At 47.8% G+C, this 116,131-nt stretch overlaps 1 protein-coding gene and 1 pseudogene across 2 annotated transcripts; both read left to right on the forward strand.

Annotated features, from left to right (window-relative positions):
* The first annotated feature begins 26,596 nt into the window (after positions 1-26,596).
* On the forward strand, positions 26,597-26,694 carry LOC133068565 (U6 spliceosomal RNA; annotated as a pseudogene).
* A 17,473-nt stretch (positions 26,695-44,167) lies between these two features.
* Positions 44,168-114,896, forward strand: ACAN (aggrecan). Of its 2 annotated transcripts, XM_061158673.1 has the most exons (18): positions 44,168-44,487; positions 73,380-73,456; positions 75,753-76,136; positions 77,424-77,598; positions 78,890-79,017; positions 79,347-79,640; positions 81,017-81,421; positions 83,640-83,814; positions 84,572-84,699; positions 85,753-86,046; positions 88,733-88,948; positions 91,504-96,186; positions 105,882-105,995; positions 109,140-109,298; positions 109,691-109,773; positions 110,895-111,039; positions 113,311-113,493; positions 113,998-114,896. In XM_061158673.1, exons 2-18 carry the CDS (start codon positions 73,387-73,389, stop codon positions 114,072-114,074), a joined length of 7,713 nt encoding a protein of 2,570 aa, XP_061014656.1. In that variant the 5' UTR covers positions 44,168-44,487; positions 73,380-73,386; the 3' UTR covers positions 114,075-114,896. The 2 variants fall into 2 exon arrangements, with proteins under 2 accessions (XP_061014656.1, XP_061014657.1); XM_061158674.1 differs by lacking the exon at positions 105,882-105,995.
* Positions 114,897-116,131: the final 1,235 nt, after the last annotated feature.

Genomic DNA, 116,131 nt, shown 5'->3' on the forward strand with positions numbered 1-116,131 from the left:
TGTGGGATCTAGTTCCCTGACCAAGGATCAAACTCAGGCCCCTTGCATTGAGAGTGTAGAGTCTCAGCCACTGGACCAACTGGGAAAACCCTGAGTAAGTGGTGTTTGAATGCAAATCTCAAAAAAGAATGAGCCAAGGAGACAGAGCTCTGAGCAACAACATACGCAAAGGCCCTGTGGCAAGTGTGTGCCTAGAATGTCCCAGGAACATATGGAGGAATGGAGTGAGGAAGAGAGTAATGGAGATGAGGACAGAGAAGGAGAGAACAGCCAGTGAAGCGGGGAGATGAAAAATGGTTTCGAGTAGAGAAGTGTCATGATCTGATGTGGGTTTTAATACTGGCTTCCAAATGAAGACCAAAGCGGGACAAAATAGAGGAAGAGGGACCTGTTAGGAGACAATTCAAAGGAGAGATGATAACAATGGGAGTGGTGAGAAGGGTTGGATTCTGCATACATTTTGAAAACAACGTCAAAAAGATTTCCTGTCTCTCACTCTCCCCTTCTGAGATATTTTATCCTATTTCAAGGAAAGAAAATAGTGGTATCAGAACAGAAATGAAGCATGCTATGCTTAAAATGGTCTACAGAGTCTGTCTTTGCTTCTTTGGAAGCCCTACTTCACCCAAGACCACCGGTATAGGTGATGGACTTTTTTTTAATTGGAGGCTAATTGCGATATTATAGTGATTTTTGCTATACACTGACGTGAATCAGCCATGAGTGTACATGTGTCCCCCATCCTGAACTCCCCTCCCAGCTCCCTCCCCATTCCATCCCTCTGGGTTGTCCCAGTGCACTGGCTTTGAGTGCCCTGTTTCTTGCATCAAACTTGGACTGGTGATCTATTTCACATATGGTAATATACATGTTTCAATGCTATTCTCTCAAATCATCCCACCCTCGCCTTCTCCCACAGAGTCCAAAAGTCTGTTCTTTATATCTGTGTCTCTTTTAGTGTCTCGCATATAGGGTAAGGTGATGGACTTTTGAAGGTGAGTTTCTTACCAGCCCCATCAATCACCACTTGGAAATGTACACCTCACACATGGACTCAACAATCTAGAATAATAATCAACTGCAGAGCTGTGGCTTACCTGTAAAATCTGTGCCCACATTTGAGGATGCAAAGCATCCATTTTGCAGGAGACAGAACTCACCCCACCCCTGAGAGAATAAATCATGTATAGGTATGGCTGAGTCATTTGCTGTCCACCTGAAACTGTTACCACATTGTTAATCGGCTATACTCCAATACAGAATAAAAAGTTTTTTAAAAATTCAAGGGAAAATAAATAAAGAGCTCTCTTAGCAAACAACCCCCCACCGCTGGAGAGTTGGGCTTTGACAAGAAGCACTAGTCCAGCCAAAGCTCCCCACCACCCAGCATCAGCCAGAGAGGATGGGAGATGCCTCACAACACAGCTTTATTTGCAAACAGCTCTCACAAGTGGCCAAGATGGAAATTTACTGAGTGTTAAGCATCAACCACCGGGAAAGAGACTTTCTACTGTGTTTTCTCCTGAGGCCTTTTGCCAAGGTTGCTGAGGCCACCCACACTCCCGGGATCATATTGTCACCCAGATGCTACTGCTGAATGCAGGACTCAGACAGGCCAGCCTGGTCTTTTTGCTCAGAACGGTTCTCTGTCTATCATCAAATATTTATTGGGAATGTATTTGGGCCAAATACTGATCTAGGCACAAGGCATAAAGCAATGGACAAAACAGACAAGTATCCTTGCCCTCATGGAGCTTACATTCTATTGTGTGCGGCAGGGGAAGAAGAAGAGATAGACAGTTAACAGAATAAGTAAGTGAAATATGTGGCATGTTGAGTGTCAAAAAGTGCAATGGAGAAAATAGCAGAAGGAAGAGGAAATACAGTGTGGAAATGTGCTGCACTTTTTGAGGGGATACAAATGTTTACTGGTGTGCAGGTGCAATGAAGAACAATTAAAAACACACATGAAACTAAGAACAGAGATTTCAGAGAAACGGAAGTCCAGGGATGCCTTTTTAAAAATACACTTAAGAAAAAAAGCAATTTTAGGTCGCAGCAAAATAGAGCAGAAGGTACTCAGATTTCCCCTATACTCCTCCTGCCCCCACACAATCATAGCCTCTTCCACATCAACATTCCCCAGGAAGGTTGTACATTTGTTGCAACTGAACCTACATTGGTGGCTCAGACGGTAAAGAATCTGCCTACAGTACGGGAAACCTGGGTTCAATCCCTCAGTTGGAAAGATCCCTTGGATGAGGAATGGCAACCCACTCCAGTATTCTTGCCTGGAGAATTCTATGGACAGAGGAGCCTGATGGGCTACAGTCCATGGAATCGCAAAGAGTCAGACACAACTGAGTGACTAACACACTCACTCTTTGATGTACATGCCGTGGAAAATCTTCTGATGACAGATATCCACCATTATAGTATCATGCAATGTAGTATCACAACTCTAAAAAACCTTCTGTGCTCTGCTCCTCATCCTTTTTCTCACCACTCAGTTCAGTTCAGTTCAGTCGCTCAGTTATGTCCGACTCTTCACGACCCCATGGACCACAGCACGCAGGCCTCCCTGTGTCCATCACCAACTCCCGGAGTTTACTCAAACTCATGTCCATTGAGTCAGTGATGCCATCCAACCATCTCATCCTCTGTTGTCCCCTTCTCCTCCTGCCTTCAATCCTTCCCAGCATCAAGGTCTTTTCCAATGAGTCAGCTCTTCACATCAGGTGGCCAAAGTATTGGAGCTTCAGCTTCAGCATCAGTCCTTCCAATGAACACTCAGGACTGATCTCCTTTAGGATGGACTGGTTGGATCTCCTTGCAGTCCAAAGGACTCTCAAGAGTCTTCAACACCACAGTTCAAAAGCATCAATTCTTCAGCGCTCAGCTTTCTTTATAGTCCAACTCTCACATCCAAGACTAATGGAAAAACCATAGCCTTGACTGGACAGACCTTTGCTGGCAAAGTAACATCTCTGCTTTTTAATATGCTGTCTAGTGTCTAGTGTCTCACTATTGACCCCTGGAAATTACTGATGTTTCACTGTTAATGTGCTGCATCTTTATTCAGGGAAGTCAGGGACATCTTATTGAAAAGGGACCAGATAAGCAAGGACTCGAGAGGATGAAAAAGGGAGGCTGTGTGTATGTGGTGAAAGGGTAATTCAAGATGAAGAACCAGGAAGAGCAAAAGCCCTGAGGTGGAAGCAAGGCTAAAAAGAAACAAACTCATGTTCTCAGAGCCTGGACCCAGACAGGCCTGCTCTTAAACAAGACTGAAGAGAGGAAGTTGGGTTTTTTGTTTGTTTTTTTATTCATTTTTGGCTGTGTTGAGTCTTCACTGCTTCGCAGGCTTTTCTCTACTTATGGTGAGTAGGGGGCTACTCTAGCTGCAGAGTGAGGGCTTCTCGTCGTGGTAGCTTCTCTTGTTGTGGAGCACAGGCTGCAGGGCCAGCAGGCTTCAGTAGTTGCGGTTCCCAGGTTTCAGAACACAGGCTGAGTAGTTGTGGCACATGGGCTTAGTTGCCCTGCAGTATGTGGGGTCTTCCCAGATCTGGGATCAAACCCGTGTATCCTGCATTGGCAGGTGCATTCCTTACCACTGGACCATGAGGGAAGCCCGAGAAGCTGCTTTTAAATTAAAGCACCTCTTCTCTGTACATGCATGCGTGTGTGCTAACTCTCCTCTGAGGACGGATCAATTATTCTTGAATTGGCTGGGTACATATTCCGGGGAGCAATGAGTCTGGCCTGCTCCCACCTCAATCCCCTGCATGTGCAGACTCCTCTCCTACTATCCGTGCTCACAGAGGTGAGTGGTGGCAACTGCTGTCCTGGGAGTCTCGACTTTGAATTCACCCCGAGGTCACTGTGTTGGGCAGTGGACACTCCCAAAACATAGGCCCTGTCCCGGGTGCCAGCGAGTACCCACAGCAGGAGGATTTCGGTTCCCACAGTCATAAAGCCACTCTATCCCACATGCTTTCCGTTTAATACCAGGCCTCGCAGGCTCAGCAGAAGCCAGCAAGGGAGACTCTGGGGAGAAGCCAGGTCTATGGAGGCGAATCTTGAGTCCCCAGGCTTGCCTTCAACCTCACCTCCCCTTTCTCCCTCCCCCTCATCTCATCCTCTTCTTCATCCTTCAGTGTCCTGCTGGCACACCACCCCTTCCTGAAAGCCTCCTCCTGGCTGAAGGAACTTCTCTCTTCCTTGAATTCACAGAGTAATTGCTCTCTCTCCTGAGCAGAAGCCACAGCCTACTATATTCCAGTTGGTTGAGCCGGTTTCCCCACTAAACTGAGACTCCTTGAGGCAGGAATTGGACTTGAGGCTCCTTGAGGCAGGCTCCTTGTCCTGCTGTTGTTCAGTCACTAAGTTATGCCTGACTCTTTGCCACCCCATGGACTGCAGCACGCCAGGCTTCCCTGTCCTTCACTATCTCCAGGAGTTTGCTCAAACTCATGTCCATTGAGTCAGTGATGCCATTCATCCATCTCATCCTCTGCTGCCCTCTTCTCCTTTTGCCTTCAGTCTTTCCCAGCATCAGGGTCTTTACCAATGAGTCAGCTCTTTGCATCAATAAGGCCCTTGCAGGGAGTTCTAATTCAATAAAGGTTTCTTGGGTTGACTTGTAACAGGCTGCTTAAACACCTTCTTCCTGAGCTCCAAGGCTCTCTTCCTCAAGACCCAACATCCAACCTTTCCCTGGTGGGGTAAGATCTGGGGTACAGTGTCCCCAGTCTCCTTGGGAAACCTCCAGAAGATTAGCTGCCCAGAAATCCAGGGTACTATGGGTCAGAAGGTGAGGCCACAGCTTTAAACACAGAATATGCTATAATAATAAAAAGATTAAACATCAATGTTTTTTCTCAAAACACAAGACTTTGCCCATCTTTGGCATCAGAGCCGATCTGAGCTTTTCTCTGGTGTTGATTGGGCTCAGTTCAGGAGGGACAGAATGTTTTACAACTGTTTATAGGGGGAAAAAAGGGAAGCTCTGAGGAACCAAAGAAAGGCTTACTGTTGGGAGACCAGATGGACCGAGGTGCCCAAATGGGGGAAGTTAGCATCTCTGGTCAGCCCTAGGCCAGGACAGTAAGGTCACAAAGAGGAACTTGTTCTTCAGGTAAACAATACCAGGCATTTGCAGCTTAAGAGGTACTTCTGTAACCAAAACTATTCAAATGCTAATGCTGTAACTAGGATGTGGATGGAATAGGGGACCCAGGGTGTGGCAGAGAAGGGTTGATTGACATGAATTTCAAATTTCACAAAGTGCTTCAAACTCAGAATTTTAAAATTCTCCCCAATAAGGCTTTTGGTACAGTCACACATATTAGCTGCCAGGATGGACACAAAAGAATGATCATCACTTGGCTTCAAGGTCCCAGGACAGAACCACCAAGCACTGTGAAATAATGTGGTTTTATAAATCCTATTATTCTCTTGCAAATAGTACAATCCTACTATATTGTATTTCTATAAAACATCAATTTATGTCAATATTTTAAATACACCACAATTTCAAGTATTGTATCAATATTAAGGGCTTCCCTGGTAGCTCAGCTGGTAAAGAATCCGCCTGTAATGCAGGAGATACCAATTCGATTCCTGGGTCAGGAAGTTCCCCTGAAGAAGGAATAGGCTACCCACTCCAGTATTCTTGCCTGGAGAATCCCCTTGACAGAGGAGCCTGGCGAGCTACAGTCCCTGGGGTTACAAAGAGTCAGACATGACTGAGCTACTAAGCGCAAGCAGAGCACATCAATATTAAATTAATCACATTTATTACTGTACTATGGTTATGTACAAGAATATCCCTATTCTTTGGAAATAAACCCTAAAATATGTAGGGGTAAAGGGTCATAATGTATATAACTTACCCTCAAGTGGTTTAGAAAAGAAAATAGATAGGTGATAGATGGATAGACAGATGGACGGCTGAGGGGGTTGACAGATAGAGATGATAATGAAAGGGAAGGAGGGGAAGCAAATGATAAAGCAAATGAGTAAGATGGTAACAGGAGGTGAATCTGGGTAAAGGGTTATAGGTATGTTTGTACAGGTTTTATTTTTGTGTGCTATCTGTAAGTTTGGAATTATTTCCAAATAAAAGCTTTTAAAATTTGTCAGTTTCTATATTTTGGGATTTATTTATTTATTCATTATATTTTGGCTGCACTGGGCCTTTATTACTGCATGGGCTTTCTCTAGTTGTGGCGAGTGGAGGCTACCCTCTAGATATGGTGCAGGCTTCTCATTGCGATGGCTTCTCTTGTTGCAGACACAGGCTCTTGGTGCGTGGGCTTCAGTAGATGCCATGTGCAGGCTCTAGAGCTCAGTAGTAGTGGCACACAGGCTTAGTTACCCCATGGCATGTAGAATCTTCCCAGACCAGGGATCAAACCCCTGTGTCCTGCATGGGCAGGCAGATTCTTAACCACTGGTCCACCAGGGAAGACCTGGAATTTATTTATTTTTAATATAGCAGAAGTCTCCAAAAACACAGAATGGGCCCAGATCTCTCTCAATCTTTTAATTCCAATAAGCTCTTACTGTATGCCACATCCTATGTTTCCATAGAAAGGGAGGGGCAGAGACTCCTTGGGGAGAGTGGGCCATCTCAGGCACCAGCTGAAAGACAGAGGCTCAGCTGACTCCATCCAGATTTTGATACGCTGGAGATACTCAGGATTTTGGTAAGGTTCTTAACCTAGAATTCTTACACATCACCTATGCATCACCGGCTCCCTGCCACCTCATTCTATACCCTTTCCCAGGCAAGGCCATCTGCTCCACAGCTCCATTTACAGGGAGCTGATTCCCAGGTTTGTGTATCTGCCCCCAGCCTCTTCTCTGAACTTCAGACCCTCATATCCAACTACCCTTCCTTAACAACGGTGTCTCAGAGGTAGCCCATTGTCACCATTCCCAAATGCAAACTCTTCATTTTGTCATCCTAAATTCTTCCTTCTCCAGGGTTCCTTCCAACAGAAAAAGCACCACACAGGTGCCAAAGCCATGCCCTGCCTCCAAAACATCTGCCCAAGTCATCCACTTCTCTCCATCTCCACATCAGCACGGCAATAACCCCCAGCTGTCCACATTCACCCTCACGTCCATCCTCTAGCAACAGCCAGAGGGGGCTTTTTAAAATGAAAATCATCAAGACCCCTCCCTCTCCAACCCCCGCCCAGTCCCGGTTACTCTTGGGATAAAATCCAAAAGCTTCAACAAGATCTACAAAACCTTGAATGGTTGATTCTAAGAGCTTCATCTTACATTCTTCCATGGCAGTTCTGCATACCCACCCACAGACTATGTCCAAATGCCTGCTACACTCCTTGTTCCCCAGCACCTTCCCAGGGGCCATTCCCTGCATCTGGAAGGTTCTCCTCCTCCTTCCCTCTGTCCCCATCCCGATCAAGCTAACGTCCATTCATCCTTCAACTCCAAGCTGCCTTCTCCTCTTGTGTATTCAGTGTTCTCTGCACTAATTAACTGACATAAAGTACGCTGGTCATTATACCTGTGTCTGGGTTGACTGGTTCAGGAAAAGAATTTTGTGGTAAAGGATGTGGATTTACAAGTGGGGGAAACATGAAGAAGACTATGAGTTGGTCATGGAGAAATGATCTCCCCAAAGCAGAAGGGCTTGGTCAATCCTGTCCTTCCCAAAGCTTCCCAACCGAACTATCACTAATGTGACCTTGACATCCAAGGCTAAATCATAAAAGATCTAGAGCTGCTGCCTGGGTCTTTGGAACACTCGCCTTGGAGCCCTGAGCCACCAGGTAAGAAGTCTGACTCCCCAGAGGCTGCTAAGCCCGAGGCACATGGACAAGGCACCAGAGGTGTTCTAGCTCCCAGCCCTGGCTGAGGTCCCAACCACAGCCAGCATCAACTGCCAGGCGCACAAGTGAAGACAGCCTCCACCCATAGTCGCCTCCAGTCATCAAGGCGTTTCAGACAAGGCCCCAAACAGCATGATGTAGAAACATGCCATCCTTGCTTGTGTCCTGTTCGAGTTTCTGACTCACAGAATCTGGGAGCATAATAAAATGGTTGTTTTAGGCCACTAAGTTTTGACACGGTTTATTATACATCAATAGTAACTGAATACACATGATGTTAATAGACATTATGCAAAATAGGGGGAGGGATCCTTATAATTAAATGTTTTGGAAAGTGCTCTGTTACACAAATTCCAAGTGAAACAGGCCTTTATTTTTCTGCAGGCCTCCTCCCTCACAGCTTTTAATTCATAAGGTGTACTGTGAATCTCTAAGAGGGAGATATGGTATTTGGTGTTCCCAAAAGGTTGTTTTTTTTTTAATTTATTTATTGGCTACCCTGGGTCTTCGTTGCTGCGCAGGCTTTTCTCTAGTTGCAGTGAGTGGGGGCTACTCTTCGGTGCAGTGCACCGCTTCTCTTTCGGTGGCTTCTCTAGCCGTGAAGCACGGGCTCTGGGTGCGGGGGCATCGTGTGGGCTGAGCTGTTGCAGCTCCCAGGCTCCAGAGCACAGGCTCACTAGTTGTGGTGGAGGGGCTCAGTTGCTCCGCAGCATGTGGGATCTCCCCGGATCGGGGATTTAACCCATGTCTCCTGCATCGGCAGGCGGACTGCTCCCCAGTGAGCCACCAGCCCCCGAAAGGTTTTTATTTTTTAAATGAGCTCTCATTCTGCAAAAGGCTGACAGTCCAGCCCTAATGGCATGGAGAAGCCGTTAGAGGCCCAGAAGGCTCCAGAGATCTGTCCAGTCCTAGGCAGAGGCAGGACCACAAGCCAGGTCACCCGGTGTCTGGCTTAGGGCTGGCTCCCCGGTGCCAGGCAGCTGCCACCGGGCCAGCTCGGTGTTGGGCACATGGGCTGTGCAGACCCGAGTGGAAGTGTGTGGGGGCATCTCTTTCCTCACCCCTTCAGTCTCTCCTGGGGCCGGCCCCTTTGCCCCAGCCTCCTTCTCACCTCCTTCCCAGCTCTCCCCACCTCTTCTTCCTCTGAGGGTGCCTGTCTCCTCCACGGGCAGCTGGGAGATGAGGAAGGGGAAGGGGAAAGAGAGGCAGGGGTGGGGAGTGGCACACTCCCCACCCCAACACACCACAGGCACGCACCACACACCCCACACACTGCCACCTCCACGGTCAACCTCAGCCCCTCGCAGCTGGGCCTGCCTCCCTGAAAGCTGCTTGTCTGCCGTGAACACTGCCTGTTGTCCCATCCACGCAGCCCGGGGCTCCTCCTCCCGCTCCTAGCCCCGGCTGGAAGAGGAACACAGTCCTGCCTTGTCCCTCCTCTTGATATTTCCAGTAAAAGCACCTCGAACACAATCTCGCTGCCACAGCCCTAATTATGTGTGAAATCATTTTTTTTTTTTTTTTTTAGCTCGAAACCAAAGCAAACAAGCGCACACAGAGAAGCCCATTCTCTGCGGCCCAGGAGGAGCGGTCTCGCTCCTGTTGGGTTACCTCAGGCCTGCACAGAGACCCCGCTGTGTTTCGCAAAGCTGCCCGCCTGGCCGAGGTGCCTCCCAGGCCTGACCAGGGAAGCGGTCCACCCCCCACTCAGGGGAAAGAGTGGGTTTCAGTTTGTTCTGCGCTCTCCACACAGGTTTCCAGGAGCCTCACACAGGCCTGCTGTATTGTGAGGCCACAGGAAAGGCCTCTTTGAAAAAAAAAGTGGGTTCTCAGGAGAGAATGCGGGGCAGAGAGCTTTGCCCCAGAAGACAAGGAACTGTTCTCCTGATTCAGTCAAATCAGTTTGCCCCTTGGTGAAATTTTTATCATTTTATTTTATATCATATTTTACTATTTTATTTCAGGGTGTCAGGTGGCCAAAAGAAGGTCATACGGCAGCCTTGTCCATACATAGTCACTTTCCCTAGCTTCTGTTTCTTCCTCTTCTCCCCACATCCTCACTTCCAATCCTTCTCCATTGACAACTGCATTCAAATTGGTTTAATGCACTTTTTTCACGTGTATGTGCCTTTGAAAAGATAGTATTGTGAGTTTAATTTCGTAAGTGGTACTGTTATAAATTCACTATAACTTTTTCGTTATGGTCCTATATTTGGAAGCTGTATCGTGTTGCTATTTAGCCCTGATGTATGGGACCACCACATTAAAGCCCAGCACACGCCCCGACTACATCAGTCCATTTGCCTGTTGATGGATACCTGGGTTGTTTCTAGTTCCTAGCCACCACAAATAACATAAAGGTGAACAGCCATGTGTGTGCATGCATGCTAGGCCAATTCAGTCATGTCCAATTCTTTGCAACCTTATGGACTGTAGCCCACCAGCTTCCCCCATCCACAGGATTCTCTAGGCAAGAATACTGGAGTGGGTTGCCATGCACTCCTCTAGGGGATCTTCACAACCCAGGGATCGAAAGCACGTCTCTTATGTCTCCTGTATTGGCAGGTGGGTTCTTTACCACTAGCGCCACCTGGGAAGCCCAAGCCATATATGTGTCCCCTTATCGATCTTTTGCCAGAAATTCTGGGACCTACATGTCCAGGATTTGGATTGCTGACTTGCAAGTTGCACACTCCCTTGGTTTCACTAAGTACTGCCGGATAGGCTTCCTGAATGCCTGTAATCAGTTTATACTTTCACCAACAGGGCAACGGAGTTCCCATTTCCTCATCATCTTACTTACCAGCACTTGATATTACTCAATTTTCTACTGATGGCCAATATTTGAGTTTAAAATATTGCTTTTAAAAATTATTTTTCTCATGGCTACTGAGGTAAGGTATCTTTTCAAAAAGTTCTGGTTTCACCTTCTATAAATTTTCACTTACTATCTTTTCTTAACCATTTTTCTAAGTTACATACACACAGACCTCTGCTGGAATTGTGATTGGAATTGCATTGGATAGACATTAACTAAAAGACAATTTATATCATTACTATGTTAAGTTATACCATCCAGGATCATGATCCCCCACAGTGTAACAGAAATGTAAGCCACATATGTAATTTTAACAATTTAGTAGCAAAATTTTTTAAGAAGTAAAAAGAAAAATGAGATTAGTTTAAGCCGATATATATAAAATTTCCACATGTGAATTGATGCTTTCAAATTGTGTTGCTGGATAAGACTCTTGAGAGTCCCTTGGATGGCAAGATCAAACCAGTCAACCCTAAAGGAAATCAACCCTGAATATTCACTGGAAGGACTGAATGCTGAACCTCCAATACTTTGGCCACCTGATGGGAAGAGCTGACTCGTTGGAAAAGATTCTGATGCTGGGAAAGACTGAAGGCAAAAGGAGAAGAGGGCAACAGAGGATAAGATGATTAGATAACATCACTGACTCAATGGACATGAACTTGAGCAACCTTCGGAAGAGAGAGGACAGGAAAGTCTGGCATGCTGCAGTCCATGGGGTCACAAAGAGTTGGATGTAATTTAGTGACTAAACTAACAACTAATGAAATTCTTTACATCATTTTGTTATACTAATTCTTTGAAAACCAGTGTTTACACTTAATGTCACATTTCAATTTGAACTGGCCACATTTTAAGTGCTCACATGTGGCTAGGGGCTATGGATTGGACAGCATACATCTCTCTCTTCATTTATTCATGTATTCATTTAAGACCTTAATTTTCTTTTTAAAATTTCATTTATAAATATCTCAAGCATTTTTTCATAAAAATTTTTGTTACCATTGTAAATGTTACCTTATTTTCTGGCTAGTTTTTCCTGGAGTATGGAAATGTTGCTGATTTTTTTTCAAGTTGATCATGAATCTGATAAATCTGTTCAACTGTCTTAGTAGTGCCAGAGGTTTGTTGATTTCAATGGATTTTTATCATTGATCATCGTATCTATAAATAATGACTGTTTTAATTCTTCCCTCCTAATTGTTCTGCCTACTATTTTATTTTCTTGTCTTATTACTCAGAGCACCTCAATTTCTATGTCAAACAGCAAGCATCCTTGTCTAATTCTTAATATTAAAAGGAATGCCTCTAAAATTTTTCTTTAAATATGATATTTTGGGTAGATGACCCTTATCAATAGAGTTTCTGTCTATCCTTAATTTTCTAAGAATTTTAAGAGTCTTAAATAGGTGTGCATTTTATATCGATGGAACAGAACAGACCGTCTCTTTGTCATTGGTATGGTTTTTTTTCCTTTACTCATTAATACAGTGAATTGCATTGACTTTTTTTCCTGATGCTCAGCCATTCTTGTTTTCCTGAGATAAACTCTACTTGATTGTAATGCCTTATTTTTTTTTCAAATAATACACACTTAGATTAGTTCAGCTGATATCTTACTTAGGATTTTCACAGTTATGTTTATAAATTAAACACGCTTGTCATTTTCTTTTCTTATGATGTCTTTTATCAGTTTTGAAATCAAGGTTATGCTAACCTCAGAAAATCATTTTATTAATGTCATTCCTGTTTTCTGGAAAACTTGTACAAGATGGAGATTATTGTCCCTTAAAAGGTCCATATAATTATCTAGTCCTAGGGCTTTTTGATACAGAAAGTCTTTGGTTACTATTCCAATTTTTTTTAATGTTTATTGGTCTGTGCAAGTTTTCTATTGTTTCCTGTGACAGTTTGGTCCTGCTGACTTCCACTTATGTCTCAAGGGATAGAACTGGGTCCCAAGGTCACTTCACTTGGAATGGAGACTAAAAGAGTAACAGTTTAATGTTTTAACCTCTACAGAGAAAAGCAATAAGGAAAAGGGGAATAATACTTTATCTGCCACAGTCTCTGGAAGACAATATATTGCTTAGTCATATTTTGTTTACATTTTATTATCCAATCAGATCACTGAGTTTAATTCATTTCCATTTATTTTAATTGCTGGTATATTAGGACTTATTTCAGCCATTTCACTTTGTATTTACTGTATTTACCATCTTATTTTGTATTTATTCTGTTTTCTCTCTCCTATTTTCCACTGCAGGAATCAGATTTTCTTATGCTAGATTGAAAGTTGTGTATTCTATTTTCATTCTTCTAGTTGTTTCCCTATTTAAATATGATACTTCTGTTTATCTTTCATTACCAATTTCTTTTCCCTTGGCCCTCACTCACCTCTTTCCAGTCTCTACACCTCCTTAGCATCATCCCCACCCCGCCACGCTGGTATCACCCAGAACTGGTTCTTCATCATTATAGACAATTTTCCTATTTCTACTTAAAATTTTATTTTTAGAGAATGACAAATCTTAGTAAGTTATTTATAAGTCCTCATTCCCCATGCCTCATTCCTTCCTCGTGAGAAATCTAATGTCAGTATAATTCTCATATTTGTACACGACCTGCTCTTTCTTTTGTTTTTGCTGAAAGTAAACTCTCAAAATTTTCTCCTGTGTTCGGTGTTCTAAGACTTCTCTGTGATGTCTCTGACTTGACTGTTTGTCTTGAGCCAATCTGCCCCCATTTAATACTCTGTGAACTTTTAAAATCCAAGTTCTTCCTTTCAATTCTATGAAATTCTTAGTCACTGTTTCCTCTTTTCCATACGCTTTTTTTTTTTTTTTTTTTCTATCTTTCTGGAAATCTCATTTAATGATCTCTACCAAATACCAAGCCCTTTTCTAGGTGATGAGGTTACAGTGCTGAACAAAGCAAAGCCCGCATGGAACTTGCATTATGGTAGGAAAAATAGGCAACAAACAAGCTCCAATGTAATATGTCAAAGATGGAAATGCTATGGAAAAAAATAAATAAAGCAGGAATAAAGGGGTAGGAGGTCCCAGGTGGGACTGAGGGTAATTGGAAGGCATCTCTGAGCAAATGCCTAGAATAATCAAGGGAGAAATAGTTAGAACAAAGCCATGCAGATATCTAGAAAAGCATTAGGCAAAGGCTTTAAGAGAAGAGCATGCTTGGTTTGTTTGATGGGCAGAAGGCAAGTAAGGAAGATGGAATGAGTAAGGAAGGGCCAGGCATCAGGAGATGTTTCTGGGAGCCAGATCAGGTACATCCTATGGTCATAGTAAGGACTGGGCTTTTATCTTAAGAGAAGGACAGCTACCAAAAAGTTTTGAAAGGAAGAGTGACATGACCTGGATTTCTTTTTAAAAGATTTACCCTGAAGGAAAAATAAAAAAGACTTACCCTGGTTGCCCTGGGGAACAAAGGGAACAGGAAAATTAGGAAACTGTTATAATAATCTGAGTGAGAAATGATGATGGCTTGGACTTGAGTGGGGAGTGTGGAGATGGTAGAAGAAGGTCAGATGCTGGATATATTTTACCAGTAGAGCTAATGGTATTTTCTGACATATTAGATGTGGAGTATGAAAGATAGACATGAATCAGCAAAATTCAAAGGCATGAAATGTCTGCAATAGTTTCAGACATTACATTCAATCCCAACAATGACCAGTGGAAGAAGAGATTATCTCTTGCATTTCTCTCTTAAGGACTAGGAAACCTTCCCAGAAACCACGCAGCAGAATTCTCCTCATGTTTCACTTGTGTCACACAACTATGCCTAAACCAGTCACTGGCAAGAAGATTAATACTACCTTAGACCAGGTGGTGACGGTTTAGTCACTCAGTCGTGTCTGACTCTTTGTAATCCCCTAGATTGTAGCCCACCAGGCTCTTCTGTCCATGGGGTTTCCCAGGCAAGAATACTAGAGTGGGCTGCCATTTCCTTCTGCAGGGGATCTTCCTGACTCAGGGATCAAATCCCAGTCTCCTACATTGCAGACCATGGAAATGCTATGGAAAAAAATAAATAAAGCAAGTAGATTCTTTACCAGCTGAGCTACTAGGCCAGAGGTTCTTCAAATGTGATCCAGGAACCCCTTTAAGTGGGTCTGTAAGGTGAAAACTGTTTTCCTAATAATATATGACTTCATATGTCTTGTTCATGTTAATTCTCTCCCAAGTATATAGTAGAGTTTTCCAGAGGCTACATGATATATGATGATATATAATGTCATTGCTCAAACAATTCATGAAATATACACTTGTGTATTCCTGTGTTTTCTAGAATTTTCTAAAAGTAAGTTTAGGGCGTAAATACCTGCATGTTCAGAGATTAACTCAGTTTGCTCTCAGTATTTCTGTGCTTTTATTGGCTATCTTTAGTTGTGCTGGTTACAACCTGTGACCTCATTATCATCCAAGAAACCATTATTTCAAAATCCCAAAGTTTCCTTTGCAACTACACAGAAGCATAAGAAGTTCAATTTGTTGTTTTCTAATTCTCCAGGCAAGAACACTGGAGTGGAGTGAATCCCTTCTCCAGAGGATCTTCCCAAGTCAGGGACTGAACCTAGGTCTCCTGCAATGCAGGCAGATTTTTTATTGGCTGAGCCATCAGGGAATCCCCATTTTGAAATACTATTCACTAAATGTTCAAAAACTTTTCTTAATTTTTAAATTGGATCTCTAACTCTTACTTTAGAATTTAACAATATTTTATTCTGAATTTAAAATTTTGTTTATACATTTTCTACATTGATCAGTAGCTTTAAAAGACATGCTTAGAAGACTCCCTTTCTCAGCCCATCACTAAATCTAAACATCCTGAAGAAGATGAAAGTAGTATGTCAAAGAGTTTGCTGACAACTGGTGTGCTGTGCATGTGCTAAGTCGCTTTCAGTTCAGTTCAGTCGCTCAGTCATGTCTGACTCTTTGCGACCCCATGAACCGCAGCATGCCAGGCCTCCCTGTCCATCACAAACCCCCGGAGCTTACTCAAACTCATGTCCATCGAGTCGGTGATGCCATCCAGCCATCTCATCCTCTGTCGTCCCCTTCTCCTCCTGCCCCCAATCCCTCCCAGCATCAGGGTCTTTTCCAATGAGTCAACTCTTAGCATGAGGTGGCCAAAGTATTGGACTTTCAGCTTCAGCATCAGTCCTTTCAATGAACACCCAGGACTGATCTCCTTTAGGATGGACTGGTTGGATCTCCTTGCAGTCCAAGGGACTCTCAAGAGTCTTCTCCAACACCACAGTTCAAAAGCATCAATTTTTCGGTGCTCAGCTTTCTTCACAGTCCAACTCTCACATCCATACATGACCACTGGAAAAACCATAGCCTTGACCAGACAGACTTTTGTTGGCAAAGTAATGTCTCTGCTTTTTAATATGCTATCAGGGTTGGTCATAACTTTCCTTCCAAGGAGTAAGCGTCTTTTAATTTCATGGCTGCAGTCACCATCCACAGTGATTTTGGGGCCCAAAAAAATGAAGTCTGACACTGTTTCCACTGTCTCCCCATCTATTTCCCATGAGGTGATGGGACCAGATACCATGATCTTAGTTTTCTGAATGTTAAGCTTTAAGCCAACTTTTTCACTCTCCTCTTTCACTTTCATCAAGAGGTTTTTTAGTTCATCTTCTCTCTCTGCCATAAGGATGGTGTCATCTGCATATCTGAGGCTATTGATATTTCTCCCGGCAATCTTAATTCCAGCTTGTGCTTCTTCCAGCCCAGTGTTTCTCATGATGTACTCTGCATATAAGTTAAATAAGCAGAGTGACAATATACAGCCTTGACGTACTCCTTTTCCAATTTGGAACCAGTCTGTAGTCATGTCCAACTCTTTGTGACCCCATGGACTGGCTCCTCTGTTCATGGGATTCTCTGAGCAAGAATACTGGAGTGGGTTGCTATGCCCTCCTCCAGGGGATCTTCCTGACCCAGGGATCAAACCCTCATTTCTTATGTCTCCTGCCTTGGCAGGTGGGTTCTTTACCACTAGTGCCACCTGGAATGGGAGATATTGTGAGTAAGAATGAAAGTATAGGATGAAAGCATTCTCTCCCTCTGCTTTAGAGAAATTAATTATTTGCTTCATTGTGTCTTATGCAACAGAACATTTCTGAATAGTGTTACGGTGCCCAGGGCCAGTTCTAGGGAGAAGCTAGTGAGGTGCCCAGGTGCAGAATATCAGGAGGCCCTTGCTGTCAGACTCCTGCAAGTGCAGGGAGGCAGAATGGACACCCCTTTAAATCCTGTGTCCTCGGCACTCACTTGCCTCACCCCTGTTCCAGCCCCGAAGGGGCCATTTGAATTGTGGCATCATTTTAAAAATCAGAGTTTAAAGAAAAAGGAATTAAATATTTCATTTTTTAATTTAATTTTTAAATTTTTTTATTTTCGGCTGCACCGGGTCTTTGTTGCTGCCTTTGGGCTTTCTCTAGTTGCAGCGAGCGAAGGCTACACTCTAGTTGTGGTGCACAGGTTTCTCATTGCAGTGGCTTCTCTTGTTGAATTTCCTGGTGACTCAGACAGCAAAGAATCTGCCTTCGGTGCAGGAGACCTGGGTTTGATCCTTGGGTAGGGAAGATCCCCTGGAGAAGGGAATGGCCACCCACTCCAGTATTCTTGCCTGGAGAATCCCATGGACAGAGGAATCTGTAGGGCTACAGTCCATGGGGTCACAAAGAGACTGACACGATTGAGCGACTAATGCTTTTAGGCATGTGGGCTCAGTTGTGGTGCATGGGCTTAGTTGCCCCGTGGCATGTGGAATCTTCCGTGGCCAGGAATCAAACCTATTGGCAGGCTGATTCTTCACTGCTAGATGACCAGGGAAGTCCCCAGCTAAATACTTTAAATGTAGACATTATGAACTCTCAAAAAGCCAAAAATGCTTTCATACAGCTTTTCAAACTAGAAGTGAAAAAGTCACAGCAGCGTCTGACAGAGTAAGTCATCAAACTGCATCAATGGAAAGACTAAGAAAGTCTTAGCCAGTGGACACTGCTGATGTCTGTTGAATGAGAACTCAGTTAAAAAAAAAAAAATCACAGCACTCCACTTCCAGGTGATATAGCAGTTTGTCAAATGAACAGTTTAGTTATCAACATGAAGACTGAATTGATCTCTTATCGGAAGAAATGTATGTCTGTCTTATAAATGGATGAATACACAGGGGTGGCTAGATCAGCTGCTTCGTTTGTATTTGTTCAGGATCAACACTAACTAATCATCAAAGAAGATCTTCTTTTACGTGGATGCTTGGCAACAGACACCAGTGGTGCTGAAATATTCAGCGTTGAAGAACTTTTTTGAATCTTATGGATTATCTTAAGGGTTATCAACCATGTTGACATTTGCACTGGTGAAACAAAAGCAAGGCGGGTTAAACTGCTGAGGTCATAGCACCCAGGCAGTGGCAAACTATACTATCATTGTACACTTTGGTATCGTGCTCTCCCAATTTAAAAAGAAGCCAGTTTCACTCTAGGATGTCCTTGATGAAGCAGTGAGAACTATTAATTTTATTAACTCTCAACACCTAAGCATGATTTTTTTTAACATGATAGTTTAATATCCTATGTGATGAAATGAAAATTATGCATAAAGCATAAAAAGCATAACTCATGTACGAAAATGCTTATCTAGAGAAAAAGCATTTACAAAAAAAGTTTACAACTGAGTTGTAAACTAAACTAGCCACTTTTTGCAGAGAACATAATTTTTATGTGGAACAACAACTGTCAAACTATAGTTATTCAAACTTGTGTATTTGACAGACATTTTCTTGAAGATGAACAAAGCGAGCCTGTCATTTCAAGAAAAACAACTGACGGTGTTTGCAGCCAATGATGACATTCAAGCTTTCAAACAAAAATTCAAATTTTGTAAAACTTGCGTTGACGCCATGACTTTGGCAGCTTTCCAATAAAAACTTTCTTGGTGGTGATATTAACAAATACGATTTTTGTTTTTTACGCTGTATAACAAAATGTGTCAACATTTGGAATATGTGCATACCAGTATTTTCCAAATGATCACAGATGGGTAGACGATCCACCCAAAGTAAGAGGTACACCAACACATTTTCTCACAAGAAGGTATGAAAAGTTCATTGACCTCATTTCAGGTATCAAATTACAGCAAACTTTTTCAAAACTACTTCTTGTTGAGTTTTGGTGCAGTATCAGAGAAAAATATCCAATTATATGAAAAAGCTATTCAAGTACTCCTTTTTTCCTTCTTGCTCTTCTCCCCCTGCTTTATTGAGGTATGACTGACAAATAAAAGTTGTATATATTTAGGTTATACAGCATGATGTTTTGATACAGATGTTACATTATGAAATGATTACCCCAACCAAGCTAATTAGCACATTCATCAAGCCACACAGCAATCTCTCGTGTGGGGTGAGATTTACTTCCTCAGCAAATTTCAGCTGTACAGTACATGAATACCTCTCTCTTTTACACCTAGACAGTCCCATGAAATATTTTTGTGTTAGGAAATACGCTAATTTGTCATCGGTTCAGTTCAGTCACTCAGTCATGTCTGACTCTTTGCGACCCCAGGGACTGCAGCACGCAAGGCCTCCCTGTCCATCACCAACTCCCACAGTTTACTAGAATTCATGCCCATTGAGTCGGTGATGCCATCTAACCATCTCATCCTCTGTCATCCCCTTCTCCTCCTGCCCTCAATCTTTCCCAGCATTAGGGTCTTCTCCAATGAGTCAGTTCTTCACATTAGGTGGCCAAAATATTGGAGTTTCAGCTTTAGCATCAGTCCTTCCAATGAACATTCAGGACTGATTTCCTTTAGGATGGACTAGTTGGATCTCCTTGCAGTCCAAGGGACTCTCAAGAGTCTTCAACACCACAGTTCAAAAGCATCAATTCTTTGGCACTCAGCTTTCTTTATAGTCCAACTCTCACATCCACACATGACTACTGGAAAAACCATAGCCTTAACTAGACAGACCTTTGTTGGCAAAGAAATGTCTCTGCTTTTTAATATGCTGTCTGGGTTAGTCATAACTTTTCTTCCAAGGAGTAAGTGCCTTTTAATTTCATGGCTGCAGTCACAATCTGCAGTGATTTTGAAGCCCCAAAAAATAAAGTCAGCCACTGTTTCCACTGTTTCTCCATCTATTTCCCATGAAGTGATGGGACCAGATGCCATGATCTTTATTTTCTGAATGCTGAACTTCAAGCCAACTTTTTCACTCTCCTCTTTCACTTTCATCAAGAAGCTCTTTAGTTCTTCTTCACTTTCTGCCATAAGGATGGTGTCATCTACATATCTGAGGTTATTAATATTTCTGTCATAAACATATGTTAACATGAAATGAGTTGTTTGTAAATGAATTAATAAATTTTAAATTCTCAGCTTCAGGGGACTTCCCTGATGGTCCAGTGTTTGGTAATCCATCCACCTTGCAATTCAGGGGAGGCGGGTTCAGTCTCTGGTTGGGGAACTAAGATCCCACATGCCGAGAAGAAACAAAGCCCAAGCACCGCAACTTCTAAGCCTCCAGGCCACAGCTAAAGAGTCCATACACAGCAAGAAAAGATCCCGCATGATGCAACCAAGATCTCAGGTGCCTCAACTAAGACCCAATGCAACCAAATACATAAATATTAAAAATTCTGTTTTAATTTCTAATGTGGTAATATCAATTGAAACAACACATAAACAAAAGCTTGTTGTTTAGTTGCTCAGTCACATCTGCCTCTGCGACCCCATGCACTGTAGCCCACCAGATTCCTCTGTCCATGGGATTTCCCAGGCAAGAATACTGGAGTGGGTTGCCATTTCCTTCTCCAGAGGATCTTCCTGACCCAGGGATCGAACCCCCATCTCCTGCATTTCAGACAGTCTCCTGCATTGCAGGCAGATTCTTTACCACCATACCACGTGGGAAGCCCAATTTTTAACAGTCTTGAGACCAAAAGGTTTGAGAACTACTGGCTTAAGCAGAATTCACCCTCTAGGATCGGAGGGTTGTCCAGCCTCCCAGGAGGCATGCGGCTCCTTGACTTGAGGGGGGCCTTGAAACCCTCGAGGTTCTGTGAGGAAGCGGGAGTGAGTGTTGGTAAGTGACCACGTGGTCCGCTCCAGTGGCTGCAGAGTGAACGCTCACCCTGGACCGGGGACTCCTGGGACACGTCTGGCCAGCAGGGCTGCATCAAGCCCAGTATGCGTTGTGGCAGATGTTTGGAGTAAGAGACAGGGGACCTTTCTCCTGAAGAACAAGGAGGCTTTGTGAGGCAAGAGGCCTCTGCTCCGCAGGGCTTCACGACCTCTTCTGCGAATGGGCAACCTTTGGCTGCTGAGGCCCTTCGCCATGAAGTGCAACTATGTATTTTGACTTGCCTTACAACACCCTCTCATCCCATCTTTTCAGCATATTTGCAAAGGGAGAAGCCACAGCCAACAATTTCACTCTCCTGCCTAAACATACCGTCATATCACTTACCCGTTCGGAATTCTGAAAAATCCAGTGTGTACGGAATAAAGCCCAGATTTTCAACATGCACTTAAAGATTCCACACTGTGGGCCCCGGACCGCCTTTCCAGACTTTCAGAATAAGTTTAACCTAGTGGTTTAAGAGCATGCACTTGGGAGCCAGGCTGTCAGGGTTCAAGACCCAAGCCTACCAACCACTTACTGACCGAGTGCCCTGAGAGAGCTATGTCAGTGAATGTTTAACAACTGGCTCTCAAGGTGGGCTTGACGCCCTGATTCGCAGCATTGCCAATTTCCATGGTATTAATACTTCCATTATGGCCAGTTTCAAGCTACCAATATGACATCACTAAATTTAGAGCTGGGAAGCGATGCTTATAATTTGCTCTCAAGAGCCGCATGCAAGCCAGCTTCAGCATCCCTCTGGACCTTGGTAAGTTACCTGCTCACTCTGAGACAACTTCCCCATCTGCACAGCATGGACAGTGAGCGCCCAGCTATGGCACTGTTGTAAGCATCAAATTGTATGGTACAATCATTAGCATGCTTCAGAACCATCTAGGGCTTGCTAAAACACAGATTGCTAGGCCCTACTCCCAGAGTGTTTGATTCCATGAATCTGAGTGGGGCTTAAGAGCTTTCATTTCTCCTGCATCGGCAGGCAGGTTCTTTACCACTAGCACCACCTGGGAAGCCCAAAAGCTTTCATTTCTAACAAGTTCCCAGGGTTTCCTTGACAGTCCAGTGGTTGAGAATCCACCTGCCAATGCAGAGCACATGAGTTTCGATTCCTGGCCTGGGAAGATCCCACAAGCACAGGGCTGCTGAGCCTTTGTGTTGCTACCACTGAAGGCTGTGTGCCCTAGAGTCCATGCTCTGCAATGAGAGAAGACACAGGAATGAGAAGCCCACTTGTCACAACACGCAGCAATGAAGACCCAGCCCAGTCAAAGATAAATAAACAAACAGCAAGTTCCCAGGTTATAACATTTTTTTGGCTGCATTATGCAGCATACAGGACCTTAGTTCTTTGACCAGGGATCAAACTCATGCCCCCTACATTTGGGAGCCCAGAGTCTCAACCTTGGACCACCAGGGAAGCCCAAGGATACCATTTTGAGAACCACTAGTTTGGTGCCTATAACAGACTGAACCCAGTCCCAGCACAGAGATGCTCAAGCACAGAATCAGCTCTGCCTTGTCTGGTGCATCCCCACATAGCCCACACCGTGGCCACACTGGTCTTTCCCTGAACCCACAGTATAGTTCCCAATTTCTGTACCTTTCCTGCCCTTTCTCCCTGCACCTAAATGCCATTCTGTCTGCACCAGCAACTCTTCCCATTGAACACTTAATTCAGTTTAAATATCTCCTCCCCGCTAAAGCCTTCCCTGAATATTCTACTTAGAAATAACTGCTTCTAATCTGTCCTTTCTCAAATTTGCAGTTGCTCTTCTTCTCTCATCAAAGTTTGCTTCAAATCAGAAAGATTGTCTCAATACCATCCTTCTTACTCAAGCGTAAGTACCTGGTGCAAAATACTATCACATCCATCCTTGCCACCTTAGCCCAGCACCTTATATACAGAAGGCTCTCCAACAAATCCACCTTCTAAGGCAGGAGATGCAGGAGATGTGGATTCAATCCCTGGGTTGGGAAGATCCCCTGGAGAAGGAAATGACAACCCATACCAGTATCCTTGCCTGGGAAATCCCATGGACAGAGAAGCCTCACAGGCTATAGTCCATGGGGTCACAAAAGAGTCGAACACAGCTGAGGGACTGAGCACACTCCAACACGGATAAATACTTTCAGTTGCCTGTTGCACAAGCCTCTTCCTGACAAGGGAAGGTGCCCTGTTCTGAGATACATGACCCACCCCTGAGCTACAGCAGCATGTTCAGCAGAGTTGTGCCAAAGGGAGCTCCCAGGCATCCTCTGGGGTTGAATTAACGATACATACATAGAAAACATGACAAACAAATAATAGCATTCTGATGTCAATGGCAAACAAAAAGTTCTGTAAGAAAAGAAACTAAACGACAGGGTTCTACATGGCCCAGCTATAAAGCACATTTCACTGTCACGTTGTTGTTGTTTAGTCTCTAAGGTGTGTCCAACTCTTTTGCAACCTCATGGACCATGGCCCACCAGGCTCCTCTGTCCATGAGATTTCCCAGGCAATGGAGTGGGTTGCCATTCCCTTCCCCAGGGAATCGTCCCAATCCAGGGATTGAACCTGTATCTTCTGCACTGGCAGGTGGATTCTTTACCACTGAGTCACCAGGGAAGCCCTTCCATCATCAGAGTAGTGCTATATACTGACTTGTCCAAAGTTATGATTTAACTCTTCTGGGAGGATGAAGGGGATAGAAAGTATGCACTTATTGAGAGCTAAATCTTCATTTCCAACACAATGAGAAATCAATAGATCATGCCTAGAACCTAAAAAACAAAGAAGTATCACTATGTTAACATTGCTTAAGTGTATTGAGATGAATTCCAAAAGAAACAGATAAAAGAATTGAAGTGGTTGCCTCCAGGGAGCAAAAAACAAAGAAGGGCTTGATTTGAGAGGCAGGGTAATAAACCTTAAAGTATAATAGACACTTTAAGCTGTATTCACACACAGGTATACATACACACACATCTGTGAAAACACAAAAACTAAATATTTTTAAAGTGACATAGAGGAATTTATGACAAAGCTATAATAAGCAAAACAGTGTAGCACTGTCATAAAGATAGACATATAGACTAATGGAATAAACTAGTGATCCCAGAAATAAGCCCTTGAATATATATGGTCAAATAACTTTCAACAAGGGTGCCATTCAGTGGAGGCCATTCAACGGAGAATGGACAGTCTCTTCAACAAATAGTGGTAGGAAGACTGGACATCCACATATAAAAGAATAAAGTTTGAACAGTTATAACTGGCTTTGAACAGAAAGATAATGGCATGTAGGGACCATCTTGAAGAATGTCTATAACTAAGTCCCCTATGTATGAATGAGTTCTGTTCTGAGAGCACGTTTGTAAGTCCAATTTGTTTGTATGGCCAACAAAGTCAGCCTAGGTACCCAACTAACACAATCGGCTATACGAAAATGAAAGCATCTCTTTGCGAGCCCATGGACTGTAGCCTGCCAGGCTCCTCTGTCCACAGCATTGTGGAGCATGTTAACATTTCCTCCTCCAGGGGATCTTCTTGACCCAGGGATTGAACCCACATCTCTTGTGTCTCCTGCATTGGCATGTGGGTTCCTCACCACTGAGCCACCTGGGAAGCCCACTTTGATAACCACTGTTTCTGACCAATTTCAGAGCTAGAGCACCCAGGCTACCTTCACTTCCAGGGCAACCGCCAGTTGCAGGAATTGCTGGACCATTCTATGGAACAGCAAACAGGCTCCCCACTTCTTACACAACTGCAGGGCTCTAGCCCAGACCAGAAAGAAAACCACATAAAGCTGAGCTGGGTTAATGCCTCTGGCACCTGGGTGCCCTGTGTATTGAGATGGGTTTGTACATTTTGAGCCATCAAGATGGATAATCCTCCCAGAAGCACTGATCAGAAGGAGGCGGGCAGGAAGAAAGGCCAAGTGGCTTCTGGTCTGGTGTGAAATTAGGCAAGGGGGACAGTTCACCCTACTAGGAGAAGCGACCCAGACGGCAAACAAACAGGGCAGCATGGACCAAGACCAAGTTATGTGGATGGCTCAGCGGTCACAGAATCCACCAGAACCAACAGAGCTGCCTTCTCTCCACACCTCCAGAGACCAAAATTTTCCACTAGGGACAGGGCACCTGGAGACAGCATGACGCAGCCGTCTCAAGACAAAGCCAGAAAGTCCACGAGTGGAGGGAATGTGACATGCAGTCTTCACCACAAGAAGGAATTCACGCTCAGGGTCTAACCAGCACGAGGGTGCAGCCAGGCCCCATGGGGATCTTTGCAGGACAAACAGAGGCACCCTGAATCTCTAGCTGCAGCATTCACAGTGGCACCTAGGTCCACCAGACTCACCCACTCTTCCCACAAGGCTCTGTTTGCTTCATCTACACCCCATTCATGGGGTTGCACTGACCTGTTTGCTTATTGATGCCTCTACCAAACCTTATTCACTGAAGCACCTCAGAGCCCAGCAGAAAAGCCAGTCATCATGTGTCTAAGGAACATTTGCATGCAAAGGAGAGAGTATACCCATTGTTCTTAAGTAAAGTATCATTAGCTCTTAGGGAAGTTTTCTTCTGGAAGCTTCCTCCAGATCTGCTAAATCAGGCCCTTTGGAGGTAGGGCCCTGGCATTGGGTAATTATCATCCACATTCCTGACTAGGAACCACTGCCCTACAAGCCAGTGGTCCCATACATTAGTCATACAAGAATCACCAGAGGTGCTCATTAATAATGCAGAGTTGAGCCACAAACCATTAGGGAAAAGAAATCTAAAAAGTAATATCTTCCGGTCGCCTCAAAAACACATGATCCAGACTTTAGTGGTGGCGCAGTAGATAAGAATCTGCCTACCAGTACAGGGGGCATGGGTTCAATCCCTGGTCCAGGAAGATTCCACATGCTGTGGAGCAACTAAGCCCACAAGCCACAACTACTGAGCCTGTGTGCTACAACTACTGAAGCCCGAGCGCCTAGAACCTGTGCTCTGCAACAAGAGAAACCACTGCAATGAGAAGCCTTCACACCACAATGAGGAGTAAACCCCGCCTGCCACAACTAGAGAAAGCCTGTGCAAAAGCAATGAAGGCCCAGCATGGCCATAAATAAATAAATAATTTTAAAATAAATTTTAAAAAAACACATGATCCATCCATGGATGAGTGGATAAACAACCTACATGCTGATTTTCAACAAAGGAACCAAGGTAATTCAATGGGGGAAACAGGTCTTTTCAATAAATGGCGCTGAAAAAACCTGAATACCTATAAGAATAAAAGTTAATCTCAGCTCTTACATCACACACACACAAAATAACTCAAGATGTAACACAGACCTAAACATAAAAGTTAAAAGTAGCAAACTTCTAGAAGAAAACAGGAGAAAATCTTTGTGACCTTGGTAGGCAAAGATTTCTTAGGTAGTGAACAAAAAACACTATACAGGGGAAAATTGGAAATCTGAACTGTATCAAAAGACTTCCACTCTTTGAAATTCGCTGTCAAGGAAATGAAAAGGAAAGCCACAGACTAGGGGAAAAGATTTGTAGTATTTATATTCAACAAAGGACTTGTATCCAGAATAAACAAGGAACTCTTAAAGTTCAGTAAGAAATTAAACAACATCTACATACACAATGGGCAAAAGTTTGCACAGCTGTCTGAGAAAGATATACAAATGACCAATAAGCACACCCAGAAGTGCTCAATTAGGGAAATGCAAATTGAAACCACAGGGGAGTACCTCTAAACATTCAAAAATTAGAATACGGAGATAAATACGGCCCCTGTGCAAGGATGACATGCAAAATCATGAAGCATTCCATATTTTTTGACAAGACTTAGGTTGGTAAAAATTGTGACACAACATTTGAAGAATCATGTTAATTTTTAATACAAAATTAGAAAATAAAAATGAAAGATTTCAGTAAGTCTACAACTTTACACTTAATATCTACGCTTTACACTAAATATCGTTTTGGTTCATGTTTAGCTATTTCTATAGATAAAACTACTACAGATTTTCTGATCTTCCAGTACTTTCTGATCTTCCAGTACTAGTAGAATATCACCTATGTACATCACTTATCACAAGCTTTTTAAATTATTTTGGCTGCACTGGGTCTTTGTTGCTGCAAGAGGACTTTCTCTAGCTGTGGTGCATGGGCTTCTCATTGCCATGACTTCTCCTGTTGCAGAGCATGGGCCCTAGAGCACACAGGCTCAGTAGTTGTGGCACACGGGCTTAGTTGCTCCAAGGCACGCGGGATCTTCCCAGATCAGGGATCGAACCTGTGTCCCCTGCATTAGCAGATAGATTCCTAACCATGGGACCACCAGGGAAGTCCTAATTTTTTTTTTGGAAAAAAGAAGCATTTTTTTAAACAAGTAAGTGTTTTTCAAGTAAAGTTGAATATATGTATGTCCTATATATATTTAGTATACTTATTATATATATAATACATATATATTTATTAAATATAACTATAACTCTAGCATAAATGTGTGCATTTATTATAGATTATATAGATTATAATTTCAATTAAAGTTAAATTACATATTTTTATTTATTATATATAATATACATATATAATATATGAAAGACTGACAAAATCATGTGTTAGTGGGAACCAAAGTAATAGAACTCTCATACACTGTTCATGGGGATTCAAACTGGTATAACCCCTTTGGGAAAGTATTTGATAGTTTCATATTAATTTAAACATACATTTATAGCATAATCCAACAATTTCACTCCTGATTGTTACCCAAGAGAAATAGGATACATGTATACACACACACAGGAACTTGTTCATAACAGCTCTAGTCACAGTCCTCTGAATCTGAAAACAATTCAAATATTCATCAATAGGTAAAATGAATAAACAAATCATGGTATATCCATACAGTGAAATATGACTGCAGTAATAAGGAAAATGAACTGTGAACAAAAATATCATAGAGGAATATTAAAATCAATCCAAGCAAAATAAATTAGACTCAGAAAATTATATTCCATGTGCATTAGTTTCCTTGAGCTGCTGTGAAAAATTACCACAACCTTAAAACAACTTAAGGTTGTTTAAAACATCTTAGGCTTAAAACAACAGAAATTTATCTCTCAGAGTTCTGGATACCAGGAGACTAAAATCCACGTCCCAGTATAGCAGCCCTCCCTTCAGAGGCACTGGGAGAGAATCCATTCCTTGTCTCTTCCAGATCTGGTGGCTACCAGCATTACTTGGCTTACGGCCACACCACTCCAATTTTTGCCACCGTCTTCACATTGACATCTCCCTGTGTATGTGTAGTGTTGAATCTCCCTCTACTTCTCTCTTATAAAAACACCATTTAATGGCATTCAGGACCCACCCAGATAATCCAGAATTATTTCCTCATCTCAAAATCATTAACTTAATCCCATCTGCAGAGATGGAATCAGTCACTTCAGTGTGTCTGGCTCTTTGCCACCCTATGGACCATAGCCCACCAGATTCCTCTGTCCATGGGATTTCTTAGGCAAGAATACTGGAGTGGGTTGCCATTTCCTCCTCCAGGGAATCTTCCAGACCCATCAAACCCACATCTCCTGAGTCTCCTGCATTGCAGGCGGATTCTTCATTGCTGAGCCACCCAGAAAGCCCCAACTGCAGGAACAGTTTTTCCAAATAAGGTAACATTTACAGGTTCCAGCAATTAGGACACATCTTTGGAACTACCATTCAGCCTACCACATCACATGTTTCCATTTATATGAAGTCCTGGAACTAATCTCTAGAAACAAAAAGAAGTGGTCATCTGGAGCCAAGGAAGGTAGTTGATTAACTGCAAAGGGACATGAGAGAACTTTCTGGTGTGAAAGAAATACTCCATATCATGATTGAGATGATGATTACATGACTGTAAAATTACCAAAATTCATCAAAATTTACCCTTACAATGGGTACATTTTATTACACATATTATGCTTCAGGAACTTTACTTATTTAGTTTTGACTGGGTCTTTGTTGCTGCCTGGGCTTTTCTCTAGTTGTGGTGTTCAGGCTTCTCACTGCAGTGGTTTCTCTCGTTGTGGAGCACAGGCTCTAGGGTGCACGGACTTCAGTAGCTGTGGCTCCCAGGCTCTAGGGCACAGACTCAGTAGTTGTGGTGCATGGGCTTCATTGCTCCATGGCATGTGGGATCTTCCCAGATTAGGGATCAAACCCAAGCCTCCTGCATTGGCAGGTGGATTCTTCAATGCTGAGACACCAGAGAAGCTCCATTAACGTTAATTTTAAAAGAAAGCAAACAAGTGACGATTTAGGGGGTTCACCTTGTAAAGTCAGATTTGGCAAGTCAGGGGGTGAATTCTAAGCAAATGGCCCAGGTATATGGGAGGTAGGTGGTCCTGGAACCTCCCTGGGGAAGCAGGATTCTGGAAGGACTTCCCACATCCCACTGCCTCCCTTCAGCTCCTCATTTACCTGAGAGCCAGGTGCTAACCTGGGGGTGCCCTGCTGTGGGGTGCTGTCCACAGGGAGATCAGGCTTTTGGGAGAGACACCCAAAACTAATTCCAGGACAAGGCACCTGTGACAACAAGTGACAGATACAGAATCACAGAGGAATGTATTTGGGGATGTATTCTCACCCTAGATTATGATAGAACTCTCTAGATGGGGTAGCATTTGAGTGTGGGCCCTGAAAATGGGGCCAGGGTTTTTTTTAATCTTTTATTTTATTTATTTATTTATTTATTTTTGCCCGCACTGGGTCTTCATTGCTGTGTGTGTGTGTTCTCTAGCTGTAGCAAGCGAGGACTACTCTTCGTTGCAGTGCCCAGACTTCTCACTTCAGTGGCTTCTCTTGTTGCAGAGCACGGGCTCTAGTCACTCAGATTGCAAGTAGCTGTGGCACTTGGGCTTAGTTGCTCCTCAGCATGTGAGATCTTCCTGGACCAGGGATCAAACCCATGTCTCCTGCACTGGCAGGCTTATTCTTAACCCCTAGACCACCAGGGAAGCCCAGGGCTGGGTTTTTACATGCAGAAATACCAATGCCAGTTTCTTCCTGCTTATAAACTTTTAGTATGCCCTGGGTCCTCTTGGCCCTCTCCCCATCTGACTCAAGCCTACCCAGGGTGGCCTCTCTAGGTATTCTGTTCTGTCTCCTTTCTTTTGCTCATGTTGGGCCATGTGTCAGTCATGCCAATCCCTTCTCTATTCTTCAAAAATGAAGCCTCAACAACAGACCATGATCTTCAATAAGGCATGTTGGGGAGGCCCCTGTTTTAGAAAAGCAGTCTGGCTGTCTCTTTCCATTACTACTCCACCCCAGGTTCCAACCCACAGCTCCAGACTAGCCTTCATGTTCCCAGGGCTCTTCTTCTTTGACTTGAATTATTGGTCCCTTCCTGTATCTGTGCTAGCTCTGGCTTCTCATGAAGACTCTACCCAGGTGAGCTCTGCCCTACCTAGTGCAGGGATGCCATGGATGGTTAGACCTTCTCCTACGACCTGGTTCCTGAGCCCTACCTCAGTCCTCATCCCTAGGCCACAATACTTCAACTCCTAGGCTCTCAGGGATGGACCCATGCCACGGCCCCAGGGCTTCCTTGGAACAAAAATGAAGCAATTTGAAACTTCTCAGGCTCTCATTTCAGCACAATCCCCTGGATTTCATTCTGTGTGCTTTGCCTAAGGAGACAGCTTGGAATCTCTTAGCCTATATCCTCCCCTTGTCTCCATAAGCCAGGAAGCTTCTCCTCCTTTGCTGAGTGAGAAAAGGCAGGCTTCCCAGAGCCTGGGCCAAGCCACAACTAGGAAAGCTGAGCCCTATGGCTCCAAGTAGGCCTCCCTGCATTCTTGCTCTCACCATACAAAATGCTCCCTCATTTTCTTATGATCATTCCTTGTTTGTATCATTTTTAGGGGTCATCAGAGCTCCACACTGACAAGCTGAGCAGGAAGACCTGCAAGAGGTCCCCAGATGGGAAGTCCATAGCCTGAAAGACCACAACCAACTCCAGTGACGGCTCCACCTTTTGGAGAGTCCAGTGGCCTCCAAGATCTGGTCCCAGAAGACAAGAAATAAAGCCATGGGAAAGGAAAGGGGTCTTCTGAGGAGCTAACAGTCCTATAGCAAAGAGGAGATCTCACCCTGGCAAGCACCCTGAACCCACCACCTTGTGTCAAAGACTGAACATGTCCTAAGTGGGGCTTCCAGGTTCTGAAAGCCCAGGAAAGGAATGCAAGGAGGAGGTGGCCCTCCTCTCTTTCCAGAAGAGTGGAGGAAGGAGCATGGGAACATGGGTACTAAATGGGGTTCCATCAAATGTCCAAGACTCTTGTTGGAAGGTGAAGGCTGTTCTGGCAATAATTGGGGCCACCCAGGACCCCCCAGTGCACCATATCACCCTCACCTACTCTGAGTCCCCAATGTCTGGGAGACATTCTGACCCCTAAAGAAAGGATCCCAGTGACTAAAATAGCCAGGTGGAATGCAAACCTTACTCCATCACTGAGAGGACTGACTAGAGACAGTAATGATGCCTTTCACAGTTTTCCAGCTTTTCATCCACCTGGCACTTAGCATTACACTTCCTCTCCCATGTTTGCTGGATGGGGGTCACATGACTAATTCTAACTAATAAGTTGTAACCAGAAATTTTTGTTCAGTCGCTAAGTTGTGTAAGGCTCTTTGCAGTCCCATGGACTATAGCACGCCAGGCTTCTCTGTCCTCCACTATCTCCCAGAGTTTGCTCAAACTCATGTCTATTGAGTCAGTGACACTATCTAACCATCTTATTCTCTCTTGTGCCCTTCTCCTCCTGCCCTCAGTCTTTCCCAGCATCAAGCAATGAGTCAGCTCTTCCCATCAGGTGACTAAAGTACTGGAGCTTCAGCTTCAGCATCAGTCTTTCCGATGATATTCAGGGTTGATTTAATTTAGGATTGACTGGTTTGATCTCCTTGCTGTCCAAGGGACTCTCAAGAGTCTTCTCCAGCACCACATTTTGAAAGAATCAATTCTTCGGCCATCTTTATGGTCCAGCTCTCAATTCCGTACATGACTACTGGAAAAACCATAGCTTTGACTATACAGACCTTTGTCAGCAAAGTGATGTCTCTGCTTTGTAATATGCTATCTAGGTTTATCATAGCCTTTCTTATAAGAAGCAAGCATCTTTTAATTTCGTGGCTGCAGTCACTGTCCACAGTGATTTTGGAACCACAAATGACATGTGCCTATTCTGGGCTGGAGCATTTAATTGCTGATACACAACAGGACCCTTTTTTCCCCTCTGCCATGGAACCAGAGGGGAATGTCCCAGATGGTGGCTGCTCCATCAGCCTGACCTGGAGGATAATGACATGGTGCAAAGTTCCCAACCATCCACATTATGGATGTAGGCAAGAACCAAATCTTTATTATTTCAAGTCACTAAGATTTGGGGGCTGTTGTTATTGCAGCATAACCCAGCCTATCCTGACTGAGTGCTTAATGTGTGCTAAGTCACTTCAGTCATGTCCAACTCTTGGTGACCCTATGGACTGTAGCTCGCCAGGCTCCTCTGTCCATGGGATTCTCCAGGCAAGAATACTGGAGTGAGCGGGTTGCTGTGCCCTCCTCCAGGGGATCTTCCTGACCCAAGGATCAAACCCGAGCCTCTTGTTTCTTTTGCATTAGCAGGCGACTCTTTACCATTGAGCCACCTGGGAAGCCCAGATGACACATGGGCCAAAGGTTAACTAGCACAACACAAGGTCAACGTCACTATTCCCAGTGACCCACACTGCTTTGTTTCCCAATCATCCACTTTTAATTTTGAGTCTATGTCAACACCTCAGTCCTAACACAATGAAAGTGTCAGAATGCCACAGAATCCCCCTGCCCAGCTTAAAGACTCCAAATTGATTATCTTCTCTAAGTCAAAGATGCCAGCTCTTCAGGATCTGGTAGATTCTAGTTGCATGTTAAGGTCAGGATTAGTCAACTATAGGTGGCAAGGCTTGGGCTGCCAACCAAATACCAGAAGTTGAACTGTAACATGTGAACCGACATCAGACTCTGGAGCTCAAACACTTCTTGCCAGATTTGACTAAAGACAAACCAACTTCATCTCTTCCAAGGTTTCATCTTAGACAAGAAGAACTCCCACCTGTGGGTCCTGACTTGATGGATCACCATCTTAAGCTTCACGTCCTGATGCATCCTAGTGGTACTTCTGTTCTCCTATTAATTTTCTAACTTGCTATCCATGGGATTTGTAGCTTCTAGTCTTTCTTTGCTGCCCACCCTAGTCAGCTTTAGCCTCAGGCCATGGCCTTGGCCTGTCATCACCCCCCACCCCCCTCTTCCTGTTATTTAAACATTTCCTAACCCTACCATCCCCAGGAAGTTCTCTTGGGTGATAGAGCCTGACTGATTGGTACTGAGGCCCCACCCTACCCACCCTTAGGGCTCCCCATCCATCCACTCCCATTCATCACTATACACTTTACACATCTTTACTGTCATATAAAGCTCTAACTCAACCATTTCAATCAAGCATGCAGGCAGAGGGAAAGAATAAATGAATGTTTATGAGCCTCTGCAATAAACTAGCTTCTTTCCTTCACTCATCTCTTCATTCAAGCAGGATGGTGAAAGGTTAAAGATACAGATTCTGGTACCTAATTATCTGGGACTGAACCTCTGCTCTGCCATTCACTAGCTATGATTTAGGCAAAGCACTTGACCTCTCCGGACCTCAGTTTCTTTTTTTGGAAAACAGGAATAAGTTATGATGGTCATTAACAAATTGTAAGATTACCACGGTTACTAAATGAGTCGCTAGATGTCAAATGCTTAGAACAATGCCTAACACAGAGTGCTCAATGGATGTGAGTTATTATGATTTACCTCTGGAGTCTCTAAACGTGTCAGACACAGGAGAAACAAAGAAGAAAAAAGACCTATTCATTCATTCATTCAACAAATATCGATTGAGAGCCTGCGACTGACCCACACTGAGCTGGGAGCTGGCAATATATGTTCCTACCCTCATGAAGCTCAGAGTCTGGTAAGAGAGGGCGGGGGACACTACATATAAACAGCTCAAAATACACACCAGCAAGGTGTGGGCTAGGCCAGGAAGGGAAGGAATGAGACGCCGTAATAGAAACTGGGGGCAGCAAAGAAGTTGGATGGTCAGGGAAGGCCTCTCTGATATTTAAAGTACAATATGAAGAGGAAATGGAGCCAAAACACAGAGGGGAAGAGTAAAGCAGCTGGAGGGGACATGAGGTGAGAGAGGCAGGGCCAGGTCATTCAAGCTCTGTTGGCCGCTGTGTCCTGAATGCAACCAAAAGCCACTGGATGGTTGTAAGCAGAGAAGCAACAGGAACTCACCTGCATCTTTGTGTGGGGATATTGTCATTCTTCTTTCATTCATTTATATTTATTTATTTGGCTGTGTCATGTCCTAGTTGCCACATTCGAGATCTTCAGTCTTCATTGCAGCATGCAGGATCTTTAGTTGGGGAGTGTGGGATGTAGTTCCCAGACAAGGGATGGAATCTGGGCCCCCTGCATTGGGAGTGCAGAGTCTTAGCCACTGGACCAGGAGGGAAATCCCTGCAATTCCTCTTTTACTAAAAAGGAAACTGAGGCCCAAGGTCACACTGCTGATAAATGGTGCAGCTGGAAGTAGAACAGGTCTCGCAAGCCCTAGCTCAATGAACCTGCCAATTCACCACACACTGCTCACCCACCCACGTCCCACACAGTGGGAATCGAGTGCACAGGGTAAGTGCTCATTACCTCCAAATGCCCTTCACCTGCTCGTGGGGTCACGGCGCCTGCCTCGATTTAAACTCATACCATACCCAGGACTCTGCCATGTGCAATTGGCTGTCCAGTGAAAGTTTTCACATCAGTGGTTTCTGCAAATGAACTGCTTCCCCGCACTTCTTCCCACCACTGTTTCCATCCCCCGCAGTCACCAGAGTTGACACCCAAGCCAACAACCACAGGTAAACGTGTCTCTCCCTGGGACACAGAGTTAAACACACAACCACAGAGATGCGTCTTGGGCCCAGAATGGAAGGGGCCAAAGTGCCAGGGATGACAAATCCCCCAAGAATCCAGCTCAAAGCTCCCTCCCCTCAAGAGACACCCCTCCTCAAAATAGGCAGAGGGGTCAGGAAGACTCGTGCAAACAGCTGGTCCACAAAACCCCACTGTGTCCATGACTTTCCCCACCTTGGCACTTTCTATTTTTATCAGGAGGGTGAGAGGGGGTTGCCAGGCGGGGCTACGCTGCTGTTTATGTCTGAAATTTGAAAAGATGCACAGTGTACTTGGGAGAAGGCGTTTGCAGTTAAAGGAATTTCGAAGGAGAATTTCAAACCCAGCAGGGTGAATAGGTGCCTTGTCCTCTGGCTTTTGACTCTGGAAAAGCCACGTTTCCAACCAAGGCATGCAGAAGGGCCAGAGACGGGGAAAAAACGCACGGGTGTGAGATTTGGACAGGTAGTGGGACACAGCTCACCTGGGCACAGGCAATAGCTGATTTTCAGACTGGGGGTACTAGGGGAGGATCCCCTTTGACGCTCCAATGTAATTTCTATTTATTTCTTCACCAGATAATTCATAGACTGCCCTGTCCTCTTACACTCCCCAATACACCCCCACTCACTGGTAGCCATTCTCTCCTCTGTGTCTGTCATCTTTCTCCTCTCTATTGGGGAGTTTTATTGAGTATTAATTTTATCAAGTATTAAATTTCTCATGGGCTTTCCTGGTGGCTCAGACAGTAAAGAATCTGCCTGTAATGCAGGAGACCAGGGTTCGATCCCTGGGTTGAGAAGATTCCCGGAGGAGGAAATGGCAACTCATTTCAGTATTCTTGTTTGGAGAATCCCATGGACAGAGGAGCCTGGCTGGCTATAGTCCATCACGTCGCAAAGGGTCAGAGATGACTGAGCGACTAAGCATGCATACACAAATTTTCTCATATATTCATATTTGCTTCTTATGGCTTTAAGCATTCTCATTTGTCAATTTTCTGTTTTTGAATTAAATCATAAGTGTTCCCTTGGTAGCTGTATGGTGCACACACACAACACAGAGAGCTTAGGACCTAGTCTACCATTTTACTCTGTAGGCATAACAGCGGGACTTGATGGTCCTATTCCTTCAATTGTGGAAAACGGGAAGCAAGAAAGAGCAATTAAATGACACCACCCCTAAGTTGAATGAATTTTACCATGTCCCTTTTCTTCATCCTTCAAAGGTTAAAGTGGCTCTGAAACATCTCTGTGGAGAACTTCTAGGCTGAACCATACATGCCCTTATGAAACCAAGGATCCTCAGGAAGGCTGGCATGGCTTTTGTGGGGCTGGATATCTGACTTGATCCAGGACCTAAGAAGGACTTGATGCCATGATTCCGTGGTGAGATCTGGCCAGTGTGTATAAAAAGATCATAGCTGTTGATCTCATTCATTTGGGCTTACAGGTAAATGCCATGAAGTACCAGACTCATATCTGTGTCTATAAGCTGCAAAAATGCAACAGTAGTACAAAAAAGGAATTTAAAGACTTCCTTAGTAGTCCAGTAGTTAAGACTCTGCTCCCAATGCAGGGGGCACGAGTTCTATCCCTGATCGGGGAAGATTACACATGCCTTGTGGCGCACTGCCCCTCAAAAAATCATGAATTATGTTACTGAACACTGTGGGGATAAACTGAATTTAGAAGTTCATTAACCACAAAGTCCTAATAGCCACAAGATGCAGCTGTCAAGCAATCAAACCCCAATTGTATCTATGGCTGATGGAAATTCATTACTTGACACTTGTCCACATTTCTTTTTCTCTAGAACCCCATTACCTGCATCACTTTTCTTTGGATGTCAGGGTCTCCGGCATATCCTTGCATTTCTCTCCAAAGTCTCTTTTCTTCCCTTTTTTCTGCCCTTCTACTTTCTCCCTTCATTAGCTACAGTATGAAATTAAAGTATATTTTAACATTTGTCAACTACAATTTAATGTTCCCTGTCCTTATATTGGGGGCTTCCCTGGTGGCTCAGCAGTAAAGAATCCACCTGCCAATGCAGAAGATGCAGGGTTTGATCCCTGGGTCAGGGAGACCCCCTGGAAGAGGAAATGGCAACCCCCTCGAGTAGTCTTGCCTGGGGCATCCCCTCGACAGAAGAGCCCTGGCAGGCTACAGTCCATGGAGCTGTAAATAGTCAGACATGACTTATCAGCAGCAGTTCTTATGTTAAATGCAGATATGTGGAATTGCAGACCCAGCATTTCCCTGAGCCCCAGTCCCAAAGATCTCTCTGCCGTCTGGCCGCCTCCCCCTGGGCATCTCTCCACCTTGGAAAACCAAGCTTGTCTACAATGGGACTTGCTGTCTTGTCTCCCCAAGCCAGCTGCCCTTCCCCACTGCCCATTTCCTGATGGGACTCCCCATTTCCAGTCATTCAGCTTCAGAAGGTTGAGACCATTCTTGATTCCTGCTTCTCTCTCTCTCCCTCAAGATCCAGTGTCTTTGATTTTCCCTTTTGAATGTTCTTTCCTGTCCATTCTCGCCATCATAGTATTTATCCAACCACCCATAGATGAATTTTGCTGATTCTTCAGTGTTTTGACACATGCTATATTTTAAATTTTTAAGTTAATCACCATTGATATCCCACGAAGATCTAGATATTTGGTTTCTCAAAGAAAACAACTACGGCTACTATTACCACTGCTAGTACATGACCCAGCAACATGGAGCCTGAACTCCTAAATGGCAACATTCAGGTGAAGCTGGCTAGTGGCTGGTGGCTGTCCCTTTGGACAGGCCACACTCTCTCCAGTTTGCCTCTGGTTTGAGTAAAAGAAGCCAAACAAAAAGGAGTACTCATCGGAAGATGACATTTCTATCAAGTAAAAAGTAGACAAAATTGGTCCATCAGTGAGTTTAGAACAGTGATCTCTGGTGGGGATGGGGGAGCAGGGAGGGGGCAGCTATTGACTAGAAGATGAACAAGGGAATGTTCTACACCCTGATTTGGTTGTGGTTACAATGGTGTTTGTAGATGTGAAAAAGTTCACTGATTGTATACTAAATATGTACTTCATTCTATGTAAATGATACAGCAAAAGGAAGAAAGGGAGAGGGAAAATGGTGTAATGCCTAGGACCAGACACATAGTAGGTGCTCAATAAATGACTGATATTAACATTTTAAGTATGAGGGTTCTGAAGCCAGGAGGCCTGGGTTAGATGCCTGGTTCTATCATTTAGCAACAACATGAACCTGAGCAGCTTCCCTGTCCTCAATTGCTTCATCAGTGAAATAAAGCCAACAAGACCTCATTGAGTCACTGTGAGGTTTAACGAAGCATTTAGAACAGGTCCTGGCTCATAGTAAGCACCCAGTAAATATTACTGTGAAAAACAGAAAGTTCTGACACCGGTTACAACATGGATGAACTTTAAAGACATTATGCTAAGTGAACAAGCCATCAATAAAGGACTAACACTGCGTAATTCCAGCCATAGGAGCTACCTAGAGTAGCTGGACTCACACAGACACAAAGTAGACTGGTGGTTGCCAGGAACTGGGAGGAGAGAGGGCATGGGGAGTTTACTGTTTAATGGATAGAGTTTCAATTTGTGAAGACAAAATAGTTCAGGAAATGGATGGTGGGGATGGTTGTACAACAGTGTGTGTTTACTTAATACTGTGGAACTGAATTGTATATTTTAAATTGTTAAAACGATAAATTTTATATGTGCTTTATAATAATAAATAAATGACAAATAAACACACCAATAAATATTACTATGATGATGACGTTGTGCTAACCCATGAAGAAACTGAAATCCCATTTTTTTTAAACTTGGAATTTTGAGACTAGTCAGACAGCCCTCCAGCATTTTAATAATGCCTACTTTTATGCCTATTTTTATGATTCTTTCAAGATCAAAATGCTAACAAGTAAAAGTCCTAATAATAAAAAATAGTCTACTGAAATACAGCTTTGTCCCCTTATGTATTCTGGGTTTTCTCCTCTGGAAGGAATACACGGTAAGAAGCCGAATAGATGAAGAGCAGTAACTAAAATGTTAAGAGGACTATCCCCCAGCACTGTATACCAAATGAGTGCCAGGTTTTGCGGGGAAAAGCCATTCCTGTGTCTTAGCAGGTCATTTTCAAACTATGGAGTTGCTGTCTGTCCCTCTTTTGTTTCATTCCTAGCAAGCATTTGTTTATGGGGTACTGTATTTGTTCATATGATACCAATTTTGTTTCTCTACTAAAAGGTGTAAAAATCTAGGAAAATTTCTCCAGAATGACACAATATTTATCAGTGAAAGGAAATAAAAAGATCGAGCCCAATGTGACAAGGGCTGGGCAGTCAGTTCCAAGGACTCTGATGGCTGGAATAAATGGAAAAACAAAGAAGAGCCAGCTCAGGTCCAGGTGTGGGAGATGCCCTAGGATTCAGGGTGATGAAGAGATAAGATGGGGAGGCTCCGGGAGCTGTGGGGTCTGGAGTTACCTAGAGAAGCACCCTTCTATCCCTCTTCTTACCCCAGACCTGTCATAACCAGTGATGATGATGATGCTATGATGATGACTATGATGGCAGAAACCAACACATGAACACCTCAATCAGCATCACTCCCTGCGTATCCTCAATAATAAAGCACAAGTGAGTCACGAGTGAAACGTTTGCCATGACTTCCTCTTTTATAAATGGCAGGGTTTATTGAAAATAGAATCTGCGATGAATTCAGGGGGAAAAAAAAATCAAACTGAATCTTCAAGAAATGAGAGTTTCCTAAAACACGCCCTTCAACTTCTATGTCTTAAGTGACACAGCACTTTCCTGTTACCGTACGTGATTGTTCCACACAGTCCTGCGTGAAACTGTAAATGTTTCATTAGCGTACCCCATGCTCTTTATTATTAGAACCTTTCCCTCTGAGTTCATCACTCACACACTGTTGAACAAATAAAACAGCATTTTTCAAATGTTCCACTGGTTCTCAGAAGACTTGGCTTCCTGGTTCACAGTTCTGCTATAAGAAGGCTACTTCTATACCATATTTCTATGGTCCTTTGCTTCCAGAAAGGATCACAATGTTTTCTACACACATTACACATAGTATTAATCATTGCCATGCTCTAGGAGGTAAGTATTTTTAACTTCTTTTACAAACCCAGAGACCAGCAGACAGAAGAGAATGCACTTATTCAAGGACATCAAACTGCAGTGAAGGGGACCAGAGAAGAAAACTAACCACCTTGCACCTTGAGCTAGGTCATTCGCTCAGTGCTGCCATCCCAGCTCCTATTCTAATTCTCATAACAATTCCATAAGTTTGCTCCATTTTACATATGAGAACATCGAGACCCAGTGAGGTTACACAACTTGCTCCAGATGTCTCTGCCAGAACTGGGATTCATGTCCTGTAGCTCTTGAACACACAGGGACCCTTCCCCTCCTCAACCCTGTTTTGTTGCTTGAGATAAGCCTTTTTGTGGTGGCCAGCCTGAGAACAGTCTGATGGTTTCAACTGTCCACAAGTTTCAGTATCAACCAAAAGCATGACGTAGTGCTAAGACTCAACAAACTTGTCTATGACCATCCCAAGCAGAGTAGGGCCTGGTTAGTATTTGAATGGGAGATTCAACAATCTCTGGCAGCATCGGTAGGTGCAAAACACCCAAATGGTGAGAGGGAAAGGTTGTCTTGGCTCTGCCCTGGTCAGTCCACAGCCGATCTTGGGCATTACACATTAGAGGGACAGCCACAAACAGAAGTTTCCAGAGAGCGAGGAAGCCAGAAGGAAACTCCTTCAGGAAATAGTTGAAAGACCTGTGGGCATTCCACTATGAGAAAAGACATAGAAACTCCTCTTGGGCTAAATGAAGCCTGTCCTGCAGAGATTGGGACAAATCTGTTGTTGTGGAGGGCAAGCTAGAATGCTCACTCATACAAAGGTATTGGAAAGATGCTTCAGAGGAATTCTGCAAACATCTTATACTTGAACTGGTGAGGCATTTACATGGCATCACCACGACAGGGTCAATAACAAGCACTTCATGGTAATACAGTTACACGGACCAGGAGACTGGCCATCCTCTAAGAGTCAATTTAATGGAGAGTGGAAACCAGCTTCCAAGATGCCTCTCAGCCATCCCCAGACCCATATTCACAGCTTTGTGTGTCCCTTCTCACACTAGTTCAGGGCTGGCCATATGTGACCAACACTCTACAATGAACATGACCATCTGTGACTTCCAAAGCTGGGGCATAAAAGCATTGTGACTTCCCCTTGGGCTCTGGCATTACTCACTGTCATGGAAGCCAGGTGTCATGCCATGAAGGAGTCTCACTGGCAGGGCCCATCCAGAGGTGACCTGAAGCCACTGGCCAAGAGCCAATCCATGTGAGTGAGCCACCTGAGACCTGGATCCTCCAGCCTCAGCCAAGTCTTCAGATGATGGAGCTGCAGCTAACGTCTGGACCACAACCCCATGAGATGGCCCAAGCCAGAACTGCCTGGGCTAGCTTCTCCCAAATTCCTCATCCATAGAAACCATGAGAGACAGTGACTTAAGCCACCAAGTCTTGGGGTCAAGTGACACACTGCCATAAAAACTGGGATGTGGAGCCACGGTATCCTAGAAGGGCTGTCTCAAGTGCCCTGTCCTGGAACTCAGCCCCAGCCCGAGTGAAGACCCAGAAAAAGTTGTCCTCAACATTCTCTAAGAGCCCTTCCTAGCACGGAGATTCTCTTGTTCTGTAATTCTGTGACTGAATGAGTAAACCTGCTGAAAGATGCTTCTCAAACATAAGCAGATACAGAAGACACCTGGGGGACCTTATTAAAATGCAGATCCTCAGTCTGGGGTGGGCCTGAGGGTCTGCATTTCCAAAAAGCTCCAGCTGACCCCGCTAGCATGTCAACAAGTCTGAGCAGCAAGAGGTTAGAACTTCCCAATGACAGCAGACCAGGTCAGGGCCTGGAGAAGGCAGGGGGCAAACTACAATGTGTTCAGCAGAGGAGGGAAAACCAGGATCAGAAATACTACACAAGACTTCTCTTGTGTAGACACCTGCATGGAATAGGGGAATATCCATATGCCACCAAGGGCTTTCAGACACTCAAGTCCTTTGATTTGCTGAACACGGTCTTTAAAGTGTTCAAACGCTTTCCCATCATGCTGGGTTTTCTGTAGCCTGTAAGGGCAGGCAGTGTGCAGTCATGCCAACCCACACTCATTCACTACCTCTCAGTCTCTTGGTGTGTAAAATGGGAATAAGAGCCACCTGCCAGGCTGTAGTATCAAGCAGTGTCTGGCACGCAATAGGTGTCTATTATATGCTTTCTAGCCTCAATACAATCTAGATGATCAATAAACATTCATTCCCTTCATTACAAAGATTAACTACCTAATTAATATTTGTCCTTGAATATGAATTATCCTTCCCTAACCCCACCTGTCCTGAGACATATGTCAGACAGGACCCATGTCACAAATGAGGGTATGGTTTGTTCTCACCAGACAGCATCAGCTGAATGAATACTGACAGGGGAATCCATGACCTTCCTGTTTGAATTTTAAGGATTGTCTTTTTTCTAGAAGGGTCATTTCCTCTGGTCTGGACACTGAGGTCACTAACTAGTAAGATTTCATCCCAAAGACACTGTTTTCCTGCGAGGGGTTCTGAGCACCATCTTGTCAGCAGTGCCCAAAGTGTTCTGCAACTTAGATACCTGACTCAGGAAAACCAAGAGACTCAGGCAGAAAGGGGGTGAAGTCAGAGCCGGCAACCAAGGGGACACCTTATAGCCCAGCTCCCAGGACCAGCGGGTGGATTGGGCACCACACCCTCCTCAGGCCCAGGACAGAGAAGGGGATGGGGGGCGGGCGCAGCTCCAGAGAATGTGCTGGGCAAGGGCCAGTCCTGCCCCTCCAACAGGGGGAAATACCCACACAATTCTACAGTAGTCACACTGGGGAAACTGAGGCAGTCTGGCCCCCTTTAATCGAGGAAAAACTGGGTCTATTATCTCCCTAATGGGCAGCCCACAAAGATCCCACCCCCGTGCTTCTCCATTTAGTCCCTACCCAGTGATGGGTGTAGAGGCTTCTACCACACTGACCAAGGCCGCTAAATCCTAGTGTCAGTCACCAGTATCTTCCTCCCTAAGGATGCTGAAGGCCGCCAGCCAGGCTGCGTCCCCCAAAAGTGCTGAGGCTGAACCCGCAGCTCGCATAGCAGCAAAGAGAGTGTAACTTTGGGTATGAATTCAGACCCGCCTTGAGAGGTAATCCCATCACCCTCTGAGCCTCAGTTTTCACTTTTTTTTTTTTTTTTTTCTTCTGCGAGAGGTAAAGTAGTTGTAATGTGTAGCTCCTTGGGCTCTTTGGGAAAATTAAATGAGATATTAATGTGTATTAAGCAACCAGCTCACAGAAAGTCTTCAAATGCTGTTAGTTCTTTTATTCTTTTGCCTGGAATCAAAATTAAGGAGGGTGGTGTCTGCAGCTACTGGAGAATTCCTGCTCCGTTTGAAATATCCTTGTCTCTCTCTCCTGGATTGTGAAGACCCTCAGCCTTTGGAGCTGAGGCTTCCAGCCCCCAGCACACCTTCCCGCAGTCCCCGAACCTCCTTTGCCCCCTCCGCACTCCCCTGCCCTCTCGGCGCACCCCTTCCCCAAAAACTTTCAGCCAGTTCCCCAGGAGGGTCCTTCCGGAGCGCCGCCCGGGAGCAGGGGGCCGCGCCCCTCGCTATCGCATCTTGCGGAGCATCAGCCGCAGACCCCGCGAGCGCGCCGGGGAGCCGGGTCCGGCCGTGGCGGCGGCGGAGCCCGGCCCGCCGGGGGCTGCCAGCGCCGGTGCGGCCCTCCGGGGCCCCCTCCAACTGCGGAGCGGCCCGACCGCATTGCAGACGCGGGGCACTCCAGCCCTTCTCGCGCCGCCGTCCTCCCGCCGGCCCCGGAGCTGCCGGGGCCGCGCCGCCGTGGGGAGCGCTCCTCTCGCGCCCTGCGCGCCGGGCGGCTTCCCCAGCTGCGCGCCGGACCGGAGCCGGGGTCCAGAGCGCTTCAGCAGCTTCTGCCTTCCCCTCCCCCTGTCGGCCGCCCCTCGGGTCCCCCGGGGGTGGGGTTTCCCTTCGCGCTCGACCCCCCCCCGCCCCCTCCCGGGCCCTCCCCTCCCCCGCCCGCCCCTATGTATGTGTCACCGCGCGCCGTGCCCGCCCGCCCGCCCGCCCACCTACCTTTCCGCCGCTCCAGAGGGGGCTCGCAGAGCTGAGGACGCGCGCGGCGCTGCTCAAGGTCTCTCTCTCAGCACCCTCGCCGGCCGGCATCTGACACGGGTGCCAGGGGGCTCCGGGCGCCTTTCAGCATCCCTTCCCCAGGCCGGCCGGTACTCCGCTACCCAGACGCCGCCGCTGCGGCCACCGCCCGAGGGGACCTGCGGACAGGACGCCGGCAGGAGGAGGGGTGCGCAGCGCCTGCCCAGAGCGTCTCCCCCGCGGCGCGGCCAGACCCGGGCCTCCCGGCCCCAGGTGCCCCCGCTGTCTCGCCAAGTGTATGGGACTGAAGTTCTTGGAGAAGGAAGCCCAACTCTTGAAGGTAACCGTCTCCTGCCCTCCAGAGGGAGGCTCTCTCAGCGCGCCTGGCGAGCCGGGGGAGATGCTGTGGCTCCCCCTCTGTGCCGGAGGCTGCGCTGCCTCGGTCTCCCCCTCTCCCGGGAGGCGTGTGCTGCGGACCCCCGACATCCACCCGCTGCACCCGTAATGGACTTGGGCAAACTTTCTGGCTGTTGCAGACTCAGCGTGGATGGGGCGAGGGAACACGTGATGAGGGGCTCCTGTCTCCCGGTCCCCAGAATGAAGGAAGAGAGAGCAAAGGAGCCTTCGCTCCAAACTCCCGTTTGTTTTCAAGTCTCGGGGTCTGGGAGGAGCTGTAGTGGACAGAGTAGCTGCTTCAGAGTCAGAGCCACAGTCAGAGAACTGTGGGTCCCAATCCTGCTGGGCTACTTTTGAGTTGAGGGGGGTTGGGGAGATGCTTCATCTTCCGGAGCCTTGGCCTGTCCTCTGTCTGAGGGGAAAGAGGAGGCTTCCTGACAGCAGAGTGGTTGGACACTAAATGAAATGACAAGGCAGGGTGTCAGGTACCCAGCAGGTGCCTAAGCAGAGGCTGAGAGAACTCCCCCATTTGGTCCCACTTCCTTGGCCACTGGGCACCTGGAGGTGGGGAAAAAGCCGGGAGGAATTGGCAGAACCTGGGACAGGGCGCCTGAGCTGCCCACAAGAGAGCCAAGAGCAGTGCTCTGAACATGCCACCCAGGAGGAGCATTCCTCAAGGAAGAAGAGGAGAGATGAGGCCCCATGGCCACAGGTATCCTTTCCATCTCTAGGTTCCCCTACAGGAGAAGCCAGTGATGGTGGAGCAGGATGGGATAACCCCAGTTACCCCTGGGGTTGGGTAGGCAGTTGTCAATGTCAGTGGAACCCATGTCCTAGGCTAGAGCAGACTGTAGGAGTGGGAGTCATCTCTTATAAGGGGACAGGATCCAACCCAAACTTTTTCTTCATTCTCCTCCTTGCAGTCATAAGCAGGGTTCTGATGGGGTTCTTCGAGGGTTTCACCACTAAGGAACCCAGGGTTGTGCATTTTGATCAATGTGTAAATACTATGGGAGTGGCTGGCTGCCAGGAGGGAAGAGAGGAAAATGCAAAGCTAAATTGGGTTAGTGTGACGTTTCAGGTCTTGGATGCTGCAGTGGGTGGGTGTGTGACAGTCTGGGGGAACCCTGAGCCTTGGAAACACTCTCATCTCTGGGGAAAGTGATTCCAGAAATATCTAAGGGGCATGGGTAGGACTAGAATGTAGGTTTTCTGAGGCCACAGTCAATCACTAGTCCTGACTGAAGGGTCCAGACGTCTGGGATCAAATCCTTCTCTTTCTTCCCTGCCTTCTGGGTTGCCAAGGAGACAGGACAGTCAGGTTGCCTGGGCTCCTGGGCAAAGGGGCTTACAAGGCTCAGTGAAGTTTGATGTAAGGGTGTTGACCTGTCAATCACTGGGCCAGGAAGAGACCACCCAGGAATGGAAAGGCAACAGGGGAGAATAGTCAAAGGCTTGTTAGAGGTGAGAACGTGGGGTGGGGGGAAATGATGATTCTAACCTGGAAGATAAAAGTACAGAACAAAAGATCTCTCCAGTTTAAAAAGTTTTGGATGAAGGATATTCAAAAGGAAGAAAATATCTCTCAGAGACATGTTGGAATTCCTCAGGTGACATAGAGTTGTGTTTAAATTAGTTGTACTTCTGTGCAGTTTCTAGCTCAACACTAGGCACATTCATTCATTCTCTGATATCTGCAAGCGCCACCTAGGTACCAGGCTCTGTGCTCAGTGCTGGCCCAGAGCGGATCCTGTGTAAACGGAAGGTTTGACGTGACCCAAGCAAAGCTCTTAGCACAGTGCCTGCCACCAGACAAGTACTCAAAGCTGTTTGATATTATTATTATTACTGATTTTAATATTAAGTAGAAGGTTTTTTTTTTTTTGAAGGTTTTCTTTCACTAGAAATTTTCAGTGAATTTCATACTTAAATTGGGATTCTCCCTTTATTATCTGAAAGCCCTCTGTTCAACAGCAAAGAATTCAGAAAGGGAAAACATATATTATTACTTCTTTGGGGTGGGGAGTCTGTGTGTTTGAGGGGTGAGAACCTGTGCAGTCTGAGCCCTTCCTCACACCTATGCACACATTTTGCCCATGTCACCTTCTCACACGCACAGTCCCATCCCAGGCAGCCTGCACCCCCACCTGCTGAGATGGGGCGTTTCTCCATCCTCATAGACCCAGAATGGCCTGTCAAGAGTCCCCAGTCAGAGTTGGAATCCAAGAGAGAGCTCACCTCCTGAGCTGGTAGAGAAGAGCCATGTGGCTGAGAAGCCTGCCGGCCAAGGCAGACACGGGTTCGAATCCCAGCTCAACTAACTTCTGGCCACATGACTTTATCTTACTTAGCCTCCCTGAGACTCAGTTTCCTTTTCTCTAAAAAGGGGAGGAAAATCTCCAATTGGGGATTTTTATGAGGATTAAAAGATATAATATAATGCCTTGTTCAGCTCTCAGCAGGCACCACAAACCTGAATTCCTCTCCTCTAGCGGTTTCTAGCCACCCCCTCCACCCCAGGGTCCCAATTCTGTCTCAGTGAAAGACCATGTGTTCAAATTTTGATGTGGATTTTTTTTTAACGATCCCTTCTAGAACCTGGTCCCTCTTAAGGCCCCTCTTGTTAGATGCTAAGAAGACCTCAGCTGAGCCAAGGGAAGCCCATGGGCCCCAGTTAGAAGTGTCATTTTTAGCCTGTTCCCACAAGAACATCTAGCACAGGAGTTGTCCAACTGCCAGTTTTGAAACCAATTTAGTGGCAGTTTAATGAAATAGGAATAGTGTCTCCCATGCTGCAAAGGTAAGTATTGCTTCTAGAAACTTTGCTTTCTGGTATATACTTTGCAGTTCTACAGAAGCATATTTGTGTTGACAATCTACATGTATATGCATTAATGTACACAAATTTGGTATTTGTGTAATGTATTTCTCACTGGGGGTTGCAATCAAAAGAACTGGAAAGCCACTGGTCCCGATGATGTTTTCATCTCTGAGAAACTCCTGCCTCATGGTCCCAGCTGGCAGGCACTGGGGCATCCTTGCTGCCCTTGTAGGAACAAGACCCTTAAGTATCTTGGAAGATGGAAGCTGGAGGTGGGAGTGAAGGGCAAGTTCAAGGAAGAGGACAGGCCTGCTTACAAGTAGAGCAGGCGAGGGGACAGGGCTAACTGGCTGCCCTTGGAAAGGGAAGTGGGGTCTATGGACGGGAACACATCTTGAAACAGGAGCTGTCCTCTACTGCTGTCACCAGGCCACCTCTTGGCCATGCCCCCATCATATTTGATGGGAGCTTTACTGCCACGCTTAAGAAAGCCCTGTTCCAGGGGGCAAAGGCCAGGGTTGTCAGTGTGGCATCTGCCCTGGGGTGCTGGGGTGGGGACTGCAAAGGATCAGCTGCTGGGGGCGGGGCAAAAGTAGGGTTCGGGGGAGGGCGCGGGATTGAGGCAAAGGGAGGCCAGAGAAAGGGGGAATTTGTAGGGAAAGCGGTAAAACGGTTCCTTTTTTCAAAAGTTGAATCCAGGGCAAGAGCGGAAACGGTAGGGTTTACTTTTAAAAACTCAGAGCCTTCTTGTAAGCGGCCTGAGTGTATGTGTGTGTGAGTGTGTGTATGTGTGTGCTGGGAGGGCGGCCCTGCGGGCTGGCCTGGGTGTGTAAGAGGCGACTTTTCTCCCTCTCAATGGCCTTACAGTGTACCCTAAAGAAGCTTTTTGTTAAACTCATGAATAGGTGGATTTGGGGTGTGTGGTGCTGGGCACCACGATCGGGATATTTGGTTACCTTTGAGGTTACATGTTTTTCCTTTTAAGACACACACTCTGAAAAGGAGCCACCTCTACTGCATGGGGTCTTGGGGGGAGGCGGCAAGGGGGGAGCACTTGCCTGTCTCTCTGTAATTGATTTGACTTGAGGAGCGTGGATAAAGAAGGATAAACTCAAGACTGGGCAGATCTCAGTGTCCAGCCTGTGGGGAGACAGCCTCTCTTCTGTCCAAGGCTAACACTCTTCTCAGCCCCTGGACTCTGGGCCTCAGAGATGGAACATGGCAGTTCACAGACCACTGATGTCCAGGGCTTCAGGGCCAGGGAGGACCCTCATTTAAGAGATGGCAAAGGGGGACTGAGGCCTAAAAAGGAAAAGGTGTTGTGCACCAGGCCGTGCAGGTCGATGAGGATCTGGATGGGAACATCGCCCTTCAGGCCCTCATCCTGAAACATACCATGTTCATGGAAACCTCATTCATTCATTCATTCTTTCAGCAGCACTTGCCACATGCCAGGCACTGCAGTAGGTGTGGATAACACAGCAGTACATCAAACAATTTGCTCTTCCTGCCCTCCAGCTGCCCGTGATCTAATGGGGAAGGCAGGTTATAATCAACTTGACCCTGACTCCTCATTTCTATAAGACAGTGGTTCTTTTTTTTTTTTTTTTTTTTTTTTTTTTTTTGATAGTGGAGTGCAGTTTATTACACAGGCGGGCCCAAGGCAGAGTCTCCTCTTAGCCCAGGACCCCGACCAGCATTTGTGAAAATCTTTTATACCCCATGTGTCCAAACCCACTACCCCAATTCCCTTGAGACTTACATAAACAAAGGAAGGGTAAATACAACTACAATAACCCCATCATTCACGTGTTATGTGTTCAAACAGTCAATAATCAATAAGCCCGCAGTTACATTCCAAATAGTTAATAACTGATAAGCCTGTGCTTACATTCTAATAGATAGTGTCCGGAGGCAGGGGTGATTAGTGTCTGTTCTTCAAGATTCCCCTGCCCAGAGGGGGGGTCTTATCCTTCCATTGTCATTCCCACAGGCGCTAAGCACAGAGTTCAGAGTCCACTGGAGAGGTGGCCGCGCACGATCAGCACAGACAGGCCTGAGATGGAGTCCAGGCCCTATGAATTCCTTCTTCATTCCCCCCTCTTGATGCTCTTAGTTTCCATAACGAGCATCATTTATTGAGATATATTGTACCTTAGCCCTCCTGCCACCCACATGAGAGAATGCTATCAACCTCTGGGTTACAAAATTCACAAGGCATTGTAGGAAGCAGGGTCCACAAAGCAGTATGATCAAGATTACTATAACAACAGTTCATTAGACATGACTTTCACTTGATTTTGCATATCCTCCAAGGCAGCAGATACATCTTCAGACAGGTCAGGGATGTGCACACCATTCGCCAAAGTCCCTCCTTGGGCTGCTGTGAGTATGTCTAATGCCATCCTATTTTGAATTACTGCCTTCCTCATCTGAATCTGTTCTTTGTTCAAAGCTTGAATGGCTTTAGTACTGTCTAAGAGGGCCTGTTTAATGAAATTAGTTAAGGCCTCTACCTTAACCATGACATCCGTTGTCCCTACAGAGGGTATAAACAAGGCAGCAACATAGTCATACCATTGGAACACAGATCGTGTCCATCTTGCATGCAGATAAGGCAGGTTTACTGGAGGCTGGTGTAGGCTAGGCTTAATTCTGCCATGGGCGAAAGCAAATCCTAATGTGCAATGCCGCACCCAGCCAACTGGTAACCATGGCCATAAGTTAAGCCCACAGAGCCACTGGGTCCCATTGGGGGCTACCCAGCAGATTCCAGGATTATATTTCCAGTCGGAACTGGGCCAAAGACAGTGGTTCTAAACTGGAGAGCTGTTGTGCACCCCAGGGAATATTTGATCATGTCTGTAGATACTTAGTGTTGTCACTGTAGAGAGGAGTGATACTGTCTGTTGATCTTTAGTGGGTAGAGACCAAGGATGCTGATGAATATGTATGATGCACAGAACAGTGCTTCACCTCAGCAAGAGAGAATTACCCAGCCCCAAATGTCAATAGTGCCAAGATTGAGAAACCCTGCTCCAGATCTTCATTTAGTTGTTAGGTCAGGCCATGTCCGACTGTGTCTAACAGCAGGAAAGTAAGCTGGGGGGTAGGAGGGCAAGAAGAGAGAGTGTGGCAGGTGAGTAAGAGTAAGACAACAAATGAAAAAAAGAGCCAGGGCCACAGAGGTAAAGTAGAGATAACTTGGACTTTGGTGGCCCAGATCCAAGTTGAAATCCTAGCTACAAGCACTTGGGCAAGTCATCAGCTCTGAGCCTCAGTTTCTGCGCCTATGAAATGGGGCTTGTGAGATAGTTTGAGAGAATTCAAGATAAAGCAAATAAAGGACCTGACACACAATACAATAAAATAGCAGCTGTTATTATTATCTGAGGTTTTTAAAGGTCCCACTCTGGAAAGTTACCGCATCAGCCGGTGTAGACATGTGATTATAAGGTCCAAGAAGTTTGCTGTTTAGAGCTCAGTTGCCATAGTAATGCCTTCTGCTTGTAGGGGTGGGGGGTCAGCTCCTCCTCCTCATACATATAGCTCTCAGCAAGGGATGAGAAGATGGGTAAGGCTTTGCTTCAACGAGAAGCCCAGTGTGTGCATTCGCCACTGTGAGGCACCCTGGACTTGGAGTCACATGAACTGAGTTGTGTAATGTCAGGAAATTGCTTCACCTCTCTGGGCCTCAGTTTCCTTTTCTGTAAAATAGAGGTACTAAGTCCTGCCCTCACAGGTCCAGATTAGTGAGAAGTTACTGTCCAGGAAGCTGCCTTGAGGGGTTGCCTGTGAAGCCCAAGCTGGTTTTGTATCTGGTGTACATTGTACCTAAGCCAGTACTGGGTACACACAGACAGGCTGAATGAACAAACCAGTGGACCGTTGCTCTATAAACTCCTTTCAATTCTTGACAAGGAAAGTGCCAACAATACCCAGCTGGGCATCCTCCACTTTGCTGATCTATCCCAAGAAGGCCAGAAACCAGGACCTATGGTTCCCACTGCCTGCTAGGGTCAGGTTACTGCACCAGGCAACAGCTCCCTCTAGAGGGAACTGCAGATACAACCATTGAGCTGGGACAGCCCCAGTAGCTGGATCCCCATGGAGAGAGGGAGGTAGAAATGGGGCCTTAGAACTGAAAAGAGGACCAAATCAGGATCAGGCACCCAGAGACTTATCTCAGTGCAGGCATGTCATTGAATCCTTTCTTTAAAATGGGACCATTTGTCACTCACATGGAGTTGAAATAAATTAAGGCCTAACTGAAAGCCACTATCCAAATGGGTGGATTTGAGAAATCCAAGTGACTCACTGGTAAAGAATCTGCCTTCCAATGCAGGAGACGCGGGTTCTATCCCTGGGTTGGGAAGATCCCCTGGAGATGGAAATGGCAACCCATTCCAGTACACTTGCCTGGGAAATTCCATGGACAGAGGAACCTGACGGGCTACAGTCCATGGGGTTGATTGAGTGACTGAGCAGGAACAAACTTCTCTGAGCCTTCTCAGAATCATGAAGCCTCAGAGCACAGGGGGACTTAGGGAGAATTTAAATCACCTCCCTGGGACACTTCCCTGGTGGTCCAGTGGTTAAGACTCTGCACTCCCAAAGCAGAGGACATGGGTTCAATCACTGGTCAGGTAACTAAGATCCCACATGCTGCAAGGTATGGCCAGAAAAAATAATCCCCTGCCTCCTTCATCATACAGGGGAGGAGACTGAGTCCCAAAGAGGGGAGGGCACTGGACTTGGAGGGGTGCAGGCTGCTCTTGGCGGAGTCATGGTTTTAACCAGGCTGCTGAGGCTCCTCCCTCCATGTCACATGTCACATTCAAACCAGTAACAGGAGGTGCTAGGACACAGAAACACTGGGCCATCGCATCTACCTGTGGACACACTGTATCCTGAGACCACCCATCGCCCACCATTGGGCCACCTTCTGGCTCTGTCCCTCCAGGGTCCTTGCTGGTCTCAGGGTTGTTTTGGGGAAGAAAACCTATTAGAAGAGAAAAGTCCAAAGCCAGGGGGAGTGGAAGCCACATTTTCCCCAACAAACTCTGGGTCTTGGCCTGACCTTCCCACCACTACTTCCCTGCCCCGTCAGAGGTGCTCCCTTCCTCCCCAAGCCCCTCTTTTTGACCTGCTTATCCAAATGGCTCAGGGGAACACCTGGATTCTAAGATGACTCAAGGATGCAGCAGATGTTTGTCTGTTTTACAAGACACTGGAAAGGGCTCTATCCCTAGAATCAGAAACATTGGAGGAGTTTTTGAGAAATAGGGATTCCTGAGCCGTATGTGCCCCAAGCGATTGTTGGGGGAAGGCAGGTTAGGCATCTGTGTTTTTCAAAATCTCCCCAGATGATTCTAATGAGGCCCCATTTCCGAACCCCTCGTTTAAAGCCCAAAACTGTTCCTCTTATTGCATTTGATTCTGAGCCCCTCCCTCTAGCCCTGCCTTTTGGTATGACTTATCCTCCCCTTTTTTGTAGACAGAACTACAGCCTCTGCCCCTACCTTTATTCTTTAGAGGAGTGAGAAAGTAGAGGCCTGCCTCCCCTCTCCTGTGGGAGAGACTACCCACTCCACTATTCTGGCCTGGAGAATTCCATGGACTGTATAGTCCATGGGGTCACAAAGAGTCAGATACAACTGAGCAACTTTCACATATCCCCTCTCCTACCTGAGACAGGGACCATTCTTTCATCATACAATTGTCCTTGACCCAGGATTAAAATACATTTAATGTACTTGAATGTAAAGGTACATTCTGCTCTAGAGGCAGAAGCTAGCCCAGGGTTCTCCAAAGTGGAACATTCTTTCCCGAGATGTCAATAGGCATTGCATGTGGAAAAAAAAAAAAAAAAAAAGCACATCCCCAAGGGTTAAACAGAATAAAAAGTGCCCCTTTCTTGTAGGACTTCTCAATGTGCTGAGCATTGGAAATCACCATCAAGTTCCTCACATTGAATGTGACCAGAGCACTCTTCTTCCCTAGAGCAGAGTGAGGTTCTCCATCTGGAGATGCTGATCTAGGCAGTCAGCCAGATCTGATGCTGCAGCAGGAATGAGGCTGCAGCACCAGGGCCCCAGGAGCCAACCCAGGACAAGGGGGACCCCACCAAGGAGAGCCTAAAGCCCTAAACCTCAAACACAGTCACTGCTGTGCTTAGTCTCGCCGTCGTGTCCAACTCTTTACGACCCCATGGAGTGTAGCCCGCCAGGCTCCTCTGTCCATGGGAATTCTCCAGGCAAGAACACTGGAGTAGGTTGCCATGCCCCGCTCCAGGGGATCTTCCTGACCCAGGGATCGCACCCAGGTCTCCTGCATGGCAGGTGGATTCATTACCATCTGAGCCAAGTTGAACCCAACCTCTCCTTTTCCACCTCCTACCTGTCACCTTCCGTTTAAACACTGGTCTTGCTGGGAGTTCGTTTTAGTTCTTTTTTCCCCTAGATTAAAAAAAAAAAGGAGAGAGAGAGGTAGAGCATTCAGTGTGGTTTACTGGAGGGTGGGGCCCCGGCTCCTCCTCTGGCTTCTGCCTCTGAGCAGGGTTCTGTCTCCAGACCAGGCTGGTCTCCCTCCAACACACACACCCCCACACCCTGTCCCCTCCCCTTGGGCGGCAGGCCTGACCCAGTGTGCTCTACCCATTGTCTGACTCCAGGGGGCGCCAGTCTCCTGTTTCTGTGACTAGCACGCCCCCGCCCCCGGCGGGGATTGGCAGCCCCAGTCCTTAGCAGAGAGGTGCCCTGTCTCCCTGCCTGTCTCTGTCTCCCTTCCTCACGACTCCATCTGTGGCTGTCACCCCAGCCCCAGGTCCACACAGCCCAGTCAGGGGGCTTCTTCACCCCTTTACCGCAGCCTTTAACTCCCCCGGCGCAGCCTCATTCTGGATTTCAGCTGCTTCCTGGGCCCCACCTGCCGTGGCTTCTGCTATAGCTTCTTGACATTTTAAGAGAGAAGGTCCCCGTGGTGTGAGAGAACCTGAGTCCTTCCTGCCCGTTCCACAGGGAGAGGGCTGCTGTGTCACCCGGTCGGGGGACTGGAGTGACTCTGTTGGTCAAGGAGGCTCCTCACCCTCCAGTGCTCTCAGGAGCTCCCTCGGCTGTCTCAGTGCCTCAGGGGCTCACGCCCCGGGCTTCACCCACAGGGGTCAGCAAGACTCTGATAAACAGCAGGTAAGGCTCGGGTAACTGCTGTGGCCGGACACTGGTCACCAGTCTAGACTGCTCCTTAGTCACCGTAGGAACCCTGTGTCGGTGTAGGAACCTACCCTTAGATGCAGGCCCCAGGCAGTCAGGCCCTCCTTTGCCCTCTGGGGATTGCCAAGGCTCTTAGAAGGCCTTAGTGGTGTGGTCCTTTCACACTTAGAATAAAGCCCAGTCCCCTTTCTTGGCCCAAGGCCCTCCGGAGCTGATCTCCATGATCCACTCTCCCCTCACCCACCACTAGCCTCCCGCTGGCCCCTTCAGCCACTGGCCTCCCACTTTATTCCCACCTCAGGGCATTTGCCCTCATGGGCTCCTCTGCCCGGATGCCCTTCCCACAGGACTTTGCGTGGCTGGCTGTTTCTGGTCATTCGGGTCCAAATGTCACCTCCTCAATGAAGCCTTCTTGGCCACCCAGTTAACATGAACACCCTCGACCCCACACTCCAGCAGTCCTTTGTCATATTTTCCTTGCAGCTTATCACTGTCTGAAAGTTTCTGCTTGGTTGTTTTCCTCGGTGGTTGTCTGCCCCCTTCCCAGCCCCTCCAAGACCAAAAGCCCTGTCTATCTTGATTGTCTTCTATCTCCAACACATGGAAAACACTTGCCACACAGTAGGTGTGTGGGACCTCCCTGGTGGTCCAGTGGTTAGGACTCTGCACTTTTACTGCTGTGGGCCCAGGTTCCATCCGTGGTCAGGGAACTAAGATTCCGCATGCCACAAGGCATGGCCAAAAAAATTAATTAAAAGTCTGCCGAGTGATTTCTATCCAGTGCTTTTCAAACTATCCTCCAGGGGGTCGGTATAGGAGTTGTGTGTCTCTGACACCCCTTAGGGGCCACAGAAGTGAGTTGAGAGGGGCAATGATTATGGGAGTCAGCATCAGATTCTATGAGAACAACTCTGATTTTATGTCTTCTGAAAGCCATTGTATGGTGCATCTTTCTCTTGTTGTGGATGTGAAAGCCAGAACCTAGAAGAATATATGTCCTGCCTGGAGGTGTGACTGTCAATGCTAGAACAAGGGCCCAATTTCCCTGCTCCCAGTGCTCTGTCTGCTGAACACGGCAGCTGTCTAAGGACAGTTCCCACCTGCCCTGCCCACTTCAGCGGCCCCACCCACCCCAGCCAGGACCCAGGGACTCTGTGTAGTCACCCCGGCGAGCTGATGTTCTGCCATCAGAGGGGCCCAGCTGAGGAGATGAATGGCTGCTCTCTTTTCAAATTTTCCTTAATGATTCATGCTGACTCAAACATCGTGAGGAGCAGCTACTTTTAGAAATAAACGTTCAGTTTTAGGTCCTGCCACCTTTGGAGACTCAGGTTCTATCACTGGCCACCCAGCATGGGTCATGGGCTCTTTTATTGCATTTCCAGTACCTCTTTCAAACTGCAGGGTCCCAGCACTCCCCGTGACGTGTTAGGAGGTCAGCCAGGCACCAGGGGAGAGGATGGAGAACAAGCCAAGGCTTCCTCTGGCATTGCAGCTCAGCGTCTTCATGATTCTGAAGACCTCAGTGGGCAGCTCTTCTCAGCCTTCACCATCCACACTTAAGAGTATTCCCCTCCAACTCTGTGCTCTCAGGCCCCACCCACTGTGGGCCTTCCTTGAACTCCAAGTCCATCTTGTCTCTCTCTTGTGATGGAGGGTCCAGTGCATTGTCACTTACATTTTATTTCCAGCTTCCTTCCTAATGACATCTAACACCTGGACTCACCAAGGAATCCATCAGGCCACTGTTTTCCAGGGGTGGAATCAGGTTGAAGGGCTCCGGGCCCAGTTTGGCCTGTTCAACCAGAGGTGTTACTTTGCCAGGGTTGACTAGTCTTGTGTGCATCAGTTTCCTTATCTGTAAATTGGGCACATTGACTCTCCCTTCATGAGGTTGTTGAAAGGATAAAGCAAGATAACATAGCTAAACCAAAGTGTGTGTCACAGAGCAAGTGCACTGAAGCAGTAATTGCTGTCCATTGGGAATGTTCCCTGGGCCCATTCCTGGTGTCTCAGAACCTGAATTTTGAGTCAGTGGCTTGGATGACCGCGTGACTGCCTCTTCTTGCCCATGATGAAGTTGATCAGCTGCTTTTCTGCCCACTTAAGCTCTTGAATAGTCATACAAGCTCAGAGCAGGAAGGGACCAGAGAGATGCAGCAATTACCTTATATTTCCAGCCACCCTGAAGCTTGCGCAGGCCTCCAGACATACCTGGAAACTGCAGCAAGCCCTGTTGAACCATTGTAATGACCTCATCTTAACTAAATTACATCTGCAAAGCTTCTATTTCCAGATAAGCTCACATTCACAGGTACTGGGGGTTAGAGCTTCAGCATACCTTTTGGGGCAAGGAGAGAGACAGAATTCAGCCCATAGCATTCTTTATTGACTCTTGTTATATTTTAGATCTATGCTTCATTTGTAGGTCTTTCCTGGTGGCTCAGATGGTAAAGTATCTACCTGCAATGCAGGAGACCTGGGTTCAATCCCTGCCTCCGGACAATCCCCTGGAGAAGGAAAAGGTTACCCACTCCAGTATTCTTGCCTGGAGAATCCCATGGACAGAGGAGCCTAGAAGGCTACAATCCCTGGGGTTGCAAAGAGTCAGACACGACTGAGTGACTAACACTTTCACTTTTTGCATTTGTAAGATATAAAGGAAGTTCTGTCAGGAAACACAGATTAAGTAAGTGATAGCACTCCAATAGATCAGGGCTTGTATGCTCACACACACACACACACACACACACACACACACACACACACCCTCCATGCTGAGATAGCAGATAGTGAAACTGAGGCACAGTGTTAAGTGGTAGGGCCAGAACTTGAACTCCAGAACTTGAACTCATGACTATCTGATTATAAAGTTCATGGTTTCCTACACTCTGCCCAGAGAGAAGATGAATTTCTCAGACCCGGCCCTGACATCTAGTGTAAGAAAGAGAAGCCGCAGAGCTTGTCCCTCTGCCTGGGGCTTGTCCTTCAGGGTGTATGTGTAAAGCCCTGTTTATTCCTGCACACCATGCCCTTGATTCATGGGGATTCTTTGGCAGATTCAGGGCCACCTCCAGGAGAGGGAGCCATGAACTAGAAAGACCGTGGGTCCAGAGTCTATGAACACTGGGACAGAAGAAAATTCTGTTTCCCAGCAGATTTCCAAGACTTTTAACACGGAGAGAACTTTCTCCCTCCGCCTTTCTCCACTGGGACACTCCTCTCCACCCGCCCCAACCCCAGTTGGCTGTCACGTTGGTCACTGGGGAGTCTGTTGGCTTTGACCCACAGACTCCAGTTCTCCTAATGGCCTCCAGGACTGGAGTTTCTTCTCTTTTGTGATTGTCTTGGATGAAGTTTTTTTAAGGACATAAAATTTCCTTTTCTTTTTAGAAACATTTTTGCTTTAAAAAAAATAGTGAACAGCATAGAAAGTTTAGGAAATAAAAACTCTCAAAATGAAAAAAGTTAATAGTGACTGCAAACTCTCCACCAGAAGATAACCAGTTACATTTCTGTATATCTTTGTGGTCTTTTTTCCATGAATAGATTTACATAAAAATGAAATGGAGTCTCATTCTGTATATTATTTTGCAACTTATTTGTGTGTGTGTGTGTGTGCTCCGTCATATAAGGTGAATGTGTTTCTAAGTCAGTAAACAGTTTTTCCATAACTGGAATCTTCTACATGCCAGGCTCTCTATTGGACACAGTAGGGAATACAAAACAAGAAATGAAAAGTTTTCCCTGACCTTCAGGAGAGCCCACAGCTTAGATGGGAGAGAGTGCTGTCTGCTCATCACATGATGCAGAGAGCCCTGGTTCCTTGTCCTCATACTTCTACTGGTTGTGCAGCTGCGGGTGAATTTTTCCATCAAGGGAAATTGGCATCAAGCTCTCCTGAGTTTGAAGCAGCCACAGTGCAGTGACAGAGAGCACTGGGAGAGAGCACGCTTTAGTGAGAAACTCTGCAGTGAGAAACTCTGCAGCCACTCCACTAATGGTTCTGGGTCCCCAGTGAGGCAGTGACAAGGGGCTCAAATTTGCTGTCCCCAGGATTGGCCTCTGTCCCCTTGTTCCTCTCAGAGCGTGAGGATCTTGAGGTATCACATGTGTATCTAGTGTTTAATGATATGTATTTCTTATATACATCCTGGCCCTCCTAAAAAGCCAACAAATTTACCTTCTTCTCAGATAAAGAAACAACAGTCCCACCCAGTAATGGAAGAAAGATTATTGCGTTCAACACATTGGGAGAGAATGTTGGTGGGGGGACTTCACCAGTTCTTAAGAGACTTTCAAGGGGAGTTTTGATCCTACTTGGGTTCCAGCTTGTGTGCAGCCTTAGAGCCCAACCCCCTGAAGATGTAGATTATTGCTGGGGTATGTGAAAGCATCCCAGGATACTGGAGGCAGTGTGGTGCCCCAGAGAGTCCTGAGTACATGAAGGCCTCCCTGGGTATACAAAATATTCCAGAAAAAAACTGGATGGGAAAAATTCCAATTGGAATAGCGCACAAAGATCTCTAAAGATTGTGCCAGACAGGGGTATAGATTTGCCTCCTCAGAAGGAGAGATAATAATCCAAGTCCAGTCCATAGAAACAAAAAGTAGCCTGGTGGTTTCTAGGGGCTGCAGGGAGCAGAAATGGAAGTTCTTGTTTAATGGGTACAGAGTTTCATTTTGCAAGATGAATTCTGAAGATGGATGGTGGAACAATGTGAATGGATGGTTGTGGAACAATGTGAATGCACTTAATGCCACTTCATGATAAAATATCTGAACTTGAAAATAGTTAAGATGGCAAATTTTATGTTATTTGTATTTTGTGTGCGTGCTAAGTCGCTTCAGTCATGTCTGACTCTTCGTGGCCTGCTGGGCTCCTCGGTCCAGGGGATTCTCCAGGCAAGAATACTGAAGTGGGTTGCCATGTGGAGTGGGTTGCCATGCCTTCCTCCAGGGGCTCTTCCTGACCCAGGAATCAAACTTGCGTCTCTTCTGTCTCCTGTACTGGCAGCTGGGTTCTTTACCACTAGTGCCACCTGGGAAGCCCTATTTGTATTTTACCACAGCTTAAAAAAAAAAAAAAAGAATCAATTTTTTGAAAAAGGAAAGTTGGCTTTCTTGTGAGGAAGAAACCCTGACTAGGAGGAGCTAGGAGGCAGCAGACAGCATGAATCCCTAGAAGGCGTTTTCATGAAGGTCGCTGCTCTGGCATCCCATCGGGAGGCTAATAGGCACCATAGTCCTGACAGCCTTGTGAGGCAGAGTCACACCACCAGGAGCAGCTGCCAGCGAACTGGGGACACGCTGGAGACAGCTGGAAAGGGAGGAAGCCGGAAAGGGGTGCAACATCTTTTCATGTCAATGTTTGCAGCTCTTCTCCGACTGTTCTGAAACAAATCAAGAGTCAGGAAGGTCTGTGAGGGGTTCAGAGAGTAAGTTCTCGGCCTGTCTCTAGGTGTTGAACTCATTCTACAGCCCCAAGGTGCCTTGGTGCTTTGAGTCAAGATGTGAAGTCCCCCATGTAGGAGGCACACCACGAATGTCCCTTCATTGAATCATGCTTTAAAGCTGAGACCACAGATTGTCAAAGTTCTTTGGGTGACAAGAACAAACCCATGACAGGTTCCATTCTCAGCACCTGCCCCCATCCCTAGCATGGACATGGGAAGCAGGGATCTAGTTAGGAGCACTGGTTTTGGAGTCAGACTGATCTGGGTTTGAATTCTGGGTCTGACATTCCCTGGCTACAGGATTTATGGTAAGTCGTTTAACCACTCTGAGCCTCTGTATCCTCCTTTCTAAAAACAGGAACAGTAATGGAGCCCCTCCCAGGACGATTGTGAACCTTGAAGGAGATGATTTGTTTGTTCACACTGCTGCTGGGCACCATGCCTAGCTTGGGCTCATCCTTCAATCTATAGCCATTTTTAGAGAAAGGGTAGGTGCTCATGGACAAAGGAAACCCAAAGAAGGACAAGCCCAGTGCCTACCCCAGTGGGTGCAGTCTCCCCGAAGAAACAGACAAATGCTATAAGCAGCATGCACTCCTGCTGTGAGGGAGTGGGGTGCACTTGATGGCAATGGGAACTTCACAGAGCAGAGATAAGCCAACAGAGATGCGGGGGGGCATGGTTTCCTCCTGATACACACCTGAGATCAGGTCATTCCCCAAAACCCTGAGGCACCCCCCCACTATCACCTACAAAATAAAGCCAATCTCATCAGCCCAATCATGGAGTCTCTTCAGAATCTGGCCCCGCTTTGTTTCTAACTTTATGTGATCCTACACCAGTTGGGTCTACTCCTTTCACCATACCTTTATTCATGTGACCCTCCTAGAATGTCCTTCCCCTACCTCCACAGGCCCATTGTCGTCATTCAGTCGCTCAGTCATGTCTGACTCTTTTCGACTCCATGGACTGCAGCAGGCCAGCCTTCCCTGTCCTTCACCATCTCGCAGAGTTTACTCAAACTCATGTCCATTTAGTCGGTGATGCCATCCAACCATCTCTTCCTCTGTCGACCCCTTCGTCACGTCTTTCAAGGCTCAGTTCAAAAGCCATCTCTTCTTCACAGTTCTCCCAGGTCTTCCCAAAACAGGAGTGATTTCTGTATCTTAGCTTGTGGAGCAGTCTCACTGAGAGAGGTTCTCCTCTGGTACTGTAGGATTTACTCACACATCTCATCTCCTATCTCACACAGTGCACCCCGGCAATGGATTCACTCTGATCCTTCCTCGACACCTGCTGCAGTTTTCCACATGATGGGTGTTTGACAGAGGAAAAGAGGAAGGGAGGAGAGCCAGGAAGTCCTTGGAACTTTTCCAGATGAAAGGCAATGATTCCCTCCACATGAGGGCCAAAAGAATGCTTAGCTCTTCAGAGCACACGCGCCAAGAAGAGAAAGCAATGTCACTGAGGGATGGCCATGGGAAGAAGCAGGCTTGTCTGCTGTCTACTCGGGCTACACTGAACCCCCCTGGGAAGGGCGACCTAACCTGGTGGAGCAGAAAGTTTCCATCGTAGGAGGTCTCCAAGACCTCCCTGTGGTCCAGTCAATTACTAGAAGGACTCAGAGCTCAGCAAAGCTGTTACACTCACAGTTACTGGTTATCACAGCAGATGGATACAGATCAAAATCAGCACAGGGAAGATCCGCACAGCACAGGGTCCCAGAGAGACCAGGCGTGAGCGTCCAGTTGCACTGTCCCAGGGAGTTGTGTGGACAACCTTTACTTCCCTAGCATCAATGGGTTGCAATGTGTACAGAGTGTTACCAACCCGGGAAGCTCACCTGAGCCTGGCTGTCCAGGATTTTCACTGTGGGTTGGTCCTGTAGACATGGCTGGCCACCCACATGGCTGACCTTAGTTTCCAGTCCTTCCAGAGGTCAGGTTGATATCACATGACCCAAGACCCCCACCGTAAATCACACTGTTATTACAGACAATCCAGCGTGGCCCAAGGCCCCCAGGTAAACGAAGACATAGAGACTACCTTCTGGGAGCCAGGTCCACAAATCCCAGCGGCTCTCAAAGAGAAGCCTGACCCAAAAGGAGCTAAGTGAATATTCTCTATGACGTCTTCCCAGTCCTAGAATTAGGGCATGCAAACTACAGTCAAGAGAATGAGGCTTGATTCCAGTGGCCCATCCTCCTTCTTACTCTTGACCAGACCCCAAATCTAGACTAAACTCCAAGAACCTGGGCATCTGCCCCCGGAGTTTAAGGGGTTGGGCTAGTTGCCCCTTGCTTCCTTTCGGCTGCATCCTAGGCACTTGGCCCTCTGCTTTGCTCAGGAATTCATCTGTAACCCCAAACGCCTGTGTCGTTGCTGGCCAGGACCTTCAGCTGCCAGAAACCTTTACTGAAGATCGTTTTGGAAACCTGGGCTCAGCTCCCACCAAGGGAGGCCCCTGAGGAGTCCTGCTGGGTCCCCTAGCCCCTTCCCAAACTCCTACAGGAAGGAGCACTCTGTCCTGCCAGGTTGGTGGTCAGCGCCAACTGGAGGGAACTCAGTTCTTGGCCCCAGATTCCTGCCCCAGGAAAGGTTCTTGTGCCTGATGGAAAGTTTGGGCTGAAGGATACTTACTCTTTTCCAAACTCCCAGGTCTGCTATTTACACAACGTCTGAAATTAATGCAGAGAAAACCTCCAAGAGCCCGGGTTGGAATGGAAGGCTGAGAACAGGAAGGGGCAGGTCCCAAGTACCAGGTTTTTTCCACACAGAAAACAGGGCAAAGCTCAGTGTCTCTGGGCGAGTGAATCAGGAGCCATTAATGTGCCACTCTCCATTTTAAACTGTGCCATGTACCACTCTCTATTTTAAACTGGTTTTACTGGGAATTTGCAGTCGAGGGTAAGGAGAGGTGGGAGTAATGGGGAAAGGCTGGTGATGTTGAGCTGAATTCTTCCCTCTGGTGCCCACCCTGGTCTGGTCTTATGTTTTGGGGCCAGGTTTAGGTGCAGCCTCCCATCCTAAGAAGCACCATCATGGCTGGCCTTCCTTCCCAGCTCTGGACTTGGCTCACTCCCAGCCCCTTAAATACACAGGCTTCATCAGGCTGCTAGATGACTCTGAGTTCTGTTCTGTCCCTGGGTGCTATCTCCTGGGTCACCCACCACTCCCTTCTTGGTGGTCCCCAGATCCATGCTGACCAGTCTTGGTCCTCTCCTAGCAGGAGAGGAGGGTGAATGGATGTTTCCAGGGGCCATGGTATGCTCCAGGCTACCCCTAACCCACATTCAGAGTTAACACTTCCTCCTAGGGCTTCTAATGTGTTTTAGGGTTGAGGAAGCAAGATGTTTTGAAATGATTTGCAACAGTTATTATCAGTCTTAAGCTTAGTGCTCCTTCAATTCCCAAACAATCCAGAAGGGACATTGCCCATTCATGAAGCACCATTCATTCATTCATTCGACAAATATGTGTTGGACACCTGCTATGTACCAGGCACTGTTGCAGACACCTGAAGTATGTATGCATTTGTGGGTGCTCAGTTGTGTCTGACTTTTTGTGACCCCATGGACTGTGGCCTGCCAGGCTCCTCTGTCCATGGAATATTCCAGGTAAGAATACTGAAGTGGGTTACCGTTTCCTACTCCAGGGGATCTTCCTGACCCAGGGATAGAACCCATATCTCCTCTGTCTCCTTTATTGGCAGGTGAATTCTTTACCACTGCACCACCTAGGAAGCCTTAGTAGGTATAGTGTTAGTCACTCAGTTGTGTCCAACTCTTTGCAAAGCCATGTACTGTATGTAGCCTGCCAGGCTCCTCTGTCCATGGAATCCTCCAGACCAGAATATTGGAGTGGGTAGCCAGTCCCTTCTCCAGGGGATCTTCCCAACCCAGGGATCGAACCTGGGTCTCCCCCATTGCGGGCAGATTCTTTACCATCTGAGCCACCAGGGATAGTAGTGAGCAAAACAGACGAAAGTTCCTGCCCTCATGGAGTGTATATTTTAGTAGAGGAAACAAACAATAAACAAGCAGATGGAAAAGGGCAGTAAGTTCTAGTAATGATAATGCTATAAACAAACAATAATAGGGTGACGTGATAGGGAGGTACTGGGTAGGGGTGAGGGAACAGGGTGGTCAGGGAAGGGACATTTGAACTGAGGCTAGAATGATGAAAGTGGCCAATGAGGGAAAGATCCAGAAATGTGTACCAGGAGGAAGGAAGAGAAGGAACTAAAGCCTTTAAGAGGAAACACATTTTTATGTTCGAGAAATAGCTAGAATGTAGCTGGGAATAGAGGTATGATGTGTGAGCAGGAGTGAGGGCATAGAATGTATCTTAACAGAACTCGAGAAGGGGCTGGACTTTACTCCAAGAGCGTTCGTCCTGTTCTGCCATGAAATATAGGCCAAGATTCGTTTTGTTTTAACGGTCCTTTCTGATCTGAGCTCTACGTCCCTGGCTCACTCAAGATTCCAATGTGATATAAGCTTCCTTCCTCCCAATGCCTTTTACCACCCCACCCAACAGGATCAGGCTGCTCAGGGAATAAAAGGACTTCTGTTTGATGATTTAGAGGAAATAAGACGTTTAAGCAATTTGTCATGGGAGTCATCACTCCCTGTTCTCCTCCTAACTGGAAATTAGCAATTTCCAGAGCCCTCATTCATGGATATTCTGGCCAGAGTTGTCAAGAAACTTTCTCAAGCTCATCTAAAATACAGCAAGTGATGAGTCAAAGGTATGAATTCAGGTTGTAGTTTCAACGTACCCACCTTCTCCCATACCATATGGTCTCCTAGGAAACTGAGACTAGGCTATTTCAGGAAATTGCATGGTTCCTGGGTTCAAAGTGGACCCCAGAGAGAAGAAGAATAGCATATCTCTCATCACAGTAGATCCAGGTCAACCAATTATTACTAGCAAGTACCTTTTTCAGTGAGTGAAGAAAATCAAGACAGAAAGGCCAGAGAGAGCAGAAATTGATGTTTTTTAAAAACATCTGTGGGCTTCCCTGGTGGTTCAGACGGTAAAGAATCTGCTTGCAATGCAGGCGACCCAGGTTCAATCCCTGAGTCAGGAAGATCCCCTGAGAAGGAAATGGCAACCCACTCCCGTATTCTTACCTGGAAATTCTTACATGGACAGAGGAGCCTGGCGGGCAACAGTCCATAGGATCACAGAGTCAGACACGACTGAGCAACTAACACTTTCACTGTGCCCTGAACCAGAATCTGCTCCTTTCAGGTTCCTACTGTGCCTATCACCCACCTCCATGGGGAGGGCCTTTACCTGCAAACCCTTACACCTCCAGCCAACCAAAGTCAGTGCTGTTATTTACCTATTTTGACTGTGCTGGCAGCAGGTGAAAGCTACTCTTTGTTGCAGTGCACAGGCTTCTCACTGCGGTAGCTTCTCTTGTTGTGGAGCATGGGCTCGACAGCACGGGAGCTTCAGGAGTTGCAGCTCCCGGGCTCTAGAGCACAGGCTCAGGAGTTGTGGTGCACAGGCTTAGTTGCGCCTCGGCATGTGGGATCTTCCCTGACCAGGGATCGGACCCATGTCCCCTGCCTTGGCAGAAGGATTCCCATCCACTGTGCCACCAAGGAAGTCCAATAAAGGCAGTCTTTAGATTGTCCGTGAAACCACTGTACAAGCTGATTTTAGCTGTAAGGTGCTCACTGTTGCCTAAGGGTGGGACAGGGATGGCTGCCCTCATTCAGCGAACACGGGGCAGCTCTGAGAGTGACAAGTCTTGGGCCACTGGAGAGGACACCAGCAGCATCAGGATCTCATTTAAAGAATCCAGACTTTTATTTGAACTCTCATCCTACACCCAGGCTTGGGGTGAATATAGCCATGAGCCCTAAGTTAACCAAGTTGTGGGGGATCCCACTGTTTGCTGTCATCGCAAATCAAATGACCATCTATGCATGGGACATCATTTCAATTAGATCTAGGCATGAACTGTACTGGGTATAACGTCTATCAAGTCAATGCATGTTGGTTGAGGGGCTACAATGTGCAGAGCCCAGCACGTGGTGCCCACAGTAGGTGCTCAGGGCATCCACAATGGATTGAAGACCGTGATGTGTATACACAATGCAGCCGTTCTCCCTCTTCAGTCGGGGAGGATCCGGTTGGATGATTTAGGAAAGAGACAGAATTTACTGAAAGCCACACAGTGCATGCATGCTAAGTCACTTCAGTCATGTCCAACTCTTTTGTGACCCTGTGGACTGTAGCCCGCCAGGCTCCTCTGTCCAGGCAAGAATATTGGAGTGGGTTGCCATGCCCTTCTCCAGGGAATTGCAAAAATCCTATATGATAGATTCTACTTGATCAGCACTTTATAAGTAAGGAAATCGATACTTCAAGAGGTTAAATAGTTGGGCCAAGGTTTTATGTTCACATGTAAGTATCACAGCTGCAATTCAACAGAATCTATGTGACTCCAGGGCTTCCCAGGTGGCTCAGTGGTAAAAGAATCCACCTGCCAATGCAGGAGACACAGAAGACATGGGTTCGATCCCTAGATCAGGAAGATCCCCTGGAGGAGGAAATGGCAATCCACTCCAGTATTTCTTGCCTGGAGAATCCCATGGACAGAGGAGCCTGGTGGACTACAGTCCATGGGGTCACAAAAAGTCAGACATGACTCAGCACACACAAGCACATGCATGTGACTCCAAAACCATCTTCTCACTACACAGCCCCACTCCCCACCCATACACGCACCGTAAGTGCTTAGCCCAGTAGTTTAAAACAACAGTGGGAAAGAAATGACAAGCTGGCATGTGTTTGTTAATTAGTTGGTGGTAACCACAAGGAATGACAAAGAACATGGGCAGAAAGGAGATGGTTTCAGGCCAAGGTATCTGGAAGTTCCCAGAAGGTAGTATTTACCCTGGATTCAGAAAAGGCTATGATTAGGTCAGATGTAGAGCTGTTCTACAAATGTAAAGTCTTCTGGAAGGAACAAACTGTGTGAGCAAAAGGAAGGAAGAGAAAGAGGAGGGCCACCCAAACCAAAGGCACGACTGGAAGGCAAGCCCACATTAGTAGAGAGTGCCTGGTGGGCTACAGTCCGTGGGGTCACAGGGAGTTGAACACAGCTGAGAGCACATACACTCATGCACCAGATGTGACACCTTCTGGACACATGTCTTTGTTTTCTTATTTTTTATTAACTAATATATTGTTTTATTTATTTATTTGGCTGCTCTGGCTCTTAGTTGTAACACATGGGATCTTTAATCTTCATTGCAGCATTTGGGATCTAGTCCCCTGACCAGGGATCGAACCAGGCACCCTACTTTGGAAATATGAAGTCTTAGCCCCTGGACCACCAGGGAAGTTCCTGGACCTGTATCATTTCTTGATTTCTTTTCTTTTTTCTCCTAATTCCTTCACTTAAATCTTGCTCCTCCCTTGAGAGCCTGAGGCTCCCCTGAAAGCCTAATTCCTCTGAAACTTAGGCAAGATACTCATAACCTCACAGCTCCCCTCTTTGCATCCCTCTGCTGCCCCCCACTTCTTTCCCAGCATGTGGAGGGCACAGGGGGGCATCTTTCCAAGTGGGTTTGAACCTTCCCAGGGAATGCTGATCTGGGTGCAGGATCAGAACAAAAGATGAGCTCATTTCTAACCCGGGCGGGGGGAAGCTGTGACAGATGAGATGTGACCAACTCTGACCCTGTATCAAATGTCTCTTTTCTGCACTGTGTGGAGCTGACATTTAGAGTCCCAGAGAGCTCCAGGGCCGATTGTCCCACTCTGCCCTGTGTGAAAGATGCAGAAACTACACTTGGGGTCATACAGTCATTCTAGACAGCATCAAGGACCTGGCACCATTCACACGCCTGCTATTTTCTAGGTACAGATATGTCTCCATCTATAAGAACATAAGAAACTCGGAGGAAAACCCTCCCTCCCCACCACACTCTGCCCTCTGTCTTAGCACAGGGCTGCTTGAGGCCAATCCTAGACAAAACTATAGGTTTGAAAGGTCAATCTGCAGCACCCTCAGCCCGCTGCCACAGCTTTTTCCAATGGATCCACTTAATTGCCCAGAAAGCAGGAAAACATTTGCAGAATTTATATTGCAGTGATAACCAAGCAAGTAATACAATGCGCTGTGCTTAGTCACTCAGTCATGTCCAACTCTTTGTGACCCCATGGACTGTACCCACCAGACTTCTCTGTCCATGGGGATTTTCCAGGCAAGAATATTGGAATGGGTTGCCATGCCCTCCTCCAGGGGATCTTCCCAAGCCAGGGATCGAACCCAGATCTCCTGCATTGCAGGCAGATTCTTTACCTTTTGAGCCACCAGGGAAGCCCAAGTAATACAATAGGAATAAAGAAATCAACTCTATTAAAAAAAAAAAAAAAAAAGACACAGATAGAGAGAGAATAAGCAAAACAGAGAGAAGAGAAAGAGGAGAAAATATAAAATGAGCATTAACATCCATGAAAACTATCTTCACCATGTCCCTGGGGTGGAGCTTGCATTCTGATTCCAGTGTGCAGATGAGAAAACTGAGGGCTTGTGTGAGTTCACCTGGAGTCAGTTTCCTGACTCCCCCTTTCCACACCTTCCCACCATGTCTATTTAGAATATGTGGGAAATTAGCAGCTGCAGTTGGAGTCAGTCGGGCCAGATGTGTCCTTGATGTGGGATCCCTGCCACTTTCCCTGTTCTGGGTTTAAGATCTCTCTTTCCGGTATTCTTGCTTGGAGAATTCCATGGACAGAGGAGCCTGGGAGGCTACAGTCCACGGGGTCGCAAAGAGTCAGAAACAACTGTGTGACTAACACAACTAACACACTAACCATGGGGTGGATCACCCCATGAAGAATGAATGAGCACTTCCTGTTCAATTAGAGACTGAAGACCACCTGCCTCGGCCATGTAGACAGGATTCCGAGCAGCGAGGTCATGATTGTACAGCCCCAAAGCCATCCATCAGTTCTGAAGGAACAAAAACCAAGTCATTTGATCCACCATGCTATGTGGAAAAAGCTAACAGGATGCAAAAAGATTACAACTCCACGAAACGCAAGTGGATGCCTAAGGAAAAAAACCAGAAGGAAAACTATCAAAACACGAACAATGGTTGGATTAGGATGGAGGATGATGGTGATTTATTTTCTCTAGTTCCTTATTTTCCAAATGTGTGGTAGGGTGGTGATGTTGGCAAAGGCAGTTTTATCCTTTATGGAAAATCGTCTCATCCAACCCTCATCCCAGGGCAAGAAGCCTCCCTGTAACCGCTAGACTCTCTTCCAGTCCCCACATTCTGAGAGGCTCACCCAGGCCTGACACTAGGGAGGAGGGAGGAGAGTGGTGCTGACGGATGCCTGCTGAGTGCCAGACCCTGGTCTGGCCGCCGAGCCAGAGACACAGCCCCCGCCCTCCAGAAGCCGGGTCTGCCTTGCACATTCTCTCGCTCAGTCTCTGAAATAGCCATGGAGTGGGATCTTGGGTTATTAAAGCAGGAGGTGCCGAGCAGGACTGGGACCCAGGTCTAGGGGTCTCCACTGCATGTTGCTGGAATAAGAATTCAGGGCAAGCAGGCAAGCCCCTCCCATTCCGCCCCATAATCTGATGGAATAAAGGCCAAAGCCCTGACTGGGTTGGCAGCCATGGGATAGGGTCTAACTGATCAGGCGGTGGAGGGTTTCCATACGTTCAACTATGGGTCTGTGTGTCTGTCTGTCTCTCACACATACATACACATGGCCTGAGCTCAGGTTCAAAGCACTAGCACACTTTCTTTCCCCCAGCAAACTTCCTAATAATTCTGTCCTGAAAAAGCCAGTTCCTTGGTAATGAGCCCAACCTCACTCACATGGATCCCACAGGAGCTCTGCACAGACCCTCCAACTTTCACCCGCTCCTCAAGCCCCTCTTTCCCTCCATTTTAGACAGCTCCTTCCCCTGTCCTCAGCCCCAGCCTCCCAATCCCGTCGCCACCACCCAGCTCCGCTTCCCCTGCAGAAAGGCCGCCCTGTTGTGGGGACTGGCAGAGTCCATCTCCTCACACAAAGGCTCAGTGAGGCCCGGACACCCTGGAATCCAGACAGAATGGAATTTCTCCCTATTTTCTTTACAGCTGAGAAAACACACACAAACACAAGAGCATATTTATTACGATATTTCTATCCCAAAGTTTGTCTTGAAAAAAAAAAGAAAACGAAGTAAAATTAATTTCTCTGCCCACAACCCATCCCCCCCACCCACCACCACCAGTGCCCACTCCCTGCCCTTTTCATTCCCGGCCGAAGCCAGGGAGAAAAACAGAGCAGACTCAAGCCCCACAGAGAACCACTGCTTCCCGGACAACGTCAGGCTTGTTCAGAGAGTGAGGGAAGAAACACAACTCTGAAAACATACAGAGAACTTCCCAGTGAAGGGTGTTCTGAGGGAAGAAGAACAGGCGGCCTTGTAGTCTGCACACGGTTTCCCTGAGGCTCTAGGAAGAGAGGGCCCTGCAAGTCTAGCCCCTCCTCACAGAGGAGGAGACACCTGACCCTTTTAGCCTCCGGAGGAATAGTTCTTGGCTGTAAGGGATCACACTGGGCCTGAGGAAAAGGCACCTCACGAGCCAGAACCTGGAGTCCCAGAGATTTTTTTTTTTTTTTTTTAAGGCAGCTTCTAAGGAGAAAAATCCCTCAGGAGAAGCTAGGAGCTGCTTCTTAAGGCTTCGGAATTTTCCAGACTTCCTACTCATCCTATGCCTCACAGCTTCATCTCTGAGCCCCCAGCAGCACCCACACAGACAACCCTTTCATTCCTCAGGTGCCCACTGTATGTGTAATGAATGATGGATAGCTGTGGAAAGATCACTCAAGCAACAAACTAAGGGACTTCCCTGGTGGTCCAGCGGCTAAGACTCTGCACTCCCAATGCAGGGGACCTGGGTTCAATCGCTGGTCAGGGAACTAGATACCACATGCCGCAAATAAAGATCCTGCAACTGAGACCCAGCACAGCCAAAAAAAAAAAAAATACATCTAAAAAGAAAAAACAAATTTTAAAGAATGACAGACTGGGATCACCCACGAGGGTCCCCAGAGTCCTGGCCCTACCAACTCCCTTCCCCACAGTCTAAGGGTGAGAACCTCAGAGGCCCTCATCCTCAAATCCGTCCAGCCACAGCTGATGGTAACTGAGTCAGTAGAGACTCCTACTGGGTCATCAGACACTGACAGAGTCCAGGTCAGGGACACTGGCTGTAGCCTCAGTCGGGCATTGCACTCAGCCTGTGAAAGCTCCCTTCCTGTCTTTAGGGCACGTGTCATGGGGTGCAAGTCACAAGTGTCCGCAGTGTGACTGCATACTCTAGCCAGCGGCGCCCTGGCCACATTTTAGAACCATCTAGGGAGTTTTTAAAATGTCTGAGGACCAGGCTGAAGCCCAGGTGATTTCAGTGTGCAACCCAAGTTGAAAACCATCCCTCTGGTTGATCTCTTGTAAGTTCAGATGGGTCTTCTTGAGGTCTGAGTACTCTCGCCCACTCAGTCAGGGTTCCAGTTACGCAGGGGGCTCCCTTTACATTTTGTCATCACAGATTAGTATACTTTGTGGGACAGTTTTCCAACAGAAGACAGTAAGGAAAGTTTGTTTCTCTAATTCATATGAAGTCATTGTTTGGGCCAATAGGGGTTGCTTCAGGGGTCCTAGGCTGTCATCTCCCTCATGGTGCTAGCGATAAAGAACTCGCCTGCTAATGCAGGAGATGTAAGAGAGGCAAGTTCAAGCCCTGGTTAAGAAGACCCCCTTGGGGAGAGAATGGCAACACACAGTATTCTTGCCTGGAGAATCCCATGGACAGAGGAGCCTGGCAGGCTACAGTCCATAGGGTCACAGAGTCAGACATGACTAAATTGACTTAGCACATACCCCACAGAGCAATCTGGGTGAGCATCCTTCCCCTGACTTGAATGAGACCCCTGAATTGTGCCCCAAATCTTGGTACATTCTCTGTCGTAAAACACACAAATTCCTCAGTTTGAAGTTGATGGCAGGTTCAGATTTCATCAAGGAGATGTGGTAACTCGTGTCACTTTTCTGGGCCTGGGGAACTGTGTTAGTCAGGGTTCTCCAGAGAAACAGAACTATTTGGTTGTGCATATACATATAGAAAGAGATTTATTCTAAGGAATTGGCTCAGATGATTATGAAGGTTTTTGGCAAGCTAACAAATTGGCTCAAATGGTAAAGAATCTGCCTGCAATGTAGGAAACCCAGGTTCAATTCCTGGGTCAGGAAGATTCCCCTGGAGGAGGAAATGGCAGCCCATTTCAGTATCCTCACCTGGAGAATTCCATGGAGAGAGGAGCCTGGTGGGCTACAGAGCATAAAGTTGCAAAGAGTTGGACACACCTCAGTGACTAACACTTTCACTTGGCAAGCTAGAGAGCCAGGGTGTGAAACCTTGAAACCAAGAAGAAGCAATGTTTCAGTTTAAGTCTGAAGGCAGTTTGATGAACATCAGGCAAGAGACATTATCTCTTATTCAGCCATTGGGGGCAATGCAGGCCTTCAGCGATTAGGTGAGGCCCACCCACACTGGCAGGGCATCTGCTGTACTTACTCAGTCTGCCGATTTAAATGTTCATCTCCTCCCAAGACACCCTCACAGACACACCCAGAATAACATTTGACCAAATATTTGAGTACCTCATGGACCAGTCAAGTTGACACATAAAATCAACCATCCCAGGGATCCTTTAGGATGAAACTTTACTGGTTAGAAGATGAGAGGTTCCCTAGAAAAAACAGGAGGAGATAAATTTAATTACAGCCTCACACCAGTAATTAAACTAAGGAATCCATGAAGGTTTTATGAGGACAGGATTCTTGGAGAAGATATCTCTCAGATCACAATGCAGCCTCCTTATTTTGTTTTCCAATAAAATCTCTTTATTTTTCTTTGCAGTCACATAGGTGAGATAAACAGTAAATCAGTTGAAGATATTTTATAATCCTTAATGTGTGTGTATGTATGTATACACTAAGTCACTCATTCGTGTCCGACTCTTTATAGCTCTTTAGATAAATATCTGTTATTTTATTTAATCACAAAAGCTATGCATGCTTATCATAGACACTTTTATAAAACATGAAAAAAAATCCAAAGTGCAAAATAAAATTATCCATAAAGCCATTGTTCAAGTATAATCATTATCACTTTTTTAAAATTAGCCTCCTTATTTGATGTTATTTCAGATCCATGGATGAGGAGTTTATCACACTTGTCACGTGACACATGACCCTCAACCTCACTGTATCTGAACCTCCCAATAACATCTCTGTTCCCCTCTCTTCCAGGTGAACTATGACCACTTTACTCTTGGTGTTTGTGACTCTGAGGGTCATCGCAGCAGCCATCTCAGTAGAAGTTTCAGGTGAGGACATCCCCACGCGTGTCTCATTTACCCAGCAGGCACTGAGGCCTGAACTCGGGAGATGGAGACCAAGCCTGGCACTGATAGTCCTGGTGCTTGATCTGGGCCATCACTTTAGAGGCCCTCCTCTCTGACTCTCCTACAGCCCCAACATTCCCTAAAAATGAGGAATTGTAGGACCAGTGATATGTGTCCACCCCGCTCTATGCTCCCTCTGGGTACCCAGGATGCCCAGAATTCCCTGTCCAGCTGGACCCAAGTCATTTTCAGGGCTGCATGGTTTGCTCCTCTGGGTCCATCCTTCCATGAAAGGACCACCCACCACCACCAGTCTGAGCCACCAGAAGGCCAGAGGGAGCGGTGAAGGGGTGGCTGTTCAGACAGAGCTGGGTTGTGAGGGCCTGGATAAATACAGACGCTTCACAGTGCAGAGCCGTGGAGGGAAGAAAAGGGGTCCTGATTCCCTCTCTCCAGCGTGGCCACCACATCCCAATGCAAAACTCTAGGGATCCAAGAATTCTAAATTTGAATCTGGTTTTTAATTTTGAAAGGTATCATTGTCAAATAAGAAGATAGAACATTTTTTTAAACAATCTGTTGGCTTGCTTTGTAGCTTTTAAACATTTAGACATATGATCCCTGAGTCTCCACTTGTGCTCTTGCCCTGAGACCCTTGAGTACCCAGCTGGCTGTACCCTGGGGTGATTTGCCCACATAGGCCAACCATCTCTTGAGGGTTGGTTGAGAGCTTTAAAAACTGCAGAGCTGGGTGCTGCTGTCACTTCCAGTTGTCCCTGGAGAACCGTACGTGTGTGATCAGTCACTGTAGTCATGTCTGACTCTTTGTGACCCCATGGACTATAGCCCACCAGGTTCCTCTGTCCATAGGATTCTCTAGGCAAGAATACTGGAGTGGATTGCCACACCCGCCTTCAGAGGATCTTCCTGACCCAGGGGTTGAACCTGAGTCTCTTATGTCTCCTGCATCGGCAGGTGGGTTCTTTACCACTAGTGCTACCTGGGAAGAACCTGCCCTGGAGAGCTACCACCACTAAAACCACGCTCTGTGCTGTGCTAGGGCGGAGCCTCAGAGGGATATTTCCGTGAAGGGCCTGCTAGTGATCCCCCAGGATATCAAAAGGTTAGGGCTGGACCCCAAACATTCCTGGCTCCCTCTTTCCTGCCTTGCTATGTATCTGCCACCCACAAATATCTGAAACATTTTTATGGTCAACCTGCAGGCTCTCCTGGAAAAAAAAGTTTGGTAAGTATATGACTGTTCATAAAAGTGCTGTTTTTTCAAAGGCTCTTTCTTTCCAATACTAGGAAGATTTTTTACTTCTAAGAGAATTTGCAAACTCTCTGCATCTTCCCTATCAATACTATCTAGGTTTGTTGTCTTTTTTTTTTTTATGGAGTCTAATCATATCCCAACCCCACCCCAGGCTGACTCATTGCAGACTTAAACGTCTGATTTTCACTGACGCCTCTCCAACTAGGCCCCTGATCCCCCAACAACAGAAGAGAATGACTAGTCCTTCTGCAAGGTCAGGATGAAGCCCAAAGCAGACCTCCTTAAATGTTTGATATTTTTATATCTTAACTTTACAAGCTGTATAAATTTTTTCTTCCCCATAGTAATTTTTTCTTGATGTAGTTCAGTCACTAAGTCATGTCCAACTCTTTGCAACCCCATGGACTGCAGCACGCCAGGCTTCTCTGTTCTTCACCATCTCCTGGAGCTCGCTCAGACTCATGTCCATTGAGTCGGTGATGCCATCCAACCATCTCATCCTCTATCATCCCCTTCTCCTCCTGCCTTCAGTCTTTCCCAGCATCAGGGTCTTTTCCAATGAGTCAGCTCTTCACATCAGGTGGCCAAAGTACTGGAGCTTCTCCCCCAAAGTAACCTTTTACCAATATTTGAGTCAAGCTGTCACTCCAGAAAGATGGGTTCTGTTTATCCCATGGCTTGTCACTCCAGAAAGATGGGTTCTGTTTATCCCATGGCTTGGCATCACCTAGGGTACCTCAGTTTGAGAAACAAAGAGGTACACCTTTGAACTTCTCGATGGCCCCCTCTGCAACCCTTTCTGGCTCCATAGTTCCCATCTTGAGACAGAGAGACCAGGGGGTCTTGAGGAAGCTGCTCTAGAAAGGGAATTCCGTATGACACAGGAGGCTTCCCCAGCACCAGCACGGACACTGTCATTTCCAGAAGGACCGACAGAGAGGCTGGGTGGTCCTCTCTGGGCACTAACGGGTCTGTCTCCCGCCCCCATGTCTCCCCGCACAGAACCTGACAACTCGCTGAGTGTCAGCATCCCCGAACCGTCCCCGCTGCGGGTCCTCCTGGGGAGCTCCCTCACCATCCCCTGCTACTTCATCGACCCCATGCACCCCGTGACCACCGCCCCCTCCACCGCCCCCCTCGCCCCGAGAATCAAGTGGAGCCGCATTTCCAAGGAGAAGGAGGTGGTGCTGCTGGTGGCCACTGAAGGGCGGGTGCGGGTCAACAGCGCCTACCAAGACAAGGTCACGCTGCCCAACTACCCCGCCATCCCCAGTGACGCCACCCTGGAAATCCAGAACCTGCGCTCCAATGACTCTGGGATCTATCGCTGTGAGGTGATGCACGGCATCGAGGACAGCCAGGCCACCCTGGAGGTTGTGGTGAAAGGTGAGAGCCTGCCCGGGGGGAACCCTGCTTCACCTACAGAAAAAACCAGAATGCCATCCTCACTGGTGAGCACCCAGGCTGGCTGGCTTGCAAACCCCAGCTCCTCCTCCTGCCAGTTTGCACCTTGGTTGAGTTACTTAACTTCAGTTGCTTCCTCTGTAATACGAAGCTAGTAACATCACTCTCACTGGACTTTGAGTGAATTAAATACTCCATGGCCACAGTCGTGTGTAATGAATGACAATCTGTGCTTCCCAACAGTCCTGTGATTTGATTGCTTTGTGATCATCCCCATTTTACAGACAAGCAAACTGAGGTTAAGTGACTTGCCTGAAGTTTCCCAGGAAGGGAGCCTGAGCATCTCCTGACTCTCCACCCAGGTGTCCCTCCCCCACTTCCAGTTCCAGAAGCCAAAGAAAGGGATGAGGACTTTCTGGTCCCCTGCCCTCAATGGACTAAGGAATATGGGTGTGTTCTTGGTAGGCTTCAGGACTTCAGTCAGCACCAAGTTTTTCCTGTTGGGTGGTTGTTGTTCATTTGCTCAGTTCTGCAGCATGCCAGGCTTCCCTGTCCTTCACTATCTCCTGGAGTTTTCTCAAACTCATGTCCATTGAGTTGATGATGCCATCCAGCCATCTCATCTTCTGTTTCCCCCTTCTCCTCCTGTCTTCAATCTTTCCCAGCATCAGTGTGTTTTCCAGTCAGGTGACATTTTACATCAGGTGGCCAGAGTGTTGGAGCTTCAGCTCCAGCATCAGTCCTTCCAGTGAATATTCAGGGTTGATTTCCTGTAGGATTGACTGGTTTAATCTCCTTTCTGTCCAAGGGATTCTCAAGAGTCTTCTCCAGCACCACAATTTGAAAGCATCAATTCTTTGGTGCTCAGCACTCTCCAAAAGGCGGTCTGCTCCTACCTGTGCCTTAAACAAGACTCTCACTGGGATGGCTCTGGGCTGAGGGAGCTTCTTTCTGCAAAGCAAATATGGGGTCCTGGAATGATATGAAAAATTATGAGGAAGGCAGATTTTGATCTAAGTCAAATAACCTGATTACCAGAATTATCACAGGTCTCCAAAAAGATGCCTTGTAAAGTAATGAGCTCCCTGTTAATAGAAATATTCTAGCAAAGGCAGAAGGACCCTATGCAGATAGGGAGCTAGAATCCACCCATCAGCTGGAGGCCCAGCCCAGATGTCTGTATGCCCCCTTGGCTCTCCCTGATTCTATGAGGGCCTGGATGAGGGGAGGCTGTGCTGACCTGCCCTCTCGCTCTCCTGTGTCTTGCAGGCATCGTGTTCCATTACAGAGCCATCTCCACGCGCTACACCCTGGACTTTGACAGGGCTCAGCGGGCCTGCCTGCAGAACAGCGCCATCATCGCCACGCCCGAGCAGCTGCAGGCCGCCTATGAGGATGGCTTCCACCAGTGCGACGCTGGCTGGCTGGCTGATCAGACTGTCAGGTGAGCCCCGGGGCCACCATCGTGGTGGAGTGAGAGAGGGACTGGAACGCTGACCATCACTGAGCTGGTGCCAGCCTGACACCAAGGCCAACCTGGGCTGGGGCTGGACAGATGCCTTGGCCAGTTCAAGGTCAGGTCCCAAATCCTTGGTCCTCTGTCCTGTGGTGGATGAGTGATCACTAGCGGCATAGCTCTACATGAGCATTTTCTCCATGCAAATTTTACATCATTATTCTTCCTACTCATTTTTCCCTTTACATCTTTTTTAAATTTTGGTGTTTATATATTTTTGTGAACCACTTTCTATTCTGTTTTTTAATAGGGCAAGACACATGTAAATTAATCTTTTTGACTCATTTTTGCCTGAGCACAGCTGCTAAGGGGTGGGTTGCCCAGCAAGACAGACAGAGCCTTACCTTCAAGGGAGGGCAATCATGTAAGCAAGACTATAAAAGCAAGATGAGACAATTCTTTCGAGGTGGATCAAAGCTCCAAATGCAAAAGCCAGAACCACAAAGCCACAAGAAGAAAACAAAGGGAAATAGCTCTGTAATACTGGGATAGGCAAAAGATCTCAGGATAAAAAAAACCATTAACCATTAAAAAAAAAAAAAGGCAAGATGATTCAACAGCCTAGCATAGTGCAAGAGACCACACCTCAGATACAGGAGGTATCTATATACCTCAAACCCCAGTTCTGATACTCAGAGGCTGTGTGACTTTGAACAAATTATTTAACATCTCTGGGCCCCACTTTCTTATGGTTCAGAGTGGTTATAGCACCTTCCTCCTTAGGTTGATATGAGACTCCAATGATACAGAGCAGGGTTCAGCAAACTATGGCTCATGGGTCAAGTCCAACCCACTCCTTGTTTCTGTAAACAAAGCTTTATGGGAACACAGCCATACTTGTTGTTTTGTCTGTGGTTGCTTCGTTTGCACTAGGATGGCAAGGTTGAGTGGTTGGTCACAGTGGAGACCCTCTGGCCTGCAAGACCTGAAATATTTACTATCCATCCTTTTACAGAAAAGGTTTTCAAACCCCTGATAGAACATGTTTGGTACAATAAATTTTCAGTCAAAGGGGCTGCCTTCTGTCACCAATAGTGATGAAAACATCTCTCTCAATAAAGCTGGGCAAAAACTGTAAAAACAAGTAGCCCACAGATCTCAGCAGATCCCAGCAAACACACCAGTAAGTCACTGCTTCCTCCCACAAGGGAGTAGGGTACAAGGTCACCAGCCCCCTCTGTCCCCCGCGTGTCACATCCCTACTTTGGGTTCCCGGCAGGTACCCCATCCACACTCCAAGGGAAGGTTGCTATGGAGACAAGGATGAGTTTCCTGGTGTGAGAACCTATGGCATCCGTGACACCAATGAAACCTATGATGTGTACTGCTTCGCGGAGGAGATGGAGGGTGAGGCCACCCCCTACCCTCCCAAGAGCCCCTTGGGAGGCTCTTCCCCTTCTTCCTGCTGCCCATCCCCTTCTTCCTGCTATCCATCCCCTTCTTCCTGCTGACTCTCGGAGTCATGCAGGCCTCTTCCTGGGCAGGGCACTAACCCAGGATACCATACCCTACCTCGACACCCCTCCCAACCCCCCCATTCTTCCCCTGAAATATAGACATGTGGGACCAGGGCTTTGCCCAGTTAAAGACCAAACCCAGAGGAACCTGGGGATCTCCCTGGGGACTCAGGGCAGACATGGGAAGGAGCTCCTTACCCTGCCGGCTGTCTTTTGCAGGCGAGGTCTTCTATGCAACATCCCCGGAGAAGTTCACCTTTCAGGAGGCAGCCAACGAGTGCCGGCGGCTGGGCGCCCGGCTGGCCACCACGGGCCAACTCTACCTGGCCTGGCAAGGTGGCATGGACATGTGCAGCGCCGGCTGGCTAGCTGACCGCAGCGTGCGATACCCCATCTCCAAGGCCCGGCCAAACTGCGGGGGCAACCTCCTGGGAGTGAGGACCGTCTACCTGCACGCCAACCAGACGGGCTACCCTGACCCTTCATCCCGCTACGACGCCATCTGCTACACAGGTAGGAATGGCCTGGAGGCATTTCGGAGGGGGAGTTGCCACCAAAATGGGGACCCAGAGGATGAGATCTTAGTATGGGGAGTTGGGTTTTACCTCCTTCAAGTGTCCACTGGGTACCTGAACCCCATGTCTCAGCACCCCCTATTTTCATGGGTTCCTTGGGGAGCTAGAATCACTGCAACCTGCAATACCCAGTCCTATCTCATCAGCCCAGAATTGGGGGAAAACATGAGATTCAGAGACTGTTTTCTCAAGTTTGAATCATGTTTCTGCCACTCACTCCTGGGCAGCTGTGACAAAGTCAAGGCCCTGAGCCTCACTTTCCTCATCTGTCTAATGGGAAGATGTGGGGCCTGACTTGAGACCATGCACCACAGGAGGGCGCTGTGATTTGCCCTTTTTTAAATTTTTTTTTTTTTTTTTTTTTTCTTTCCCTTTTTTAAATTTTAAAAGTATTTATTTTGTATGACAAAACCCACTGAAATGTTGTGAAGTAATTAGCCTCCAACTAATAAAAAAAAAAAGTATTTATTTTTTAATTGAAGGATAATTGCTCTACAGAATTGAGTTGCTTTCTGTCAAACATTCAGCCATAGGTATACATATGTCCCCTCCCTCTTGAGCCTCCCTCCCACCTTCCTCTCCACAGTTGCCCTTTTAATTGAATTCTCTTCAAAATGAGGGCCATAGTGTTACTTAAGAGTGGGAAAAAGTTTTTGACAAGGACTTTATTGTGAACATTTAGACTAAAACTTTTAAAAATGTTTTTATCCTTTATTTTACACTGTCTAGGGTTATTTGTGCAAAAATAATTAGAATTACCCCCAAAAGCTTCTCTTCACTTTTCAATATTCCCACCACCCTGTTTGCAGTTGTAGCATCCTCATGGATGCTCTCTTTATTAATTGCTAAGTGGCTCGTTTGTTCATGACTGAGGCAGGCAGTTCTCTCATGGCACTTTGATCAATTTCATGAGCTCCTGCATCTTTGGGAAGATTTTTCATTTCTTTTTCTGATTGATTTACATTGTCCCATTGGCTAGTTCTAACATCAGAGGGTCAGCAGGTGCTCACAAGATAGGTAAGGAAGCAACTGGCTGGCATTACACAGGAAGGGATGTTGGAACAAGATGGTTTTAATAAACAGTGAGCTGATTGGTCAGGGTTTTGTGCTATGGTGACTGCATATTTTTGCAATCTAGGGCACCCCTATAATAAATACTCAAGCTATTGAGGTCTCCAGCAATGGGCCCGGCCAGGTGCCTGGCACACAGTAGGTGCTTTCTTTTCTTAGCAGAGGAAGGGGGCATCTGATATTCATCTCCATCAAGCCAGCTCCAGGCCAAGCACTAATGCCTGTCTCCGCCCCCTGCCCCAGGTGAAGACTTTGTAGACATCCCAGAAAACTTTTTCGGGGTGGGCGGCGAGGAGGACATCACCATCCAGACAGTGACCTGGCCTGACGTGGAGCTGCCCCTGCCCCGAAACATCACGGAGGGTGAAGCTCGAGGCAACGTGATCCTCACGGCGAAGCCCGACTTTGAAGTCTCTCCCACCGCCCCGGAACCTGAAGAGCCTTTCACGTTTGTCCCTGAAGTAAGGGCCACTGCATTCCCCACAGTGGAGAACAGGACTGGAGAGGCCACCCGGCCCTGGGCCTTTCCCGGAGAGTCCACGCCCGGCCTGGAAGCCCCCACGGCCTTCACCAGCGAGGACCTCGTCGTGCAGGTGACCTTAGCCCCAGGTGCAGCCGAGGTCCCTGGGCAGCCACGACTGCCAGGGGGTAAGCGTCCGCCCCTCAGGGGCTGCATCCAGAGCTGGGGAAAGGGCTTGGTCTGGGGTCTTCTGTGTGGAGTGCAGGAAGCGGTCAGTCACTCAGTCATTCCCACTCTTTGTGACCCTGTGGACTGTGCCTGCCAGGCTCCTCTGTCCATGGAATTCTCCAGGCAAGGATGCTGGAGTGGGTTGCCATTTCCCTTCTCCAGGGGATCTTCCCAGCCCAGGGAATCGATCCTGCGTCTCCTGTGCTGGCAGGCAGATTCTTTACCACTGAGCCACCTGGGTGGAGGTTCTTCTGTACTCTCAGCTTCACCTGGGATGTGAGACAAGCGTCCCTCCTCTCAGACTCAGCTCTCCTCACTTGTGAAACAAGGAACAAAGGGGATGGGCCACACCAGTGATGCTCACGCTCTTTTATGTGTGTGCGGCTCTCTGTCCCAAAGCATTTCCTTCAAATGAAGTCAGAGGTAAAAACCAGTGAATGTATCAACAGGTAGAGGTGAAGGGCAAAGGAAAACCAGGGCCTTTCTGCCCACGGGCCCTCCTAGCCCCAACAGGCACTTCCGCAGAACAGAGCTGCTGAGCTCAGCTGCACTGGCTACCCTCAGGGCTTCTCACGGCACTGGCCTTCCAGAACAGGGGTCTGCAAACTGTGGTCCACGGACCAAACCTAGCCCTAGCCCATGTTTTGTTTTTCTGTGGCCCGTGAACTAAGAATTAAGAAGCTTTTTAAGTAGTTGAGGGGGAAAGTCCAAAGACTTTTTTTGTGACATATAGTGAAAATTATATAAAATTCACATTTTAATGTCCACAAATAAAGTTTGACTGGAACAAAGTCACACCCATTTGGTAACATGTTGTCTGTGGCCATTTAGAGCCGTTTAGGGCTATCAGGACAGGATCAGGTAGATGTACAAACCCCATTTAGCCCACAAAGTCTGAAATGTGTTCTGTCAGGCTTTTTCCAGAAAACGTTTGCCACCTTGGTTCTGGGATGGTGGTGTTTCAGGTGCTTAATAAATGTCTGGATGGGGACTTCCCTGGTAGTCCAGTGGTTAAGACTCTGCACTTCCAATGCATGGGGCATGGGTTCAGTCCCTGGTCAGGGAACTAAGATCCCACATGCCAGGTGACCAAAAACTAAATAAATATTTGGATAATTGGGATGTCATGTCACATAGAACTTGGCTAGTTCCAAAACTCAAGTCCATGAATAGGAAAGATATACTGCGGTGGCCTCCATGAGGACCTTGGCAGTATCTCCAAGGTGGGGATGGAGTCAGATGGACACTGCCATCCACCTTCACTCCCATGATGACACAAAGTGAGATGTCAGCCTGAATCGCCCAGATAAATACAGTATATTGAGAAGGAAGAATTGCTTAGAAGTTTGGGGGTAAGGCCAACAGTAGCTGTGTCCAGGGTTGGCTCAGGGCTGGAGAGACCCTCACTCCCTCCACATGGCCGCGACCCATAAAGGTGCCAATGGATAGGTGGGCATCTAACACAGGAAAGGACAAGAACGTGAGGGAGACTCAGACTGGGGATCCGTCCACAACTGGACACGAACTGGCCAGTCACCCAGGGAAGTGTCAAAATCCAATGTGTGTCCAGTTAAATGCAACGGGGGAGGCAGAGTGAGTGGGGGTTTGTGGACAGGCTGTGTCCTGTGCCCGTCCCCAGACATACACCCAGTGCACCCGCACAAACTCTTGCAGCCGTTTTCAGGAGGACCACCTACCCCCTGAACCTGGGACTTTGGGCCAAGTGGAAGAAAGGCAATGGTTTGATTAATTTGTTTGATTTCTTCTTTGTCCTTCTCTGTATTTTCTGAATGCTCTGCAATGATCATTTATTCTTTTTATACTAAGAGCAAGTGCCTTTATTTTAAAGAGTCCGGGGACAAATGAGTAGCCTTGGAATGAGGAAGCCAGAATGAAGGGTTGGGGACACCCATGGCAGAAAGGTCCTAGAAGGCTTTCTCAGGAAAGTGGATTTCAGGAGCAATTTGAACAAGCAGAGATTACCAGCTTGACAGGGAATCAGATGGGGAGTAGGAAAGGAAGGAGGGGGTGAAAGGAGGTCATTCCTCAAGGAGCCAGGGCTCCTTCCACACCTGCAAAGCCTTGAGAACCAGGTACCACAGACACTGGCATTGTGGCCCTTGGCCCATGCCCTGATCCTGACCTGTCTCACCTTCTCTCCCTCTCCTCCCCACCCAGGAGTCGTGTTCCACTACCGCCCGGGCTCCTCCCGCTACTCACTGACCTTTGAGGAGGCCAAGCAGGCCTGCCTGCGCACCGGGGCCGTCATCGCCTCGCCCGAGCAGCTCCAGGCCGCCTATGAAGCAGGCTACGAGCAGTGTGACGCCGGCTGGCTGCAGGACCAGACAGTCAGGTGAGACGAGCTGGGCTCCCCTCCCCGTCCAAACCCAACCATGCGAGGTCAGGCCTGGGGAGCCTGAGCCTGCAGCAGCCACCACCGAGCGGGCACCCACCACACTCCTGGCTGACCCCTTAATTTCTCCCCCAGAACCAAGGCATATTCTGAGAGGGTGGGAATGGGTCCCAGGAGACATTAGCTTCTTGGTCATTTCTCCTCAAAAAACATATTGAGAGCTCTCTGTCAAGCCCCCCAGTCCTCCCCAGCCTGACCCTTCTATGCCGTGGGCTTTCTTCTGAAGCCAGGAATCCCTCAATGGCCCCCAGGCGGCCCTACCCCCAGCTGCACAGGGAGCATGTTGCGTGAGAGATTCCTTCCTGTTTTATTTTTTTATTTTTTTGGCTGCACTGGGTCTTCGCTGCTGCTTGTGGACTTTCTCTGGTTGTGGCAAGTGGGGGCTACTCTCTAGTTACTGTGTGCAGTCTTCTCATTGTGGTGGCTTCTCTCGCTGCGTAGCGTGGGCTCTAGGGTGCACAGGCTCAGTAATTGTGGCACTTGGGCTTAGTTGCCCCGCAGCATGTGGGATCTTCCCAGACCAGGGATTGAACCTGTGTCCCCTGCACTGACAGGCAGATTCTTAACCACTGGCGCACCAGGGAAGTCCTCCTTCCTGGTTTGAATCCTCCAGGAGACCTGCCGCCTCACCCTGGGGCCCTGCATCCCCAGTTTTCTAGAACAAACTCTCATCTGCCCCTCCCACCCTTCCCTGCAGATACCCCATTGTGAGCCCGCGGACCCCCTGTGTGGGTGACAAGGACAGCAGCCCAGGGGTCAGGACCTACGGCGTGCGGCCACCATCAGAAACCTACGATGTCTACTGCTACGTGGACAGACTCGAGGGTACAGGCCCTGTTCTCACATTTCGGGCTGTGGATGGGTGAGGGGGCTGATGGGGAGATACAGCGGAGGGGGAGTCACCATCCACCTAGTCCTGTTCTCACCTGGGCAGGCAGCCAGGAAAGGATCCTACTTAAGAAAGAAGGCCTTCCCAGTCCCCTTCTCAGGCCAGGTCCCTTGTCTTCCTCCCAGATGGTTCACGTGGATTCCCCAGCATTGCAGGGAAGCACTGGTTTCTTGAAAAAGCAATAAGTTCTATAGATAAATGAATTAAAATGTTATATGTACCTTCTGCCTCATTGAGCATCTCAATGCCATGAACAAATCAAAGACTCTGAGAAGTCCTGCATTTAAAAAAAAAAAACCTCTTCAACTCTGCTTAACCAAGCATCACCCAAGCTTAAAGAAACACAGACCCTTGTTTGGTCTTATTTCTTATCATTTCAATTAAAATCACCAAATCACTGTCCCACTGAACCCAGTCTTGGAAATGCTGGTATTTTGGAGAGATTTTAACACTGCCACTCACTTGTCTGGGGACCTGGGCAAGTTACTTAACCTCTCTAGGCCTCAGTTTCCTCATCTATAAAATGGAGCTGATTTATGCTTATATCAGAGACTTCACTGAGTATTAAATGAGATGTGAATAAAAAGTGCCTGGTATAAGCAGGTGTTCAGTAAATGTGAACTTCCTCCCCCCAGATCAGACACAGACCCCAGTATTGTTCTGGGTGTTGGGACTCCGACCCCTAAGAGTGGCCACAGGCCCTGCTCCCTGAGTTCACAGGATGCGGGTGGGGCCACAGGTCCATAGCATTCAGTGCTCCATGATCAAGTGCTGAGGCTCAGGGGAGCACAGGGTGCCCAGGAGTGCCTCTCTCAGACAGAAGAGGGGGTGCCTAAGTGTGACTGGAGAATCCAGAGAGAAGGAGGGGAGGTTGTTCAGATGGAGCGTGACTAACTCGTCTTAGTGCAGCTGGCCTGCCCCGGGCTGAGCAGCGGCTGCTCTGACCATGGGCACGGAGGCTCACACCTGCCACCTGCCTCTACCCCCAGGGGAGGTGTTCTTTGCCACACGCCTGGAGCAGTTCACCTTCCGGGAAGCCCAGGAGTTCTGTGAATCCCAAAACGCCACCCTGGCCACCACGGGCCAGCTCTACGCTGCCTGGAGCCGCGGTCTGGACAAGTGCTACGCCGGCTGGCTGTCCGACGGCAGCCTCCGCTACCCCATTGTCACCCCGAGGCCCGCCTGCGGCGGCGACAAACCAGGCGTGAGAACCGTCTACCTCTACCCCAACCAGACGGGCCTCCTGGATCCGCTGTCCCGGCACCACGCCTTCTGCTTCCGAGGTTTGTGTCCTCATCTCCCCTCCGGCCCCGCTCTGTCTTGGGGGTGACTCCCCCGGACTCGTCCCTCCTGATCTCTGCTCATCCATCACAGCAAAGAGGACAAAGTCAGTCCACCTGGATGGGGTGACCTTAGGTTTTGACTCCATGGCAAGTACACCCTTTTAATGTGCCCCCAGAGACACATAAAGAGAAACAAGTAAGAACTTGGGCTCTAAAATCGGGCAAATCTGAATTTTAGTTATGACTCTGCTGCTTTGTAGCTGTGTGACCTTAGGCAAGTCACTTAGTCTCCCTGTTTCTCTGCTTTCTCTATAAAATAATGATATAATATTTCCTACCTTGAATTGTTGCTGGAAGGATTAACTGGGGTAATGCATACAGAACATTTAGCATAGTACCTGGGAAATACTAAATGCTCAATGAATGTTAACTTTGCAAATAAATAACACACATATATGTTGTGTGTATGTGTGTATATAAGTATACATACAGTTTTGACTTGTACAGCCTGGTGAAACTTTCATTTGCTTCTAAATATTTCTGTGATGAGTTTAGTCAAATTATTCTTCACTAAGCACCAAAAATTCACATTTCTAACTGACCCGTGCTGAGGACTCTATGCCATGTTACCAGAGTTCTGAGAGGGATGTCATCGACTCAGTGGGCATGGCCAGGCTATGGCCAAGGCCTGGCTGGGCTCTGATTGGATGAGTTCTTACAGGGTCCATGGGTCCAGATGCACTGCCCAGAATGTAGATTGTAGTACTGGCTTGTGCCATATTTTACATATTATACATCAAAACTCAGTATATTTATAACTTCCTGTGAATATATAATTATTTCAAAATAAAGTTAATTTTTTAAAAAAACTCCCCAAGGGACTTCCCTGGCAGTCCAGTAGATAAGATTTAGCCTTCCAATGCAGGGAGCGTGGGTTCAATCCCTGGTCAGGGAGCTAGGATCCCACATGCCTTGTGGCCAAAAAAACAAAACATAGAACAGAAACAATATTGTAACAAATTCAATACAGACTTTAAAAATGGTCTAAATTTTTTTTAAAAAAAGGATCTTAAAAAAAAAAACCTTGAATGACCCAAAGTTTCCAAGACTTTCAGTGCTAAGTCGCTTCAGCCATGTCTGACTCTTTGCGACGCTATGGACCATAGCCCACCAAGATCCTGTCTATGGGATTCTGCAGGCAAGAATACTGGAGGGGGTTGCCATGCCCTCCACCAGGGGATCTTCCTGACCCATGAATCGAACCCATGTCTCTTATGTCCCCTGCATTAACAGACCGGGTTCTTTACCATTAGCCCCACCTGGGAAGCCCCAGGATCACCTTTTAAAACCTAATTCAAAGAAAGTTCAGTCTCACTCTGCCAGTCAAGAAAGTCAATCCCTTCCCAGAGGATTTGATGAGGCCCTTGCCCCAGCACCCCTCTCCTTGCTCTGGACATCAGAAGCAAGCCAATTAGCCCCCCAATAAATTCTCAGCCAAGCATTTCTACCATCCGCCCCCAACACTCTGTAGACTCAGCCTTTTATACATCTGCTGAGAAACCTGGCTTCCTTCCTGATCAAGCCCACTAAACCAGAACAGTTACTCCCAGTCAATGAGTCCTGCCTTCACTAGCCAGTGCCAGGATGGCTTCATGCATGTTAAATAGCACTCTCCTGACTTTGATTCAGACATACTTGGAACATAATTTCTGTCCAAGAAAGGCAGCATCATTGCAGTACTTAAGAGCGGAGAGTCTGACATCAGATTGTGGTGTGTGCACAGTCGCTCAGTCGTGTCCAACTCTTTTGCAACCCTATGGACTGTAGCCTGTCAGGCTCCTCTGTCTATGGAATTCTGCAGGCAAGAATACTGGAGCAGATTGCCATTTTCTCCTCCAGGGGATCTTTCTGACCCAGGGATCAAGCCCACATCTCTTGCATTGCCTGCATTAGCAGGTGGATTCTTTACTACTACACCACCTGGGAAGCCCCCGGCACCAGATACTTGGGCCCATGGACTAGATCTGTCACTTAGAAGCTACTGACACTGGAAAAGTCACTTAACCTTAGTTTCCCTGTTTGTGAGATAATGTATCTCTCTCACGTGGCTCTTGTGGGATAAAATTATTTTATCTTATTTTAAAATATTTGCTTATTTATTTGGCTGTGCTGGGTCTTAGTTACGGCATGCAGGATCTTTAGTTCTGACAGGAGGGATCTTTAGTTGCTCCACGCGAACTCTTAGTTGCAGTGTATGGGATCTGGCTTCCTGACCTGGAATTAAACCCAGGCTCCAGCATTGGGAGCACTGAGTCTCAGCCACTGGATTACCAGGGAAGTCCTCTAAGATGATTTTATGCATCGATGCATCAATGCATCTTTAAACATCTTTAAACAATGCCTGGCATGTATAATAGATTCTGCAAAAGAGGTGCCCCAGACCACCCTGAAATAAAGTGCTGATGGTATGTTCATATTGATATAGTTGAAGCAAACAGCTCTTATTAATTAAGGACGAATGTCATCTCACCGGACTGGGTGGGGATTGGAAGGCCAAGGACCAGCAAGATTTGTGCACAGGCTTGGCCCACCTCATGGTCCCCTGCGTCCCTTGAAGAAGGGCCAGCCTGAGGTGGGTCACTGGTAAGAAGGAGCCCCCAGCCCTCACCACCCATATCCCCTTTAGGTGTTTCAGTGGCGCCCTCTCCAGGAGAAGAGGAGGGTAGCACACCCACAGCAGGCCCTGACGTGGAGGATTGGATCGTGACCCAGGTGGGGCCTGGCGTGGCTGCTGTCCCCGTCGGGGAGGAGACGACTGCAACCCCAGGCTTCACCACTGAGCCAGAAAACAAGACGGAATGGGAACTCACCTACACCCCAGCGGGCACTTTCCCACTACCAGGTCCGTCCGGGCTCTCCTGCAAGTCCTGCTGCCTCCCTGGGCTAGGGTGTGGCCTGGATGGGGGGAGGAGAGGATGTTCTCTCCCTGGGACCTGTGCTCTATTTCCCCAGACCTGACCCCCAGCCCTGACATTATCTAAGTGTGCTGCCATGGGCAACTTCAGCCATCTCAGCAGGCATCAAAGACCAACCCCTAAGGGAGAAAAAGGGCGGCTTTATTCATAAAACACACCTCTTCTCTCTCTCTCTCTCACTCTCTCTCTGCACTCAGTTATCTTCCAGCTACACGCCCCAAATGCCCAGCACTGTATCAACTGGAGGACTCTCACTCACTCTCTGCTCCTGCATTCAGACCTCTACTCTCTAAACTCTTAAAACTCTTGTGGGAGGAACTCCAACAGAGGAGGAAGGACCTGGGAGGGGGTGGCTGTTGGCAGTCCCACTGTGACCTGTCTTCTTCTCTTGTTTCTCCTTTTGGGTCCTTTTTTGGGCCAGGTGTCCCCAGTCAGAACTTCCTGAGCAACAGCTGTCATGATTAAATCACATGGGACTTGCTGGGATGAAATCCACAGACTTCAAACCCTTTAAGAAAAAGCATTTAGTAGGTATCAGGTTTAGGAACTCCTGGCTTACAGAAACATTAATAGCACCCACTCCACAACCCCCACCATTGCAGACCTTCTCAGAGCCTTGGATGTGCTAATATGCTCTGTAAAGCAGAGAGGGCAGTGTATTCAATAGGTCCCAAATGAATCTGACCACAGGGTCTTTTTTGTTTTTTCATGGAACATTTTTAACATGGCCACTTCAGGTAAGACTGATTTATAGTGATGCACAGTAACCTGTGTGTACCTAGCAGAGTCAGTTTGCCCAGGGTCACGTGCATTTGAAGACAGGAATATATCAAAGCTTCCCACTAATTCATCTAGTCACTCAGTCAGTGCACAGTTCCCAAGCAATCTGGCCGCACCAAGTGCTCCTCTGGGTGCTGGAAATGCAAACCCAGAAGGTAAAGGTGCATCAGTGGAGTAAGTAGAATTTTCACTCAGGGACCTCACCCAGCAGTCACACCTGCTCCAGGCCCTTTCCTTGCCCTTCACCAGGACAGGAAGAACTGAGTCCTCTTAGGCATGAGTGTGTGGCTTGGCACAGAACTCGGGAAGCCAGTAACAGAAGTTATTCATGGGAGGGGACTCCAGTGGCCCCACAGAAATATTTCCCAATATTTCGTCAGTTCCCTACCACTTCACTGATTTGAGCCCTATGGGAAACCATCTCTGCTGCTGTTAACTCTGGACCTTTTTCTTTAAATTGACTTGCTTTTGACAAGAAACCAAAAATGTAATGTCTGTAAGTGGCTATTTTCTGATTTGTGGTGTGTGTATATATTTATGTGTATATGTATGCATGCGGGGGACTTCCCCAGTGGCTCAGTGGTAAAGAAACTGCCTGCAATGCAGGAGACCTGGGTTTGAGTCCTGGATAGGGAAGATCCCCCTGGAAGGGTATGGCAACCCACTCCAGTATTCATGCCTGAAGAATCCCATGGACAGGGGAGTCTGGCGGGCTATAGTCTATGGGGTTGCAAAGAGTCAGACACTACTGAAGTGACAGAGCATGCACGCACGCATGTATATGTGTGTTTAAATAGATAGATAAATATCCATCTAAAATCCTCTTGCATGCATACCGCCACTGCTCCTGAGCTCCCTACCCTCATCCAGGATTCTCCTTTAAGTGAAGGTAGGCTGTGAGCCTGACCACTGGGACCCAGCACCCTCTGTGCTCAGGTTCTCTGCCTGGGAAATTAGCTCAAAAATATGTGCAAGGTACAATCCCAGCTAGTTATTTTTCAATGCCAAAGGAAACAGGACAGAAAGGAAATAATGTAACCATAATTATTTAGAGTTATGGGGTTTCTTTCTTTTCTCTCTCTCTCTCTCTTCCAAATCCTCTCTATTAGCCCTATTAGGGCTCTCAGAATGGAAAAAGTTGATGTATTTTTGAAAACATCCCTCTTGGCCTCAGAGGGATGAGTTCTGGTGCACAATTCTCACTTACAAGGATTATCAGCATGGTCAGGATATTAAAATCATTGTGCCATGTCCTGCCCCAGAATTCCTAATTCAGTGGAGCTGGGGAGGGACCTGAGAATCTCCTTTTCCGTCCATCTCCCAGCTGATGCAGTGCTGATGGTCCAAAAACCACACTTTAAAAATCATAGTTCTAGATAAATGAGGTGATAATGTAGAAGCACTTGAAAGAAGGTGACCTTGATTGCCTTCAACAGCAGCCAAGCTCTCACATACTATGACTTGTGTGGGTGACGCCCCATAGAGTCTCACAAAGCAGAGCCTGAGGGTGGTGGGGAGCTTTCTGGTCCCTATTCTCCCAAGTGTCTGTGCAAGGGTCCATTAGAAAATGTCTAGACACATCTCTGAGCTCTTGAGGAAAAAGTCTTACTGTGGAAGGAATGGAGTTCAGCTTCTCTGCATGAGCTTAAAATGGGTAGAGTTACTAAATTCACACCTTGTCTTTCTTCTTCCTTTCCTCCAGGGATCCCTCCTACATGGCCTCCCACTGGCGCAGCAACAGAAGAGCACACAGAAGGCCCTTCTGCAACGGAAGTGCCCTCAGCCTCAGAGAAGCCATTCCCCTCAGAGGAACCATTCCCCCCAGAGGAACCATTCCCCTCAGAGAAACCATTCCCCCCAGAGGAACTGTTCCCTTCAGAGAAGCCGTTCCCCTCAGAGAAGCCATTCCCCTCAGAGAAGCCGTTCCCCTCAGAGGAACCATTCCCCCCAGAGGAACCATTCCCCTCAGAAAAACCATTCCCCCCAGAGGAACTGTTCCCCTCAGAGAAGCCATTCCCCTCAGAGGAGCCATTCCCCTCAGAGAAGCCATTCCCCCCAGAGGAACCATTCCCCTCAGAGAAACCAATCCCCTCAGAGGAGCCTTTCCCCTCAGAGAAGCCATTCCCCTCAGAGGAGCCATTCCCCTCAGAGGAGCCATCCACACTTTCAGCCCCAGTGCCCAGCAGGACTGAGCTGCCAAGCTCTGGGGAGGCATCTGGGGTGCCCGAAGTCAGTGGTGACTTCACAGGCAGTGGAGAAATTTCAGGACACCTAGACTTCAGTGGGCAGCCCTCAGGGGAAAGTGCAAGTGGACTGCCCTCTGAAGACCTTGACTCCAGTGGGCTCACCTCTACAGTGGGCTCAGGCCTGCCTGTGGAAAGTGGACTGCCTTCAGGGGAAGAAGAGAGAATTACATGGACCAGTGCTCCTAAAGTTGACAGGTTGCCCTCTGGGGGTGAGGGCCCAGAAGTTTCTGCTTCTGGAGTAGAGGACATCAGTGGACTTCCTTCTGGAGGAGAGGTTCATCTAGAGATCTCTGCCTCTGGAGTAGAGGACATCAGTGGACTTCCCTCTGGAGGAGAGGTTCATCTAGAGATCTCTGCCTCTGGAGTAGAGGACATCAGTGGACTTCCTTCTGGAGGAGAGGTTCATCTAGAGATCTCTGCCTCTGGAGTAGAGGACCTAAGTAAACTTCCTTCTGGAGAAGGTCCAGAAATCTCTGCCTCTGGAGTAGAGGACCTCAGTGGACTTCCTTCTGGAGAAGAAGGTCATCTAGAGATCTCTGCCTCTGGAGTAGAAGACCTCAGTGTAATTCCTTCTGGAGAAGGTCCAGAAGTCTCTGCTTCTGGAGTAGAGGACCTTAGTAGACTTCCTTCTGGAGAAGGTCCAGAAGTCTCTGCTTCTGGAGTAGAGGACCTCAGTGGACTTCCTTCTGGAGAAGGTCCAGAAGTCTCTGTTTCTGGAGTAGAGGACCTCAGTGGACTTCCTTCTGGAGAAGGTCCAGAAGTCTCTGTTTCTGGAGTAGAGGACCTCAGCGGACTTCCTTCTGGAGAAGGTCCAGAAGTCTCTGTTTCTGGAGTAGAGGACCTCAGCGGACTTCCTTCTGGAGAAGGTCCAGAAGTCTCTGTTTCTGGAGTAGAGGACCTCAGCGGACTTCCTTCTGGAGAAGGTCCAGAAGTCTCTGTTTCTGGAGTAGAGGACCTCAGCGGACTTCCTTCTGGAGAAGGTCCAGAAGTCTCTGCTTCTGGAGTAGAGGACCTCAGCAGACTTCCTTCTGGAGAAGGTCCAGAAGTCTCTGCTTCTGGAGTAGAGGACATCAGCAGACTTCCTTCTGGAGAAGGTCCAGAAGTCTCTGCCTCTGGAGTAGAGGACATCAGTAGACTTCCTTCTGGAGAAGGTCCAGAAGTCTCGGCCTCTGGAGTAGAGGACCTCAGTGTTCTTCCTTCTGGAGAAGGTCATCTAGAGATCTCAGCCTCTGGAGTAGAGGACCTCAGTAGACCTCCTTCTGGAGAAGGTCCAGAAGTCTCTGCTTCTGGAGTAGAGGACCTTGGTGTTCTTCCTTCTGGAGAAGGTCATCTAGAGACCTCTGCTTCTGGAGTAGAGGACCTCAGTAGACTTCCTTCTGGAGAAGGTCATCTAGAGATCTCTACCTCTGGAGTAGAGGACCTCAGTAGACTTCCTTCTGGAGAAGGTCATCTAGAGATCTCTGCCTCTGGAGAAGAGGACCTCAGTAGAGTTCCTTCTGGAGAAGGTCCAGAAGTCTCTGCCTCTGGAGTAGAGGACCTCGGTGTTCCTCCTTCTGGAGACGGTCATCTAGAGACCTCTACCTCTGGAGTAGAGGACCTCGGTGTTCTTCCTTCTGGAGAAGGTCATCTAGAGACCTCTACCTCTGGAGTAGAGGACCTCAGTAGACTTCCTTCTGGAGAAGGTCATCTAGAGACCTCTACCTCTGAAGTAGAGGACCTCAGTAGACTTCCTTCTGGAGAAGGTCATCTAGAGACCTCTACCTCTGGAGTAGAGGACCTCAGTAGACTTCCTTCTGGAGAAGGTCCAGAAGTCTCTGCCTCTGGAGTAGAGGACCTTGGTGTTCTTCCTTCTGGAGAAGGTCATCTAGAGATCTCTGCCTCTGGTGTAGAGGACCTCAGTAGACTTCCTTCTAGAGGAGAGGATCATCTAGAGACTTCTGCTTCTGGAGTAGGGGACCTTAGTGGACTTCCTTCTGGAAGGGAAGGTCTGGAGATCTCTGCTTCTGGAGCTGGGGATCTTAGTGGGTTGATTTCTGGAAAAGAAGACTTGACTGAGTCAGCTTCTGGAGACTTGGACCTTGGCAGAATACCTTCTGTAACTCTAGGAAGTGGGCAAGCTCCAGAAGCAAGTGGTCTTCCTTCTGGATTTAGTGGTGAGTATTCTGGGGTGGACCTTGGAAGTGGCCCATCATCTGGCCTTCCTGACTTCAGTGGACTTCCATCTGGGTTCCCAACTGTCTCCCTAGTGGATACTACATTGGTGGAAGTTGTCACAGCCACCACAGCAGGTGAACTAGAAGGAAGGGGAACCATTGACATCAGCGGTGCTGGAGAAACATCTGGGCTGCCCTTCAGTGAGTTGGACATTAGTGGAGGAGCAAGCGGACTCTCTTCAGGAGCTGAACTCAGTGGCCAAGCATCCGGGTCGCTTGACATCAGTGGGGAAACCTCTGGACTCTTTGGTGTCAGTGGACAGCCCTCAGGGTTTCCTGACATTAGTGGGGAAACTTCCGGGATTCTTGAGATCAGTGGGCAGCCATCAGGGTTTTCTGGAGAAATATCTGGCATGACTGAGCTTAGTGGACTGCCCTCTGGACAACCAGAAATCAGTGGAGAAGCTTCTGGAATTCTTTCTGGCCTTGGTCCACCATTTGGCATAACTGACCTGAGTGGAGAAGCACCTGGGATCCCTGATCTCAGTGGGCAACCATCGGGTTTGCCAGAGTTCAGTGGGACAACATCTGGGATCCCTGACCTGGTTTCCAGTGCCATGAGTGGCAGTGGTGAATCTTCTGGCATTACGTTCGTGGACACCAGTTTGGTTGAAGTGACCCCAACGACATTTAAAGAAGAAGAAGGCTTAGGATCTGTGGAACTCAGTGGCCTCCCTTCAGGAGAGGCAGATCTCTCAGGCACATCTGGGCTAGTGGATGTCAGTGGACTGTCTTCTGGAGCAATTGACTCCAGTGGGTTTACATCCCAGCCTCCAGAATTCAGTGGCCTGCCAAGCGGAGTAACTGAGGTCAGTGGAGAAGCCTCCAGAGCTGAGAGTGGGAGCAGCCTGCCCTCCGGAGCATATGACAGCAGTGGACTTCCGTCTGGTTTCCCCACTGTCTCTTTTGTAGACAGGACTTTGGTGGAATCTGTAACCCAGGCTCCAACTGCCCAAGAAGCAGGAGAAGGGCCTTCAGGCATTCTGGAACTTAGTGGTGCCCCTTCTGGAGCACCAGACATGTCTGGAGACCATTTGGGATCTTTGGACCAAAGTGGGCTTCAGTCTGGGCTAGTGGAGCCCAGTGGGGAGCCTGCAAGTACTCCATATTTTAGTGGGGACTTTTCTGGCACCACTGATGTAAGTGGGGAATCCTCTGCAGCCACGAGCACCAGTGGGGAGGCCTCCGGACTTCCAGAAGTTACGTTAATCACATCTGAGTTGGTGGAGGATGTTACTGAACCAACCGTTTCCCAGGAACTGGGCCAGAGACCCCCCATAACATACACCCCCCAGCTTTTTGAAACCAGTGGTGAAGCCTCTGCATCTGGGGATGTGCCAAGGTTCCCTGGATCTGGGATAGAAGCGTCATCAGTCCCAGAATCCAGCGGTGAGATGTCGGCCTATCCCGAGGCTGAGGTGGGAGCGTCTGCTGCCCCCGAGGCAAGCGGAGGAGCTTCTGGGTCCCCTGACGTGAGTGAAACCACCTCCACCTTCCATGAAGCTGATCTGGAGGGAACCTCAGGCCTGGGAGCAAGCGGCAGCCCCTCAGCCTTTCCGCAAGGCCCCACGGGAGGCTTGGCCACCCCGGAAGTGAGTGGAGAGTCAACCACCACCTTTGACGTGAGCGTAGAGGCATCAGGCTCACCTTCCACCACTCCCCTGGCTTCTGGAGACAAGACTGACACCAGCGGAGACCTGTCTGGCCACACCTCAGGGCTGGATATTGTCATCAGCACCACCATCCCAGAATCCGAGTGGACTCAGCAAACCCAGCGCCCTGCAGAGGCGCGTCTAGAAATCGAATCCTCAAGCCCCGTGCACTCAGGAGAAGAGAGCCAAACAGCTGACACAGCCACCTCCCCAACTGATGCTTCTATCCCAACCTCTGCAGGAGGGACAGATGATTCAGAGGCAACCACAACAGGTACAGTTGGGATTATTTTCCTTTAAGTGGGTCGGAGTGATTCAGACTGTAGCATGGTAGGAAGCAGTGTCGACTCAAGTTTCTGAGCTGTGCAGGCTTAAGCAAGTTTCTTAACCTCTCTGAGCCTCATCTGTAAAACGGCAATAGTACCAGGAGAGAGTAAATGAGATATAAATATGTCAAGAATGAGGCTATATCTTTTGCACACAGTACACACTTGTAGGTTCACAATTGTTACGGTCACAGTAGAGTTACATAACACAAACATTTATATGTGAACTCAACTATCTGTACTTGGCACAAGAAGTACTGTTTAGATAGTGCTGGAAATTCTTCTCCTGTCCCTGGCCCACAGAATGAGTGTGAAAGGAGAGAATGAATCTGCTGATGATATTTATGTGCCATTATTTACTTTGTGCAGGGTTAAAACCTGCACAGTTCAAGAAACTATGATGCATCACTTCAGCTGTGTCGTGCCTTTGGACCCTGGGTCCTCACCCCGACCCTGTGCAAGTGAACCCTCCTCTGTACTGTAGTGATGGTCTCACCTTGACACAAACCCAGCAGCTGCTGATTTTCCTTTATTTTCTGGGACCCCTTGCATCCCCCTGTGTACTGAGAGTCCAGTCAGAGAATTCAGCCCTGCCAGAAGCAGGGGCTCAGGAGGGAGAGAGTCCCCAGAAATCATGTTGACCCAAAACCAGCCTTGTGGGTTTCTGTGCCCTGGGGCCCCACCCTGGAGGTCTTGGAGACTGCACTGTACCCCGGGCAGCTACATTCTTGATGCCCAGCCTCTCCCTGGGGGTTGCAGCCTCCACCAGTTCCTGTGAGAGAAGCCCTGTGGTGCTGGGACCTGCCAGGAGATGGAGGGACACATTATATGCCTGTGCCCCCTGGCCACACTGGCAAGCACTGCGATGTAGGTAAGACCCTCGGCGGCCATGGGGGTGCAGACAGAAGGGTCAGGAGAAGGCGTCCAAGGTCACCTGAGGTGCAGGCTTCTTGTCACACTGGCATAGGAGAGTACATAGTGATGTGTTGGGGTAGCAGCCACAGGGTAAGCATGGCATGTCTTTCTAGAGGGTCTGTTCTGCGTGATGGTTTAAGAGAAAAAAGTCATTAAACTGAGAAGTAGTTCTTTTTTTTTTTTCAAGCCAATGATTGTTTTATGAGCAAAATCTAAAGGGTGCTTGAATTTTGAAGATAAAGCTGGAGACTTCAAAGAAATTTTGAGCTAGAGGGTGTATTGAAGAGAGCCAGTCATGCCCCAAAGTCCCTGGGAGGGAAAATCTGAGGGTAGGCTGTCTTGCATCATGCAGAGTGGACCACTCTGGGAAAGCCCCTATGGTCCCCTCCATGCTTAGGCCTGGGTGGGGTTTGAGTACCTTTCTTGCCTTAAATGAGATGACACAGATAGAATTCATCACTCCCAGCTCCAGGATTTATGGCTGCAGGTCAGCTATGACCCAGCAGAGCCCCACCCTTGAGCACCCACCATGCTGGGGCCTCTGTCTGTCCAAGCAGCTTGTGAGATAAGTGAGGAGCCTGAGGGATCCTCTGATTGGAGGTGGTTCCCAAAATGAGATGATAGAATCTATGTGTTGCTCCCTGAGCACCTGGAGGCCTGTGGCCGTGAGGACATTTCAGCTCATCAACATCACCTCCCTTGAGGGAAGAAATGCCCAGTTCCCTCCAAGCTCAGATTCTTGGGTTATCTCTCTGCACTCCCTCCACGTCCTTACCCCTGCTTGTGTCTGGAGTCAGAGATCCGAGACCCAAGGCCTTCCATTAGGCTTCATCCCTAAGACGCATGCAAAATGCCTTTACATCATACATGAAGGTACATTAATATAGATATCAATATATATTCAAAATAATACAGCAAGTCCCCTCCATGTAAATGAGTTCTGTACAGAGACCACATTTGTATGTCCAGTTTGTTCTAAGTCCAACAAAATTAGCCTAGGTACCCGACTATACAATTGGCTATAGAGTACTATACTGTAATAGGTTTATAATACTTTTCACACAAGTAATACATCCAAAACAAACACAAAAACAAAGAAAACATTTTTAATCATACAGGACAGTACCTTGAGAAGTACAACACTGGCATACAGGCACTGGCATCGAGTGAACAGCCTAGAAGAGTTAGACTGGAGGAGGGAGAGGAGGTGGGAGATGGTAGTGATGAAGGGTCGTCAGCAACAGGAGATGGAGGGCACGCTGCCATGTCACTCATGCCTGATGCCGATGGCATGGGTTCCGGTTCCTTGCTGAAACCACATGCACGTTCGCATCTTTGAAAGTTTGCAACTTGAAGGCTCAGATGTAGGGAAATTACTGTGAATGAGTTATATACTCTTAATATATATACACTCTTAATATAAACCTGCTATATACTTGGCACTTACACAGGAAATGTGTGTGTGTGTGTGTATATATATATATATGTATATATATATATATACACACAAACAGGCTCTAGAGTGTATACTATTTACTCTCTTCACCTTTGGGATCAGCCTCTGCCCACATGTGGGGGCCGTGACTGAGAACACTACAGGCCTCTGTGGCCAAAGAAGGTTGGTTCTCCTAGGAAGGTCCTGGCCTTTCTACCAAGGGGACAGTGCTTCCACTGAGCCATCATGACCCCAGGGGCTGCAGACACACCCCTCTGTCTTCCACCCCCACGGGGAAGGCAGAGCACTGCCTCTGTCCTGGGAGAGCCCACCGCTGATGACAACCTGGGGAGACCTGGTGCGCTTTGCAGCACAGAGCCCTCAGTCGGCAGTAGAAGTGACTCTGCCTGGTAGACAGGTGTGCAGACACGTTCCCCACTCCCAGGTCTGGGTGTGCAGGTGGAGAGCAGCAGGGCACCCGTCTTGGTGAAGTGCTATGGAGCTCAGCTCTGTCAGCCAGCCCAGCCTGGGTCAGCGAGGAACAGACTCAGGGCCCAGCAGGGCTTCTGGGATGGGGGCAGCCACCAGGATCAGAGCCCCCTTGCCCTCTTTTAGTATCTTCTGACACCTCTCTCCATTCTTAGCGACTCCTTCTCCAACCTGCTACTTGAAACAAAAATGGAACACTGGTATCAGAAGTCACGCGGCAAGGCTCGCGTCCTGGCACCTCTGAAATTAGAAGTAGGTGACAATGGACCTCAGCTAATCTGCTCTAAAGACAGCTTTTCTTTAATCATGTATATTTCCAATGGGCGTTCCTTCCCGCAGTTTCTTCCCAGGCAGCTCTGAGAGCCTGGTAATCATGTCCATTTGAAAGTGCAGCCCCGAGAGGTTAAGCAATTTGCCTAACTCCACTGAGTGAATCCAATCAAGAACTGAGGTCTTCAAAACAATTCTGTTATGTGCATGTGGTGAAGGTAGTGGATAAGAGTACAAAATACTCTGTAATTAATGCATATCCCAACCAATTGTCTCGGACGGTAAAAGGATCTGCCTGCAGTGCAGGAGACCTGGATTCGATCCCTGGGTCAGGAAGATCCCCTGGAGAAGGAAATGGCAACCCACTCCAGTATCCTTGCCTGGAAAGTTCCATGGACTGAGGAGCCTGGCAGCTACATACAGTCCATGGGGTCTCAAAGAGTCAGACAGACTGAGCGCTTAACTAACCAACTGGGTTAAAAGATGATTACAATGACCAGTTCAGGAAACACTTTTATTATTTCAATTAACAATTGAGTTAGATCTATTCAATAATTACCTAATCAATTGGCCATTTAGTTTGAGTTATATTGATAGGCATTATTTTAATAGCACATTACTAGTTCTTTTTCCAGGATATAATTTCCTGGTGGCAAAGACGGTACAGAATATGCCTGCAATGCAGGAGACCCAGGTTCAACCCCTGGGTCAAGAAGATCCCCTAGAGAAGAAAATGACTACCTACTCCAGTATTCTTGCTTGGAGAATTTTTTGGGCAGAGGAGCCTGCCAGGCTAGAGTCCATAGGGTCACAAAGAGTTAGACACGACTGAGCGACAAACCATTTCTAACACTTTTTGTATCGAAAACATTTGTGTGCTAATATCCAAGAAATGAATTCGTGATTAAAAAAAAAAAATTGAGGTCTTCACTGCTTAATACATCCAGCTGAATAAGAAACCTCTTGAACATAGCAACCAGTTGTTGGTCTTAAAAAGCTAGAAGCTAAATTTCAGGGGAACCAGAATGAAGAGTGGTTGTAGTATCGCACTGGTTCAACTAGACACAGACGAGCCCTCGCTATCTCATTTGTAAACAGTGTCAGAAATGGTGGTTCTCTGCTTTAAGACCTGGTGCCTCGGCCCCACCCCTGTGGCCTTGGCACTGGGGTTTTTTAATCTCCCCGGTGACTCCAGTGTGCAGGCAGAGCTGGGAAACACTGCTATGAGGATTAAGATCATCCATGTACATCTTACAGGTTCCCTTTTCTGTCTCTCATGCCACTGATTACGAAAAGCTTTGTCATCTCTAAAGAGTGAGTAGTAAGAGTCATCCACGTGCAAAATCTGGCATCTCATATGCCCACCACGATACCCCTGGGGTCCCAAGTCACTCCTGTTCAATTTAACTCAAGACTTGGTGCTTCCAAAAGGACTACAGATGGTGTCCAGCATCCATAGATCACCCACCTGTCATGTGGCTATAGAACCGGGAACCACAGGTTGTTAAAAGGCCTTATAGATCTGTGTCATCTTGTTTAGTCAGCGTTCCGTAAACAAGTTCTTGATAAACTATTAATCTGTACTCTTTACAGCAAAATAAATGCTTAATGAATACTCAGATTCTTTAGCAAGGCTTCCCAGGTGGCACAGTGGTAAAAAGTCTGCCTGCTAATGCAGGAGACGCAAGAGACGAAGGTTCAATCCTTGGGTTGGGAATATCCCCTGGAGTAGGAGATGGCAACCAGTATTGTCATACTGGAGATGGCACCCGCTCCAGTATTCTTATCTGGTAAATCCCATGGACAGAGGAGCCAGGAGGGCTACAGTCCATGAGACCGAGAAGAGTCAGACAAGACTAGCAGTGAGCACTTCTACTACTACAGTTTCTTTGGCAGTTAAGCGCTGAACTGGAGAGTTCCCTGGCAGTCCAGTGGATAAGACTCTTCGCTTCCACTGCAGGAGGGCAGATTTGATCCTTGGTGGGGGAACTAAGGTCCCACAGGCCACAAGATGTGGCCAAAAAAAAAGCAAGACTATCCTATTCTTATCGACTTAAAAAGCAGCAGCACTCTCCTGACTTCCATTGTTAACACAGTCTTTCCTGTAGGAATTAGATTTCTGATCCTGAAGTTTCAATCCTGGCAGCTCCTTAGAATCACCTGGGATACTTTATTATTTTTATGTATTTATTTTTGGTTACCCTGGGTCTTTGCTGCTGTGCGTAGACTTTCTTAGGTTGTGGCAAGTGGGGGCTACTCTCGAGTGCTTGGGCTTCTCATTGCAGTGGCTTCTCTTGTTGTAGAGCATGGGCTTTAGCCGCACAGGCCTCAGTAGTTACAGTACGTGGGTTTAGTAGTTGTGGCACACCAGCTTAGTTGCCCTGTGGCATGTGGGATCTTCCCAGACCAGGGATCGAACCCACATCCCCTGTACTGGCAGGTGGATTCTTATCTACTGTACCACCAGGGAAATGCTGGAATGCTTTTTAAAAGTGCCATACCTGGGCCCCACCCTGAGCCATTCTGATTCACTTGGTCTGGAGAGGGACTCTGGTAGTGTTGGTAGTTTTTTTTTTAATCTAAAAATTAACTATCACAATGATTCTAATGAACAGCTAAGTTTAATAAAGCAGATCTCACATTCAATTTCCCAGCAATCACTGGCATTGCCTGGATTTCTCTAAACTCCATGGTTAGAAGGGCATGAACTTAAATTTTAATCAGACTGTTTTCTGTTTTATTGATATTTTTCACTTTGTGGATTTGAGATTCTGGTCTATGATCCAACACTGTCTCTTCCCCCAGTGGGGTGATGTTTGAATTCCAGTGAAACCTTATCCCTGGGGGTTGGGGGAAATGCTTTCAAAGCAAGTAAAAATACAGGGTTACAAGTGAAAATACAAATTACATCTTGACTTGACATAACCAAGAAGTCCACAGGCAGATTTTAACAGGCAACTAGTTGAATTTAAGAAGGAGGATACTAAAGTTGCATCCAAGATCAACCTTTAAAATATAGAAGACTTGGCAGTATAAATAACTATAACTTTAATCATGTTTGTTTTTAAAGCTAATTGGAACTGATAAATATGCTGTTATAGCCCTTCTCCTGGAGTAGGAAATGGCAGCCTGCTCCAGTATTCTCTCCTAGAGCATTCTCTGGACAGAGGAGCCTAGCAGGCTACAATCCATGGGGTGGCAAAGAGTCAGACACGACTGAGCACACACACATAGTCCTACTATCCATTGTGATATGCCAGAAAGCAAGTATATATGTTCAATTCTGTTCATCCTGATTGATCCTAGGTCTTTGCAGGGTGTGGAGCATCTGTTGAGCTAAGAAATTGCCTCTGTGCTTCTTGAGGGGATTTCCCCCCAACCATCCTTGTTCAGTAAAGTCATGTCCAGGGTCATCACATATAGCCACACAGGTTGCACACTGAACAACTTGAGGGGTAGCATTCATACCATGGTGTTTATGAGTGGCAACCCCTTTGGTTGGATATCACTTGAGTAAAAGCACCTGCTATCACTTCATTCAACTTTTTCTGTAAACAAAATAAATGCCAAGTTGGATGTCTTGAGTTCTGACCCAGGCAACAGCTGGACAAGATCTATTCAGGGTAGAGGCCTGAGTTCTCCAATTCAGAGACCAAAGTGATTATTTGCAAGTATCTTTATTCCTTTCACCTTTACCAGGGGTTCTTAGCTAGCGACATCACTAGAAAACCTTGTTCAGGAACAAAAAATCCCTTTTGGTTAGAGTAGTGGAAAGCAGACTCAGAGTCCCTACTCAGTGATGACCTGTGAGCCCTTGGCTGGGGAGGCACAAATGGTAAAGAGATGCTGAGATCCAGTGTCTCTCTCCCTCCACGTATAACAGAGGCCTGACTTTCATCCTCATGGTCTAATTCTCTCCTCCATCTCCTCCAATCTGTCTCCCCTTCTTACCAGCATGGGCAGGTCACTTCATTTATTTTCTTATCTATAATATGACACAATGACATCCATGCTAGAGGAACACTTGGAGGATAAGAGGTTGTGAGATATGATGTCTGGCTCAGAGAAGATTCTTGGGAGATAATGGCTCCCTCTCTTTCCTCTCTTCCTTCACATAGTCTGCCCAAAGCCCTTCCCATTCTCCATCTGCTGTCACCTTGTCTGGTGTCCCCAAAGTACAGCAGGGCCCAGCCCAACTGTTCTCATGGTTCCAGAAGACAAGCAATGTTCTAACTGCCTTCACTGAAAGAGGTGGGGCGAATCAGGGCCAGAATGGCTCTCCTAATCAGAGGAAGAGAAGAGGCATGACAGGCCTGAGGGACCAAAGAGAAGGCCCCACCCAGGATGTCCCACCCTCTCCATCCTGCTGACGGCCTAAGTTGCTCCAGTGCCACTCACAGGCTCTCAGGTCTTCAGGATTACGGCCCTGCCTTCCCTCTTTATCTGTGAATCTTGGACACTGTATGAAACAGCTTCTGAGCCCAGGAAACTAGTTCCTTGAGTTTCAGTCCCTGCAGTCTTCTCAGATTCTGTGCCCTGGACAAACATAACAAAGGAAAACGCACTGTCCCGGGGCTCAGGCCACCTGAGGGGGGCAAGTGATGTAAAATAAGCCTCTGGGACCACTGGAGACCACCGGGCCTGACCTCCCTTGGGCCTCTGTCCTCCCACCCTCTCCCCCGTGGGTTGGCCAGAGGCCCCAGGGTTGATGTCTAGCTCTTCTTCCCAAGGGCCACTCCCGCCCCTGCTCTGTACAACTGCTTTAGCGCCTACATTTGCTTAATACCCCCTTGCCCAGTGCTTCCCATCTCCCATAATGACGCTAATGGACCAAAAGACAACAGTAGAAGCAAAAGAGCCTCCCCCAGCTTCTGCCCAGCCCACCGGCCTGACCTATTGCTGCTACTGCTGCTGCTGAGAATCCTGGTGCATGCTGGGAATCCAAGTGCATGCTGGGATTTCAGCCCTTCCTCCATGCATTTTGGTTTTGCTTGGAACAGTTTCAAACTTGGAACTGTTGGTTTCTAGCCCATGGTGTACAACTCCCTGAAATGAAGTCAAGAACTTTGTGGGAAGAGAGACATCCCTGAGGACTTGAGATTCTCAGGGCCTCTCATGGCACAAAACCAGCTAAGGTCTAGATAACATCAGTGTCACACTAATGAAGAGGATCCAGAAGAAAGTTCTTTTATCTTCTCAGAGGATTGACTTTATGGTCTAGTCTGTTCTTAAGAAGTAAGAACTAAGTCCTGGAACATATTTAGGAAGGTGTCTACGTGGAGACCACCCATTGACACATCAGGTCCTGAAGTTTGTATGAACATAGCTGTACACATCATGCTGACTTATAAGACAGTGGAATCTATTCATTCCAGAATTGTATGAATCCCCTGGGAAGAGGAGCTTCCAATACCTTTTGTCATGTTCTCAGAGGAAGGAACCCAGCAGGTGCCTTTGAAGAACGAATACGAGAAGAATAGAAGGATCTTCTAGATCTCTGGCTTCTCTGAAAGATACAGAAAGACTATATTAGGAGTTTCAGTTCTCATCTTGGCTAATGGATGAAAATTTGAGGCAAAGGCCAATGACTTATCAGTGTAAGTCCCACAAAGATGGATCACAAAGTACATCTTGGACCAGAAGAACAGAAGGAGAGAAGAGTCTTCTGGGGAACGAGGCTGATGGAGACCTGCCCGTATCCCAGGCTGGTGCTGGTGGGTGGCTACTTACTAAGTGCCTCGCCAGCTCCCAACACTGGTCTCCCACTGGCCAGGATGCAACCCTCCTAGAAATCGTGATTCACTGGAGATGTCCCTGTTCTGAGGCCTTTGGCTGAAAGAGAAGATTACATGAGGAGATATTAGACTGAATTTCTGTTCCATCCCCTCAAGATAACAAAGTTGCCTTCATCTTTATAAGATACTCTAGACTTTTATTTACTGAAGACAAAGAAGGTTCTGCAACCAAAAAAAAAATCTCGTGTGAATATTCCACACTGCCATTTTCTCATGAACCTGTGCTCTGCAGACCACTTCTAGCTTGTTTGTTCTAGTACTGCATGACCTTGTCCTCTTTCCTTGGTTCAAAATGACAGAAGAAGTTAGGAAAAGAAAGCGCTCTTACTAAGCTTCCAGTATTTGAATTCCAGCGTCCTTGCTCACTGCCATGTTGAGAGCCAATTCAGACCCCAAGGCCGCTTGAAATATTCACAAGAGAAGACACCTGGGGGAACTCCAAGCTCACTCTCACAATAGGCCTTTGCCTTCAGAAGCCCTAGATCTCTTCACCCACTGGGAAACCTGGCTCCAGTGCCCCAAGCTTGCCAGTCAAGAATCACACACATGCGAGAAAACCCTTGCTGGATCTTTGGCTCAGTGCTCCAAGATGGTGGCAGCAGCAGCAGCAGCAACAGTTCTTAGGAAATCCAGGGCTGTGGAGAACCGCAGGGCTGGCCACCCATAAAGAAGCTGCAATGCAATTGAGAAGCTGGAGTTGCGGGCAGGAGTCCTAATGGTGGCCCTTGGTTTCTTGCAGACATTGACGAGTGCCTCTCAAGCCCTTGTCTGAATGGAGCCACCTGCGTGGACGCCATCGACTCTTTCACATGCTTATGCCTTCCCAGCTACCAAGGGGACGTGTGTGAGATTGGTACGGCCGTCTCGGCTTCAGCTAATGTTACTAACTGCTGCACCCACTCTTCCTCCCTCACCCTTCCCTGCTAACCACAGGTTCTAGGCCCTGGCTGGACCCCCCCACCCAAGATCCATCCAGGCAGCCACTTCTGGGGCCACAACTGAGAAGTCAGCCTCCCTCACTCTCACTCCTTCTCTTGCTGTTCCCCGCGGAAACCCTCCTCTGGTTCACTGGCTGACCTGACCGCAGAAGAGCCAGGCAAGCCGGGCCAATCTGCATTTTGGAAGGTGGGGCTCTGGGGGAAACTTTCAAATACTAACCTTCTTCAGGGCTGCCAGATGCCACCAGCAAAGTTGGTGCCTGCATCAGACTAAGAAGACAGAGCCAATTCCATGCATTTGTCTTGAAGGAAACTATAGGTGGGAGTCATTGGTCCTTGCTCTGGGTGATGGCCATGGATCCTCCCAACATGCCCATGGGCTTGTGTCTGCCTGCCTTATTGCCCACGGGACCTTAGTGGCCACTCCATGGCCCGGGGAGCCACCGCACCACACTGGCCAAGCTGACTTCTTCTCTGGCAAGAGCTATGTTCGGCCTGTCTGAGAGCTCTCATGTCACCAGCATGCTCAGGTCACGCATGCACAGGAACTGCTCCGTGTCACCTTGTCATCATTGCCACCATGACAGCTGCCATGTCAATGCCACTCCGGTCTGCACTTCCTTTCTTGCTTCCTTGTGCAAGGCGAAAGGCTGGCCAGGGAGAACAGAGCCTCATTGCGTGAGACAGGAGCTGAGCTTCCTGTTCCTTCTTAAACAATTTTCATGTTGTTTTTTTTTTTGGCCACACCATGCGGCATGTGGAATCTTAGTTCCCGACCAGGAATCAAACCTGTGCCCCCTTCACTGGATGAGCTTCCTCTTGCCAACCCCTCTGCTTCTGCATCTGGGCCAGGACCTGCCAAGGGGAGCTGTGGGCCAGGAACTTCCTGAGGCCAGACTGTGCCTGAAGCTCTTTCGCCTTTGGTGTTTCCTAGCCTCCTCATCCTCCTGGGTCTCAGGGCCACCCCATCTCAGAAAAGCTTGCTGTTGCTAGTAGCAATGATCCATGCAGAACTGGAAGTGTTTAGCGGCCAAAGCCATTTACAATGAACCCTCAAGTTGTACATCCCAGAAGCTTTCAGACAGCAGCTGAAACTCCTAATCAGTGTGTGAAGATAGTTTTGGAAGGTTTCAGGCTGGTGGAGGAAATTCTGGACAAAAAGGCTTGGCCTGGACCCTCCTTCTCTGCAGCCTCCCATCCTCCACCTTCACCCCAAGGCTCCAAGAAGTTGGTGCAATGGGTCTTGCCTGGGGTGGGAGTGGAGAGTTACAAGGATTTTCTCCCCGTAATGCCAGAATATTTGCCACAGGGAGAAGAGTCTGGAATGTCCACGCGGACCACAGCTCTTGGGTGCCAGGCCTGGCAAGGAGGTGCCTGCACAGGGCTCTGCCTTCTGATGCAGCAAAGAGAGGGTGCTGTCAGAGCCCCGGAACTGGGCCCTGAGCCTGGGCACCTAGCTGAGCAGGGCTGCCTGTCTTCTCCCATCCAGTCCTGAGCACTCACCACCCCCAGCGGATGCTTCCAACCTTCCTATAGCCCTGAGCCTTCTTGTAGCTTTCCTGTTGCCTCCTGTAGTCTGTTGCTTATTTCCTGAGAGCCTCCATTTTGCAGGACCCTGGCTCCTCCCAGCTCAGCTATTCCCTCCAGCTTTGCCAGCCCAGCTCAGCCCTCAAGCCCCAATTGACCCCACAAGTCAGCCCTGGGATGATGTCTGTGGCTTCCTCAGGTGCTCAGTTATCACTGAAGCCTCTCTGCCTTTCTTTCCAAACCCTTTGGGGGAAGGTGTTGGCGGCAGGGGCACCAGCAACCTCCTCCTAAGCGCTTCCTGCTGCTCTGCCTCCCTCTTCAAAGACCGCTGGCCACGAACTCTTCTCTCTGTGTCTGTCTGCCAACCCTGCCAAGCAGTAGTGATCCTTTCTTCCTAGAACTGCCCGACCAGAAGGCTGCCACACAGCCTGAGGGGTTCATGGCCCCACACTCAGCTCCAGGGCCCTAGGGACAGTCCTTCACCTGTGAGACACCAGGGGAAGAAAGAAGAGAGGGTCTTGGAATTCCTTCTGTCCAGTGCTGTGCTGGTAGAACAACTGACTCTCAAAGATGATGTGTAGCACCTGCCAGTTTCTGAGATTCAACACTGCCATGAGGGCCAGGGCAGCTACCAATGTCACTCCACTAAAGGCCGAGTTGGGGGGCTTCCATAATGGTCCAGTGGTTAAGACTCCCTGCTTCTACTGCAGGGGACATGGGTTCGATCCCTGGTCAGGGAACTAAGATCCCGCATGCCTCATGGAGCGGCAATAAATAAACAGATAAAAATAAAGGCCAAGTTGGGAAGACACATGCCAGCTCTAGCACACCCCTGCCTCTGTCTGTCCTTCTAGATGGTTCCAAGAGCTCCAACTCAGTGCTTTCTCCTGAACTCAGAACCTGTTATCAATATAGATTTAGGGGGAGAGAAGTCCCTCTTCTCATCCACCACCAAGAAATAACATGAAGTACCAGGGTCTCTGGGTCATGGACCCCAAGCCAGTATTGTGTGCTCTGCTAGAGCCAACTCTGATCAAAAGACTAAGAGGTCTGTGTCTTCTTTGGACCAAAGCGGACTTGGTTCTCCTCCTCTGTCCCCACCCAAGCTTCCATTCCACGCCCCAAGCACTGCCTGCTCCTGCCACCTGCACACACTCCCCCGCCACCCCCTCTCTCCCTGAAGCCCCTCAGAGTCTCCTTAAGTTGTCCTTAAGCCTCAATACCTCCTACCTTCCCACCTCTTTTTACCTGGCCTGCTGAGTTCTGCCAGTCCTGCCAAGCAGGCATCAACAGGAGAAAAGCTTCAGGGATGGGAGGCGATATCAGAAAAAGAGAGGGTCCCTGGCATTTCCCAGAGGCCTCTGGGGGATGAGGGGTGGGACCAGGCCTCCTGGCTTCCCACTTGAGCCTCCATCCAGTGGGGCCTCTCCCTGCCTTTCGGGGTGTGACGCAGAAGGCAGGGTGAACACAGGAATCCACCACCCCTAGTCGGCCCCCTGGCCCTCTCCTCAAGCCCCTGCCCTGTATTGCAGACCAGAAGCTGTGCGAGGAGGGCTGGACCAAGTTCCAGGGCCACTGTTACCGCCACTTCCCTGACCGGGCAACCTGGGTGGACGCCGAGAGCCAGTGCCGGAAGCAGCAGTCACACCTCAGCAGCATCGTCACCCCTGAGGAGCAGGAGTTTGTCAACAGTGAGTGCGGTGGGGCCTTAGGGGCCCGAGAGGGGAATGGCCACGCAAGCCAAGGGCCTCCCTGGCCGGCAGTCAGTGGACTTGGGAGGGAGGGAAAGGGGGCATTTCCACAGGCTGAGGGGCCAGCAGCTCTGACTGTACCCAGGACAGCCCACACTCTGTCAGAGTCAGCCTCAGACTAACCCTGTCATCAATCTACATCAGCTCAGGGAGGTGGGCCCAAGTGCAACACAAACATGCATGTATCAAGGCCCTTGTCAGGATCCCGGAGGCAGGTGGCATGCTCCTAAGCACCCACCCAGCTCCTGGCACCCCTCCGTCCCCTCTGTCTCGATGAACTCAAGTTTCTCCCAGATACCTTCAGGTGCCCAATACCCACATCCTTTCTCCAGACAATGCCCAGGACTACCAGTGGATCGGCCTGAATGACAAGACCATCGAAGGGGACTTCCGCTGGTCAGATGGACACTCCTTGGTGAGTTCTGCTGGGGGCACCCAGGATAGTTGGTGGCCCAGAGAGGATGAAGGAAAAACCCCAGAGACAGACACGTTCAAATCACATGCAAACATTCACTGAGCAGGTGCTAGACCAGGAGCCCTGAAGTCGGGATTGTGTCTTGTTCATCTCACCTTTAGAGACTAGCCCAAGGCTGGACACCTGAATAATAACATGAAGAAAAGGGTGGGGATGAGGAAGGCAATGAATGAATGAGGACAAATCACCAAGAGGGTATGTATGCATGCATGCATACATGCTCAGTCACTTCAATTGTCTCTGACTCCTTGTGGCCCTATGGACTATAGCTTGCCAGACTCCTCTGTCCATGGGTTTCTCTAGGCAAGAATGCTGGAATGGATTGCCATACCCTCCTCCAGGAGGTCTTCCCAACCCAGGGATTGAACTCATGTCTCCTGCATTGGCAGGCAGATTCTCTACCCACTGAGCCACCTGAGAAGCCCCCAAGAGGAAGGTTTAGAGAGGTTTCTTGCCCACAGAGCACTAGAGTCCACACAAGGAGGTAGACAGACAGATAGAAAGCAACATAGATGCCAGTTGAATAGTATACATAGTAAATAATGAAGATCAGCAAAGGACCTCAGGGAAGACTTCCTAGAAGAGGCAAATGTGAGGGTCATGGCTCTGTTATGGTCATGGGGAAGAGGAGCAGCTACATCAGAGGAAAGGGGCCTCGTTTGTCTGCAGTCAGGCTAGAGGGAGAAGCCTGGAAAGGCAGAGTCTGAACATGGGAACAGTAGCTCTACCACCCAGTCCTGCCCAAGCCTGGCAGCCTGGTGACCATCCCTGCTGGCCCATATGGAAGAGGAGATTGGCATCAGCTCATTAACAGGGGTCTGTGTGAGTTCCTGTGTGAGTTCCTAACTGTGAACCCGGGGTCTTCTGAGTTCCTGACAATGACCATAGCCTGGCGGTGTGATCAAGTTCTTTGGAGGGCCTGTGAGTCCCATGGCACCACCAGACTCCCGGCAGTCTTTGCACCATGGCCAGGAAGGGGCTGGACAGGGAGTGAAAGCAGGGGTTAGGCAGGCTGTCCCACTCCTGCCCTCTGCTCACCCCTTCCCCAATCCCACCCACAGCAATTTGAGAACTGGCGCCCCAACCAGCCTGACAACTTCTTTGCCACTGGGGAGGACTGCGTGGTGATGATCTGGCATGAGAAGGGCGAGTGGAACGATGTCCCATGCAATTACCAGCTGCCCTTCACCTGTAAAAAGGGCACAGGTAAGTGGCAGCTTGGGAGGGGTCCCACGAGGACAGACTCAAGACCCCAGGTTCCTGCAGTGTGACCTGGGCCACGTCACCTGGACTTCTGGCTGCTGGCATCACTCACCTGCCCAACTAGCAGATTGGAGCTGACCTGGGGGGCAGGAGCCTTGCCCCATGCCAGCATCCCAGAACAAAGGGAAAGGCTGACCCACTAGGGACAGGGAGAGGGTGAAGGTCACAGGCTAGAGGACAGAGCCCCCTGCGCACACAGTACCCTGGGTATCAGCACAGAAAGTCACCCACAGTTGCACATGAGTTGGCAGCCTCCCTCTCTAGGATCCCAAGTCCATCAGTCACACGAGTTGGAGTTGTCAGGCCTTGATCCTTGGCTTTGAGTCTGCAGACTTGGAGGTGTGGCTAGGACGCTAGTCAGCTGTTCCTGCTCCTGGCCTCGTGCCCCTCCCCCGCCCCCCAGCCTCCTATGGTTTCTCCTTCCCCTGCACCGCCGTTTTCTTTTTTTTTTTTTTAACTGGTATCTTTTATTTTTTTTTCCATTTATTTTTATTAGTTGGAGGCTAGTTAGTTTACAATATTGTAGTGGTTTTTGCCATACATTGACATGAATCAGCCATGGATTTACATGTATTCCCCATTCCGATCCCCTCTCCCACCTCCCTCTCCAACCGATCTCTCTGGGTCTTCCCAGTGCACCAGCCCCGAGCACTTGTCTCATGCATCCAACCTGGGCTGGTGATCTGTTTCACCCTTGATAATATACATATTTCGATGCTGTTCTTTCTAAACATCCCACCCTCACCTTCTCCCACAGAGTCCAAAAGTCTGTTCTGTACATCTGTGTCTCTTTTTCTGTTTTGCATATAGGGTTATCGTTACCATCTTTCTAAATTCCATATATTTGCCTTAGTATACTGTATTGGTCTTTATCTTTCTGGCTTACTTCACTCTGTATAATGGGCTCCAGTTTCATCCATCTCATTAGAACTGATTCAAATGAATTCTTTTTAATGGCTGAGCAATATTCCATGGTGTATATGTACCACAGTTTCCTTATCCATTCATCTACTGATGAATATACAATGGAAAAAAGACAACCTCTTTAACAAGTGGTGCTGGAAAAACTGGTCAACCACTTGTAAAAGAATGAAACTAGAACACTTTCTAACACCATACACAAAAATAAACTCAAAATGGATTAAAGATGTAAATGTAAGACTAGACCTAGAGGAGAACATAGGCAAAACACTCTCTGACATAAATCACAGCAGGATCCTCTATGACCCACCTCCCAGAATATTGGAAATAAAAGCAAAAATGAACAAATGGGACCTAATGAAACTTAAAAGCTTTTGCACAACAAAGGAAACTATAAGCAAGGTGAAAAGACAGCCCTCAGATTGGGAGAAAATAATAGCAAATGAAGCAACAGACAAAGGATTAATCTCAAAAATATATAAGCAACTCCTGCAGCTCAATTCCAGAAAAATAAATGACCCAATCAAAAAATGGGCCAAAGAACTAAACAGACATTTCTCCAAAGAAGACATACAGATGGCTAACAAACACATAAAGAGATGTTCAACATCACTCATTATCAGAGAAATGCAAATCAAAACCACAGTGAGGTACCATTACATGCCAGTCAGGATGGCTGCTATCCAAAAGTCTACAAGCAATAAATGCTGAAGAGGGTGTGGAGAAAAGGGAACCCTCTTACACTGTTGGTGGGAATGCAAACTAGTACAGCCGCTATGGAGAACAGTGTGGAGATTTCTTAAAAAACTGGAAATAGAACTGCCATATGACCCAGCAATCCCACTTCTGGACATACACACCGAGGAAACCAGATCTGAAAGAGACACATGCACCCCAATGTTTATCGCAGCACTGTTTATAATAGCCAGGACATGAAAGCACCCTAGATGTCCATCTGCACCGCCGTTTTCATAACCCATTATCACAGCGAAGTCACAGCCAGTCTGCCTGGCCCTCACCCTCTTTCCCAACCCTTCATCATTGTGTTCCCTTCCTGATGCTCTAAATCATTGAGGAGCCCAGATGTCAGAACCAGTGGCTTCCAGATTCTCAGTGCAGAGTGAAAGTGCCCCCCCACCCCAGAGGCAGGGCTCATGGCTGGGTGTCAAGGCTCCATGCCCCTTCCTTGGACTCTGAGCTGGCTCCCCACAGCCAGGGGGACCACACCAGCTCATCACAGGGCATCAGGAGAGACCCTCTGAGAGCCCTTTCTGAAGGATGTTTGCCCCTCAGTGGCCTGCGGAGAGCCCCCCGTGGTGGAGCACGCCAGAATCTTCGGACAGAAGAAGGACCGGTACGAGATCAATGCCCTGGTGCGGTACCAGTGCACCGAGGGCTTCATCCAGCGCCATGTGCCCACCATCCGGTGCCAGCCCAGTGGGCACTGGGAGGAGCCTCGGATCACCTGCACGGACCGTGAGCATCACCCCGCACAGCATTAGATCTGGCCAATGCATCCTCCTCCATATCCCCCACTGCCAACACCATTGAGGGCTCTGTCACAGATGTCCCCTGCCCCCCGGGAGGTTCACTTTCACTGAGAGGGGGAAGGTGAAGGCGAGTGCCCTAGTGGCCTTTTCAACACCCGCCCAAAGCCCCCTGTTATCAGTCGCTCAGTCGTGTCCGACTCTGCAACCCCATGGACTGTAGCCCACCAGGCTCCTCTGTCCATAGTATTTTCCAGGCAAGAATACTGGAGTGGGTTGCCATTTCTTACTCCAGTATTCTAGCCTGAAGCCCTTTAGCCCAAGGTGGTTTCAAGAAAAATCAAAACCAAGAAGCAGCTAAAACCTCAGGCTGCCTTCATGAGCCCATGGTTTCTACAGGGAGGGGATCGGCAGAGAAGGATTGGGGGAGGCTGGGCTGGCCTGCTTTCTTCCCAGGGTTCACCCAGATTTTTCCATTTCCCTTGCACCCCAGCCGCCACCTACAAGCGCAGACTACAAAAGCGGAGCTCACGGACCCTAAGGAGGAGCCGCCCCAGCACGGCCCACTGAGAGGAGCTTCCCGGACGTGCCCAGGATGCTGAGCCCAGAAGCCTGGCCAGGCTGACACCCCATCCAGATGGTGTCCTCTCCTTGTCGCTTTCTGTCATATAAGGAATTCCATTAAAGAAGAAAAAAAAAATAAACCCCACATTGTGTATGCACCCGCCCACCCCCCCCCAAATCGCCAAATCTGCATCTAATTTTCCCCCCAAATGCCAAAGCAAAGCAAACGTATGGTAACCCGTGGACTGGAGTTTAGAGACGTTCCTTCCATCTCCCGCTGTGCCTTTCCAGGGACCAGCACAGGACAGGGGGAGAAGGGAAGGGGTTAAGTTAAATAAAGAAGATTATTTTTTGTTTCCTGACTTTATCCAAGAGCAGTGCAATCGTTGGTTCTTTCACCTCCAGGGAGAGCTAGGGAGGAGGGAGGAGGGGCAGAGAGACCCGAGGGCTGAAGAACTCTGGAACCGCAGCTGAATGTATTGGATAAGATGGAGTTCATCTGTGTCGGGGAGAAGCCCAGGGGAGAGGGGGAGGCTTCCAGCCCACTGAGAGAGCGAGCCATCAAGGGATCTTCGAAGCATGGGGGTTGGGTTCCCTCCAAGGGTCCCTCCTCCAGAGTCCTCTCACCTGGGTCTGCCACCCGAGCAGATGTCCATCTCGGCAGGGCTGGGTCGGGGGGCACTTCCTTCCCGGTGGGAGTGTCACCCACCCCTCCCCCCACCTTTCCCCACCCCCGGGACCGTGCAGGCACCAGGGTTCCGTGCACCTATTTATATTTTTGAAAAGTAAAGATTATGATAATTATAATAATAAAGACATTGGAAGAGATCTATTTCTTTTCTTTTCCCTTCTTTTTTCTTAATTTAAAGAGAAGGCAATCATGGTCCAGGGTCTTTCTTAGGAATGGGGGCTGTAGGAACACATTTTGATCAAATGACTCTAAATTTGTGTGAATCCTGTTTGATCAGAAGGCCTGGGACAGTCACACCTGTGGTGCTCTATTCTTACATGAGTTCCTCTCTGTGTATGTGTGTATGCATGTGTGTGTGTGTGCACATGTGTGTGTGTGTGTGTGTGTGACAGCCAAGAGGTGCTGTATATGGATCTGTGAGTTGGCACGCTGTCAGAGAGTAACTCAAGTCAGACTTCTGGCCACTTTCCATAGTTTGGTCCTTTGATTTACACTGTTTGCTCACACAAGAGGAGTCGATTTATAGAGTGAGTCCAAGAACAGAGGCAAAATCAAAATTTATAAGAGGGAAGAAAAAAACTGCAGACAGTCTGGGAATGGTGAATCTTGTTTATACATTTTTGGGGTCAAATGGGTTAGCTAGCCAGTAGCACAAAGGTCTGGGCATCCTGCCCGTAAGTAGGCTGTAGGTTATCAATGAAAACGCTTTCAATTGTTTATGAATTTCCTCCAACAGACCTTGAGTGGAGCTGGGGTGTGTGTGCCAGACAGTTACCACCTGCCAGCCTCCTCCCTGGAAGGTCAGGTTAGTGCCACTCCCTCATCACACTTGCTCAATGGGCACTGATTGTGTGTGAAAGTGTCTGATGTCGGTTGTAGACGGCAGAGTCGCCCTGCAATGCAGGAGGCCCAGGTTCGATGCCTGGGTTGGGAAGATCCCCTGGAGAAGGGACTGGCAACCCACCCCAGTATTCTTGCCTAGGGAATTCCATGGACAGAGGAGCCTGGTGGGCTACGGTCCATGGGGTCACAAAGAGTCAGACACAACTGAGGGACTAACACTGGTGTTGGTTAGCATGTGCCAGTGTGAGTCTGCTGATGTCTCTTCAGGTGTGTACTTGTGTGGTTGAGTGTTTGCTGGTGAGTATTTTTGTGTGCCCAGGTTACCTACAGCTCTGGAAAGGATCCATGGACAAAAGTAGAAGATGCAGCGATGTTCACAGAGTAGGAACTCAAAAATTATGCCATTTATTGATTAAGTATCTGATTCATTGGGAACACACCTATGTCACTGGTTTTCAACATTGAGTCGGCATCAAGAGGGCTTGTGAGAGACCCCACTCCAGAGTTTTTGACTCAGTGGGTCTGGGGT

Source organism: Dama dama, chromosome 13, assembly GCF_033118175.1.
Source record: "Dama dama isolate Ldn47 chromosome 13, ASM3311817v1, whole genome shotgun sequence".
NCBI classification, from domain to species: domain Eukaryota; kingdom Metazoa; phylum Chordata; class Mammalia; order Artiodactyla; family Cervidae; genus Dama; species Dama dama.

Coding starts and splice junctions, on each gene's coding strand:
- ACAN (XM_061158673.1), top strand. CDS start 73,387: ATGACCACTTTACTCTTGGTGTTTGTGACTCTGAGGGTCATCGCAGCA. Junction 105,996..109,139: donor AGGGGACGTGTGTGAGATTG/GTACGGCCGTCT, acceptor CCTGTATTGCAG/ACCAGAAGCTGTGCGAGGAG. Junction 109,774..110,894: donor GGTCAGATGGACACTCCTTG/GTGAGTTCTGCT, acceptor TCCCACCCACAG/CAATTTGAGAACTGGCGCCC.